The 127,978-nt window shown below is 54.1% G+C and overlaps 12 protein-coding genes and 1 long non-coding RNA gene across 26 annotated transcripts; 9 read left to right on the top strand and 4 right to left on the bottom strand.

The window, feature by feature from the left end:
* Positions 1-13,251: 13,251 nt before the first annotated feature.
* Positions 13,252-21,358, top strand: NOTUM (notum, palmitoleoyl-protein carboxylesterase). Of its 2 annotated transcripts, XM_043463699.1 has the most exons (12): positions 13,252-13,366; positions 14,162-14,520; positions 15,646-15,698; positions 15,781-15,876; positions 16,398-16,458; positions 16,711-16,769; positions 17,192-17,294; positions 17,962-18,153; positions 18,280-18,380; positions 18,925-19,072; positions 20,290-20,337; positions 20,567-21,358. In XM_043463699.1, the coding sequence occupies exons 2-12, from the start codon at positions 14,189-14,191 to the stop codon at positions 20,871-20,873; spliced, it is 1,500 nt and encodes a 499-aa protein (XP_043319634.1). In that variant the 5' UTR covers positions 13,252-13,366; positions 14,162-14,188; the 3' UTR covers positions 20,874-21,358. The 2 variants fall into 2 exon arrangements, with proteins under 2 accessions (XP_043319634.1, XP_043319643.1); XM_043463708.1 differs by lacking the exons at positions 13,252-13,366; positions 16,711-16,769; positions 17,192-17,294 and having other exon boundaries at positions 13,825-14,520.
* Positions 21,359-32,552: 11,194 nt separating this feature from the next.
* On the top strand, positions 32,553-34,128 carry MYADML2 (myeloid associated differentiation marker like 2). Its single transcript, XM_043463686.1, has one exon. It carries the CDS (start codon positions 32,685-32,687, stop codon positions 33,606-33,608), a length of 924 nt encoding a protein of 307 aa, XP_043319621.1. The 5' UTR covers positions 32,553-32,684; the 3' UTR covers positions 33,609-34,128.
* A 3,184-nt stretch (positions 34,129-37,312) lies between these two features.
* On the top strand, positions 37,313-42,068 carry PYCR1 (pyrroline-5-carboxylate reductase 1). 4 transcript variants are annotated; one of them, XM_043463673.1, is made up of 8 exons: positions 37,313-37,427; positions 37,853-37,965; positions 38,215-38,285; positions 39,041-39,220; positions 39,479-39,697; positions 40,008-40,100; positions 40,251-40,414; positions 41,248-42,068. In XM_043463673.1, exons 2-8 carry the CDS (start codon positions 37,899-37,901, stop codon positions 41,411-41,413), a joined length of 960 nt encoding a protein of 319 aa, XP_043319608.1. In that variant the 5' UTR covers positions 37,313-37,427; positions 37,853-37,898; the 3' UTR covers positions 41,414-42,068. The 4 variants fall into 4 exon arrangements, with proteins under 4 accessions (XP_043319608.1, XP_043319580.1, XP_043319589.1 ...); XM_043463645.1 differs by having other exon boundaries at positions 37,316-37,427; positions 39,476-39,697; XM_043463654.1 differs by having other exon boundaries at positions 37,410-37,530; positions 39,476-39,697.
* A 454-nt stretch (positions 42,069-42,522) lies between these two features.
* On the bottom strand, positions 42,523-45,840 carry LOC122442678. The gene is made up of 2 exons (XR_006269704.1): positions 45,704-45,840; positions 42,523-42,796 (listed from the first exon to the last, which is right to left on the bottom strand). It is a non-coding gene; the product is annotated as an uncharacterized LOC122442678 (long non-coding RNA).
* A 156-nt stretch (positions 45,841-45,996) lies between these two features.
* On the top strand, positions 45,997-55,068 carry MAFG (MAF bZIP transcription factor G). Of its 4 annotated transcripts, none has more exons than XM_043463608.1 (3): positions 45,997-46,289; positions 50,076-50,139; positions 50,237-55,068. In XM_043463608.1, exons 2-3 carry the CDS (start codon positions 50,104-50,106, stop codon positions 50,687-50,689), a joined length of 489 nt encoding a protein of 162 aa, XP_043319543.1. In that variant the 5' UTR covers positions 45,997-46,289; positions 50,076-50,103; the 3' UTR covers positions 50,690-55,068. The 4 variants fall into 4 exon arrangements, with proteins under 4 accessions (XP_043319543.1, XP_043319570.1, XP_043319551.1 ...); XM_043463635.1 differs by having other exon boundaries at positions 46,151-46,285; XM_043463616.1 differs by lacking the exon at positions 45,997-46,289 and adding an exon at positions 46,740-47,399.
* Positions 55,069-55,136: 68 nt separating this feature from the next.
* Positions 55,137-61,395, top strand: SIRT7 (sirtuin 7). 3 transcript variants are annotated; one of them, XM_043463595.1, is made up of 10 exons: positions 55,137-55,285; positions 55,356-55,493; positions 55,575-55,679; positions 57,384-57,454; positions 57,548-57,623; positions 58,686-58,784; positions 58,856-59,092; positions 59,226-59,306; positions 59,490-59,596; positions 60,044-60,693. In XM_043463595.1, the coding sequence occupies exons 1-10, from the start codon at positions 55,193-55,195 to the stop codon at positions 60,051-60,053; spliced, it is 1,017 nt and encodes a 338-aa protein (XP_043319530.1). In that variant the 5' UTR covers positions 55,137-55,192; the 3' UTR covers positions 60,054-60,693. The 3 variants fall into 3 exon arrangements, with proteins under 3 accessions (XP_043319530.1, XP_043319509.1, XP_043319519.1); XM_043463574.1 differs by lacking the exon at positions 60,044-60,693 and adding an exon at positions 60,709-61,395 and having other exon boundaries at positions 55,142-55,285; XM_043463584.1 differs by lacking the exon at positions 60,044-60,693 and adding an exon at positions 60,709-61,395 and having other exon boundaries at positions 55,145-55,285; positions 57,551-57,623.
* Positions 61,396-61,655: 260 nt separating this feature from the next.
* On the top strand, positions 61,656-68,995 carry PCYT2 (phosphate cytidylyltransferase 2, ethanolamine). Of its 3 annotated transcripts, none has more exons than XM_043463556.1 (14): positions 61,656-61,820; positions 63,754-63,842; positions 64,420-64,581; positions 64,839-64,899; positions 65,577-65,661; positions 65,800-65,844; positions 66,038-66,091; positions 66,531-66,669; positions 66,923-67,005; positions 67,255-67,332; positions 67,522-67,587; positions 67,744-67,809; positions 68,084-68,172; positions 68,258-68,995. In XM_043463556.1, the coding sequence occupies exons 2-14, from the start codon at positions 63,761-63,763 to the stop codon at positions 68,367-68,369; spliced, it is 1,122 nt and encodes a 373-aa protein (XP_043319491.1). In that variant the 5' UTR covers positions 61,656-61,820; positions 63,754-63,760; the 3' UTR covers positions 68,370-68,995. The 3 variants fall into 3 exon arrangements, with proteins under 3 accessions (XP_043319491.1, XP_043319490.1, XP_043319496.1); XM_043463555.1 differs by having other exon boundaries at positions 61,658-61,820; positions 64,839-64,905; XM_043463561.1 differs by lacking the exon at positions 66,038-66,091 and having other exon boundaries at positions 61,659-61,820; positions 64,839-64,905.
* A 2,133-nt stretch (positions 68,996-71,128) lies between these two features.
* NPB (neuropeptide B) lies at positions 71,129-71,775 on the bottom strand. The gene is made up of 2 exons (XM_043463538.1): positions 71,465-71,775; positions 71,129-71,384 (listed from the first exon to the last, which is right to left on the bottom strand). Exons 1-2 carry the CDS (start codon positions 71,705-71,707, stop codon positions 71,256-71,258), a joined length of 372 nt encoding a protein of 123 aa, XP_043319473.1. The 5' UTR covers positions 71,708-71,775; the 3' UTR covers positions 71,129-71,255.
* A 2,180-nt stretch (positions 71,776-73,955) lies between these two features.
* ANAPC11 (anaphase promoting complex subunit 11) lies at positions 73,956-79,075 on the bottom strand. 2 transcript variants are annotated; one of them, XM_043463548.1, is made up of 3 exons: positions 78,929-79,075; positions 78,430-78,550; positions 73,956-74,316 (listed from the first exon to the last, which is right to left on the bottom strand). In XM_043463548.1, the coding sequence occupies exons 2-3, from the start codon at positions 78,536-78,538 to the stop codon at positions 74,171-74,173; spliced, it is 255 nt and encodes an 84-aa protein (XP_043319483.1). In that variant the 5' UTR covers positions 78,539-78,550; positions 78,929-79,075; the 3' UTR covers positions 73,956-74,170. The 2 variants fall into 2 exon arrangements, with proteins under 2 accessions (XP_043319483.1, XP_043319489.1); XM_043463554.1 differs by having other exon boundaries at positions 78,430-78,604; positions 78,929-79,069.
* Positions 79,076-79,166: 91 nt separating this feature from the next.
* On the top strand, positions 79,167-83,075 carry ALYREF (Aly/REF export factor). The gene is made up of 6 exons (XM_043463528.1): positions 79,167-79,548; positions 80,017-80,148; positions 81,636-81,783; positions 82,338-82,401; positions 82,502-82,679; positions 82,773-83,075. The coding sequence occupies exons 1-6, from the start codon at positions 79,312-79,314 to the stop codon at positions 82,785-82,787; spliced, it is 774 nt and encodes a 257-aa protein (XP_043319463.1). The 5' UTR covers positions 79,167-79,311; the 3' UTR covers positions 82,788-83,075.
* A 19,907-nt stretch (positions 83,076-102,982) lies between these two features.
* Positions 102,983-107,858, top strand: ARHGDIA (Rho GDP dissociation inhibitor alpha). 2 transcript variants are annotated; one of them, XM_043463506.1, is made up of 6 exons: positions 102,983-103,094; positions 104,607-104,823; positions 104,925-105,008; positions 106,149-106,225; positions 106,305-106,368; positions 106,489-107,858. In XM_043463506.1, the coding sequence occupies exons 2-6, from the start codon at positions 104,634-104,636 to the stop codon at positions 106,686-106,688; spliced, it is 615 nt and encodes a 204-aa protein (XP_043319441.1). In that variant the 5' UTR covers positions 102,983-103,094; positions 104,607-104,633; the 3' UTR covers positions 106,689-107,858. The 2 variants fall into 2 exon arrangements, with proteins under 2 accessions (XP_043319441.1, XP_043319449.1); XM_043463514.1 differs by lacking the exon at positions 102,983-103,094 and adding an exon at positions 103,291-103,443.
* Positions 107,859-110,477: 2,619 nt separating this feature from the next.
* On the bottom strand, positions 110,478-112,889 carry LOC122448378 (proteasome assembly chaperone 3-like). Its single transcript, XM_043483183.1, has 3 exons — positions 112,645-112,889; positions 112,075-112,079; positions 110,478-110,845 (listed from the first exon to the last, which is right to left on the bottom strand). The coding sequence occupies exons 1-3, from the start codon at positions 112,887-112,889 to the stop codon at positions 110,478-110,480; spliced, it is 618 nt and encodes a 205-aa protein (XP_043339118.1).
* A 662-nt stretch (positions 112,890-113,551) lies between these two features.
* Positions 113,552-123,605, top strand: P4HB (prolyl 4-hydroxylase subunit beta). The gene is made up of 11 exons (XM_043463493.1): positions 113,552-113,783; positions 114,860-115,066; positions 116,431-116,564; positions 116,699-116,836; positions 120,480-120,584; positions 120,759-120,884; positions 121,068-121,268; positions 121,387-121,507; positions 121,591-121,772; positions 121,846-121,932; positions 122,686-123,605. The coding sequence occupies exons 1-11, from the start codon at positions 113,633-113,635 to the stop codon at positions 122,764-122,766; spliced, it is 1,533 nt and encodes a 510-aa protein (XP_043319428.1). The 5' UTR covers positions 113,552-113,632; the 3' UTR covers positions 122,767-123,605.
* The last annotated feature ends 4,373 nt before the right edge of the window (positions 123,606-127,978 follow it).

Below are 127,978 nucleotides of genomic sequence, written 5' to 3'. Positions count from 1 at the left end.
GGGTGAAGTCAGGCTCCCGCACCTCTGTGGAGTGAATGCCTGCCGGCCATGGGGTGGTGTGAAAGTCTGGGAGCAGCTTTGGGGAAGGGCCCGCCGGCAACTCCAAATCAGAGAGCAGATTCGGTGAAAGTCTGCGACGAGCATTCTGACTTTCCGTGCTCTCACTGTCCTGTGACAGAACTTGTCCTCCGATTCCAGCTGCCCAAGTCAGTGGAAGATACGGGGAGGAGGGGCATGTGGATCCTGCCACCTCTCAGGAGCGGGTGCTGCAACGCGCCTTCGTGTAGCTGACACATTCGTCTGACCAGCAGCCTCATACTGACAGCATGTGTATGCGAGAAAACGGGAAAGCTTCAGGGTAGCCACAGCTCCAGGGCCACCCTTCACAGTTTGCTTTACAGTCCCATTGGACTGACTGTGCAACCTCAGTGCCTCACTCGGCCCACACATCGGTGACTATCAGCCAGTCCCCTCTGGGGAGAGGAGCCGCACGGGATACAGGGCAGAGAAGTTTTCTGGCTCAGAGTCAGCTTCTGTTGACCTGCTCCTCCCCTTCCCACCTGCTCACAGGGGTCTCACCCTCCATGTGTAGCTGAGTACACAAGACCTTGGAACAGACTCCTGGGGGGCACTTCTGATCACTGCCTGCAAGCTCTCTAACCCACCCTTCGGCCTGCCAGGGCCCCACATGCAGTTCTGTGGCAGCCAGGTCCCTAGTTGCCCCCAGCCTGGCCTCTTCAGCACTGCAGGGTTTCCTCAGAGCCCCATCTGCTGGGACAGGCCTTTCGTGCCTGCTCACTTGTTTACTGGCTGTCTCCACCCAGGGCAGCCCTGTCTGCCTGGCTCTCCAGTGGCAGGCACGCAGAGCAGTCTCACATGGGGCGGGAGTTCTGCAAACATCTGTGAGAGGAATGACTATTGATGGGGAGACAAATGTATGTGCAGTCCCCCAACATGTGCTTTCTCCGGCTGCTGCCGCCCGCCAGACAGATCAGGGTGCCCCATGCTCCATGGGGTCTGTGTCCTGATGCTGCCATTAGGAGATGGGAGAGACAGAGCAGACCTGCCTCCCTCAGTAGCCTGGCTGGGTGTGACCTTTTGAAGACCAAGTACGACAGACCAGCGTCTGTGAGGCATCCATGAAGCAAGCCCTGGAGCCGACCCCTTGATGCTGAACACAGCTTGAGAAGCCTCCAGAGGCAGGAAACGCCCAGCAGAGGCTCCCCTGGGACAAGGGATAATTTCAGGCTAGGGGCAAAAATTCAGGTTGACATACCAGCTCCACACCACAGCAGGAAGGACCCTCACCTGTTTTGTGGCAAGTTTGCCACAGATTAGAACTCACAAGCCTGAGTTAGAACTCCTCCATTTGCTCCATGGGGAGGCTGCCTCCTTGGGCTTGCCTTCCTGAGCTCCTTACGGCAACTTGGCACCTTCCCTCATGGCCTCAAGACCTCCTACAGGGGGTCTGGTTACAGCCTTGAGAGTGTAATCACAACAGAGGTCACAGAGATGACTGTGGGGTCAAAGATTATCTTTGGGAAGCATGCAAGGTCCTAAAGGGGAGTCCTTTCTTGGTGCTCATAGTTCAGCCTCTTTTTGCAGCTCTTATTTTTTCTTTCCAAATTTGCCATTTAAAAAAATGACATAGCTGTGCATTAACATTCACAGCAGCTTTATCTAATAGTCAAAAGCTGGAATGAACTTAAATGTCCTTCAATAATGCCCTGCTGAGCTCTGCTCAGCAATCAAGGGAATGAATACTGACTCTGCAACCTGGGTGAGTCACGCTGAGTGAAAAGAGCTTGTCCTGAAATTTCTTGGTGGTCCAGTGGTTAAGACTCCACACTTCCACTGCACAGGGTGTGGATGCATGCTGCATCATGTGGCAAAAAAAGAGAGCTGGTCCCCAAAGGCTGCACATTGTATGATAGCATCATGAATATGAGTGTTTGCCTTTTTCTCTCTGTATTAATATGTGCATACGTATTTATATTTTAAAGTAAGTTGATGAGGGACTTCTCCGGTGGGCCAGTGGTTAAAGAATCCACCTTGAAATGCAGGGGGATGCAGGTTCACTCCCTGGTCAGCAAACTTAAGATCCCACATGCTCCTGAGCACGGAAGTCACTGAGCTCTGGAGCCCATGTGCCACAACGAAAGATCCTACATGATGCAATTAAGACCCGACACAGCCGAGTAAATAAGTGAATACTTTAAAAAGGAAAGTAAGTTGATGATATCTAGGCCCTTTCTCCCCAAATACTGCAGCAGCTCCTCCTAAGAACTAGGACCTTCTCCTGTTTAATCATAACCCATCACCACATGCAACAACTATGGATATAATGATATTATCTAATGATATATCTACACAGTCCACGTTAGAATTTCCCTTGTCCCAAAATGGTCCTTTATAGCTGGTTGTCACATTGCATTTGGTTGTTGGGCCTGTTTACACTCCTCTAATCTACCACAGTCCTGAGAATTCCCTGGTGGTCCAGTGGTTAAGATTCTGCACTTTCACTGCTGAGGGCATGGGTTTGATCCCTGGTTAGGGAATTAAGATCCCACAAGCTATGTGGCACAGCCAAAAATAATAATAATAACTACAGTGCCTCTGTTTTTTGTTTTGTTTCTATTTTTCATGACTTTCACATATTTTAGAGCCCACAGGCTGGATCTGCATGATCTTTTCCTGGAGTTAAACATTCAGGGCGGTGAGGCAGTGTAGACGACAGCCTCTCAGGAGCTCCAGGATTTCAGTTTGTCCCATTAATAAGGATGCAAAGACTGAACCTCCCCGTTCCAGGTCCCTTGTAAACTGAATAAGCTGTGTGTGGAGGTAATTCTTTGAGAGCACAAATATGACATTTTTCTAAGAACCACTGACCCAGTGGTTTTAGCACCAATTGATGGTCCTTGCCTGAATCCATCATTACATTTATGGTGCAAAATCACACTCTTCCAACCTTATCATTTCCTTTATATTTAACAGGCATTTTCTGATTAAGAATTTTTTTAAATTCCTAAATGTTAATATGAATGCCTGGATTCTTTTTCTTCTTTCAGTTGTTCTTTTGATGCTAAAATTTGATCCAAATTTGACCAATTAGACCCTCTGCTCAAGCTGGCTCCTGTGCTTGTTTGGGGAGGGGAGGACAGTGACTTTTTATTTTCATATTTCAAACTTAGAAGTTGCAAGAACAGTACAGAAACTAACTCCTGCTTGCATTTATTTACATGTTGCCCTAGACGCACCATTTGTTTACATGTTGCCCCTTTGCTTCATCATTATCATTTCTATGTATATTTTTTTCTCTCTTTGTCACTATGTGTATATATATCTTTTTTTTTTTTTCTGAAACCATGTAAGTGGGGACATTGTACACCTTTGCCACTAAATATCTCAGTATGTATTTCTGAAGAAGAAGGGCCACTGTTACTTCACCACCAAACTATGATACAACATTGGGAGATCTGTAATTGATACAAGAATCCAAGCTACTCTGCAGTCACCTGTAGCACTCACACCTTTCCTGAATCTTTTTGATGTTTCTGTTGTTCTCTGAGCACTTCCTCACTTCAGCCACAAGAAGGTGTCTTAAGCTTACCCACGATGTCCCTGCCCCAGCCCTGAATGCCATTTCCCAAGGAAACCCTAGTCCCCGTTAGAGGGGAGTGGGATTTAGCAACCAAGGTCTGGAGTTGAGCGTGTTCATTGCTACTGGGATGCTTTGTAGGCCCTTTAGGAGACAGAGCTAGCATCCTGAATTCACCACCCCTCAATCTTCCTCTTCTTCCCTCCTTCCATATTTATACTTGGTTGAACTGTATGACAAACTGGTTCCAAATAGGAAAAGGAGTACGTCAAGGCTGTATATTTGTCACCCTGCTTATTTAACTTATATGCAGAGTACATCATGAGAAACACTGGGCTGGAGGAAGCACAAGCTGGAATCAAGATTGCCGGGAGAAATATCAATAACCTCAGATATGCAGGTGACACCACCCTAATGGCAGAAAGTGAAGAACTAAAGAGCCTCTTAATGAAAGTGAAAGAGGAGAGTGAAAAAGTTGGCTTAAAGCTCAACATTCAGAAAACTTAAGATCATGGCATCTGGTCCCATCACCTCATGGCAAATAGATGGGAAACAATGGAAACAGTGGCTGACTTTATTTTTGGGGGCTCCAAAATCACTGCAGATGGTGACTGCAGCCACAAAATTAAAAGATGCTTGCTCCTTGGAGGGAAAGTTATGACCAACCTAGACAGCATATTAAAAAGCAGAGACGTTACTTTACCAACAAAGGTCCATCTAGTCAAGGCTGTGTTTTTTCAGTAGTCATGTATGGATGTGAGAGTTGGACTATAAAGAAAACTGAGCACCGAAGAATTGATGCGTTTGAACTGTGGTGTTGGAGAAGACTCTTGAGAGTCCCTTGGACTGCAAGGAGATCCAACCAGTTCATCCTAAAGGAGATCAGTCCTGAGTGTTCATTGGAGGGACTGATGTTGAAGCTGAAACTCCAATACTTTGGCCACCTGATGCGAAGAGCTGACTCATTTGAAAAGACCCTGATGCTGGGAAAGACTGAAGGCAGGAGGAGAAGGGGATGACAGAGGATGAGATGGTTAGATGGCATCACCGACTCAATGGACATGAGTTTGGGTAAACTCCAGGAGTTGGTGATGGACAGGGAGGCCTGGCGTGCTGCGGTCCATGGGGTCACAAAGAGTTGGACATGACTAAGTGACTGAACCAAACTGTATGAATTTGCCAATATTCAACCATTTTCAGTCTACAAAAAAAAAAGGCACAACCAAATAAACCCTTATCCACAGTAAGAACCCTTTTTCAGCAGCATCAACATATTTATTAATTTACTCTGTTCCAAAATGCCCTCCAAACAGCTTTGGAATTACTATAACAATCCTGCTACTAACCAGACCTACTAAGGAAATCTCAAGATCTCTTTGTAATTATTTTTGTCCTCAGAATATATCACACTGAAATTCAGAATATGGTGTTCAAGGCTATTTGAATTTTCTTTTTTCTGTGTGGTTATGTTGATTTGATATTCAATAAATGAATCAATAAATCATTTATTACTGAATTTTAGGGTCTTTTTCATTCTTTTTCTATTTAATATTATGTTTTGATTATGGAAAATATGTATTTGATTTAAATATTATTTGATTCAAAAGTTATAAATATAAAATGACACATAGCCAGAAAAGGGTCACTCCCTCTTCATCACTCCGACTGTCGCCCACATAGGAAATAATCTTCCAGTTCTGCGGTAGCCCTCCTGTTTTTCCGCAAAGATGAGCATATGCATGTATCAGAAGCTAAGTGGACACAGATGCAGATTCTCTCCTTCCTTCTTACACAGAAGGTGACACAGAACATACCCTCATTTGTTGTCTTCTCTGCAGCCTGTATGACTCACTCTGGAACCATGTCTAACTCTGCTTCGCTCCACAGTATGGTACATCCAGAGCACAAAGTCCTGGATGTTATATAGGTTAGACAGTGGTCAGGGCTTGGGGTCCAGGCTCCCCTACCTGCACCAAGCAGAGCTTTGACATCTCCTGGTTGCCTGGGCCTCTATTCTTCATCTGTAAAGCTAGACCCAGGGAGGTGGAGGCTCAGTGCAGGTGAGCCAGACAAGTATCACAGGCAGCGATTCCACTCAGTGTCTGTGGGAAATCTTGAGCCAGGTCAGAAGGTGAGGCCGGGGTCCTCACCCCAGGCTGCCCAGACTCCCTTCAACATTGGCCCAGGACCCACCTGAATGCTGGGGTGAGGGGGCAGTAATAGGGGTTATTTTTCCCAGTGCCCCTGATGGGACCGAGGCTGTATTTTCCAAAGAAACGATGTCCCAAACTAGTTCTCTTAGAACTTCAGGTTGTAGGTTAAGGTTTAAAAGCCCCTGGCCGGGCTGACCTGCAGACTGAAGCTCCTTGCACCTGTCTCTTTGGGAAAGTTGTGGCTCATTCTCAGAGCAGGCTTCTGAGGCTCCTCTGAGCTGGACCCGGGGAGGCTCAGCCCTGCCTCATGCTGTGCTTGCACTCCAGGTGAATGCATTTAAAATATACATAAAGATATATATATATAGAGAGAGAGAGAGAGAGATAATTGTAGTAAAATTGCAATTTAAATTTAATAAGTTTAAAATCTACTTTCCAACATAGATTCTCTGGGAGATTATCTGTATTATCATTAAGGCTTTCCACTGCCAAAGGAAAAAAAAATGTGAGTTCCTGATGGCGGCCTGCTGTCCACCCTCAGCACTCTCCCTCCATGGCCTCCCACTCAGCCCATTCTCCAGGCCTTTTCTCAGCTCCCTCCCATCAGAAGGGTGATGCCCATAGGTCACCTGCTGGGGAGCTTCCCTAACAGTTTCCCACCTGCTGCCCTCTGCCTGGTTTTCTGTCCACTCCTGACCTCACATTGTGGAGCCCCTTGAGCAGCTGTTTCCATTATCTGCTTCCTTACCCCCAGCAGACAAGCCTGGGACAGGGCTCCGGTGAGTGCATGTGAGATCGTCAGGGACCCCCATGCCCCCACCACCAGGCATGGAGTTGCCCCACGTCTGGTCTCAGTTGGGGGCCTCTAGGCCAGGCAGACACCTGGACAGGTAAGAATCTCGGCTCCTACTCACACCTGCAAAGGAGATCACACTGTTAATTTCATAAAACAAGTTCCGTTTCTAAGCTGCCGCCTTACCGGCTGGCAGAAGAATCAACACCCTTGACTCAGGAGCTTGCTGGGCCCTCAGTGTCCTCCTCTGAGAAGTGGATCCTGACTCCTGGGTAGAGGGTGGTGGTGCTTCTGCAAGATGGGTGTGAGGAAGGTGCTCAGCATAGTCCCCACTGCCCCACCCTCTAGCCAGTTCTGTAAGCAGACACAGTGGGATCTGGAGAGGACAGGGAAGCCACCTTCCTGCTCCTCCTCAACTCCTCGTCCCTCCCAGGCAGCGGCTTGACAGCTGTTCCCAGCGTCTGCTTTGAATTAAAAAGTGGCGTAGCTCTTTAAGAAAAGCATCCGCCGCCCCCGCCGCCCTGCTGCCCCCTTTGATGTCGCTGGCGCTGAAAGGTTCCCAGTGGCAGATCTGAGGGTTTGTTTCTGCCTCCCCAGAGGCCACGTGCGGATCACAGGGTGAGAGGGAGGGAGGGCCGAAGGTCACATGGCCTGCAGCGGCTATTGCAGCCTGCGCTGAGGACCAGCAGGCTGCTCGGATGGGGACCAGCCGGCTGGAGCTCATTAGGGCTCAGCAGAGCCAGCAGCTGGGAAAGCTAAGGAGGAGCTGTCTCTGGCCCTCTCCATGGGACTGGGGCAGCCTGACCTCCCCCACGCCCTCTCACCTATATAGTGAGGAGCATGCCCTGGCACTTTGCAGACACTCTGGTGACACCCCCAAGAAGCCCCATCTCCACAGATGTGTAGGAAGCCCCTCCCATCCCCATCACCTTCCTCCCCCCCGTCTTTGGAATGTGGCTAGTCCCAGGGGGACCCCGGTGGACCCTGACACTCCACAGTTAGCCCAGGTCAGCTGTGGGTTGGCATCCAGGAGAGTCCTTCAGCCAGGATTGCCCACCAGCCAGGTGGGGCTGTGTGGAGAGGGTGGGCTGGGGTCAAGCCTGGGGCCAGAAAACGGTACCAGTCCTCAGTTCACAGGCATGGGAGGGCGGGGCTTGCGGCAGAGTGACAGGCACATCTGGTATTCAGCTTCCTCCTTCAGCCCTAGGGGCTCTCACCCCTAAGTGAAGGGGGCTCTGATTCCCACATGCTCCCAGTCCTAGGGTGAGGGGCGTATGGGTCCTTTCTGCAGGTGACCCCAAGGCTGCTCAGGCCAGGCCTGCAAATGGCCACCTGCAAACAGGAGAGGATAACTTCTGACATCATGCCTCGGAGCTGTCTGTGAAGGCCTGGAGCTGACCAGGTAGCCCCAGCCCCATCTTCCCCAGGCCCTGTATCAGACGGCTCCAGGTGATGGGCTTTTCTCATCAAGGCCCCAGGATGTGAAGCGAGGGGGGTTCCTGCTGATGGAGAGGGGGCTCGGGAAAACCAGGCGGAATCAAGCTCTGTGATTGCATGACCTCGACTTGAGGCCCCTCCCCCAGCTCAAAGCTAGCTGTGGGCTCTTGGCTGGCTGGGGAGTAGGGCCTTCATTCAGGGCAAGCCACTGGTGGGGGTTGTGGTGGTCTGCCCCACTTTCCTGCCCTCTTGGGCCTCAGAGGCCAGCAGCTGGGACGCAGAGCCGCCCAGGTGGTTGTGCAAGGCGGGGCGGCTGAGGCCAGCAGGGAACAGCTGGGCCCCAGACGGCAGGCAGCAGCTGCAGCCCAGAGCAGCCTTGTGCTGTTGGAGCCCTGGGCTCAGGACCCTTGGGGATCCCCAGGAGGGAGCCGTCTGTGTGATATGGGGCCGACCCAAGTCCAGGTAAGGACACTGGGTCTGGAGCCGCTGGACATCCTGAGACCCTGAAGGCCCAGTCCAACAGGTGGGATCCCCTGCACCACTGACTGCCCCCCACCATACATTCCTCCCCAGGGCCTGCTGGCCAGCGGGGACCCCAAGCCTGCCCCAACTTGGGCTCTAGCTCTTCTTTCCCAAAATGTTCCATGTCTGATGCCCCCTTCCCAGAAACTGGACACATGTGGACGCATATGGACAGGGCTTCCTGGGTGGCTCAGTGGTAAAGAATTTACCTGCGATGCAGAAGATGCAGGAGATGCCACAGGTTCGATCCCTGGGTCGGGAAGATCCCCTGGAGGAGGGCTTGGCAACCCACTCCAGTATTCTTGCCTTGGAAAATCCCACAGAAAGAGGAGCCTGGCACACTACAGTCCATAGGGTCTCACAGGGTCAGACACAAGTGAAGTGACTGAGCATGCGCACATGCCACATATGGACCACAAGCCGCATCAGTTCCTTCTGTGCTCCCTCCCCTATAAATTCCTCCCCAAAGGGCCAGCCCCTGAACCCCCATCCTATACCTAAAGATGGCACTTCAGAAGAGGCAGGGGCTCCCCTCTGAGGTCTCATTTTCCTAGGCCTCCTTGTACCTGGGCATGTGTAGGATCTAAGCTTGGCTAGAAGCACCTATCGCCCACTTGGACAAGAACCAGGAAGCTAAGAGACAGGAATGATGCAGAAACTACCTCGACATGGCAATGGTTTGGGGTGGGGTAGGCAGAAGGGTAAGTCCTATGTCCAGCATATCTGGTGTCCATGGACCATTGTTCCTGCTTTTCTTCCTCAAGCTTGAGTGTTAGCCCTCCAGACATCACACAAGCCCCCTGTGCCCAGGACCACAGTCTGCCTTGGTTCCTGAAGAATGGTTGGCATCCACTGGGGAGCAATAACTATCATTGATCACGTGCTCACTGGCCTATACAAGTCCTGCCCAATTTCATGCTCCTATGACCCTGGAAGGCAGGTAGTATTCTCATCCCCACCCTACAGATAATAAGCCTGAGGTTCAGAGAACCAGCTGCAGGCCCAGCAGGGGCAGATGTAGGCTCTCAGCCCCACGGCTACATCTGTCATTGTGTGGGTCCCATAGACATCTGTCTAATGAGTAAATAGGGGCATGCACATCCCATGTCCCAACAGAATCTCCAGGGTGGGACCAGCCCACCACTTAACTCACCTACCCTCCTTCCCTGCCAGTTACCTGGTGCCTCAGGCCCAGCCTGCTGACCACCACTGGTCAGACCTTTAGATGTTTGGGTTTGTTTGGTTTTTTTTAGGTAAAATTCATAAAATAGAATCACTTTAGAGATTTTGCTGGTGGTCCATGGTTAAGAATCTGCCTTCCAAAGCAGGGGACATGGATTCGATCCCTGGTCGGGGAACTCAGATCCCACATGCCGCAGGGCAACTAAGCCCATGCACCACAACTAGAGAAGACCCCATGGGCCACACCTGGAGAAATCCTGAGTGCTGAAAGCAAGAGACCGTGTGCTACACTGAACATCCAGCACAACCGAAACAAAAGCAAACAAAACAAAACCTTAAGGTGCACAATCCCGTGGCATTTAGTACGTTCATAGTGTTGCGCAACCATCATCACAGTCAATTTTAGAACATTTTCATCATCCCAAAAAGAAGCCTTGTGCCCTTTAGCAGTCACTCCCTGCTCCTCCCTGTCCCCTGGAAATGAACAGTCTGCTTTTCTATCCCTATGGGATTCCCTGGTGGCTCAGAAGGTAAAGAATCTGCCTGCAATGCAAGAGATCAGAGTTCAATCACTGGGTCGTGAAGATCCCCTGGAGAAGGGAATTGCTACCCACTCTAGTATTCTTGTCTGGATAATTCCATGGACAAAGGAGCCTGGCAGGGCTACAGTCCATGGGGTCACAAAGAGTCAGACAGGACTGAGCAAGAAAGGCCTTTCTATTTCTATTGATTTGGTTACTCTGGATATTTCATGTAAATGGAATCATAAGATATGTGGCCTTTCATTTCTGGCTTATTTCACTTATCTTACTGTTTTTAAGGTTCATCTATGTTGAAGCACGTGTCAGTACTTTGTCCCTTTTCATGGCTGAATAATAGTCCATTGTGTGGATGGACCACATTTTCTTCATCCATTTTTATTCACTATGGACATTGGGCTGTTTCCCCCTTTTGGCTACAGTGAGTACTGCTGCTGTGAACAGTGATGGTCAGGCTTTTGTTTGAACACCTGTTTTCATCTCTCTTGGGATTATACCTAGGCGTGGAATTGCTGAGCCATGTGACAATTTTGTATGTAACTTATTGCACAGCCACCAAACTGTTTCTATAGCAGCTATATTGTTTTATATTCCTGCCAGCAATTCATGGGCTCTAGTGTCTCCATACCCATACCAATGCTTGTTGTTATCGATGTTTTCCTTTGTTTTTGTTTTGGCTGCACCACATGGCTTGCTGGATCTTAGTTCCCTGACCAGGAATTGATCCCAATCCTTGGCAGTGAAAGCACTGAGTCCTAACCACTGTACTCCCAGGGAATTCCCTGTTTTCCATATTTTTGATCACAGTCATCCTAGTGGGTGTGAAGTGTTATCTAAACTTCTACTGTTCAATCCAGGGTCCCTTTCCTCCCACGTGTCAGGGCAACGGTGGCCTCGGGGCTGAGTGCTGACAGCCTGGAAACTGAGGCCAACCTGCTGTCCTGGGAATCTCGCTCCCACATTTAGGGAGCTGAAGACTGAGTTGGAAGAGTCCGAGGTGCAGAAGGTAAAGCTGGCCCTTGAGGGAACAGAGCCAATCTGTGAGAGTCGAGAGGAGAAGGAGGTATGAACAGCTCCAGAAGGCTCTCAGGAGCTCTTGCCCCCAGGAGTTGAGGTCTGGGGTCTAAAGCTTTAAAAAAGAGGATGTGGGAAAGGCAGAGACACAGAAGGACAGGGAAGTTCTGGGGGAGGCTCTTCACTACTGCTAGTAGTGTTGAATAAAGCAAACAGGAACTCATTTTGGTCAAAGTGCAGGCTAAATCTCATTACAGCAACACTAGCGAGTGCAGCATGCAAGCTCCCCCCTCACACTGGAATTCCATTGGCAGTCGTAACTGCCTTTCCCGCAGCGCTGAGCACTTTCACGCATGGGCTCCCGTAATCCCACAACAGCCCTCTGATGGGGGTATGGTCGTTGCCCCGCTTTAAAGAAGAGGAAACGGAGGCACACAGAGAGGTCATGGAGCTTGCCCAGGATCTCCTGCCAGGAAATGGCTCAGAGCCAGGTCCGTGTGAAGCAGAACCCTACGCAATCTTGCCATCCGGCTGGAAGCAGCATTTCCCTGCCTGGGACTTAGAATAACAGACTCTTAGATGAAGAAGGTTCCTGGGGCACGTTCTCCCCAATGCCTAGGAACACCTTCAAATGGGGGAACCTGTCTTTGAAGTACCTGCCTCTGGCCAGTCCTATGGAGGGCCTGTATACTGACCTGACAAGCGCAGTGTGGCAAGCGTGGGTTTTTGAATGAACAGCGCTCACACTCAGCTCTTCCTCTAGCACCTCTGAGTCTCAGGTCCTCTCAGCAGGAAAATGGGTGCCCAGCTGCCCAATGGCTGCTTGTGGGGAGGCCTTCTGTTACAGTCTGCCCTCTTCTCCATTGAGCAACTCCAGCCAAGGCTGACCTCTGGGGCACCTCAGCCTTATACGAGGCGTCGAGGTTGAAGTTACAACTTCAACCTCACAGAGAAGCTCTCAAGGGCCCTGTCTGGTCTCTCACTGTGTCTTCTGAGAGACCGCTGGAGCAGCCTGCTGTGTGTGTGCGGGGTGGGTGTGGTAACTGTTTACCCCGCAGCTCATTATCCAGTCGAGGGACTGGTGAGGAGGACAGTGCTTGGGGCCAACACGGCAGGAGAGGAAGGCAGGGGCAGGGGTCCCTGGTGTGGCCAGAGGCTCTGGCAACCTCTCTTCTCCTGCCTCAGAGGGGCTGCAGGTGCCTGCCTCCCTGGGGACACAGCTTCCCCACTGCCGCGAGTCAGGAGGGCTCAGGAAGCTGTGCCCCAGCTCTAGACCCCTGTCCCGAAAGGCAAGGTCTATTTCTTATCTTCGAAATGGCTTAATGACATCCGGGGAGCTGTGCCTGGAAGGGGAATGAGAGGTCTATCTACCAAAGCTGTCTATGGTGCTTTGTGTGTGTTGTGTGTAGGGCAAATAAATGCCCCCCTTTTTTCTTTTGTCTGTCCACCCAGCCCGGAACAAGCCCCTAAGTAAGCAGCTTCCCCCACCCCCCACCCCATTTCTGGTTTCTGAAAAGGGTTCTCCTTCTGTCCCCGGTGAGGTGCGCTGGGAAAGTGAGATGAAGGGGCAGATACACTTTATTGCCCGGAGGTCACTGAACAGAGACCAAGCCGGCAGCTCTTCCATCCTGGCCCACGCCCCAGTGTCGGCTGGGGCGGGGAGAGGTTCTTGGGGGTCCCTGCACGGGATGCAAAACCAGAGCACACGCGGGGAGGAACCAGGACGCCACCCCGAGGCCCACCGACCTCGGTAAGTGGCGGCGCCCCCTCTGCCCCCACTGCCTCCTAGGGCCGCCCAGAATCTGTCCACCCAGGCGCGGGACAGGGCGACTCCCCCGTGGCGCCGTGCTGCGGCGCCCAGTCCCTCCCGCAGGTCGCCGAGGGCGCCGGGGCCTCGCGCCACACCTGTCCGCTCCTCCGGGAGGCCCCGGCGCCTCTGCTGCCGGCCCCTCGGCGCGGAGCCCTGTGTCCGCCGTCGCTTTGATCCCGGGGGCCCCGCTGGATAAAAGTCCCGGGCGGCTCCGCGCCAGCGCCAGAGGGGAGGCAGCCGAGCCGGGCGTACAGCGGGCTGGCGCTGGGCGAGCGACGCCAAGGAGCCGGGGCCGCGGGGCCGCCCGCGCGGGCCGCGGTGAGCGCGGGGCTCCGGGCCGGTTCGGGGTGGGGGGTGCCGGCCGGGGTGCCTGTCGCCTGCAGCTGCTCTGGGCCTGGGCGGCGGGAGCGAAGGGCCCCCGGCGGCTCAGGTGAGCGCTCCCCTTGCGCCCCCAGCCCGTCGGGCCGACCCGCCGCATGGCCAACCGAGCTCCCCACCGCGCGGAAAAACCCCGCTCCTTCCCCGCTGGCCCCCGCCAGCCGCCCCTTCCAGCCGCCCGGGGGCGGGGGCGGCGGCGCCGGGCTGGCCGCGGTGAATGAGCCGCCGGGGCCGCCGGGCCGCGCTGCCCCCCACGGAGCCGGGCCGGGAGCGCCTCCGGCGGCCGCGGCGGGGTAGTCCAGGCCCCTCCGTCAGGCTTGCGGTTTGGGAAGAAAAGGCGATGCCTCCGCCAAGAAAAGAGCGAGCGCGGCCCCCTCCCCCTCCGCCGAGCCCGGGCGGCGGCGGCGGCGGCACATCTAACGCGCGGGCACCCGGGCCGCCGCGGCCCCCGCAAACTACGCCCAGGCTCGGCCCCCGCCGCTCATTGGCGCGGGCCGGAGCCAGCGCACCCAGACCCTGCGCTGCCCTCGGCCGGCAGCGCGCGGAGTCCCAGCTGCCCAGGCCGACGGCGCCCGGCCCCGAGAGCCTCGACGCCGAGCCGCCCGCGCCTCCTCGGCCGGGCCCAACGCGGGGAGCGGGGCGATCGAGCAGGCGCGGCTGGCGCGCCGCGGCCCGGGCGCCCCCGGCCTGGCGCCCTCGCCGCCGCGCCGCCTCAACGCCGCCTGCTCTCCGCAGGTGGCCGCGGGCCCGAGCGGTGCGGCCATGGGCCGAGGGGTGCGCGTGCTTCTGCTGCTGGGCCTTCTGCACTGGGCCGGGGGCGGCGAGGGCAGGAAGACCTGGCGGCGCCGCGGCCAGCAGCCACCCCCGCCGCCGCCCCCGCCGCGGGCCGAGGCGGCCCCGGCAGCCGGGCAACCGGTGGAGAGCTTCCCTCTGGACTTCACGGCCGTGGAGGGCAACATGGACAGCTTCATGGCACAGGTCAAGAGCCTGGCTCAGTCCCTGTACCCCTGCTCGGCGCAGCAGCTCAACGAAGACCTGCGCCTGCACCTCCTGCTCAACACGTCGGTGACCTGCAACGACGGCAGCCCGGCCGGGTAAGGCCTGCACCCGCCCGCTGCGACCGGCGCGCCCCCGTCGGTGGCCCCGGGACTGCCTGGTCGCCAGCGGGTGCGCACCATCCGCCTCCCTGTCCCCGCTCAGACGCACGGAGCCTGCATTGGACCGTCCCTACTGGCCGCAGCGGTGGTCGCCCACAGGGGAAAGGGCTCCCGTCTGGCCTCGGAGGCGCTGGCTCCGGGTAGGGCCCTGCTAGGCGACTAGCCGCGCGGGGGTTGGGGCAGCGCTGGTCCTGGGCCAGCTCCGGGCACTGACCCCTCGGCCACCGGTACCCAGCCCCTGTGCTCGCGTTCTTCGCTCCCTGGGCGGGGAGATGGCAGTCCGCGAGTGGCCCTGACTCCAGCAAGAGGAGGTGACACGGGGGGCGGGGAGACTCCTGCCGTCCGTACCCCCACCCCCATCCCAGCTCAACTCGCCCCATCTGCTCCGTGCTGCTGCTGGGACTGCCAGAGATCCAGCCAGCCAGAGGGATAGGCAGGGGGTGCAGGTGGGACAGAAGGACCTAGGGTGCGGCATTCACCCCCTCTCCAGCCCCTAGCAGATAAAGGAAGGATGAGAGGCTGAGTGTTGGAGAGGGGTTTAGGGGTTCCCATGCCCTCAGTGACTCCACAACCTGAGGAATACGACGTTAGGTCCGGCCTTGGTAGGAAGGATGCGACCCCGCTTCGATGGCGCCCGCTCCCCTCCACTCCCGCCTGTGCGACCCCGATGCCCCTGCCCCACGCACACTCGAGAGTGCTTTTCACTCTCCAAGCCCCACTGCGCATCCCAGGAGGATCTCAAGCTCTGGCAAAGACCCCACCCCCCACCCCGCCTGGCGCCGAGGTTACAGCGGGTCCCGCGCGGGGCGGGCCGTGGGGATTTTCCACGGACCACACAGCCCCTCGCCGCTCTTCCCCGCCTCGCGAGCGCCACCTCCCGGGACTGACCGCCGCTGGCCCTGCCGGGCGCGCTCTGCGGGGGCCTGTCCGCTGGCGCCCCCGTGCGGCCGGCGCGTGCCCGGCGACAGGTGGAATGACCCCTATCTCCCTGAAGCTGGACCCTGCAGCCCCTGCCCGCCCCTCCATCCTGATGACCACGCACTCCGCCCACTTCCCTTGCAGCTACTACCTGAAGGAATCCAAGGGCAGTCGGCGTTGGCTACTCTTTCTGGAAGGTGAGTCTCAGGTGCGGATGTGGTGGGGCAGGAGGAGGGTCCCCTCGGCACTGGACCCTGAGGTTGTGATCTGTGCCCGCAGGAGGCTGGTACTGCTTCAACCGGGAGAACTGCGACTCCCGATATGACACCATGCGGCGCCTCATGAGCTCCAAGGACTGGCCCCGCACTCGCACAGGTCAGCGCGCCAGGGATTGCCCAGGAATCCCCAGGGGGTGGGGGGAAGGGGAAGGAGCTCATAATTGAAAGTAATGGAAGAAGCCTCTTCTCCTTCATTATGTAGAGCCCCCAGAGAGGCCCCACCCCATCTATCCCCCAACCCACCAAGGTCAAGGAACATTCACTCTAACATTTCATTCTTATTCCACAGGTAACTTCCCAGGGCTCATCCTGGCTACACAGTACAGAGCTGGTCCCTGATCAAAGTAGCTGGTGGAAGTGGGGAGGTTGAAGGTCATGTCCAAAAGTCACAGCCCAGCTGGGCATCCGGGTCATGGAGACTCCTTGGAGTAACTAAACCCATCCATTCCCTACTTCCCTGGCAACCTTGGTTCAGGCGGGTGTCACCACCCACCCCCTTGCTGAATGAAGCTTGGTAGGATCCCTCCACATCCACTCACCTTCCTGTAGTCCTCACCCCTGCCTGCATGCCCTGCTCCCACCAGAAAGACCCACTGCCTCTGTCCTCCCCTGCCACAGGCACGGGGATCCTGTCCTCCCAGCCAGAAGAGAACCCCCACTGGTGGAACGCCAACATGGTGTAAGAGGGAGCCAGGAGGTCCTTCCTGGGGGGGGGTCCTGTCCTTGGGGGTCCTTTCTGGAGGCTGCTTCCTAAGAGGTTCTTAGGGGAAGTCCATCCTGGGGGATCCTGTCCTTAAGGGGGTCTGGTCCTGGGAGCGGTCCTTTCTAGGGAGGTCCTGTCCTCAGGAGTCCTTCCCAAGGAGGGTGATCCTTCCTGGGGTCCTCGGGCAACAGAGGAGCATGGCAGGCTCACACCATCCATGTGTCACAGCTTCATCCCCTACTGCTCCAGCGATGTGTGGAGTGGGGCTTCATCCAAGTCTGAGAAGAGTGAGTCCCATGCCTGCCCTCCCCCGCCCCCCTACCCCCTTCACCTCCCCCCCGCCCCCACAGAGGCAGGGCAGGGAGGACAGAACTTCTGGGGAAATACAGATGTTCAGCCTTGTGACTCCTTCTAACCCTTCGATAGTATATCCCAGGGTGCCAGCCCCCAGCACCCACTACCTGGCTTGTCCATGGCTGGCCTGGCCCTGGGGGAGTGGGTTCCTCACTCCTAGGTGTTCCCCGAGGGAGGGCCCCCAGCACAGCCTTGTGTACCTGACTCATCTTCCTCCTTACCCCTGCCCCTGTTCCCATCCCCTGGAAGACCCTCCAGACACCCAGCTATACCTGACCTCCTTCCAATCTGGGGATGGGAAGACTGGCTGGCTGTCCAGGCCACCACTTGAAGCCAGCCCTCCTTCTCTGTGCAGACGAGTACGCCTTCATGGGCACCCTCATCATCCGGGAGGTTGTGCGAGAGCTCCTGGGCAAAGGGCTGAGTGGGGCCAAGGTGCTGCTGCTGGCAGGGAGCAGGTGGGCTGGGCAGGGGCTGGGGTGGGAGTGTGGATGGAAGGGAGAAGATGGGGCTGAGCCAGGGCAGACGCGTGGCCAGGAGGCTCAGCAACATGGGGCGTCTCTGAGGTTTGGCTCCTGTATGCCATGTGGCTGGAAGCTGTCCCGCAGACACTTCTGTCTCCGTGGTTGTTGGGTGTAAGGGAGGCTTTGGATCACAGTGACCTAGGCAGTTGACTAGGGGCTAGCTGTGGACCGATGCACCACCAAGGGCTGGGGTCCCTGTAGGCAAGATCACATCCGCTGGTTATTGTATCCCAGCAGGCATGTAGGGGACTCAGGGGTCATCTAAGGAATGGACAGAGGGGCCTGGACCACAGAATTCACCTTCATTTTCAGATAAGGGAACCAAGTCAGAGAGTGAGAAGGGGGAGAGGGAAGGAGGGGTCCGAGGAAGAGAGATGACCCGACACTTAGCTCTGCATCCGTGCCTGGAGCTCTGCCAGCCCTTCTCTGCCTCCAAGACCTGGAAGGGCCCAGGGGCCTTACACACGAACACAGAATGTGGTGGCAACTCAGAATGCTCTTGGCTCCCTGTGCCCTGGGGAATGGGCTTGGGGCTGGGCAGACCTGGTGGGTGAGTGTCCTTCCTCAATCTGCCTGGCTTGACCTCCCACCTTCCCTGCAGCGCGGGGGGCACAGGGGTGCTGCTGAACGTGGACCGTGTGGCCGAGCAGCTGGAGGAGCTGGGCTATCCAGCCATCCAGGTGCGGGGCCTGGCTGACTCCGGCTGGTTCCTGGATAACAAGCAGTACCGCCGCACAGACTGCATCGACACCATCACCTGCGCACCCACGGAAGCCATCCGCCGGGGCATCAGGTGCCCCGGGAGGGAGGGCCCGTTCTGTGCAGAGGGCCTGGGATTGGGTGGCATCAGGGGATGGAGGAGCTCATGGGGGCTGGGTGGGAGGGGGGTGAGCAGCCTAACCTGCAGTGTGTGGCCTAGGTACTGGAATGGGGTGGTCCCGGAGCGCTGTCGGCGCCAGTTCAAGGAGGGCGAGGAATGGAACTGCTTCTTTGGCTACAAAGTCTACCCAACTCTGCGCTGTGAGTGGGCACACAGGGTGGCGGGGGGGTGGCCAGCCTTTCTGTGTCTGCTGGAAACCCAGCCTGGAGTCCAGTCCTCAGAGGCTAGGCCCAGAGACCACTGCCACACCCAAGAACGGTTGACAGAGTCATCTGAGCCTGGCTGGGTTTTCTCAGTTTTAGCACTAAAAGTCCACTCGGTTCAAGGCAAACTCTAGGATGGTTGGTCACGCTGACCACACCCACGGTGAGGAACGTGCCTTGGAGTTGAATCCCAGTGCTGTCCCTGTGTGGGGCCTTGGCTGTCCCTCGCCAGCACCACACTCGAAGCGACATAATCGCCATGTTTTGGTCAAAGCGGAGTCCTGGGAGCCAGGCCAAGGTGGGAGGAGGAGACGAGGCACCTCTTCAAGGCAGGGTGCCCGGGGGACTAGTCGCCAGCACTCTGCAGGCAGAACCTGGCTGGCCCGTGAGCCTGCTGTGGAGCTGGCTGTGGCCTCGGGCCCTGGAGCCTGGGGTGGGGGGCGGAGCTCCAAGGCAAGGCCCAGCTGAGCCGTCCCCCCAGGCCCGGTGTTCGTGGTACAGTGGCTGTTTGACGAGGCCCAGCTGACTGTGGACAATGTGCACCTCACGGGGCAGCCGGTGCAGGAGGGCCAATGGCTGTACATCCAGAACCTGGGCCGTGAGCTGCGGAACACACTCAAGGACGTGCCGTGAGTGTGCGGGGACCCCACTCGGCCCCCCAGATACATAGTAAACCACTTGACTTGAAAAAAAGAGGCTGCAAAGATGGAAAACAGGAAGCAGCCCAGGGGTCCTTGAGGTGATAAACTGTGGTCAATGTAGACAAAGGGGTATTACCCAGTGCTAGAGAGGAGTGAGCAAATGAGCCGTGAAAAGAGGAGGAGCTGTAAATGCATGTTACCAAGTGAAAGAAACCAATCTGAAATGGCCACATGTGGTGTGATTCCAACTCTATGACATCGAACCCAAGTCTTTTGCATCTCCTGCACTGGCAGGCTAATTCTTTACCACTGTGCCACCTGGGAATCCCCTATGACATCCTGGAAAAAGCATAACTATGGACACAGTAAAAGATCAGCAGTGGCCAGGGGCTGGGAGAGAGAGGTATAAATAGGTGGAGAACAGTGGATGTTTAGGGCTGAGGACCTGCTCTGTATGGTACCACAACGGTAGAGACATGTCATTACAGCAGTAGTAGTGTTAAGTCACTCAGTCATGTCCGATTCTGCGACATGTAGCCTATCAGGCTCCTCTGTCCATGGAATTCTCCAGGCAAGAATAGTGGAGTAGGTAGCTATTCCCTTCTCCAGGGGACCTTCACAACCCAGGGACTGAAGCCCGGTCTCCTGCACATAGGCAGATTCTTTATCATGTAAGCCACCAGGGAAGCCCCCGTGTCATTAAACATTTGTCCAGATTCATAGACAGTACAACTCCAGGGATGAACCCTGATGTAAACTACAGACTGGGTGGTGATAATGTGTCAGCTAGGTTCATTGATTGTAACAAACATACCAGCTGGTGGGGGATATTCATGATGGGGGAGGTTGTGAATGTATAAGAGCAGGGGATGAAAAAGAATCTATATCTTCCATTTAATTTCAATGTGAACCTAAAACTTCAATGAAAAACTAAAGTCTATTAAAAACAAATATTCACCTGTCCAGCAGAGCCCCCACTCTGAGCAGGATTTGGAGGCAGAAAGGGACAGGGGTTAGTAGGGCACCTAGGAGCTGGTAGGGATAAGGCCTGGGGGAGCCACTGGCCAGCACAGCAAGCGGCAGGAGGGAAGTACGAGCCAGTAGGGGACAGCCTCCCAGGAGAGGAGCTGTGACCTGTGCGCTTTGGGGTGGGGAAGGAGCTGAGCTGGGATGTGGTTGCTCACAAGTTGCCTTCTCCCCAACAGGGCCAGCTTTGCCCCCGCCTGCCTCTCCCACGAGATCATCATCCGAAGGTCAGTGCCCCCTGCCCTAGGACAGCTCGTATCCATGGTTCTCGATCCAGACATCTGCAACGCCCCCATCCCCAGCAGGCCTGCCCAGCAGCCTCCCCAGCTCTGGCTTCTTCTGAGGGTTTTCAAAACCACTTGCACAACCAGCTGTGTGGCAAGATCTCAGTGGTGGCAATGCCATCCCCTGCTTTGGCAACACCCGAGTGATCCCAACCTGGGTTTCTGTCTGCAGCCACTGGACAGACGTCCAGGTGAAGGGGACCTCGCTGCCCCGGGCGCTGCACTGCTGGGACCGAAGCCTCCACGACAGCCACAAGGCCAGCAAAGCCCCCCTGAAGGGCTGCCCCATCCACCTGGTGGACAGCTGCCCCTGGCCCCACTGCAACCCCTCATGCCCCACCATCCGGGACCAGTTCACGGGGCAGGAGATGAATGTGGCCCAGTTCCTGATGCACATGGGCTTCGACGTGCAGACGGTGGCACAGCAGCAGGGCCTGGAGCCCAGTAAACTGCTGGGGATGCTGAGCAGCGGGAGCTAGGGCCCCCCGCCCCAGCCATCTCCCCTCCAGGCCCTCCTGCCCTCCTAGGACCGCAGGGCCCCGGCCGTCCCCACCCTGGGTCTGGACGCCCTCCCCTGGCAGCCTTCACTGTCTCTTTCCTACTGCCTCTGAGGGGCCCCGGCCAGAGACGGTGGACCTGCCATCAGCCTGGCTGTGGCCCTTGGCCCCCTCCCGCCCCTCCCTCCTGACACCCCCCCAATCCCCATCCCCTCATTCCTACCCCCCCCAACTCCCTCCACCTCCAACACACGGTAGGGAGCCAGAAGCACTGGATTCCTCAGCCTCCAGCCCAGAAGGCACCCTCCCCCAGCCCAGTCCCCCAGCCTCTCCTGCCCTTTTGTATTATTTTATAAAGTGACTTTTTTATTAATTTTTTAAAAAAAGAAAAATAAGCAAGAAATATATAGTGAATGATATTGTTTTGTAACATATTTTTTTTTTAAATAATGAAGAAAAGATAACAAAAGAGCCTCACCCTGTAGACGTGTTTATTTGAGGGGGCACTTTGCCTGCTTCATACCCCGACTCGACCCGGACCCCCTACAAACCCAGGGCAGCAGGGAGAAGCTGAGAGGGGCTCTGGGGCCTCCTGACCTCCAAACCTTGCTCCTTCTGTTCATCCTTTCCACACACAGCAGTAACGGGCCTGTCTCAGACAAGCCCCCAGCATGGTTTTAAGCTCCCTTTCCTCTTTATTTTGATCTTGGGGTGGCATTCACACCACACCTCCACCATTTCTAAGGGCATGACTTGGCATTTGTACATCTACAATGTTGTGTCTCCAACAGCAACCTCCACTTTCAAAACTTTATCACAGAACACTCCCTACCCAGCTAGCACGTTCTTTGAAGTTTGCATTGTATTTATTTTCACAACATCACACATGCACATGGTCCAGAATTTGAAAGAGGCAGTATTTTGGAGGGTGAAAATTCTCCCTCTAGGCCAGCCCTTGGCTCTGCTTCTGTGGTTAGTCCCAGAGGACACAGCCTCCCTATAAACACACACACACACACACACAATCTTGTCCTTCCACGTGTGACTGCACACCACAAACTCGTTGCCTGGTTTCTACCTCCCGCTGCAACTCGGGGCTGAAGAGAACATTCCCAGTCTTCAGTGAGCCCTGTGCTTCATACCCTCTTCAGGTACAAAGGGCGTCGCGTGACTAGTCTGTGCCAGCGCCACTGCACACAGGCTCACAGGCCGGCATCTCCGTGGAGGCGCCCCGAGGTGGCATGGGAAGATAGTGAGCCCCTGTGGGTTTTGTGACATACGATAAGCACCCCCTCCGAAGGTGGCCAGGTCATGACTCTCCAACAGACTTGGCTTCCTCAGCGCTTCCTGCACTACGTGCCCCACACATGACACCCTGATTCCCCCGGGTGCCTGGCAAGTAGGTCTTATTACAGGCCCCAATTTGCAGATTGGGATACTGAGGCCCTCGGACTCCCCTGGTGGTCAGTGGTTAAGAATCTGCCTCCCAATGCAGGGGACACGGGTTCAATCCCTGGTTGAGGAGTTAAGATTTCCCACATGTCTTGAGGTCACTAAGCCCCCACCCCCCACCCCCAGCCACAACAAATGATCCCACATGCTGGAACTAAGACTTGATGCAGCCAAATATCTTAATAAATATTAAAAAAAGAAAGAAAGAAACTGAGACCCAAAGAGGCTATGCGAAGGGATAGAGGAAAGACTTGATGCAGCCAAATATCTTAATAAAAATTTTGAAAAAGAAACAGGCCTGAAGAGGATATGTGAAGGGATAGAAGAAGGATTCGTGCCTGGACTCTGCTTCTAGCCTCCGACCACCAAGCCTCTCTCAGGCAGCCTGCAGCTTCAATCCCAGAGTGGGGAGAATCACGGAGACCCCATCCTCTCAATGCCCCCTCAAGACTGGGAGTATGCCCTGAGGTCTGACCAGCTCTGGACCCACCAAAGTTGGCTTCTCCAAGGGGAGCTTAAATGACCCATTCGTGGTTTCCTCTGTGGACAGCTCCCATGGGAGGTCACAGAGTCTCACTGACCCAGGGAGACAGTGAGGTCAGGGAGGGGTGTGGCCAAAGGCTGGAGATGAAAGAAGGGGAACCCTGGGGTGGCTGCTAGTTTGGGGAGCAGCCTCCTTGGAAGGGCATGAACCGGGTTCCCAGTGTGACAGTGGGCTTCCGGCGGGAGAAGGGGCTGGGAGGACCAAAAGGGGCCTGGCTTTCACCTACCAGGGGAGACTTGCATGGAGGGAGGGGTCCATGCTGCGGTCAAAGCTGGGCCTCTGGGGGAGGGACCCCAGAGATGCCGGCTGGAGGCCAGTTCTTTGTGTGGAGAAGGGCGGCAGGTGGTGACATCAGCACAGACAGATGCTTTACTCTGTATGAGGTGGGCTGAAAAGAGTAACAGGGTGGCTTTGTGTGTCTCGAGCGTGCCAGGCCCACTGAACATTATACTTGTGGGTTAGGCCCGATGGGATTTCACCAAATGAATAAATCCTTTCTTCCCATGTTCCTGATAAAGAAGGAAGGAAGCTTAGCTTACCTCCAGCGTCTGCGCCTTACTGTGAGTGTTGTTCAGTCGCTCAGTCATGTCTGACTCTTTGCGACCCCATGGACTATAGCGCACCAGGCTTCCCTGTCCTTCACCATCTCCCAGAGCTTGCTCAAACTCGTGTCCATTGATTCGGTGATGCCATCCAACCATCTCATTCTCTGTTGTCCCCTTCTCCTCCTGCCTTCAATCTCTCCCAACATCAGGGTCTTTTTCAATGATTTGGCTCTTCACATCACGTGGTACTGATGTGGCTCTTCACCCACAAAGTACTGTGGGTACCATTGGCAAAATGAGCCTGGGACCCATAAGGAGAGTGAGTGATGCCAAACCTGTAGTGTTCAGTGCATGATCAATGTGATAGGTGGAACTGTCTACCCTGACGTCCCAACTTCTTTTATTTTTATTTTGTTTTTTTGGCTGAGCCACATTGCAGATAGGACCTCAGTTCCCCAACCAGGGATTGAACCCATGCCCTCTGGAGTGGAAGCGGCCAATTTTTTTTTTTTTAATTTAATTTCTTTGGCTACTCTGAGTCTTCATTGCTTTGCTCGGGCTTCCTCTGGTGACAGAGAGCAGGGGCTACTCTTCACAGCGGCACTCAGACTTTTCACTGCAGCGGCTTCTCTTGTTGCAGAGCATGGGCTCTAGGGCCCGAAGACTTCAGCAGTTACTGCTCTCAGTCTCCAGAGTGCATGCTCAGTAGTCGTGGCATATGGGCTTAGTTGCCCCGAGGCATGTGGAATCTTTCCAGACCAGAGAACGAACCTTTGTCCCCTGCGCTGGCAGGCAGATTCTTAACCACTGGACCACCAGAAAAGTCCAGATCTTGGTCTCTTACACCGTCTCCAGTAATAGGAACCAGGACTTCTTGGAAAACACCTGATTCTAAGGTTGGTGAGAAATGCGCAGGATGAACCTAGGGCATCTTGCAGTGCCTGCAGTGAGGAGGTGCTGAAAAACAACCCCAATCCCCACTGATGGGGTCTGTCAGGGGACACTTGGAAGGCTTTGAGCAGCAGAATAAAAAATGTAGTTTTGGATTATAACCCAAAGTATAAAATGAATGTCCTCAAGTCGATCCTGATATAAGTAAATAATTGAAGAAAGTAAGTGGGGGAGAAAAGACCAATATGTTTGCAGCATTCCAAATAATTTATGTTGATACTGTCCCCTCAAGGAGGGGGAGAATACACTCCCCTTAAGTGTGGGCCACAAGTGTGGGTCCCCTCCCCAGAGAGAACAGGATGGGGAAGGGGAGAAAGAAAGAGGAGCTCCTCAGAGGTGACACCTGACAGACACACCTCAGCAAAGTGATCAAGGGCAAAAGGTGGGGAGTCATGCTGAGAGCACTGGCCCTGCGGGATGTGATGAGAAGGGCACTTTCCCTCTGTGGCCTTCCTCCCTAAACCCACAAGCCCAGACTAATAACGAGAAAAACATCAGACAGGCCAGCAGAGGGACAGTCTGTCATCCCTTCCCAGCCCTCCTCCAAACCGTCAGGGTCATTCAGACCAGGAAAGTCTGAGAGACCCTCCCGGCCAAAAGCAGCTGAAGGAGACGTGACGACTACTTGTCACGTGAGGTCGGAACAGGTCCTGGAGGAGCCGGAGGGCGTGAGGTTAAACCTGAGGAAACCTGAATAAATGCTAATAATAATGTATTGATATGATATGCCAGTGTTGTCTCATTAATTGTAACAAATGTTCTGAAAGATGTTTCCAATAGAACACACTGGATGTGAGGAATATAGGAGCTCTTTCAGTCAATTTCTTCTGTGTGTCTACTGTTGTTCTAAAAATAAAGTCTATTTCAAAATTTTGTAAAAGCAAGTTTTGTTTTTTTTTTTTTTTTGCCACACTGTGTGGCACACGGGGTCTTAGTTCCCTGACCAGGGCTTGAACCCATGCCCCCTGCAGTGGAAGTGCAGTCTTAACCACTGGACCTCCAGGGAAGTCCTTTATTTTTATTTATTTATTTAAAAAAATTTTAAAGCAGCTTTTAAAAATTTATACAAGAATATAAACCTAACCATGTTTAGAACTGCAGCAAAATGTACTTCATTTATTTTTTAAAATTATTCTCAAAAAAAAATTATTCTCTTTTCCTGGTTTAGGAAGGAATAGCTATTTAGTTTAAAACTGGGAAAATACTGAAAATCCAAAGAGCAGAAGCACCTGCTGCCCCACACCTTGGAGGTGATGGCAGGGCATTCTCAGGAGCTTACCCAGCCTTTCTATCTTCGGATGCATATGTGCCCACGGGTCCTTTAGTCTTCCACACTGCCCCATGACCTCCTGCCTTGTCACCCTGCTCTTCTACAAGGTGACCTCAAAGCAACCTACGTGTCCCTCACACAGATATTGCTTAGTCTACTCACCAGTCCCTACTGTTGAACTTTAGGTGATTTCCAACCAAACTCACTTAAAATTTTGTTGGCATTTCTGTAGTATGAGAAGCTGTCAATCTAGAATCACTGGGCTTCTGTAATTGTGACATATTAGCAAAAACTCAAAAGCAAAAGACATTGTCACCAAGCAGCCCGGTGGCCAACCACTTGGGAGTTGGTGTCTAGAACCAGAAGCATGGCCCACGGCAGGGTCCAGAGATCCTCACCACGGGTCCAGTCATGAAGCACTGTGCCTAGACCACAGTGGGGACCCAGAGCTCCCCCAGGACCTCATGGGTGGGCAGAACCCAACTGGCAAAGCAAAGAAAGATGACTTTGCTGTGATTTGTTCTCAGATTCTCAAGCCCTCTTTCAGAAAAGGAGCTGATACTTTTTTTTTTAATTGAAATATAGTTGATTTACAATGTTGTGTTAGTTTCTGGTGTATAGTAAAGTGACTCAGTTATACATATGTGTATGTATTCCTTTTTTAATTTACTTTTAATTTGAGGATAATTGCTTAAAATACTCTATTGGTTTCTACTATATACCAACATGAATCAGCCATAGGTATATGTATGTCCCCTCCCTTCTGAACCTCCCTCCCACCTCACACCCCATCCCACCCTCTAGGTTGTCACAGAGCACCAGATTTGAGCTCCCTGCATCATACAGCAAATTTCCACTGGCTATCTAATTTTATATATGGTTATGTATATATTTGAAAGCTCCTTTTTTAATTTGTTCCACCTTCTCCTTCCCCCTGTGTTCGTAATTCTGTCCCCTATGTCTGTGTCTCCATTGCTGCTCTACGGAAGGGTTCATCAATACCACCTTTCTAGATTCCATATATATATGCATTAATATACATTATCTGTCTTTCTCTTCCTGACGTACTTCACTCTGTATAATAGGCTCTAGGTTCATCCACCTTATCAGAACTGAGTCAAATGCATTCCTTTTTATGGCTGAGTGATATTGCACTGTGTGTATGTACCACTGCTTTTTTATCCACTTATCTTTGAATGGATATCTAGGTTGCTTCCATGTCATAGCTGCGATGAACACTGGGGTACGTGTCTTTTTCAATTATCGTTTCCTGAAGGTATAGGCCCAGTAGCAGGATTGTTGGGTCATATGGTAGCTTTATTCCTAGTATTTTTAAGGAATCTCTATACTGTTCTCCGTGGTGGCTATATCAATTTGCATTTCCACCAACAGTGCAAGAGGGCTCCCTTTTCTCCACACTCTCTCCAGCATTTATTGTTTTTAGATATTTTGATGATGGCTATTCTGACTGGTATGGAAGTGATACCTCATCGTAGTTTTGATATGCATTTCTCTAATAATGATGCTGGGAGGGATTGGGGGCAGGAGGAGAAGGGGACGACAGAGGATGAGATGGCTGGATGGCATCACCGACTCGATGGGCATGAGTTTGAGTAAACTCTTGGAGTTGGTGATAGACAGGGAGGCCTGGTGTGCTGCGATTCATGGGGTCACAAAGAGTCGGACACGACTGAGTGACTGAACTGAACTGAATAATGAGCGAGGTTGAGCATCTTTTCATGTGTTTACTAGCCATCTATATGTCTTCTTAAGACAAATGTCTGTTTAGGTCTTTTGCCACTTAAAAAAAATTTTGTTTATTTGTTTATTTTTGGCTGTGCGGAGTCTTCGTTTCTGCACGGGCTTCTCTTTAGTTGCGGCAAGTGGGGGCTACTCTCTAATTGCACTGCACGGGCTTCTCATTGCTGTGGTTTCTCTTGTTGTAGAGTACGGGCTCTAGGGCATGTGGGCTCTAGAGCACAGGTTCAATAGTTGTGGTGCACAACCTTAATTGCTCTGCGGCATGTGGAATCCTCCCAGATCAGGGATCGAATCTGTCTCTTGCATTGGCAGGCAGATTCTTTACCACTGAGCCACCAGGGAAGCCCCTTCTGCCCACTTTTTGATTGGGTTGTTTGTTTTTCTGGTATGGAGCTGCATGAGCTGCTTGTATATTTTGGAGATTAATCCTTTCTCAGTTGTTTCATGTGATATTATTTCCTCCCATTCTGGGGGTTGTCTTTTCACCTTGTTTATAGTTTCCTTTGCTGTGCAAAACTTTCAAGTTTAATTAGGTCCCATTTGCTTATTTTTGTTTTTATTTCCATTGCTCTAGGAGGTGAGTGATAGAGGATCTTGCTGTGATTTATGTCATACAGTGTTCTGCCTATGTTTTCTTCTAAGAGTTTTATAGTTTCTGGTCTTACATTTAGGTCTTTAATCCATTTTGAGTTTATTTTGTTTATGGTGATAGGAAGCGTTCTAATTTCATTCTTTTACGCATAACTGTCCAGTTTTCCCAGCACCACTTATTGAAGAGACTGTCCCCTTTCCATTGTATATTCTTGCCTTCTTTGTCAAAGATAAGGTGCCTATAGGTGCGTGGGCTTTACCTCTGGGCTTTCTATCTTGTTCCATTGGTCTGTATTTCTGTTTTTGTGCCAGTACCATACTGTCTTAATGACTGTAAGTATGTATTCTTTTTCATATTCTTTTTGCATTATGACTTATTACAGGACATTGAGTATAGTCCCCTGTGCTATACAGTAGGACCTTGCTGTTTATCTTTACATAGAAAGAGCTGCTAATAACTGAGAAAGTGGGAAACAGGAAGGACACAGGACCAGGGCAGACCCCTCCTCCACACTGTCTCTTCTGTCTCTTCAGCACTTGATTTCATGAGAAAATTGAGGGCCTGGCCCCACCCACAGGGACCTGGACAAGTTTTACCCAGGGGCTTCTGTGCGTGGACGTGCTCAGACCTTCAGTTGAGTCCACCTCTTTGTGACCTTATGGACTGTGGCCCGCCAGGCTCCTCTGTCCATGGAATTTTCCAGGCAAGAATACTGGAGTGGGTTGCCATGCCCTCCTCCAGGGGATCTTCCTGACCCAGGGATTGAACCCACACCTCCTGCATTGGAGGCAGTTTTTTTAACCCCTGAGTCACCTGGGAAGCCCACACGTGGGCACAGCAGTCACTTAAGTGGGTCAGGAAAAGCTGGGCCCAGGAGAGGACTCAAGTCTGGACATAGCTCCCTGGCAGGCCCAAGCCAGGTGGCTGATTGCAGTTCCAGGCATACCCATGCAAGGACAGGGTGGCTGCTGGAAGCTGGGCAGCTCAGGCCAAGCAGCTTCAGTTTCCTCACATGGAAAAGGAAAGTAAGGATGCCAAAGGTGGGTACGTCGCTTCCCAGAGAGTTCCAGCAGATGGTACTGACTTCGGCTTGACTGGCATCTGAGATTTCCTCACTGAGGTCTCCCCCTCCACACCCACACGCTAACCTGCATCCCCAGCACAGCACCCACTGCCATGTTCAAGCCTGCAGGCCAGCCACAGCAGCCAGAGCTCTCGCCTGGTCAGGCCCGGGTGAAAGACTCCAGGCTCCAAAGGGCCAATTGAACTTTGAGTGGGGCCAGGTGGAGGGCTAGCTGGCATTCCTGGGCACTGCCAGTCACGGACACGGGTCCCAGGATGCTGCTTCACCTGGACTCCATACGCTCACTCAGAACCCAGTGGCCCCAACCACTTTCAGGGGGGCTTCTTAGCTGGGCTTCCCAGGATGGTCATGTTGTCATGCCTCGTCTCTGCCTAGCATCTGTCGATCCATTTTTCAATTTGATTTCCAGGCTTCGCTGTGCCGGAAGATGGAGGCACAGTGCAGTGCCTGATTTTGAGGAAGGGGACTGACTCCCGGTGGAGAAGACTGCTGTCAGTTGCCTGTCCCCCTAATCACGCCGGCCACAGAGCACCTGAGAGGCTGCCTCCTACCTGAACAGGTGTGCTGGTATCCCTGAGTAGCTGGGGACACCCCGAAGCGCCCAAGGCTTCAGGTGCTACAAGCTGAATCCCTTTGGTTGAGGGTGAGAAGGGAATGGAAGCAGGGGCCAAGAGCACTGCGAGGCTGACGCCCCAGGACAGTTTGTGTGGTCGAGAAATGTGGGCATGTTCACTGTTAGGATTCGCTGAGCTACGAACTTGGACTGAAGTTGGCACACATCTGCTTCTGAGATAAACTAAACCGTCCGCTATGTGCAAGACTTCCTTCCAGGTTTCTCTGATCATGGGGCAGAAGGGTCTGGAACCAGCTTGTCTGTACCCCTTAAGCCTAAGGCCCCATGCTCCCCTCATTCCCTTGTCCAGGGTCAGGAGCACGTGCTGCAGATGCCTGGAGAGAGAAGGCGGGTTATCCTTTCTAAGGGGCTCCATAAAAAGTTTGGCTGGTGAGACCTTACTGCCCACTCCACTCCACTGCAGTGTCCAGACACTGTCTCGGAGGGCCTGCCAACCCTCCGAACAGCAAAAGGAATCCTGTGTTTACAGTCCTGCTAACTGCTCTGGAAACATCGCCAACAAACATGTTGTCAGATGCCCAGCACAATTCTACTTTTAAAGGGGGTGTGTGTTCATGGAGAACGCCGCCCATAAGAAGCATAAAGGGATGCCAGGACGCCTGGGAGAATCACAGGGGCACGAGACATGGACACCACCCCAAAAGATGGTCAAACTTCTTACTCTGGATGTATAGCCATCACAGTTCTCCTGACAGGTGACATGTCCCACATGGTTTTCCTGCCAAGGGCATTTAGCTGGGATCTAAACATGAGCAAACAGACAGAACACACTGAAAGACCACCAATAAAGCTGCCAGCTGGGACATTTTTTAAAAATCAGTGTTATGAAATATAAAAACAATAGAGACTATTCTAGAATAAAGGAAAGTTAGAGACATGATGGCCAAACGCAATGTATAATTGCAATTAAATCCTGGCACAAAAACTTTAAATGCTATAAGGTGTATTTTCAGGACAGGTGGGGAAAACTGAAAGACTGTGTATTATGTGCTTAATCGCTCAGCCATGTCCAACTCTTCACAACCCCATGAACAGTAGCCCATCAGGCTCCTCTGTCCATGGGGATTCTCCAGGCAAGAATACTGGAGTGGGTTGCCATTTCCTCCTCCAGGGGATCTTCCCAACCCAGGGATCAAACCCAGGTCTCCCGTATTGCAGCCGGATTCTTTACCGACTGAGTCACCAGGGAAACCCATGACTGTGCATATTAGGTGATCATTCTTCAATTTCCCAAGTGTGGCCACTGAGTTCAGGTTCTGTAGGAGAACGGCCTCGCTCTTAGGTGTCCATGGAAGTATCTAGCGGAGAATTGTCACGTTGCCAGAATTAATGTTATTATTAATTATTAATGGAGGAGGAGAAACAGCATGAACAGGGCAAAATAATAATTATTGAATCTGGGTGAAAGACATATGAGTGTTCATTGTGCTATTTTGAAACTTGTCTGTAAATCTGAAACTTTTCTAAATGGAAAGTTGGGGGAAATACACATGAGACTGTACTTAGAATTGTCTCTCTGTGTCAGAAGGGATAGGTTCTAGGACCACCGCCTCCCCACTCCCACCACCAGGATACCAAAATCCACTGATACCCATGTCCCTTGTGTAAAACGGCATAATATTATGCACATCCTCTCGTACACTTTATTTTTATTTATTTATTTATTGGCCACACCTGGTGGCTTTCAGGATTTAATTCCGCAACCAGGGACTGAACCCAGGATATGAGAGTGAAAGTGCCAAGTTCTAATCAGTTGACCACCAGGTAAGTCCCCTCCTCAATACTTTGCATCATCTCTAGGTAACTTATAATACCTAATAGAAAGCCAATAGTCAGGCACTGAACACAGGTGATAGAATACTAGGCAAACTAATTACACTTTTCATGTGTTGATTGGGCCTGAACAAAAACTACTTTCATAGTCAAAAAAGTTTTTTTTCCTTTTCAAAAACATTTCATATATTTTTAATATTTTATTTTATTTTAGTACTTATTTATTTGGCTGCGCTGCCTAGGTCTGGTTGCAGCAAGCAAGATATTTAGTTGTGGCACGCGAACTCTTGGCTGTGGTGTGTGGGATCTAGTTCCCTGACCAGGGATGGAACCTGGGCCCCTATATTGAGGAGGCCACAGAGTCTTAGCCACTGGACCACCAAGGAAGTCCCTATTGTTAATATGTTAGGCTAAAAATGGGAGAGTTGAGTTTTTCCTAGGTGTTTACATGACTAGGAGGATCAAGTAAAAAGTTCCATTATAATCCCCACAAATAAAAGCTAAAACTCAGCCCCTAGGTCAGGGTGACAAGAATGAGGGTGGGCACCTTTGGGAGGAGGGCAAAGGGTCTCAGGGTTTCCACTCCCCTTCCCCACCACCTCCCAGGAATCAGAGCTGAGTGTGGGCTGAGGGATGACGACAACGGGGTCCTGAAACCATCCCAGCGCTGAACCAAGCGCCGCGGGCCTCCCAGACAGATCGCTGCCTCCAGAGCGGCTGCTGCCCTCTTCTCTCTGCGCCCCGCCCCCAGCACAGCCGCAGAGGCTGCTCGAGCTGGGGCGCCCTGTCCCTGCTGCTCTTTTCCCTGCCCCCCTCCCCTGGGCAGCAGAGCTGACTGACCGACAGAAGCAGGTGCTTCGGAGGTGGAGGCGGTGCCAGCAGCCAAGGGGTTAATGGTACTGGCCGGGGCTTGGCGGGACGCAAGGGTCAGATGTCCCTCCAGGATGGGGACAGGCACTCAGGCTGCTATTCCGGGGCTCTGATCCCGGTCACCTATTTATAGCGCTGGGGGGGCCTCGGCCCCCCCCCACACACACAGGCGGCAGAGAGGCTGCTCTGCTGCAATGTCACCGGCGGCGTCACCGCCACTGCAGGCTGCCGGCACCTGCCACTGCCGCAGGAGACGGAGCCCGAGAGAGACCCCAGGGTTTCTGGGCACTGTGTGAGGCGAGGACGCAGCCGGCCACATGGGCAGCACCATGGAGCCCCCCGGGGGCGGCTACCTGCACCTGGGTGCCGTGACGTCTCCCGTGGGCACGGCCCGAGTGCTGCAGCTGGTCTTCGGCTGCACCACCTTCAGCCTGGTGGCCCACCGGGGCGGCTTCTCGGGCGTCCAGGGCACCTTCTGCGTGTCAGCCTGGGGCTTCTGCTTCGCGCTCTCTGTCCTGGTGGTGGCCTGCGAGTTCACCCGGCTACACGGCTGTCTGCGCCTGTCCTGGGGAAACTTCACGGCGGCCTTCGCCATGCTCGCCACGCTGCTGTCCGCTACGGCGGCGGTCATCTACCCACTATACTTCACCCGGCTGGAGTGTCCGCCTGAACCCGAGGGCTGCACGGCCAGGAACTTCCGCCTGGCAGCCAGCGTCTTCGCCGGGCTCCTCTTCCTGGCCTACGCTACGGAGGTGGCCCTGACCCGGGCCCGGCCAGGCCAGGTGGCCAGCTACATGGCCACAGTGTCAGGCCTCCTCAAGATCGTCCAGGCCTTTGTGGCCTGCATCATATTCGGGGCGCTGGTCCATGATAGCCACTATGGGCGCTACGTGGCCACCCAGTGGTGTGTGGCTGTCTACAGCCTTTGCTTCCTGGCCACGGTGGTGGTGGTGGTCCTGAGTGTGCTGGGTCACACGGGGGGCCTGGGCTGCCCCTTCGACCGTGTGGTGGTGGTGTACACCTTCCTGGCCGTGCTCCTCTACCTCAGCGCTGCAGTGATCTGGCCCGTCTTCTGCTTCGACCCCAAGTACGGTGAGCCTGGGCGGCCCCCCGACTGCCCAAAGGGCAGCTGCCCCTGGGACAGCCAGCTGGTGGTGGCCACCTTCACTTACGTCAACCTGCTCCTCTACGTCGCTGACCTGGCCTACTCCCAGAGGATCCGCTTCGTGCCCACCTTCTAGCATAACAGGTGGCAGCAGCCCACCCACCTCTGCTCTCCAGGGACTCAGGCTCAGGCATCATGAGAAGACCCAGGTGAACGCAGACCCCTGAGGACGAACTGGAGGGAGGGGGCCAAGAGAGCCATGGCAGGGCTTCTGGCAGTGCTCAGCAGTGCAGCTCAGGGAGGCACAGAGAGGGGACAGAGGGGCAGGGAGGGCCGGAGGCCGTGAACAGGTCACGGGGGAGGAGTCTCACCAGGCAACTCCCACTCTATCTCTCTGTCTTTCTTATCTCTGTCTCTCTTTCTCTCTTTCCATCTCTCTCCATTTCCTGGCACGCCCTCCCTCAGTGCTGGCCCCTGTAACACATGAGAAGCCTTTGAAACAGGCACTCCTGTGACCCACCATGCAGATGGGGACCTTTAGACCAGGATTACAAAGTTGGCCCAAAAGCCCATCAGTGTCTGGAGACCACATCTGGGTTGAGTCACCTAAGTAGAGTTGAAAAGTGACAATTCCCAGAGGTGTGGGAAGGGGTCAGCGGAGGGGTGTGGGAAGCCAGCGCTTCCTCTGGCCTTAAGGGGGCAGTTTTTGAAACCCTGGAAAGATCCAGGCAGACGCCCTCCTGCTGGGGTATCTGTGCCCGTACGTGGAGAAGGAGCCGGGAACTAGGACCCCGCCTTGCCCACCTCTGAGTGGCCACAGCCTCAGAAGCCGAGCAAGGACTCTAGCGTGGTCGCATAGGGCAGCCTCAGCAAGCTAGAGGCAGCGTAGGCTTGGAGGGGCCCATAGGGGCCAGCAACACTGCTAAGGGCACAGCACGCTAGGAAGACAATAGGTTCTCACCCACCAGGGAGCCACCACCGAGCCCCCAGCGTCTACCCCGATGTAGCAGCTCCTGCCGTACCTGCCAAGGACCCGGGGGGCCTCGCCTGGGGCAGCCCTGATCCAGAGGAGGACCAGCCTGGGGCAGCCACTGAGACACAAACCTGGGTACCAGGCGCTGGTACTCTGGTGCTCACAGACCAACGACCTCTGCTCAAGAGTTCCTTTGCCTGGTCGCTGTCTACCAGGGCCTGCTGGGGTCACTGCTCTCCATGCTCCAGCCAGCTTCTCCCACTCAATGGCCCAGACTGGGCCAGCTTGGAGCAGACCACTAGCTGCCCAAGCACAGTAGCCGCTCAGCCCATAGCCTGGCCCATGGCCTTAAGCAGGAAATAAACACCAACGCTGATTTGCACTGAGTAGTTTCTGCTAAGCGGGTGGTAGCCAGAGGGGGTGGTGGCCACCTGCATCTCCTGGACCACCTGCCAGAATGTTCCCAGAGAAGAGCCTAGACCAGACCTGGCTGAGGAAGGAGGCAGCCGCGGGGGAGGGGGCCGCTGAGATACTGGGTGGTGGGCGGGCAGTCTCCTCAGGAAGTAGTGGGCGACAACAAGGGGAAGATGGGGGTGGGGAGTTCTCAGCACTCACCACCACCACGGGGGTTTCCAGGGGTCCTGGGCATGGCAGTGGGCAGAGGGGCCACTACACTCATGGTAGCGAGCCCAAGCAGCTTTTAGGCACAGCGTCCGAGGGCTACCTGTGCTGGCACCACGCATAGTGAGAGAGACACGGCCTGTCTGCCCACTGGGGAGGGCACACGCACAGGGATCCTTCACCTGCAGAGGCCCGAGTTCAGCAGCAGATCCAGGAGCAGGCAGGAGCCCCTGTGATCCAAGGTGTCCTGGTGGCCCTGCTGACTGAGGAGGGTGGGGATTGGGAGCGTGTTACCAGGTGACAAGGGCGCCTACGGGCCACACCCTTCCCAGCCCACAGGGAGGCCTGAACAGTTTTCCTTCCTTTTCTAACCCAGTTTCTGAAATGAGTTATCTGTCACACATCCCCAATTTGTTCACTGCCCTGTGGTCTTCTGCCCCCAAAGCTACATCCACTCTAAATTTCAAAGGTCTTGAGCGGGTAGACGGAGGAGGAGAGGGGTTCCAGGGCTCAAGATAAGCGTACCAGATGTCCTCTGCCCCCAAGAGGCTGCACTGGGGGAATGTCCTCATGATATTCACTCCTTGGATCAGAGGACTCTTTCTTTTTGGAGGAAGGAGTTATTTGTTGTTGTCACGAGAAAAACAATACTTTGTAAAGGACGGACTCTGTTCTCTGATGATATGTGCGTGCGTGGGTGCTAAGTCGTTTCAGTCACGTCTGACTCTTTGCAACCCCATGGACTGTAGCCCACCAGGCTCCTCTAGCCATAGAATTCTCCAGGCAAGAATACTAGAAGGGGTTGCCATGCCTTCCTCCAGGCGATCTTCCATACTCAGGATCGAACCTGGGTCGCTTGCATTGCAGGCACATTCTTTACCCACTGAGCCACCTGGGAGGCCCCTCTCTAATAACATACAGTCAAACATGGTAGGATCCCCAGCTTTGCATCTATGCGTTTGAGTCTGGGCCACTCCCTGAGCAATCCATTTTGGACCGGAACTTACAACAGCTCCTCCCTTAGAGGGTGAGGACTGAACGCCACAATAAACACAAGGAGGCCTGAACACCTGCTGTGTACACAAGCTCACCGCACAGTGGTCTGGTGGTGTCGGTGTTGGTCATTGTTATGTCAAGAACTCACAGCCCTGCTTTCTGGGGCACAAACGTCCAAATACACTGAAATTACATTTCAGAACAGCTTGTCATCATTTAAGATACAGAACCAAAAAAAACAAAAAAAAAAGCAGCTCACCCCCTCCCCTGGTAGGGGATGGGTTGTCAATGAGGATCGCTTCTTACTTTTGCTCTTAACTTTGTTGCTGACTGGGACTCCAGACTATTCTGAACCCCAAAAGCAGGCTCAGTTCAAATGAGCCCCGAGGATGTCCTTCACAAAGATAACTAGAGATCTTTTGAGAGTCCAGGGCCAAAAGATTTCACGGACCCTGCAGACAAGATGTCAAGAGACATGGGGTGCTCTGTGGGAACTTGGACCACTAGGAGGTCATCTTCTTCTATCTACTGGTTGACCACTACCCACCCTGAGAGCCTGTTTGGGGAGGGTCACGGTAGTAATAGGCCAGTGACCCCCAGGGCCATGTAGTTTTAAAAGGGCACCTGAGCCTGAGACTAACAGAGGGGAAACTGTAGTGGGGAAGGAAGGGGTACAGATCTCAGGGGGAGGGACCTGGACTTCCCAGGTGTCTCCCAGTTTTGAGATTCTGAGAAAGCCCGGGCTGTCTCTCCAGTTTCCACACCTCCGGCTATAATTAAAAAAAAAAAAAAAATTAAGTGACAAAATACAGTATCAAAATAGTGCTATGCCTTAAATGTTCTTATTTGATAAATTGTTTTCAATCCCCCCTTCCCGAAAATAAAGCAAGAAGCCTAGCAAGTAATTAAAAAAAAAAAAAAAGCATTACAAGAAAGGAAAAAATCCTATCTAGTTGTACTCCTCCATACTCGACGATCAAGTTAATAACATGTCTGGATTCACAGCGAGCGAGAGCCGCGTCCGTGTTCAAGCTACAGGCTCTTTGAGAACCCGGCTCCTGCCGCCCCTCCCCCGCCGCGCTCGGTCCCCAAGAGCGGTCCGGGTTCGGGTGGGTAAGGGTCTACAGCCCGGGCTGAGGGTAGCTGGGTGCGGGTTCTGAAGCCCGGGGGCGACTGGGCCTGGGGGCGGGGGCGGGGGGCCGGGGCGAGCGGATGATGCAACGGCCCCGGCGCCTCCCGCGCCCCTGGATTGGCCGGCTCCAGGGCGGCCGCGCCGCGGATTGGCTGGGGCGGCGGGGGTGGGGCCCCCGGAGTGGGTGCCGCGTGGCGGGCGCGGCGCTGCAGACTGGGGGCGACACGTACAGGGTAACTGGGTTATCGGGGGGCCAGGCTGAAGTCCGGCTTGAGCGGGCGGTGCTGCCGCGGGAAGGAAATGTGGCTCCGCGCCCTCGCCTTCGGCGTGGAGGGGGTTCGGACCTGGGGAGGTGTGGGCGTGGGGAGGGGATTCGGGCGTGGGGGCGTCGGGGCGCAGATGATTCGTCTCCCCTCTTCCGGAGCTGCCGACCTCTTCCGGAGGCGGGCGCGCCTGTCCCAGCTCCCCGTGTCTGGGACCCTCGGGAACCGATCGGGAAGCCGCGGTGGGCGGGGCACCGGAGTAGGGGAGAGTTAGACCGGCTGAAATAGGGCGGGGGCGGGGGTACTCCGGTTGGCGGTGGAGTGGCCAGAGCTGACACTGTCTGCCTAACTTCTTGGGCTGGATTCTGCCCCATCGTCCCTCGTTGTTCTTGCAGAGCCGGTGCCAACTGAGAGGGCGGTGGGCGCAGACCTCCAGACACCATGAGCGTGGGCTTCATCGGGGCTGGCCAGTTGGCCTTTGCCCTGGCCAAGGGCTTCACAGCAGCAGGTAGGCTCTATGACCAGTAAAGGACAAGTGTAAGAGGGTGGGCCGGTTACCCTTCCCCAGGCTGCGAGGAGAAGAGGGAGTCGGGATAACAAGCCTCATTTGAGCCGTGGGAAACGGTAGCCTTGGGAAGTTTGGAGTAAGGCTGTGGTTGCTGTTTTACCCTGGGGTGGGGGGATTTCTGTTTTTCCTGGGAATGTGGGGGAGGGATGCCAGGCCTGGCCTTGAGGAAGGGACTGTTGTCTCCTGCAGGTGTTGTGGCTGCCCACAAGATAATGGCCAGTTCCCCAGACATGGACCTTGCCACTGTTTCTGCCCTCAGGGTAGGTGCAGGGTTGGAGGGTGACTGGGCGGCTGTCCCTCTGGAGGTTGGTCAGTATTTCTGGAAGCCAGTATGTGACAGCCATGACCCTGGAAGACTAGGAGTAGGGGCCCCAGTGGGCGGCACTGTGCCGCAGTTCCCCACACCAGTGAGAAGAGGGTCCCTGGGGAAGAGTATCTTAAAGACTCTGCCTCTCGGACTGCAGATGGCTTCCCTCCCTCGGCTCTTGGGACCTGCCTGATGGGCACATGTGCAGCTGGTGGGAAAAGGTTGCTGGTCAAGAATGCGGTTCCCAGAGTGGAGCCCCCACAAGGGGTCACAGTGTGGGGGCCAGGACAGACATCCAAGGGCTGAACGCAGCTTCAGTTTGCCATAGCTGAGTGAGGGCTCCAAGGGTGCTGGCAGACTCCCAGCTTAAGATCGCTACCTATAGCACTACTCGTACCTGGAGGGCACGGGGCAGGGGTCTAGGGGCTGCAGACCCAGGTGGGGTGGGCCTGGACTGTGGGCACTTTTCCTTTTCCACCCACAAAAGAGTTACCTTTCAGAGCAGAATGCTTCCTCCACTTTGGGGTGGGAGTGGCAGTTAGAGGATGCCAGTGCCCCATGCCCTGAGCCGCTAGCCCTTCCATGCTGACATTCCCAGAATCCTCTATGATGAGGGGCTACATGAGGGGCTTTTGGCCTGTGGGGGGACACTGCGGGGGCCAGCCAGCCACGAATCACAGGCTGAGCCTGCCTGGGTGCTCCCTGCAGAAGATGGGGGTGAACCTCACGCCCCACAACAAGGAGACCGTGCAGCACAGTGACGTACTCTTCCTGGCCGTGAAGCCACACATCATCCCCTTCATCCTGGATGAGATTTCTGCTGACATTGAGGCTCGGCACATCGTGGTGTCCTGCGCAGCCGGCGTCACCATCAGCTCCATCGAGAAGGTGAGCACTACAGCTTGAAACTGGCCCGAGGGTCTGTAGATGGGGCAGACGCGTGCACTGCAGAGGGCTCAGGAGTCCTGGCCTGCTTCACACCTGGGGTCCCCCACCTGTAAAGTGGGTGTGTTGTGTTGGTGCAGCCTGTAGAACTCAGGAAGTGTTCGGTTGGCTGAGTTGGGTGAGCACGTTCACACCCACATCCGGCACAGCCCACAGGGCAAGGGGCCGGGATGGACACACAGCTGGTTTCTCCTCCAGAAGCTGACGGCATTCCAGCCAGCTCCCAAAGTCATCCGCTGCATGACCAACACGCCGGTCGTGGTGCGGGAAGGGGCCACGGTGTATGCAACAGGCACCCACGCTCAGGTGGAGGACGGCAGGCTCCTGGAGCAGCTCATGAGCAGCGTGGGCTTCTGCACGGAGGTGGAGGAGGACCTGATTGATGCTGTCACAGGGCTCAGCGGCAGTGGCCCAGCCTATGTGAGAACTGGGGAGGGGCAGGGGCAAGTAGGCAGTTCCCAGGACCTCAGGGCATGTCTCCCCATCTTCTACCCTCCTCCTTGCTCTGGGCTTCTGCGGGCAGAGCTACTGCAGACGCACTGCACACAGTGGTTCTCAACCACTGCCCACCAACTCAGTCATTCGCACAGCAGATGTTTATAGAGCTCTGGCCGGGCAGTGGGTAGGGCACGGAGAGCCATGAGGTTCCCTGGGGTTGCTGTCCTAAGCACTGCCCGGAGGAAAATGAGAATGGGCCTGGGACAGCAGCTTAAGTGCTTTCTCCCTGTAGGCATTCACAGCCCTGGACGCATTGGCTGATGGAGGTGTGAAGATGGGACTTCCAAGACGCCTGGCAGTCCGCCTTGGGGCCCAGGCTCTGCTGGTTAGTGTTTTTTCTGACCCTCTGGTGGGGGCCACTCCTTGCCAGGACCAAGACTGGTGCATTGGGGTGGATGGGTGGAGAGTCAGTGGGGGTGGCTGGGATGGGGGGGGCAGTACCCTCACAACCTTCAGCCCCTCTCTCTGGCTTTAGGGGGCTGCCAAGATGCTACTGGACTCTGAACAGCACCCAGGCCAACTCAAGGACAACGTCTGCTCACCAGGCGGGGCCACCATCCATGCCTTGCATGTGCTGGAGAGCGGGGGCTTTCGCTCTCTGCTCATCAATGCCGTGGAGGCCTCCTGCACCCGCACACGGTGGGCCTCAGCCACTGCCCACCCACTCTGTCACTGGCTCAGCAGATGATTATTGAGCTTTGGCTTGGCAGTGGGCAGGGCACAGGGAGCCCTGGGGTTGCAGTGTACAGCATCCCTCACCATCCCCCATCATCCTGTGAGGAGGCGCTGCCTCCCGGGCCCAGGCTCTGCTCCTCATGTTGTTTCATCACTTGTGGCCTTTTGACTGGGGTGGTCATCCAAACCAGGGAGGCAGGCCAGGAGGAAATCTCTGTGGGGCTGACAATACCACCTTCCTCTTGGCCTTGTGGGGAGAGAGAGAGAGATGCGCAGGAGGTACTGGCACAACGACAGCAGTCAGTGAAAGCTGAAAGAGCAGGGGACAGACACGGTGTGGCATCTTGGCTCAGAGTCCCTGTTGCAAGTTCAGGTCTGCAGGATGGACAGGCCTGTTTCTCAGCACCCCACCTGCTGTCCAGTCCAAGTGCCCGGGCTTCTCTACCACTGTCTGATAGTGAGGCTACAACACAGCACTGCCCTCTGGGTGCCAGCCTGCAAGGGAGGCAGATGATGCCTGTGTCCCGTGGTCAGGGCCGAGAGGGCTCTGTGTCTCAGGTGCTGCTGGTAGATCTGGTGACCCTGAGCTGACCTGAATGCGGTGAGTGGCAGCTGGATGGCAGTGTAGGGGAGGGGTCACTGGCAGAGGGCATTGCAGGGACAAAGGCCCTGAGGTAGGAGTGACAGCGCAGCAGCTCCCTGCTGGAAGCCATGGGCTTCCTCTCACTTCCCTCTTGGGCTCCTGAGCTTAGAAGGAGGCGGGGCCCTGGACGCAGCCCTCCTCACTGTCTCCCCAGAGAGCTGCAGTCCATGGCCGACCAGGAGAAGGTCTCACCAGCTGCCATCAAGAAAACCATCCTGGACAAGGTGAAACTGGACTCCCCTCCCGGTGCCTCGCTGGCCCCTTCTGGCCACTCCAAGCTGCTGCCCCGCAGTATGGCCCCAGCAGGCAAGAAGGACTGAGAGGTCCAGCCTGCCTGCGGACCACTCTCCGCCTTCTCCTCCTGGGCTTGCAGCTCTTGCGCTGAGAGTATCTAGCCCCAGGCTGCACAGGGTGTCCTCATGTTGATCCACACTGTCCATGGCTTGGTCCACTCGGATCAGCAAGTCATAGCCGGGATGGGGCACATCACCTCCCAGTGGGAACCTCCACGGTCCCCCAAGTGTGTCCTGGTCCAAAACAAGGATTCTCTGACCTCAGCCTCCCGATTCCTCTATCCCCAAACCACGTCAGGACCACCTTCCTCCAAAGCTCAGGAGGCTTGAGGGGGCTTTACCCTCCCCCGCCAGCATTAGCTGGCTTCCCCTTGAGTACAAAGGTCAAGGCCCCACTCCACCCCCCACCCCCACCATGAAGGCCCACCCAAGGAGAACGTCTGCCCTTTTCCCACTCACAACTCTTTCCTCAGTGTGGGAAGAACCAGAGGGTCCCCGACATCCCACAGAAGGGCCCATGGTTCTTGGCCAGCACGACATTTGAGAAAAAGGCTCCTCAGGTGGTTGGACTCCTGAGGCCCCAACACTCAGGCCATCATCTCCCTTTCCTGGCCTGACCCACAGACGCTGTCAGCTCTGTCTCTTAACTTTTTAGATTAAATAAATTGGTTTCCATCCCCAATGCCTGGACTTGTAACTTTGTCCCCACGTGGGGAGGGGAGGCTCCCACCTGTGCTGGAGGGTCATCGCTGTCTGGTATAACACTGAAGGCTGGCCACCCACATGCGCAGAGCCCTACAATCCAAGTCAGCCAGCCTGGCTGGTGGGGCTGAGTCTCCCAGTGAGCAGGGTGTGAGGGGGCTTCTGGGGAAAGTCACTAGAGGCATGACAGGAAACTGGCACCAGAGCTGGTCTTGGCAGGCCCTGCTGTGGGGGTGAGGGGTACCAGCCTCAGTACTCTGCGCCTCTTGGTTTGGTGGGGATAGATGTCTCCCCAGCTCACCCAGGCAAGGCCAAGGGCAGGTAAGGAAGAAGCCCCCTAGGAAGATGTGTTAGAGTTCTTCAGAGGAATAACCAGTAGGAGATGGCTGACATACATATATATACACACACACACACACACACACACACATATATATAAACAGGATTTATCATGTTTTATATATGTTGCAAAGCTCATATCATGATTTATCATGAGAAATTGGCTCACAATTATGGAGTCAAGCAGGCAGGCTGGAGACCCACAGAGAACCAGTATTTTGATTTGAAGGCCATCAGGCAGGAAGAACTGAGGTAGGCAGGTGAGGTCTGAAGTAGGCTGATGGATAATTCTGTCTTACTCTGCAGAGTCAGTCTTCTATTCAGGCCTTCAACTGCTTCAGTGATGCTCACCCACATAAGGAGGACAATCTGTTTTATTGATTAAAATATTAATTTGAAGGATAAAAAAGGAAAAAATAAAATGTTAATTTGGTCTACTGCTGTACATGTTACTTTCATACAAAAACACCCTCGCAGAAATAGTATCTGGTCACCCCATGGCCCAGTCAGTTTGACTTAAAATTATCCATCATCAGAAGCCCACAAGATCAGAGGAGCTGCTGAGGGTCAGAACCTTTTCTGGGGCCAAGAGGGCTCACATTTGTTTGGTTTTTTTTGTTTTTTGTTTTTCTTCTTTTTTTTTCGTTTTTTTTTTTTTTCACATTTGTTTGATGAACAAATTACTGAGCATGAAGACAAGGCCCCTTGCCTCCAGAGGTTCACACTCACACACACCTGAGTGAGTATGTCAGAGGACCAAGATTGGGCATCTGTAGGGTGTTGGTGGAGGGGGCATTCAGGTGAAGCGATGGGAGGGGACCAGAGAGCCCCTGGGCAGAGGTTTTCCAGGAACTGCATTACAAGGTCTCAACTCTGGTTCATTTCCTTCCTCTGGGCCCACTTAGAACCAAAGCCCTGTGCAAATGTGATGGGTGAAGGGAACACTCTGGGGACAAGGACATGGCCTTCCAAATCTACGGGAGACAGAAAAAACAGCAGTTAAGGGGCAAGACTACAGCAGTTAGGGCTTCCCCAGTGGCTCAGTTGTAAAGAATCCACCTGCCAATGATGGAGACACAGGAGACTCAGGTTCAATCCCTGGGTTGGGAAGATCCCCTGGAGGAGGAAATGGCAACCCACTCCAGCATTCTTGCTTGGAAAATGCCACAGACAGAGGAGCCTGGTGGGCTACAGACCATGGGGTCACAAAGAGTCTGACACAACTGAGCATGCACACACACAAGGGCAAGACCACATTCCCTTGTCCCTGTCAGGGTGGTCTCCAGAGTCCCAGTCACTCACTACGTACCAAGTGCCCAAGGCCCTCATGAAGCCTGGAGTTCCTGCAGGGCCCCCCTAGGGCATGAGCCCCTGGAACCCCATGCTGGTGGGTAGAAGCATGAGTGAGCTATGGGCCTTGCCTGGCAGAGTACTTGGCAGTGCAGGGAGACCCTGGCACCATCACTCTGGGGAAAACATATCCTGGAAGAGATGGTCACACAGGCCACACATCTGCCCAGGACCAAAGCCTTTCCTTGACTGTGCCCTTCAAGTCAAGGTCAGTCTCACTGTTGGAGCGCCTCCTGTGTGTCAGGTGTCTACCAATAAGATGAGGGGGTCTTGCTGCTCCCACACGTGCCCTGGTCTGGGGTTTGGAGAAAGCCAGAAGGTGGTTCCAAAATAAGGAATCACCTGTCACAGTCTCGGAGGAAGCACAGGGATCCAGATGAGCTTTGCAACAAGCTTTGTGTTACCCTGTGAAGAACACACTGGGTTTCAGCCAGCAGGTCTGTGAACCTTGATTCCAACCACCAAAGGCCAGAGGTGGGGAATTGTGGCAGAGCCACACAGGCCCAAGAAGGGGTGTGATGTGGGGAGAACGATATGAGGTGTTTGGTATCCTGCAGGAAGTGACACCTGGAGAAATCCCTGCAAGTATGAGCAGACCTAAGCAGAGCAGGACAGAAGAAGAGCTTACAGCTGGTGGTGAGGATGTGAGAGGTCCAAGAAGACCTCTTTCTTGGCCTCAGGGGCAAGTCTTTGTGGTCTAGTACATTAAGAGTTGAGAGTGGGATTTCCCTGGTGGTCCAGTGGGTTAAGAATCCGCCTGCCAAAGCAGGGGACGTGGGTTTAGTCCCTGGTCCGGGAAGATTCCACATACTGTGGGCAACTTAGCCTGTGTGCCACAACTACTGAGGCGGTACTTTAGAGCCCAAGAGTCACAACTACAGAGCCCACACATCTAGAGCCTGTGCTGTGCAATGAGAAGCCACTGCAATAAGAAGCCCTCACTTGCCGCAACTAGAGAAAAACCCACGTAGCAATGAAGGCCCAGCACAATCAAAAATAAGGAAAAATTTAAAAAAGAATAAAAAATAAAAATAAAAAAAGAAGAGTTGAGGGCTTTAGAAGTCTCTCCCTGAGTATATTAAGGCCCTATAATCTGTGAGACTCAGGCTACACCCGGTGCAGGGGGACACGCCTTGCCATTAAAGAACACAGACAGGATGATAAGACAACCACATGCAACCCTGCAAAGTAGGTGACAAGGTCCTGTGGGATTCTGAGGGAATTAGAGTCTGGGAGAGAGAGCTGCTGACACCTTGATGTCTCCTGGCTTTGGGGGCCTCCTGGGTTGGCCTCCATCATTCATTCAGTGGCACTGAATCCCCCTGAGGACAGGCAACCCCTCTGTCACTCATCCTTCTTTCAGCGCACCTGATCCCTCTGACCTGCCTGGCAGGGTAGGTCCCCCTTCCTGGCTTTACACTTGAGAAGGTAAATCCAGAATGTCAAAGTAGAAATTGGATCCCTTCAATTTCCTGTCTGCCTTTTGTCACCTTTTTCTCTGGGAATTTTTTTTTTTCCTCTGGGAATTTTTAAGAGTCGTGAGAACTTACAGAAAGTTCAGGAGTAGACATGGACCGGTGACCTGAGTTCCAGGCAGATGCCGATGAAACAGGAAAGGAAAGGTACAATTTCTACATAAACTGTTCATTCAACAGATGTTTACCCCTCACCCACTCTGAGCTAGACGCGTTCCAGGGACCGCCTGAGTCCTTGTGAGGTCTCGGGATGTTGGGTGAAGACAGATTACACTACAGGAAGGATGTTGGAAGTGACAGACAGACCTAAGTTTTGAATCCTGGATAAGCCCTTCACCTCTGGGAGTATATGGGTTTTCTGTGAGCCAGGCCAATGTTCCTGGCAGGGCTGAGGCCCGCTCCAGTTATGGAGGCAGTGCATGCAGAGTCTGACAGGCGGCATCAGAACTACCGTGAGAGTCTTCTCCGTTATCCATGGGACCTCTGATCCGCACCGGCGCCCTGGACACGTGGCCTTTGAAACGTCCTGCACACAAGGCACAGAAGAGTATTTGAGCAGGATCGCCAGGCCCCGCCTCGAAGGGGGCGTGGCTGGCCGGGAGCGCGCTCCTGGGCTAGTCCCGCGAGACCTCACCCACCGGGCGCGGCGCGCGTTGCCCAGGCGACCGTGCCAGGGTGCGCAGGCGCAGTGCAGGCGTGCCCCGCCCCCGCCGCCGCCGCCGCCGCCGCGTCTTCCCCTTTAAGCCCTAGCCGGTCGCGTCGCCGCTTCATGAATGGAGCCCACGTGACCAAACATCATGTGACGTCTGTGGAGCGGCGGCGGCGGTGGCTGTGGCGGCGGTGGCGGCGGCGGCGGCGGAGAATCCCGAGCCCCGAGCCTGGTCCAGCTCGGCCTTCCCAGCGCGCTCGGCGCGGCCCGCGCAAGCGGCGAGCCCCCACTCTGGGCCTGGAGTACTCGTTTGCCCAGCCCAGCGCGGCCTCGGAGTGCCCGCCCCGCCCCGCCCCGGCCTCGGCCCGCCGGGCCCGCAGTGTGGTGGGTGAGTGCGGCGGCGGCCGGGCTAGGGCCGGACGGAGGGTGGCCGGGGATTCCAGGCCGGGGACGGGTGCTCGCGGGGCTGCGGCTCCTCCCGGCGGGGCGGGCCGGGTACACTTCGGTCTTTGGGTCTGCCTGTGCCCTGCTGGCGGCCCGTGCCTCGATTTCCCCACCGGTCAGGAGCGGTTCCTGGCCCCTGAGCCGGGAGTGCTGGGGTGGGCGCAGGGGCTCTCAGGGGCAGGCGGGGCGTGTTCTGGGCTGGTTAGGTAAAGCCGGGGCGTCCTGGAGGGAGGGGCGGCCGGGGTGGCGGGAGGAAAGGGTGGGGTCGAGCAGGGCGCCCAGGGCTCCGCGGAAAAGCTCGGCGGCCCCGGCCTGAGCTGCTGATTCATCAGGTGTCTGTGTCAAGGCTTCCCTGGCGCGGGGTCTTTGGCAGGCTGGGGGGAGGAGGCGGCACGTGGGGGGGCTGGGAAGACCCTGCCCGCGCCGGCTTCGCTCCGTCACACGCGTGCCAGAGCCCAGAGGGAGACTTGCTGAGTCATCAGCATGAGGTCACTAGATGCTCGTCCTAATGCCTGGGGGGATTTGAGCTAGGGGCCTGAGAGGCCGGGAAACGAGCGGTGAGAGGGAAACCGTGGGAAGTGAGAAGGGGCCCAGCCCCAGGCTGGGGCGCCAGCTTAAGTTTAGACTGATACGTGAGTTTACGATAGGAGGGTGAGGAGTAAACGGAGCGGTCACGGTGCGGGTTATCCCAGGGTAGAGGGTGAAGCCCCTGGTCTGTCCATCCCCTCCCAGGCAGGCTTTTCTCAGGCTGCTGGTTCCTGACCCGCCTCTGGGACAGTTCCCCAAACTGGGAAATAGTTCTGAGAAGAGGGGAGGAGCTTAGGGGGGGCCGTCCTAGCGGGCTGGGAAGTAGGCTTTCCCTATGGCTGGTGTGGTTGGCCAGGCCGGGCTGCCTCAGGTGGGAAGACGTGAGGCAGTGGGAGAAGGAGGGGTGCCTGTACTTGAGTCCTCGGTGACAGTGGACAGTTCAAGGGGCAAGTCGGTGCAGCTCTACCAGGAAATTGCAAAGGAGAGGAAGCAGAAGGTCTTAGACTTCAGGGGAGTGAGGTGTCTGGTGAGCAGGCTTTGGCTTTCTTCACAGCCTTGCCTTGGGGTCTGAGTGGTGGTAACTTTGAGGGTGCCTAGCCTTCAGGGCATAACAAGTGGACTGGTGTGGATGGCAGGAGTTGACGAATCCCAGTCACCCCAGAGTGGTTCCACTTGAGGTTGGGGCTCAGTACTGTGCAGGTTAGCGAGGAACGTGGCACTGCTGGGTGTCAGGCCAGTGGTAGGGAGGGACTCCTGGGGAGTGACAGCCTGAGGGTGGTGTGGCCTGAGCTACTTTTCCTGGGTGTATAAGTGGTTCCTGGTCTCAGGGTTAGGGGAGCACTCCGTCTAGACCAGAGCTGACTGCTCTTGCCCAGGGGTTCATGGCTAGCCAAGGCTGACCTTGTGGTTTGTCCTCCTTCCTCTCCAGCCCTGGGCTTATAGATGCCAGGTGTTTTAACACTTCAGCTGATCTTTTGGCTGGAATTCTATGCCCCAGGAACATGTAGATTCTTCTTAGCTACTTATGCTCTGGTCGAAATTAAGTTTTAGACTTTTTACAAAGGGCTTCTGGAGAAGGTTGGTCTAAAGGGCAGGGTGGGAGTGCAGTGGGCTAGGTGAGGGTGCCAGAGTGACCAAGGCCACACCTGCCAGGGCAGTTTGGCCACTGGTGTTTGCGATCAGGAGAAGGGGCAGGGGTGGACTGGCCTCCTGTCTGCTGTCCACACCCGGGAAAGAGGATGGAGCTCTCTCTCCCCTTTCTGGCTGGCTTTCAGCTTGAATGAGTGGCCCTGGGTACCTTGGTGGATTCCTGCCTTTGGGACCACCCATGCCTTCACCACAAGGTGTGCTCAGCCTTAGCAGAAGCAGAGACAAGAAACAGGGTAAAGGTTCTCGTTGATCTGGCCTCTGAAATCCCCTCCCTCAGGTTTCTTGTGGTGCCCTGAGCCATCAGTCCCATCCCTTGCCCAAAAGCTGTCTCCGTCCCAGCAGTGTGAGTCTGCAGGTAGCAGAGACCAGGCCAGGAGGTCGGAAGCCCCTGCTTTGCTAAGACCCGCCCCTCCCCACCACGAGCTGCGCACAGGCACACCTTTGATTAGGAGGCGATTGGCTACACTTGTGCTGAGTTCAGGGCTTCTGTGGAGGGTGAAATCTGCCGAGGAGGCACTTTTCAGCTCCCAGCCGCCATGCTCGGCACTTTTCTGTGTGATCTCTTCAGGAAGTCACCGTATGCTCAGCATTTGGGGATGGGGGGGTGGAGGGAGGATGGCGCGTGGGAAAAACTGGTGCCAGGGCTTTTCCTTCACGCTGACAGTGGCAGGACCAACTCAATTACTCTGGACCTGGACTCAGAGCTGGGGGAGCCCTTCTGGCTCCACCTGGAGGACCTGGCTCCTGTGGTAGGCATGGGGCCCTGAAGACCTCGTGACCTCCAGCTCCTCTGCTCTGGAAGAGCAGTGGCGCCATAGCCTCTCCAGGAGGGCACCACAATCCTGGTTAGGCTTCCATTTACTTCCCTGAATCTAACCTGGAAGGTCACGGAGGGATCAAGGGGACAGAGGTGGTCCAGCTGAGCCAGGAATCCCAGGACTCAATGGGGAGAAATGTGCTTGGCAGGGCTGCAGAAAGTGAGGGCAGGATGCAGAAAAGATGACCAAGTGGATGGGTGAGGGGGCCCTCTGGGTTTTGTTCCCTGCTTTGTGGGTGGGGACCCCAACCAGGGAGCCAGAGAATAGTCACTGGCCAGAAAGGGTTGAGCAGGCCCCTGGGGGGTCAGTTGTGGGCACTCTTGTGAAATAACCCTGGATGGGGTGGGGCAGGGGCACAAAAAGCTGCAACCAAAGCCACAGGATGGTTACTCCATCGGCAGCAGAGGTGGACAAAGAGGGCGGAGGGGCGTGGGGCTGGGCTCCCCTGGCAGGAGTGTCTGCTGCCAGGAGGGTGGGGAGCTCCCACCAGTGCTAAAGACAAAATCAGAGCGGCTTGGACAACTCCGCTTACTACTCTTCAAAGTGAACAGTCTAGGAGAATTGGCAGTCTTCTGCATCCTCCCCTCTGCTCCAGTCCCCAGTGGGGACAGCCCACTGAGCCTTCACGGGAACAGGGCTTTGTCCCAGGCGGCTTAGGGGAGGTAGAACCCTGGCCCCGACCCTCACCTGCTGTTGGCCAGGCTGGCCTTCACCGCCCCAGCAGCTTGCTGCTGCCAGTCCCCTGGGGCTGTGTTGGCTGGCGGCCTCGGGAGTGCCAGGCCGGTGAGAGAGCAGAGAGCGGGAGCGATGTGCTGAGTCAGCATGACTCGCCAGGAACAGCCAAGCTCTGGGGCGCACTGGGGTTATTTTTAAAGCTCCCAGCTTCCTTCTAGGCTGGCCCCTCCCGCATCCTTCTAATCTCTACCCCTCCACTCCCGGCCCCTTTACTTGCCTCTGCCTCCCTAATAGCCCTTCAGTTCCCCTTCCCCCATCTGACCCTCCTAGCCTCCCACCTAGTTCCCTAGGGGCAGGGTGGACAGGGAGCAACCCAGCTCTGGAGAGGCCAGGTATCAAAGGGAAGGGGCAGGCAAGGGGTGAGGCTGGAGGGGCGGGGCGGGGCTGGGTGTGTTCCCCTGGGTAGACAGAGGGTGTCAGGGGGGCTCAAGGCTCTGTGTGGTTTGGGGAGGGAAAGGGTGTGGTCTCCAGGGTCCTGACCTTTGCTCCCTGTCTCGCAGAGTGCCTGCTTGCTGTGCCCCCCGGGTTATGACGACCCCCAATAAAGGAAACAAGGCCTTGAAGGTGAGCAGATAGGGTGGGCAGCGTCTCAGGGCTGGGGTGGCACAGGGGCAGATGGCCTCCACTTGGCCCACGACCTCGTGCACTGTGCCCTCCCCAGGTGAAGCGGGAGCCGGGAGAGAATGGCACCAGCCTGACGGACGAGGAGCTGGTGACCATGTCGGTGCGGGAGCTGAACCAGCACCTGCGGGGCCTGTCGAAGGAGGAGATCATCCAGCTGAAGCAGCGCCGGCGCACGCTCAAGAACCGCGGCTATGCCGCCAGCTGCCGTGTGAAGCGGGTGACCCAGAAGGAGGAGCTGGAAAAGCAGAAGGCGGAGCTGCAGCAGGAGGTGGAGAAGCTGGCCTCTGAGAACGCCAGCATGAAGCTGGAGCTCGATGCCCTCCGCTCCAAGTACGAGGCCCTGCAGAACTTCGCCAGGACCGTGGCCCGAAGCCCTGTGGCGCCAGCTCGGGGTCCCCTTGCTGCTGGCTTGGGGCCCCTTGTCCCCGGCAAGGTGGCTGCCACCAGCGTCATCACAATAGTAAAGTCCAAGACGGACGCCCGGTCGTAGGGACACACTTGGCCAGGCGGGTCTGCAAGGGGCCAGTAGGCGCATGGCAAATTCGGCAGCCCTGTCCCCTTCTTCCTCCCTCCTCTTCCTCTTCTCTCCTTTTCCTCCTCTCCTACCTCCTCCCTTCCCTGCAAAGCACAACCTGCACCCCAGGGGCGCTGGGCTGAGCCCCTTTGATCTCGTCTTTGTCATCGTGTGTTTTGTACGTTGGGATTGGTCAGTTTGGCGGTGACGTGGGGTCGCCCCCGCCCCCTGTGTACCATGGGCAGGTGGGCTTGGAGTCGAGTCAGCCTGTGGGAGTGGACAGAGAAAATCAAGCAGGTTCTCTGGGGCATGTTCCCCCGAGCACGGAGGGCTGCAGGGCAGGAGAGGCTGTTCTCACTATGGAGTGACCCACAGGCTCTGAAGGCCACCAGGTTAGCAGGAGGCCAGGAGGTTCACTCTCAGTCCAGCCCGCAGGCCTAGACGGGATCGGCTGTCCCCGAGGGCCCTGGACAGGCGGGCCACCAGTCTGGCGCTAGGGGGGATGGGACGTCGTGTGGCTGTGGGCCAGGGGCCTTGGCACTCACGCCTGATGTGTTGCACTGAACAAGACCAAATCACTGGTTGTGAGCGTGAAGGGTGTGTCCAGTGTCCTTCGATGGGTCCCGTGTCACTGTTTACATGACCTGTTTGTGTGGTTACATAGCCCTTTATTTAAAAGAGAGAAGTTCCTTTTACGAAGTTATTAAATTATATGTTTAAAAGCTAGAGAAAAAAAAAGCTGCAGAGTATTTATAAAACTGTCTTTTTAAAAAAAAAAAAAAAGAACATTTGACCATATACATGGAAAAGGGAAGAAAGTATAATAGAAACTTTGCTAGTTTAAAAAAAAGAAAAAAAAATCCTTTCTTGTAAACTTACAGACAAGTCTTTGTGGCTGTTGGAGTTTAGTTTTTATATACACAGAGTTATCAGACGTTATTTATAAAACTTAGTTTAAAAAAAAAAAGACAAAAAAAAAAAAGCCAAGCCGCGAGCGACCAGAAGGCGCGTCCTGACGTCCTCTTTGCTATCTCTTTTGCAATTGTACCGAAAGTGACTTACTCCCTTGCCCCTTCCTGCTTCCGTTTCTTGCCGGTGCCGTGGTGTCGTCCGTGCCTGGTGAGGTCTTGTGCAGCGTCACGTGCTGGTGCTTCTGGTGACCTTTGACCTGTGGGTGTCACTTCTTGTGTCTGTTCTCCCGTGTTTGTTTTTTTGGATTTGGTTGTGGTTTTGCTTCTGCTGACTTGTCAGGCCCAGGCTGTCATGCCGGGCTGCGCCTGCTCCAGTGGAGCTTGGGGGTCTGCGCCGCCAGCCCTGCCTCTTCTGCTTTGGCACTCACCTTGAGCCCCGGGGGGGGGGGGGGTCAGTTGCAGGGTTCTGCCATACCCCAGGCTGACCTTTGGCTTCGCATGTGTGTCTCAGGCTTGGGCTGATCCAGCAGCAGTGTAGGTGAAAATGGGGGCTATCCTGGGCGCCCCACCCCACTGCTCCCCGCACTACTTCCTTATCCTCGGCCTCTGGCCCTGGGTGGGGGCTCACAGGGATCAAGGAGTCACTGTGGGTGCCCACCAGGCCAGGGCCAAGCTGCCCCTGGCTGTCTTCCTTCTGGCCTTCAGTCACCGTGTTTGGGCTCCAGCCACCAATCGGAGATTTGTTCCTGTGGGTTTCAGGTGGGCCTCAGCAGGGGAAGCCCAGGGACCTACTGCCCACTCATCCCAGAGTTGTTTCCATGCTGCAGGACGGTGCTTCCCAGGCAGAGCCAGGTGTTTTCGGGGCCCACCTGGAGCAGCCCCTTCTCCTTGCCTGAAGGCCTGGGGGTCCCCACCAGTGCCAGACAAGGGCTATGGTCTCCGGGGCCAAGTCCTGTCCCTCTTCTCCCCCCGAACATGCTGGCAGCTCTTGGCTTTGGGCCTTCTTTCACCGCCCTTTGGGGTCTGTGTCTTCCAGGGATCCACTGCTCGGCTTGTGGAGGTGCTTCCCCAGGGCTGAGCCCACCTTCCTGTCACGGCAACTCAGTGAGGCAGCCAATCTCAGACTTGGCTTGGGCAGCTGCTTGTAGGCACATGATGGGGGCTGTCTGTGGTGCCTGCCCCGCCCCCCAAGAGGCTGCTCCCCTGGCTCTGGCCATGTGGGGTTTGGCTACTACTTGGGGTCGCTGGCTGGCTTTTCTAGGGGCCCTGAACCCCTCGAAAAAGCACAGAAGTGGGCTGGTGAAAAGAAAAACAATGTGGCCTGGCAGGGTTTAACCTTGTAGACAGTAGAATCTTCATCCCAGAGTTTGATGCAGCATGCCTAAACTCTGGGGAATTTGGGCTGTCTACTTCTGTTGTCTTGTTGGGCTTGATCTTGACCCTAGACACTCAGAGACATTCCTGGCTATACCCAGGTTGGCTTGCAATGGAGATTTTGACCATTGACTCTGAATCACTTAGTGGCTTCCTTTGGCTCCCTGCAGTCTGGCTTTGTCTACCTAAGGTCCAGAAGAGAGTGGTTGATGTTGCTTGTAGCAGCAAGTTGGAATCACATCATAAGAATCCCTAAAGAGAGATCATGCCCTGTCCTGGACAAGGGGAGGGACAGGCTCTCCGTGTCCAAGTACAGTCCCCACTTTTGTTCTGGAGGTGGAGCCTCTATCTCTGTGCACTCCTGTCATGCTGTAGACCTGGAGAGAGGAAGGTTTGAGGGTGGGCATGTGCTGAACAGAATTACAGGTCCTTGGTTTGGTTTACAGACACATCTGGATTTAGTGAGGCTATGCTTCCTTTTGAGGTTTTTGGATTTGGAGCGACTCTTCCTTGGATCTGGGGAGCATTCTGCTCCCCTTAAGCCAGCCTCTTGGGGCTTCTCTGCCCCTCCCCCACTTCATTTTGGTTCTTGACAGTAGATCCTGTGTCCACATGTGGCTGTTTGGTGTCTTTTTGATTCTCGTTAATTCATTTTTCCTACTGTGAGTGTGTCGTGTTCTCTTTCTCCTCAACTTTTTGACACAGCGAATTGAGGACTTTGGCTCAGGCCAAGTCTCCCAAACTTGTCCGCTAAGTAAACCATAATGTGCACCTTCCTACACTTTGCCCTTGCCGTCTTCCCTTATCCCAACATGGACACTCAGATTTCAGAGGCGAACCCTTTGGGAACAGGTCAGCTTCTGCCCAGAGTTATGGCTCCAGGGAGCCCTCCGCGGGGCTCTTGGCCACTGCTCCAGGTTACACTCACTGCGTTGGAGAAGCTATGGCTGCTGGGTGGTGTGCTGGTTTCTGCCAGGTGCCAGGTCTCCCTGGAGGCTTTTCTATTCTTGGTCCAGGCCTCCAGGTCTGGGCACAACCCTGACCATCAGCAGCAGCCTCAGTGGTCAGTGCCTGGGCCTGCAGCTCTGATCCACTGCAGCCTGCTTTGGGACAGATGGTCAAGTCCCATCTTGTCACTGCTGCTTCCCTCTCTGGGGTGGCCGGTTGGCCAAAGCTTCCGTCCACAGCTGGGAAGCCACAGCCTGCAGCACTGTTTCCGCTCTAGGATCTTGTAAGTTACTTTTTTAGGCTGTGGTTTGGTGAAAGGAACCAACACATTAACGATTTTTTCCCCCAGAAGCCACCGAATAATTCTTCCTGGCAGGTTTTTGCCTTCCTGTTAGCTGTCTGGTTTTGAAGCTGATGGGAAGAGGCAAGGGTGTGCCCTGGAGACTGGTAGCTTGTCTTGCTCTGGTCTGTGTCCTGAGCATGTGCTATACTTGTTGGACCAGTCGCACACATTTCCACCCCACCCTGGAGCAGCAGCCTTGGTACGTGGGTGTCCCTCCAGTTTGAGCTGGAGTGTTAGGAGAGCCGTCCCTAGTGACCTGTGAAGGGGGACCCCTCTAACAACCTTGTGTCCCAGCCCCACCCTCCACATCCCCTCAAACTGCTAGTCCCTGAAGCCTTTAACCAAACGGGAGTGGGTACAGAAAACCTTCTCCTGGCATCTTAGGGCAGCAGGATAAGGGCTGTCCAGTGTGTCCAGCTCTGCTGCTCTCCTGGCACTGAGAAGGTGGGCCGAGCAGAGTTGATCAGATCCTACCTGCCCTAACTGCCTAAGGCTAAAGACAGGAAATGGGGGGGCCGGGGGTACGCTGGGATCTGCCGGGCGGGCGGGGGTTGTTGAAGATCCAGGTGGGGAAGGGCCTCACTGGGGCACCCTGGCTGACCTGGGCGGCCGCGGCCTCGTGCTCTCCCTGCCCTGTGCAGTATTTATTGCTAAATTATTGTCCAGGAGGGGCGGCACTGGGCCAGGCCCCGGGTATTTATTGCTGTACATAGTGTATGTTTGTGATATATAAGGTTTTCTTTATTTTGTATATGATCAATAAACACCTTTTAAAGAGACTGGCAGGTGTTTCCTTGGGGCAACGCGCGGGCGGGGCGGAAGGGCGGGGCGGGTCTTGCGCGCATGCGTTGGTGCGTGGCCTGCCGGGAGGCGGAAGCGGAAGCGCGAGTCTCCTCAGGAGCGATGGCTGCCGGGGGTCTGAGCCGGTCCGAGCGCAAGGCAGCGGAGCGGGTACGGAGGTTGCGAGAGGAGCAACAGAGAGAGCGCCTCCGCCAGGTACGCCGCCGCCCGCCCCGCGCCGCGTCCCCAGCCCGCGCCGCCCTCACCGCCCGCCCCGCGCCTGCAGGTGTCGCGCATCCTGAGGAAGGCGGCGACCGAGCGCAGCGCCGAGGAGGGCAGGCTTCTGGCCGAGAGCGAGGACCTGGTGACCGAGCTGCAGGGCCGGAGCAGGCGGCGCGAGGGCCTGAAGCGGCGGCAGGAGGAGGCAAGTCCCGGGCGCGGGCGGACTGGGCGGGCGCGCGGGCGGGCCGGGGCCGGCTCACGACCGGCCTCGGTGTCTTGGCAGGTGTGCGACGACCCGGAGGAGCTGCAGAGGAAAGTCCGGGAGCTGGCCAGCGCCGTCCGCAATGCCAAATACCTGGTCGTCTACACTGGCGCGGGGATCAGCACGGTAGGGACCCGAGGCGGGGACGACTGCGCCCTGGATCGGCTCCCAGGTCCTGGGAAACACGGATTGCTGGAGCTTGGGCAGGCGGGGGGCGCCCCCTTCTGGGTGTCTGATTCCAGCACTGAGCACAGTATTCTGTTAAGCAATGGTACCGATTTGCAAAAGCTTACTGTAAAAGCGCCTGCTGAGCGTCTTTTACTTTTTTAGAGAAACTCGAAATGACTCTATTTGGATCTTCGTTAAGTAGATAGACGTTTTAAAATATTTGAAGTTTGCATTATACTCAGTTAGAGACAGGAAAGAAAGAGTGATAAAAACAGGACTTGATCGTTTGGTGCTTGTCCGAAGGCTGTGTGGGCAGAGCTAAGCCCTGAACTACCTTCATTCTGAAGGTTAAAGTAAGGTACGTAGAACACAAGGCAATACACATTAGAGTGCATTAGATAAGGAAGGGAAATGCTATGGCTTTTGGTAAGTTTTATAGAGAAGCTACCTGGGCAGTCGAATGTGACTAGCTTGGATAGTGTGGATAGCACGCGCTTTAATTGCTGGGTGCAAGTTGAGTGTGACCTGCATGTAGGCCCAGCAGAGGTGAATAAGCAAGGATTTCCATCAAGAATCCATAGGTGGTGATACTAAGCCATATAAGCAAATGACTAATGTGAAGCTGGCTGTGCTAGGCCCCTAGAATGAAAATCCCAATACACCCTCTGGTTTCAGCTGGAAAACCCATCTGATTGTTTTTCTGTGGGAGGTGGCATGGCATTGAGTCTGGGCCTTGAAGGGTGGGTAAGATTTTACAGGCACTTGTGAAGTAAGACACTCCATGCAGGGATGACTGAAGAGGCCCAATAGTGAAAATGTGTAAGGTATGTTAACTGCTTTAACTTACCAACACCTGGAACCCTGGCACATGTGACCTCCTATCATGTGATTATATGAAAGCAGTGACATCACTTTTTAAAGAATTGTAAGCAGCTGTTCATTAATTTGCTCTGAGTGTTACTGTTTGAGGTTCCCATTTTCCATGTGCATATGAATTTCTGGTCAGGATGGGCATTTTTCTGAGCTTAAGCACCTGAGAAGAGACAGGGCACCCCACAAGGGAGGTCACTCACAGCCTGGGGAATCACAGGCTACCTTGATCCTGGCACACTCTGTTTTCTTCTCTTGGGGTAGCTCTGTTTCAGTGGATTGGAAACTTGGGAAATTCAGTAACGTTTATCTTGTCTGAAGAGGTTGGCCTTTGTGAAGGTAGGCCAAGAACCATTTACAGCATCAGGATGTGAGAACTTGGAGGGTGGAGTGTTCCACTTATGGGTTCACTGTTTGCTAACCCTTGAGTACTGGCTAGACCCTGGGGACATACTGATGAGCCTGATCAGTCTTCCCCCCTCAGTATGAGGACAGACCTGTCCACAGAGCCCAGGCTGGACTACATGGTAAAGAGGCTCCCAGCACGAACAAGGCTCCTTGGAGCTTAGAAGGATGAGCTGGAACAGGTCGGGGCAGGGGTCCTAGTGGAGCGGAGAAGCCACTAGGGGTGCACTCCATCTGGGTGGATGTTAGACTAGGAAATGCTCAGCTTATAGAACGAATTGACCAGTTTGTGGGCCAGCCTGGGAAGTACTGAGAGAAATTCTTGGGAATTCTGTCAGTGCCTCCAGTGATCTTTCCACTGGGCTTATCTCCTTTCTGAACCTGCAGGCAGCCTCTATCCCAGATTACCGGGGCCCTAATGGAGTGTGGACGCTGCTTCAGAAAGGAAGAAGTGTTAGGTGAGCAACCTGGCACAGCATTTCTACCTGGTTGAACAGGGCACATGCACCTGTCCTTGCAACTCCCCTCACCTTTGCTTCCCTTCCACCTAGCAGTGCTGCTGACCTGAGTGAGGCTGAGCCAACCCTCACCCACATGAGCATCACCCGCTTACATGAGCAGAAGCTGGTAAGAGCCCAGAGTGGCTAGTGTCCAGCCATCCTTCAGTATCCCCCTTAGATAACAAAGGCTGCAGATGCTCAAGTCCCTTGTATAAAAAGGACATAGTGTTTGTGTGTAATTTGTGCATCCTCTCCTATACTGTAAATCATCTATGAGTTACTTATAAAACCTAATATAATGTCAGTGCTATTTAAACTGGTATAAATACAATGTAAATGCTATGCAGATTCTTGCCAGTATGTGGCCAATTCAAGTTTGCTTCTTGGAGCTTTCTGGATTTCTTTCCCCTGAATATTCCCACCCCACCCCACCCCAGATATTTTTGATCTTTGGTTGGTTGAATCTGCGGATGTAGAACCCTCGGATATAGAAGGCTGATTGTACTTGCTGGGTCCATGAGTAGGATCCAAAGGGCCACCTTGGATCCTGCCCAGGCGACAGTTGCATACTACCTCTGTCAGCTAGTGGTACCCCTGATGAGCGCCCACCAAGCAGTTTAGATTCTGGTTTGAGCTGCCATCTATTCCTCCTGTGTTTCCACTCCCAAGAGTAGAGGGTAGCCTCTTTGCTGAATCATCACACAGAGAGTCCACCTAGGCCAAGAGCTTGTGAGGGTAGCCCCTTCCCCTCGTGTTTCTCTTGCATTTTTCCACAGATCTCAGGAACCACGTAGATAACAGGGCAAACTAGTAAGAAGCCTCTGGAGATCCTCCACTAAGCACCTGTTGCTGAGTGGGAGAGGGGTCGAACCTCTAGGGCTTCAAGGACCTAAAGCATCAGTCTGGGTCCTGAGCCCCTTTTTAGCCAAGAGAAGGTGGTGCAAACATTGCCTTCCTGGGGGTTCCTAGTGCTTCTGAGTGGTTGGGAGTGGGCCTGGTGCCCTCCTCATCAGAGCCTCCTGGGTCCTGCTGGGACCAGCCTGCTGCTCTGGGTTTGCCTTCAGTGCTTTGTGCAAGGTCGGAGTTTCTGCTGGGCTGTGGGCTCTGGGACCGGCAGGGTTTGGTATGCTTTCACACCTGAGTGCCGCCCCCCACTTCCTGCTGCTGACTGCCGCTATTGCCCCTCCAGGTGCAGCATGTGGTATCTCAGAACTGCGACGGGCTCCACCTGCGAAGTGGGCTGCCTCGCTCAGCCATGTCGGAGCTCCACGGGAACATGTACATTGAAGTGAGCGATCCCTCAGGGACTCGGGCCTGGGCAGGCCAGTGGCTCCCACTCACAGACCCTACTCCCCTCAGGTCTGCACAGCCTGCACTCCCAATAGGGAGTATGTTCGAGTGTTTGATGTGACGGAGCGCACTGCCCTGCACCGGCACCAGACCGGCCGCACCTGCCACAAGTGTGGAGGCCAACTCAGGGACACCATCGTGCACTTTGGGGAGAGGGGGACGCTGGGGCAGCCTCTGAATTGGGAGGCAGCCACCGAGGCTGCCAGCAAAGCAGACACAATCCTGTGTTTAGGCTCCAGCTTAAAGGTATGCAAATAGCACCGTGGATGGGAACAGGGGTGAACCTGCCTGCAGTTGGTCAGCTCAACCTTAGACCCCATCTTCCTGTATCATCCTTCTCTGGGGTGTGTGTGGTCTGTCCATCTGTCCATTCCCACAGGTTCTAAAGAAGTATCCGCACCTCTGGTGTATGACCAAGCCCCCCAGCCGGCGGCCCAAGCTCTACATTGTGAACTTGCAGGTAACTCAGGTGCTCAGAGCCACCTCCTCAGACCTGGGCCTTAGAACAGGAGAGCCAGCCATCCCTGGGACATCTGTGTCCCACAGTCATGCACCTTGGAGGTCTGGCTAAGCAGGGTCCAAGGCCAGCAGGCTGTTGGGAAGGAGTGAGGTGCTGTCCTCACTCACCTTCTCCTGTCCCCAGTGGACCCCGAAGGATGACTGGGCTGCCCTGAAGCTGCACGGCAGGTGTGATGACGTCATGCAGCTCCTCATGGACGAGCTGGGCCTGGAGATCCCCCGCTATAGCAGGTGAGGGGTACAGGCGCGTCCCCCACTTCCCTGCCCCTGTGTGGATGGGCTGTGTCTGTCGTCTTCTGTGAGCTGAGCGTAGAGAAAGCTCTGAGGTGTGGCAGCTGGCATCTGAGGCGTGACTGCGGCGTGGTGGCCTCTGCAGGGCCCAGCCCCAGCATTGGCTGAGATGTCCTGGCTGGTGTGATTCCTGCGGGGAGAGGGAATCTGCCAGGGTATGCCTGGATGTCCCCCCTTCCCCTCAGGCAGCCTGGACGGGAAGGTGCCTTGAAGGGATGTGCTCTCAGCAACTCTGCTCTTCAGGATCTGGGTGCACTTGGCTTGGGGAACTGGAATACTTTGGGGAAGCTTAAACAAATTGTGCCTTAATACAGAATTTGTGATAATTTAGACGTGGTGTGTGTATTGAGTAAAAAGTTTACACTTTCTCTTTCTGTGAATTTCCAGGGTCTTATAGGGGAAATCAATAACTTCTTTTAATCAAAGGGTTCAAGAATTAAGGATCCCTTCACCTTCTGGGCCTGGCAATTCTTGTATGTTATGTTTGTGGTGTTCTGTAATGTGGGCCTATTGTGTACTGTACTTTTTTTTTTCACATTAACTTAGCTCATTTTCTTTATCAGTGCTTATCTGTATCTTAAGTTTATAATATGTGGTTCTACATCTCAGACACATGATCTCGTCACGGTGTAGTGTTTAGGCCGCACCTCCCTAGTCAGCTTTCCTCCTGTCAAGTCCTGCCGTCTGGGAAGGGGAAGAGGGTCTGGTCTGCCTGTCCCTGGCCGTATGAGTGAAAGGTGGGGCCCAGGGTTGGCTAGTGACTCGTCCTTCCTGGGGCTAGTGCCTCCCCATCCCCTGTGTGCACAGCCCCCTCAAGCACCAAGGAGGAGTGAGTTCTGCAGAGGCCAGGCTAGTCTGGGTCCTGGCCTTTGAGTTATTCGGGGAACTTACCCCTCTCACAGATGTTCTGGAGCTACCACTGAGCACAGCCCAGCCACAATTAAGACACGGGAGGGACACAGGGTGACCTCAGTCAGCTTTCCCGTCCTGGGGCGGGTTGTGATTGCGAGGGGCTCCCTGGCACACCTGACCCAGCTTTCCCTTTTACGTAGGTGGCAGGACCCCATCTTCTCCCTGGCGACTCCCCTGCGTGCTGGTGAAGAAGGCAGCCACAGTCGCAAGTCACTGTGCAGAAGCCGAGAGGAACCTGGGCCTGGGGACCGGGGTGCACCACTTAGCTCAGCCCCCATCCTGGGTGGCTGGTTTGGCAGGGGCTGCACCAAACGCACAAAAAGGAAGAAAGTAACGTAACCTGGTGCTTGACCAAGGACAATGATGGCACTTTGAAAATGGCCGGGACTCTTGTTCAGGGGCAGCTGGCACCCTTAATGCCTGGACTGCCCCTGAGAATTCTGGGGGTGACATTTTCACCCTGACATGTTTAGCCATTTGTCCTCGTGGGAAGCCCCCTTGCACTGCTGTGGTTGCCCCCTGCATGGGCCTAATGATGGAAGAGGCCTCGCTCAAGCGGCCTCTTCCTAAAGAGGTGGCAGTCACACCCTCTGTGAGAACAGAACTCCGGTTATTTCACACCTGGCCTGCAAAGAGGAAGCACAAAGCTGCCTTACCTCATTCACCAGGCCAGTCTCAGGGGCCTCAACCCAATTTCTACTACTTCTTACTGAAAACGTTAAGTTTATAGAAGCCTTTTTCTGTATTGAGTATGCTGCAAAGGGGTGATTTTTGAGCCTTGGCTCTCAACAAGCCTTTTTATTGTTATTAAACATCTCTGCACTGTCCTTCCCTTGTCAGCGACTACCTTCCTGAAGCGGTGGGTGGGAGGAGACGCCTGAAGGGGCGGGTGCGCCCCACGTGGTCCTGCCCCGCCCCTCTGCCAGGTGGGCGCTAAGGGATGCTGGACACAGGTCATTGGTCGGGAGCGGAGGGGCGGAATCCGGCTTGAGCGAGGTTCGCCATTGGCTGCGTGTGTGGTGAGAGGGAGGGGCTCCGCGGGGGCGGGGCGACGTTCGCCTTGGCCGCATGGAGCGGGATGAGACCCCCGTGACGGGCGCGTGGCGGCGCGGCTGCGCGGCTCGGAGTCCCGGCGCCGGCGGGCAGTGTCTCGCTGCCGCCACCGGCCATGATCCGGAAGGGCACGGGAGGCGGGCGGCGCCAAGCGGGCTGGCCGAGGCCAGCGCGCGCTGTGGGGTGTTGTTGCACGGCGGTGAGCGCGGCGGGGGGGGGCGGGCGGGGGGTTGCGGCCGCCGCCGCGGCAGTGAGTGACCGCTGTGGCCGCTTTCGCCGGAATCGGGGGCGGCCGGGAGCTCGGGGGGGGCGGGCAAAAGAAGTCACAGGCTGCGGAAGAAACCCTGGACCCGAGGTGCCGCGGGCAGCGCGGCTGAGGGTCGCTGGAGGCTTTCTGCGGATCCCTACATGAGCACCTTTCTTGGGTGCTCCTTTGCCCACGTTTGCCTTTAAGCCGGACACCCAGCCAGGCGGTCCCACCTGCCTGATTTGAGCACAATAATGGCTAGAGTTGCGGGTCTAACCTTGGTGACTTTAATCATTTCAGTGCCGTAGGAACTCTTCCTCCGAGGGAGCCGTACACCCAAAATGTCTTCCCAGAGTTCTCCCTGTCCAGTCCTCAGCTTGCCCAGGACAAAACCTGGAAGATTCTCTTGGGTGTCTGGACAAGTGTCAGTGCAGGCATTGGCCAATCCGTGTAAGACCCTAGTGAAGCCCTCAGGCTCCCGGATCCATCTGAGGAGAGTTACAGTGCCCAACTGTTCTCTCTTTTTGGCAAGCCAGACAATTGGATTGGTGGTGTTAAGATAGGTTTGAGGCTGCTGGGGGATAAGAGGAAAGTGAACGTCTAGTGGTAACTTGCCACCTTGACTACTTCCTCAGACCTTTATTTGATGAAAGCAGAGAAAGCAAGCCCCCCCCCCCCCCAGCAAAAAAACAAAAAGAAAGAAAGCCAGCCCAGGGCTTCAGCAGCCAGCATGCGGGGCTGCCATACTTATGTGCCTGCACCTGAGTCACCTTGGGGAGGGGATGTGGCTTCGTGTCTGTGGACTCTGACCTTGGCCCTGGCCAGGCCTGGCCCCACCCCCAGCAGGCCACAGTGACTGGGGTACGGCCTGGACCCAGGACCACCCTGGATTCTGTGCTATGCACCCCTCCTGCCCAGCCTGTCTGGTGGGCACAAGGGCCAGCCAGACTCCTGAATTTAGACTCCCTTCTTCCCTTAGCCCAGGACCAGAGTACTGTGCCCCACAGGCTCGTCTGCTGGGGCCTGTGGTGGTAGCAGGTGGTGTTGAGTAGAATGGTTCTGTCCACCCGGTGGCCTTGGCCACCTGGAGAAGCAGGGACAGCTCCACCTACTCAGAAGGCAGTACAAGGCTGGGAGGAAGCCGAGCAAGCGTGAGGGTCCACCCCTGAGCCCACAGAGAGGTGGGGGTCTCCCCACACACATGACAACTCGAGTGGTGCTGTGATGCCATGTGTGGCCTTCAGCTAAGAGTTCTCTCTTAACCAGACCTGAATTTGAGGATGAAAGCTTTAGAACCCCAGGTGACAGGGGGGTGGTTTTCTTCTCGTCTCATTAGTCTATTCCCGCCTCTTCACGGGAAGGTCAGTTTCACTGATTGGAAGTCAGAGTTGGTTCCAGGGAGCAAAGCCTCAGAGAGTTTCCAGAGGCCATGAGGAGCAGGCAGGACTTCTAAAGCCAGCAGTCGCCCTTGGTCATTGGTTAGACTTCTTTGTGTGTTGGCTCCAGGGACTGCGTGGCTGTCTCAGGGTAGTACAGAGTCCAATGTACCTTTGAATTATCACCAGTTTATACTGCACCTTAAAGGGACTGCCCATGGGAGCTAAGGGCAGAGCGCTGTTCGAGGTGTGGGGAGCAGGGACTGTTTTGTGTCCTCACCAGCCCTCAGGGTCCCCAGACCTGTCCCTGGGCACAGTCATGCTTGGCTCAGTCTGACCCTGGGCCCAGGGACTGGTGATAAGGAGAACTGACTACCCCTCTCTCTGAAAGCCCAACCGGGACCCTGGGGGCAGTTCCGATGGTGGCTTCTTGGCGGGCTTCCTGATGACACTCAGAGGAACAAGGCTGTACCCCCAACACGGGGATGACAGCCCCGTGCTCTCCACAGCTACGATATGGTACATTATGGCCACTCCAACCAGCTGCGCCAGGCCCGGGCCATGGGTGACCACCTCATCGTGGGTGTGCACACTGATGGTAAGCCGGGCTGCTGTGCCCACCACCCGCCCCCCAACTCCGTGCCTGTGACAGACTCCACAGGTCCCCTGGAGGGTAGGGCCAGGCCTAGGCCATCCTCCCCATTAGCACAGCTCTGCAAGCTCACCCTAACCCCAGCCCAGGCCGGGCCTCCTATAGCTTTCCTGTCTTGTATCCTGTCATGAGCTTGGGTGTAGGGGGTGTCCAGTGGATCCATCTGGGTATGCCACCCACCTCCTACCCCACTTTCTGGGTCCCAAGGCCTTTGAGTAGAGTACCCAGCTATCAAAGGGAACCCAGACTGCACCTGGAACTCTAGTCCACTGAGGTGGGGGGTGGCGTGCGGTTCCCAGCAGGAACATCCCTAGCGCCTGTACCAGCTCACAGAGGACAGCAGGGCTACTTGGTACTTCATGGGCTGAGGACCCGGTCAGAGACAGCCTCCCTCCATAAGCCCTTGTGTGGCTGCAGACTCTGCTCAGTGCTGGGAGGGGACTTCTGAGGAGGGGCCGGCAAGCCTGTGGCCAGTCCTCCAGGAGTCACCCACCTTGTCCTTTGCTCTCCTCTCTCTCCCTAGAGGAGATCGCCAAGCACAAGGGGCCCCCGGTGTTCACTCAGGAGGAGAGGTACAAGATGGTGCAGGCCATCAAGTGGGTGGACGAGGTGGTGCCGGCAGCCCCCTACGTCACCACTCTGGAGACTCTGGACAAGTACAACTGTGACTTCTGCGTCCATGGCAGTGAGTGGGTGGGACTTACTCCCAGGGGCTGGGGACTTGGGCAGCTCGGGACCTGACCATCAGAGGGGTGTCCGGAGGTGCTGGCCTCCTCACACTTGGGGGAGCATGGAGCCCTTTGAGGGTCTGAGGAAGCTCTGGGTCCTTCCCCAGAAAGGAGTGTACGCACACCGGGGCAGGCCTGGAGTGAAGGTATGGGCCTGGAGGTCTTCGTGGCTTTGGGTTAAATGCCGTGTTCTCCTGTTCACGTCACCCCTTAGATGACATCACGCTGACTGTAGACGGCCGGGACACCTATGAGGAAGTGAAGCAGGCCGGAAGGTACAGGTAAGCTCTAGCTGCTGGTTGACCCACCTTTATAAAGAGGAGTGAGTTTCCTGAGGCCCCTTGAGTGCCTTCTGCTCATGAGGGCAGTGTCCGGGCCACAGCCTGTGCTTCCTGTGACTTGTGCTGGTGTGGTGCGATGGCTGGGGGCGCCATGCACCTGGGTCACCCAGTACGGGAGCCACTGGCCCCAGGTGGCTGCAGAGTAGTAGAGACCTGGGGTTCGACGGGGAGCTGGCTTTTATCTGAGTAACTCTTGAAAAGGCCACCTGGCCAGCTTCTCGAATTGGGCAGTAACGCTGGGGATTCCCTTGGCAGTGTGTGTGGTGAGGCAGGACCTGGGCGTCAGCAGACTGGACAGGATCAGAGCCACCCCCTTGGATGGTCTGTGAACTTGAGGCTTGATAATCCTATTCTCCTGTCCAGTCACGTCCTTTGGTTGATAAAATGACCGTGGTCCCTCCACCCCCTGGGTCTTGGTTTTCTGTCCTAGCCAAGAATAGCGAAGAAGTGCATGGTTTGTGCACAGCAACGCCGCCAGGGACTGGACCATGGTAGATTCAGCCACAAGCAGAGTTGCCCTTACCCTTGGGTGGGGCAGCTTAGGTGCCCTTAGGAGGCAGCCTTGTACGTGTGTCGCCGGATGAGAGCTCCAACCCCACCTCTGTCCCCAGAGAATGCAAGCGCACCCAGGGGGTGTCCACCACAGACCTCGTTGGCCGCATGCTGCTGGTGACCAAGGCCCATCACAGCAGCCAGGTGAGTGTGGGACTGGGAGGGAGGGATCGCCTACCCTACCCTTGCCCCTCAGAGGGCACTGGAACAGCAAGCTTTGGGGTCCTGGGGTTGGCTGCGTCTGGAGGGCCAGGCCCCTCACCCCCGTACCCTTCTGTGCAGGAGATGTCCTCCGAGTACCGGGAGTATGCAGACAGCTTTGGCAAGGTAAGTGTCGCCTGTACTGTCTGGGCCGCTGCCTGACCCCCAGGCAACCCCTGGGGAAAGGGGGTCTCGCTGTCTACCCTGCTTCCTGCTTTCTGGGTACTGACCGCCAATCTTGCTGGCTGGCCGGTCCCAGGGGCCACCACGTGAATGAGGGTTCTCTAACCAGGCGGCCTGGTCCTCTCTCCTTCTATAGCCCCCTCACCCGATACCCGCCGGGGATACACTTTGCTCAGAAGGCTCCTCCCAGGTGACCAGACGGTGGCCTCAGGGTGCCAGGTCCCCACGAGGGCTGTGTCCACTGGCCTCTTCCTGGCGGGCCAGTTGCCGAGCCAAGGTGCTATTGGCGGCAGTGCCTGCTGTGGCCGCCGGGCAGGACCCCAGTCCTGCCACCCACAGGCGCCCCGCCCACGCGGGTCTCGGTGTGGACCAGGCAGTGCCAGCCGGCCCTCAGCATCCCTGCCTGAAATGCCTGCCTGGGAGCAACAGCAGAGCAATCAAGCGAGTGGCCGGCAGCGGCTAGGGGTTCGGAGTCCTGGCCTGTTGCCCCCATACCTGCTCCCTCCACCCTACACCTATGCCTCCCAGAACAGACGGACAGGCGGGTGTGGGCAGGCCCAGGGGTGGTCACAGGCAAAGAACGCGCCTGCAAGGCCTCCATCACTGACCAGGCTGTTTTCGGCTTGCAGTGCCCTGGGGGACGGAACCCCTGGACAGGGGTGTCTCAGTTTCTTCAGACATCCCAGAAGATCATCCAGTTTGCTTCAGGGAAGGAGCCCCAGCCTGGGGAGACGGTCATCTACGTGGCTGGTGCCTTTGACCTGTTCCGTATCCTCTGGGATTGGGTGGGGTTTGTCCCTGCCCCAGGCCTTCTATCTGCCCCTCCACATCCTCCCCAGTGCACCCCAGGGCCTCAAGGGGCCTCCCTGACTCTCGAGGACCCTGAACTGCGGTGGGCTGCAGGGACACAGCCGTTAGCAGGGAGAGGCGTGAGCAGGCGGGTGGGAGGGGACCTCACTGAGTCCCTGCTCCTGTGGACGGCTGCTCTGTATTGATTCCTTGCTCCTTAACCTGGGCGCAGACATTGGGCATGTGGATTTTCTGGAGAAGGTATATGGCCTGGCGGAGAGGCCCTACGTCATCGCTGGCTTGCATTTTGACCAGGTCTCACCCCGGGCCATCTGATAGTGTGGGGACTCTGGAAGGGCTCCTAGGGATGGGGTTGGGCACAAGTGAGGAAGAGGTGGCAAGCTTGGGCCTCTGCCCAGGGAGAAACCCAGGGCGGGCCTCCCATCATGGCCTCCATACCGGCAGATGTCCCCGAGGGATTGTTGGGAGGGAGCACAGCCTCACACACACAAACACACACCAGCAACAAGGTTGCCAGCTGACTCAACCTTGCTCTGGCTCTAGGAGGTCAACCACTACAAGGGGAAGAACTACCCCATCATGAACCTGCATGAGCGGACCCTGAGTGTGCTGGCCTGCCGGGTGAGTGCCGGTGGGCAGACCAGCAGCCTGTCCTTCCCAGGCTGGAGCTGCTCCTCCCCATCACCCCACCCCCCACCCTCCGGAACCCTCCTAGGGGTGTGAATCTGGGGCTCCACCATGCTCCCTCTCAGCTGCTATCCTGCTGCCTGGCAAGTCCTAGTTAACCAGCTGTGCTTCCTGTCCACCCAGTACGTGTCTGAAGTGGTGATTGGGGCCCCGTACTCGGTCACAGCAGAGCTCCTGGACCACTTCAAGGTGAGGGTGGGGCTCCTGGTGGGCAGGGAGGATCTAGGCCGAGTGGGGCCAGGCCAGTGCTCTGAGCCCTGCCGGCCTCCCTGGAGAGGGCACTCGGGGAACGGGACCATGTAGGGTGATGCTGGGAGGGCTCCCTGACCCCTACCTCCTCCCCAGGTGGACCTGGTGTGTCACGGGAAGACGGAGATCGTGCCGGACAAGGATGGTTCTGACCCATACGAGGTGGGTCCTACCGGGCCCTCAGTGGACATGAGGTGGCCACTGTCTGGTGCTTCCCAGCCACCTGATGCCCCTGTGCCTCACCATGGTTGTCTGGGAAATGGGCACGGTGACAGCTGCCTTGTTGGTGGCCTCACAGTTTGAGGAGGCAGGAGCTGAGTGCGAGTGACCACGCCCACCGTGGCGGGGGTGGGGGAAGTCGGAGCCAGGGCAGCAGTGCAGGCTCCACAAGGTCCGGGAGGAGCTCCCACCTCCTTCCCCTCTCTCTGGCCTGTAGGAGCCCAAAAGGAGGGGCATTTTCTGCCAGGTTGACAGTGGGAACGACCTCACCACAGACCTCATCGTCCAGCGCATTATCAAGAACAGGTGAGTCCTGGCTGGGGTGCTGGGGGCATAGGGTGGTACTGAGGCCCTGGCTCTGGGTGCACACCTCACCCTATCTGGCCCCCAGGCTGGAGTATGAGGCCCGGAACCAGAAGAAGGAAGCCAAGGAGCTGGCCTTTCAGGAGGCCATGAGGCGGCAGGAAGTGCAGCCCGAAAGGGAGAGCGACTGTGACTTCTGACGACAGGTGGGAGGACGCCAGGGGCCCTCAAAGGGGCTGGCCCTCTCCCAACCCTGCCTTGAGAGCTTGGCTCAGCTTTTAACAAAGCTGCGGTGCCCTCTTCTCCAACCACCCAGCCGCGGAGGGGCTGGTGTGGAGGACACAGCCTGTCACCCTGCTCGCAAGGTACCTGTCTTGCAGTAGGCCATTCTGCCCTTCCTGCCGAGTTGCAGAGAGGGCATCCAGCACAGTGGAGCAGCCCAGCCGGCAGGATGGGCAGGGGGCACCTTCGACCAGAGGGGTGCCACCCTGCGTGCCATGGAAGGCCCAGCTTCCATCCTCCCAGCCCTGCTGCTGCTCACCATCTGCCCCCGGGAAGCTCCTATACGCCTTCCACCGCCCAGCTCGAGGCGGCCTTCCCACCTGCCTTGCCTCAGTTCAAACAGGCTTCAGGGAGCAGTGACCCAGGGGGCTACCCCCTTTCCTCCTCCGGGTGCAGACCAGGCCACCTCCCACATGGGCGGCCTCTGCCCCGGGGCCTGGTGCCCAGACGCTGCACCCAGTTTCCTGAACCAGCCTCCCCAGAGACTTTTCTTGGTTTTGTACCTGACTGGGTGGTGTGCAACCAAATAAACCTGCTGGGAGGGGCTCTGCATCAGGCTCTCTGTCTCGCAGGGCAGGACCAGAAAACCTTGGCCCTGCTCCCCGCCACCTGACAAGGAGGCAGATGGCCGCAGCAAGGAACTCCCTAGATCCAGGCTCCCCTGCCGCTTCCCACAGTGGCCGGAAACAAAAGAGGGAGAGGCGAGGGCCAACAGAGTGTCTTTGGCCCCCGGGTCTGTCGTGAGGAAAATGAGAGTCTGACACCCTGCAGTCCCCACAGCTCCCTGATCCAAGAAGGAATTGGGGGCTGCTCCCTGGCCAGGTCCACAGAATCTCGGGGTCTCCTGCACCCAAGTCAGGGCCCACTTGGAGCAGTGTAGTGGCTGCAGGGTGCTGACCCTAGTCACCTCTTTTTAGGGGAGGAGGGGGACAGTGGCTATGGTTTATGGCTCTGTGGTGTTCAAGAGTGAGGACTGGGATGTTCTTTCAGTCCTCTTCCAGTTCTCTCCAGAATGGCCTCTGCCCTGCAGCTGCTGGGCCAGATGGGGCCAGAGCACCCTGTGGCTTGGCTCCATGGGAGTCCTAGACCAGCGTTCACTCCTTCTGGAAGGTGGGCCTATCCTTTCTGTCGGTTCTTAAGGTCCAGTCTAGAACCTGTGCGGGCAGCAGCAGTGAGGGGGCTGGGGGGACTGTCAGTGCACATAGCCTCTCAGGGCAGCCCCTGCCCCACTTCCTTTCCTCCCTTTCCCAGTGGGGGCAGCACACTAAGCTGTGAGAGGCACAGGGCTCTCCCCACACCCTTGCCCCAACTTCAGGAACCCAGTGGTATTAGACCTTCTCACTCCAATCCCCCGGAGGCAGGGATCAGCCAGTTCCTGTAGGTTGATTGGGTGGGGGCGGGGGGCGGGGGATAGAGGAGCAGCCAGTGGATTCCTTTTGAGACCAGAGTCAGCCCTAGACCTGCTCAGAACCCCCTGCTGGGTGGCACCCCAAGGTGAGGACTGGGAAGCCCCCCCCCCAGCTGGACCGTGGTTGGAGGAGACTTGGAGCCTGGGTGTCCAGGAGGTGGGTGCCTCCGGAGACTTGTCCACCCAGATACAACAGGACTGTGGGTCCCACCTATAGCCTCAGCAAAGGGCTAGCTGGTGGGTCCAGCTCCCTTGGGTCCCCTGAGGCCCAGCTGGTAGCAAGGCATTCCATGGGGTGGGGAACGTCATTGAGACAAGCTCCAGATCTCTGGGGCCAGAGCTCAGGCTAAGGGACTCAGGTCAGCCTCATTGGGGGCCAGGCTGTAAATCAACCTACTGAGATTCCAACAAGTGAATTAGGGAATTAGCCTGAGTGGGGCAGGGGTGCTGGGCTGGCACAAGGCAGTTGTATTCAGGAGCCATGGTCCTGCATAGCCCCTCCCTTCTCCAGGTATGGTAGCACCCATGGCTTTGGGGATACCGCTTTCCTGTGGGTCTAGGTTGGGATGAACAAAGAGCTCCCAGGCCTGGGAGGAGCCAGCTGCCTGACTCAGGACTCAGCTGGGGCTGTGCCCAGCTCCCAGCTCTGTCATCCCCCTGCTGCAGCCCCTCCCAGCCCCGGAGCCCCACATCTAGCTGCCTTCCCCCTCTTGCTGGGCCCAGCCTATTCATTCATTCATTTGGCACAAGTATTGTCCCATGCCGTATACTCTGAGGTGTTTTGGGGGTGCTCCAAGAAAGGAGTCACTCCAAGAGCTGCCCCTCTAGTAAGGGAGGCCTCAAGAAATGTAGCATTTGAGACAGGAGGGTGTCCTGGTGTGGGGTGTTTAGGGGAGGCTTATTACAGGGTAGGACTTTTGAGCTGGCATGATAGACTTGATGGCTAGTAGGGGACACAGGCAGCACTTCCTAGGAGGATCCAGGAGCTGCCTGAACAAAAGCAGGGAGGGGGCGGGGTATGGAGTGGAGCCTTGCAGAGCCAGATGCAGGGCTCCAGAAGATGTCTGGGTTTGATATGGCCCGAGGCCCACAGAAAGTTCCCACCAGCATTTTACCAGCAGTGGTTCTTAGGAACTCCTGTACAGGTGTCTCCGTGAAACCTGGTGACCTGGCTGCTGTCTGCACACCTAGGTGAGCAGAGTACAGGTGTGGAGATTCTGGAGACGCCCACTCCACCCGCTGTGCCCACCTTCCAGAGGCTGCCAGTCATTTATTCATTAAGCCATTTACTATGGGGATGGATAGGCGGTGCTGGGTGCCATCTAGCGCCAGGACGGGGGGCGGGCCCGCGGGTGCCCTGGGCATTTAGGCTGGGTCCAGGTGCCGGGGTCGGGGCTCACTTGCTGCGACAGTCCGAGGCACTGAGCGACAGGAAGACATCGGCCTTGCACTGGAAAGTGGCGCGGCCGTCGGGGAGCGGCTCGCAGCTCTGCAAGTTGGGGGTGACCTCCTCGACGCACACGGCCTAGGGGCGAGATGGGATGGAAAGATAAGGGGGCGCCTGCACCCTCCAGCGCTCCGCACCCAACAGCGCCCATTACTCACGAGACTCCGCAGGTTGGGGCGCATCTCCCGGAAGGTGCCGGCCCCTCCCAGGGATCGCGTGCCCCCGCGGGACTCGGAGCGCCGTGCGTACGGTGACCTGTGGAAGCCGGACAGCAGCCCTGCGGCGCGGCCCACGGAGTAGTACCCCGGCCCCGCCGTCGGCTTGTACCACGCGAGGCCGGGGGACGCCAGCAGTAAGCAGAGCGCCAGAGCGGCAGCCTCCAGCATCGCGGGCCCGGCCATGGGTACTCGGTGGCAGCGGGCGGCGGGGCGCGGAACAGCAGCACCCGCGCCTTATATCGCGGCGGGGGCGGGGCGCGGCGGGGCGGGGCGGGGCGGGGCGCGAGGGCGGGCGCCGGTGGCACGGGCCTCCGCATCCTGGAGGAAGAAGCCCGCTCGGGGTTCAGAGCCTCTTGGGCACAGGGGCACGCTGGAGAAAGATGGTCCAGGGCTTAGGGGGGATGCGACACCTCCTTCCTCCCCACCGCCGCCCACCTCCCCGTTTCTGGCCCACTCAACTCTTGCTGGGAGGCAGCCCCCAGGCCCCTCCCACAGACCTTAGTCCCGATTCAGTGGGAGGAGGGGCGGCGGTGCTGCAGAGCCCTCAACGAATCCGACGGCGTCCCAGCCCCGAGTCATGCCCCGGGGACTGTACCCTGTACCCGGGAGACAAGGAGCAGTTGTCTCCCTTACCCCGGGGACAAGGAGCAGTTCCCACCCTAAAGGGAGCTGACCAGAGGGCCAGGCTTCTGGAGGAGGCACTGAAATCTAGGAGGGCCCGGGGTGGGGAGGGCAGAGGTGGGTTTCACACCTATTAGAGTTTTATACCACTGACCTGGTCCTCAAATAGAGCTGGCAGGACAGGCAGGATGGCTCCCAGGACAGACGAGGAGGGGAGGCCAGAGGAGAGTCTGTGCAGAGGTGGGTGCTGTGGCCCTGTGCCACTGTGGCAGAGGAAGAGATGAGATGATTATGGGCCCTGAGAGGACCTGGCAGAGCCCTTGAGCTTCCTGCGAGGGAGCCAGTGGCTGGGATCTCGGTGTGTGCTGGGCCTGGCAGGTAGCTCTGTGTCCCACTTGAAGGGACCACGCAGGCCCTGGGAGGACCAGGCTGGAACCCAGTAAAGAATGGAGAGGAGCCCACCTGGCAGCGAAGTGGGAGTGGTCTGCCTGGAGGACTGTCTGGCCTGTGGCAAGCTTGAGACCCCTGGGGTGAGGGCACCTGTCCCGGTGTGCCAGGGCTAAAAGCCTGGAGGCTCGGCTCATGGTCTGGCACCCTAGGCATGTGGGTACTTCCTGTCACGGGGAGAATTCCCCAGGGAAGGCAGAACTCCAGGGAGGGGAGGTGAGCAGGGACAGGCCAGACGGAGGCCAGGCCACCCTGTGGGATCCTCTGCAGCCGCCACAGCCCACTTCCCAGTGAGGGCTGGTCTTCCTACTGGTCTGTGAACTCAGTGACCATGGATCCAGACACGCTGTAGATAGGCACTTAGAATTCAGAGTTACTGCCTAGAGCCCAAGAGCTAAATGGGAGCACACAGGAGGCTGAGTCCAAGGGCCCAAGACGGAGGGCACACAGCAGGTGACATAAGGCTTACTCAGCTGCCCCTCCTCCTGCTCACACTTTCCAAACACCCTGGCCACGTGCCTTCCCAGGACAGACCAGTACAAGGGCCCTGGCAGCTGGGTTTCTGGGCAAGGAGCACATGACCTCCAGGTTCTATGAGGGTTCCTTCCCTCTGGGCACAATGGTCCAGCCCATGTACCGCCCCACCTTCTCCCCTGGGGACTGGTGCTCAGAAACCAGCTACCCACTGGGCAGAAGGCATTACAGGGACACGGGGCAGTGACCCCAGGTGGGGGGAGGTCATCGAGAATAGACTGGAAGGAGCCCATGCTCACAAGACATGCAGCTTACAGCGGCTGCCATCCAGAAGCTGCTCAAAACCCTAGGGCTGGTTCCTTGCCCCCGCCCCACACCAGGCCACCAGCCAACGGGAGCTGAGGTGGAACAGAGGTGCCCAAAGGATGTCCCAAGGGCTGTCCTTCCCTAGATGGGGAGACCCTCAGACACCTGCGGACACACATCCTGATGTCGAGGACATTGGCCCTGACAAGGAGCTGGGAGAAAGGGACTGAGACCACGGATCACAGCCGCCTTGGCAAAGCCCTCTTAGCACAGCCAGCACCTACTCAGGGACAGCCTTCCAGAGGAAGGAAGCATGGCAGTGCCTGCCAGCTGTGTCCAGCCAGGGTCCCAGCCACCAGCCTGAAGAGCAGGCCCCCGGCCTCTCTACCCCACCAGGCTCTACCAGCCAGAGCCCACTCTTCCCACCCTGGCTCCTCCGGCTGATCCCCGGTTCCTTCTCCAGGGGTGTGACTCAGGGCCTCTCGGCATCGCATTGGGATGTTTATTCATGAGTTTTCATACTGGCGCACACCGAGGCTGCCTCAGCACCAAGAAAACAAGCCACTGGAGCCTCCGGCCAGGCTTAGGTGGTTTAATGAGCTTTATTTATTGGATAAAAGTGTCACCCTTGTGATGGGAGAAAACAAACGCAGCTCCAGTCCTCATTTCAACCCTGTCAGAGCCCAGAGGAGACTGTCTCCGTGGAGGAGACAGCCACCCAGAGCCACTGTGGGGGCGAGGCCATCTCAGGGTGAGGGCAGGGGCACAGGGCAGGGGCACTGGGCAGCGCGGACGGCCTCACTCCTTGAACTTCCACTCCTGGCGGCACATGGGGCAGTGCTGCTGCACCTGCTGCGCGTTCAGCCACTTGAGGATGCAGTGCATGTGGAAGCAGTGTGAGCACTGGCCCCACACCAGCGGGCAGTCGTCACCCGGCACCTTGCCTGCGGGAGGGACGAGAGGGCCTGTGAGTCACCCAGAGCACAGAACAAGTCCATGGGGGAAGCGTGCCCAGCGTGGCCTCAGGGCTCAGAGAGGACAGGAATCCGGCAAGAAACCACGGATTCGGCCGAGCAGCCGCCTCTACATGAACCTCTGCAAAGACCACCCGGGCTGCTTCCACCTCCATGCGGGAGCAGCTCTCCGGGAGCTCAGCAGCAGGAAGAGCTCTGGCCGGGGCCGAACCCCCACCCACTGGCCTCCCAGGGCCTGGGCCCATCTGCAGACACACTGCAGCTCTGCCATTTGGCACCCGTGATGCCAAAAAGGTTACATCACTGTGTCAAGGCGCCTGCACAGGTGACCTGCCTCTGAGCGGCAAACCATTCCTCTCGATCAAGGTGAGGTGAGCTGGGGCCTTAGAAACTAGATGTCGCCATCTCCAGGCAGCAGGGACCCTATTCAGTGCCAGGGAGCAGGTCGGGGACTCAGGTGCTTATGGCCCAGCCTGTTGGCAGCTGGGAGTGACGTGGCACTCCCTCCTATTTCCTTCCCATTTCTATCCTACCTCCAAGGTCCAAAGGACCTGGTGCTGGCCCTCCAGCCCACACACCTGCAAATGCTACTGCTGTGAAGAGGGCCTAGCATCAAGAAAAACAAGCCTCTGATTTTTAAGGATCTAGAAAACCCTATCACACAGCTGGTGCCGGCAGAGCACAATGTCCTCCCCCAGCCACAAGCAGGTAGGTCCCCATGAGCAGAGGGGAGCTGCAGCTTGCTGCCTCCACCCTCTCTCGGGGAGCCATTCCCCCAAACCATTGCCATGGGGGCCCTTCATGCCTATCAAGCATGAGCCAAATCCAGAAGTCACTAGGGCACACAGTGCACCAGCCAGATAAGCTGGGGTGAACAGGAGACATCTTGCCCATGAAGTAGTTCCTAAGTGCTGGCCTGGTCACCTGTGGTCCTGGTCGTCTCTCTTGACACCAGACACAGGGACAGTTGACTTAAAGAGGTAACACCACGGCTAAGCCACATGACACTGCTCGCAAGACCTAATGGAGCACCTGCTCTGCGCTGCACAAGGAGCTGGAAACCTGATCTGAGCGCTTGTCCAAACCTCACAGTGCTCCGCAGTCTCCATCACCCCACCGACATCTCACCGACAGACAGGAGGCTGGAGCCACATGACTCACGAGGGCAGCTGCCAGTGCCTGAAGGGAGCACGCTGACCAGGAGGCTGGTGTGGGTGCCAGGTCTTAAATATCCTTCAATGGCTGCTGAAAACCTGCACCTCCTTCCCAGTTTGGGAGCAGCCCTTGCCCCACAGTGGTACATTCACCCTATGGAGTCAGACAGATGGGCACTGTTATCTTCTTTCTCTCTTGTTTGGGGCAGTGTTTCTCAATCTTTTTTTTAACTTTTTATTTTGCATTGGGATGTAGCCAATTAACAACATTGTGATAATTTCAGGTGAACAGTGAAGGGACGCAGCTATACATATACATGGATCCTCCCTCCCCACCCCCCCGCCCGCAAACCCTCAATCTTTTAAAAGTAATCCTCTCTAAAACACAAAACATCACTCCTTTTCTGAATCTTTTATGACAAAACAACCAAAAAACAATTTACTTGGCAAATACAAAACTATCTAGCTCACTTTGCTTCCCAGGCTGGGGTGGGAGGGCAAGATGGACGGCCCTGTGCCAGGAGCCCACGGGGTGTGACACCTGATTTCTGTTGGTTCCCACCCCCACCTCACCCCCACCCAGGGTCTTTCCAACCTCAGCAGAACTATGCTTGGAATCACCCCTAACACATTAGAGACCTAACAAATAGAGGATGCAAGAGGATACACAGGGCCCAGCTAGCCTACTGGCAGGAGTACCCTGGCCATTGTGTCCATTCCTGGGGAATCTGACACCACCTTCCATGCTGACAGTGACTCATGCTAAGTGTCGGTGGGATCCTCTCCATAAGACTTTCACTCACAAAGCCCTGAGACAAGCAGCGGGTTTATCACAGTCTGAGTCACTCTGGATTCTTCGTAGGAATTCCATCTCAGCAGAGAAATCCAGCATCACTTGATCTGTAGAGAAGGCACCCTGGGCTGACCAAACGCTTTGATCATTACAGCTGGCTCACAACCAGCAAATCCAAAGTGCAGCCTCTAGACCCCCCTCTTCCCAGCAGTCAGCACACCTCAGCCAGCCCCACACACTGGGTTCCACAGGCTGCATGCAACCCCTAGTGCCATCTTTGACACACAGGCTCACTCACCCACACTGAGTCAAGGGCATGACCACATAAATGCTACCCTAGAACTTTTCTTTTCAGAAGCCACATCTGCTGCTGAGAAAGTTGCAAGTACCTACCCATAACCTGTGTTGTACCTTTGAGAAAGGGTGGTTTTAGGATTTCCCTGGTGGTACAGTGGATAGGAATCCACCTGCCAATGCAGGGGACATGGGTTCAATCCCTGGGCCTGGAAGATTCCACATGCTGCAGAGCAACTAAACCCAAGCAATGCAACTGCTGAAGCCTGTGTGCCTAGAGCCTGTGCTTTGCAAGAAGAGAAGCCACTGCAACTAGAGTAGTGCTCCCTCAACTAGAAAAAGCCTGCATGTAGTAACAAGACCCAACTGAACCCTCCCCCCTCCAAAAAAACGGTGGTTTTGAACGGATTAAACCAAGCCAGACCTTGTGTTCTATTCTCTCTCCCTGTTACATAAAACCTCATCAAGTAGAACCAATCACTGATTTCCTAAGATTATATCCCAGCCTGATTAAATCAGGATGGATTAGCCCATAGGTGATGAGATTTCCTCTCATCAGATGTAAAGATTTAAGACTAAGATAAAATGATATTTGCACTAAAATTCAATTATTTGAATTTCACTGTAAGAAGCAAAGGTCTAGTACTTTTCTGATGTTCATGGCCCCAGAGCACAGGCCCGGTCATTGACTTCTCAGTGGTCCCCAAGTCTCACCTTTCTCTTGCGAACACCTTCGTTCCCTAGGCAAAGTCTTAGACCCTTCCTGCTGCTTCTGGTTCACTTGGGTCTGACTAAAAACTACATTCACTGGTGCAAAAATCTCCTTTTGACCCAAATACTTTCACTTCACAGAACACACTGGAGACAAAGGAACAATGCCAGACACCGCAAAGATGAAATCTGATAAAACCTGAGGTCAGGCACTCTGCAAGACAACACGTTCTGAAAGAATCAGATGTCTACAGGGAATTCCCTGGTGGTCCAGTGGTTAAGAATCTGCCTTCCAGTGCAGGGGATATGGGTTTGATCCCTGGTCTAGGAACTAAGATCCCACATGATACAAGACAACTGAACCCATGGAACACAACTAGAGAGAAGCCTGCCAAAGTGCAATGAAGGTCCCTATGCAGCCAAAAATAAATAAATAAAAATAAAAACAAATAATTAGATGTCTCAAAGGCGATAGAGAAGTTGAAGCAAAACTATTCTAGATTAAGTAGTGAAGGGAAAAAGTGATCACACTTTGGGTCTTGGCTCACACCACCCAACAATAAAAAGACATTTGAGGACAACTAAAGATATCTGAACAAGGACTAGGGATGAGGGGCAACGGTAAGTAAATATGTTGTCTGAGGTGACAACAGTGCTGGGTAAAAGTCAGCACTGAAGTGGGGCATCACATTTAGCATTTACTATGGCTTCCCTGGTGGCTCAGTGGTAAAGAACCGGCCTGACAAGGCAGGAGACATTTAGCATTTACTTTAAAACAGCTGGGCAAAAACAACCAAATATGAAAACGTGTTATTCATCGTTTATGTGCTGGATTGAGGGGGAAACCTTGTAACATTACATTTTTTTGTTGACTTGAATTTTTCAAATAAAATGTCTTAACACATCTTTGTGTTCCACGTGTCTCATAGTGACTTTCATCAGGATAGGAAACTGTGCTCTTTTCCTTACAAAACTTTTGACAGGATCTTTGTACAAATATGGGCCCGAACAGCCTGGCTTTTCTCTATCAACTTTTCTTGGGAAGAGGAAACCAAACCCCAGGAACGCTGTGCAAGTACTTCTGGTGACACGCCAAGGCCAGAGGAGAGACAGCGGGCAGGGGGCACTCACAGTCCGGGCAGCAGCCATTGAAGGCCATCCGGCAGATGCCGCAGTTCTCGTCGTTGGCTACCCAGAGCCAAGTGGCCACGCCGTTCCAGCATTTGATCTTCACCTTCATGGCGCGAGGAGCCTGCGGGGAGGGAAGAGACCACCGGGCTGTGCTGAGTCTGCAGAGCTACGGCACCTGGAAACCAAAGAAGGGGTGTCGCCCCAAGGGTCTAGCGCAGGCAACAGTGGCCGCCGAAGGGCAATAAGAGCTGTCTGCAAGGGGGCTGGGGCGGGGGCCGGGTCCTCGGGAAGACCGGGAGGACCGGTGGTGGTCCTTCGCCAACACCGCACTTCTGCCCCGGCATCCGCAGAAGGGGTCGTCAGCTTTCTTTAACAACCGCAGAAACGCGCCGTGCGCTACTTCCGAAAGGGACACGACTGACGGGGCTGAGAGATGGAGACCCAAGCCCGCTGCCTACGAGGTCACCCCGGAAACAACCCCGGCGCGGGCCGCACTCACTCGGGCCGCGGAACTAGGGTGCGGGTTCCTGGTGCGGTGGGGGAGGGGTAAGGGAGGGGCGCCAAGCTCGGCCACGCCCCCAACTGCCGCGCCCCCGCCGATCTAACTGCGCGCGGCCCCACCCGCCTTCAGTTGGCAGCGCCGGCCCCGCGCGGGAAGGTATATAAACGCCTGTGGCAGCGGCTCGGCACTTCTCAGAGGCGCCCGCCGAGCTCCTTGGTTCAGCGCGCACGCGCGGCCTCGCCCCCTGAGACGCCGAAGGCCAGCAGCCAATCCGCGGTCGCTCTGAGGACGCGGCACCGGAAAACCCCCGAGCGGCGCTGGAAGTGACGCGCCGACGTGCTGACGCGCGGGCTCGAGCCGAGGCCGATTCCGCGCCCGCCATGGCCGACAAAATGGATATGTCTCTGGACGACATCATTAAGCTGAACCGGAGCCAGCGAGGCGGCCGCGGCGGGGGCAGGGGCCGCGGCCGGGCCGGCTCCCAGGGTGGCCGCGGCGGCGGGGCCCAGGCCGCCGCGCGAGTGAACCGAGGCGGCGGACCCATTCGGAATCGGCCGGCTATCGCCCGCGGCGCGGCGGGCGGCGGCGGCAGGAACCGGCCGGCGCCCTACAGCAGGGTGAGTGTGGAGACCGGGTGGCGGGCCGCGGCGAGGGAGCGAACCGGCAGGGCGGCGCATGGGCGACCGGCCGGTTGGCCGGCCGACCGACGGGGCCGGGGGGCGCGGGCGCCGGCCGGCTCGGCGGGCGGGAAGGTCGCACGCCTGCCGGGCCCCAAGGCGGAGACCCTGGCGGCCTTTGTCTTAACAGGGCGCCCGGCCTCACGGCGCTGGGGGCTGAGGGGCCGTTGGCGCGGCCGCCCCGGTGGCGGGAAGTTGGTTGGAGGGAATCGAGAAGTTGCGGGACGTGTGGCCTTGGCTGCAGGGTACGGCCTGACGCGGGCGAGAAGCGGGGGCTGCGGGTCTCTCTCAGCGCCTGCCTCCCCGCCGTGATGGGGGGAGGGTCTTGCTGTGGCCGTGGGGGCGAGGGCGAGCCCTGGAGTGAGACTCACAGATCTTTTTCTGTTCTTGTGTTTTCTTTTCCCTCAGCCGAAACAACTTCCTGACAAATGGCAGCATGACCTTTTCGATAGCGGTTTTGGGGGTGGTGCCGGCGTGGAGACCGGTGGGAAACTGCTGGTGTCAAATCTGGATTTTGGAGTGTCCGACGCTGATATTCAGGTAAGGGACTGGAGTTTCTTGGTGGGCGGGTCACTCCGCACTGAATTGGTTGTGGTGTTTAGAACTTGGCCCTGAATCCCCCCCACATACCTTGGGACGACAAGCTTTCCCAGGCACCCAAGGGCCAGCCACTGTTCCCTGTGAGGGGCTCCAGGAATGCAGAGCAGAGGTCGAGCTAGAGTTGAAAGCCTGACCAGTGTGTCAGTTTGTGCTGGAAGACAGGCCCCAGCTTAGTCTGAGGCGCTGCTGTTCTTCCTTGCTAAGACATGTTCTGTAGATGAAGGTACTTTGCCCAAGCTCTTCTGACAGAAGCTTGGTTGAATGCTCCGTTTCTGTTCCTGGAAGAGCTAGGCTACTTGCTTTCTTTACTTTTTGCTTGTTTTAATGGTTTGTTGGGAGGAGAAAGCACTTCCTTTGTAGACCTCATATAGCACAGAAGCAGGATGGTGCCAGCGTCACTCTGGCTCCATTTGCCTTAAGCCCTATGTCTTACTTGGAATTTCATCCCCTGTCTTCTCACTTATCCTCACTCCCTGGGTTTTGTTAGTGGCATGATTCTCAAACATCTTTGGTTGAAGCCTGTTTTTTTTTCCTCTCTTTCTTTCCTCCCCTTTTTCTTTTTTTCCTTTCCTTTTCTTTTTTTGGTTGAACCCCAAAGGCCTTTAAACTTGCTGCCTAAAATGGTTAAGTAATGACATCTTGGGGGTCAGTCCAGGAGATGGCTGGGCAGGGTACTGGGCCTTCCTGGGTTCAATTTCCCAGAGCCCAGCCATTTACTTTGCCTTGGGAGGACAGAGCAAGGCCAGTGAGCACTCACAGTGTCTCAACACTTTTTTTAAGGTGGTTTCTGGCATCCACTGGAAACCGCTTTTGGTGAACTCCACTTCCCGCTGTGTGCCTGCGGCCGGAGTAGCCCCACACTCTGGGTTCCCTCTCCAACTCCCAGCCTGCCTGAGGTCAGGGCAGTTTCCATGGCAGCGCTTGACTTCAGGCTTTGCGGCAGGCTTGAGTAGGAGGAGAGGGAAAGGTGAGCCAGAATCTGCCCTGGGGGAGGGGCTGGGTCAGGGCTCCCACTCAGAGGGCCCTTGGAGCTGGTCCACAAGTGGATAGAGCCCCTTGCTCTGTGATCTTGGCCTTGGCTGCTTCTTGGCACAGTCCTTGGGTGTGTTGTAAATATTCCTTTGTTGAAGAAGATAGCAACTTAATCTTTGCCCTTCATTGGTGGGCTTTGTGATCCTTCACCTGCATCATGGTACAGATGTCAGGTTCCCAAGTGGGCAGGAGCCCTCGGGCCCAGCTGCTCTGGGAAATTGCTGTCCCACCTGTCCCATCCCATACCCCAGGTCCCACCGCCACTGCCCTGCCCAACCACGTGTATGTCTTCCTCCCAGGGAAATACCCCCAAAGTAGTTTACACTTCCAGGGAGTGTCCCTGGGCCACCAGAAGAAAAATTACTTTGCTAACAACTGCTCTTTCTGACTCTCAGGAGCTCTTTGCTGAATTTGGAACTCTGAAGAAGGCGGCTGTGCACTACGACCGATCTGGCCGCAGTTTAGGAACAGCTGACGTGCACTTTGAGCGGAAGGCAGATGCACTAAAAGCTATGAAACAGTACAACGGCGTCCCTTTGGATGGTGCGTTTGGTATTGGACCCAGAAAGGCTGCAGCGCTGTAGCTAGTTTGCGGAGCCAGAGGCTGGCCCCATCCCTGCAAGAGTAGGGTCCCCTCTGCCTGAGGACACTTTGCGTTCGCCCCTTTGTCTCTCTTCCACACTGCCACCTCTCATGCTGCCCCACACATCTGGACCAACCTCTTGTGAACCCCCATCCAGCAAGCTACATCCCTCCCCTCCTTCAGCTCCTTGCGGAAGATTCACTTCTGTGAAGCCTTCTCAGAACCACCATAGTACAACTCTTGAGTGCGGGGCTGTAGTCGTAAAGACAAAGGTACCTTTCTGCTTCTGGGCACCCCGGACACCTGGCAGACACCCAGCTGCACTGGATGAGAAGGAGCGAGGAGGCGCTGGTGGGGCTGTTCTCCCACCAGCATTTCCAGGCTGTCCTCTCGTCGGGAGCGTCGAGATGCACAGTGTCCCTTTCCAGTGCTTACATGGAGGCCAGGGTGCTGCCCCCTAGCAGGCTTCAGAGTCCTCTAACAGGAGCTGGCCCTCTTGTGTTCTCTGCCACAGGCCGCCCCATGAACATTCAGCTCGTCACCTCACAGATTGACACGCAGCGGAGACCTGCACAGAGGTGAGTTCCGGGGCCTCTCTAGTCAGGGCTGGCCTGTGGGGTGTCTCCTCACGCTGCTGGTCTTCCCAGGCATGTGAGCAAAGTTTCCTTTTCTTGCTAGTGTAAACAGAGGTGGGATGACTAGAAACCGTGGTTCAGGAGGTTTCGGTGGCGGCGGCGGCACCCGGAGAGGCACCCGTGGAGGCAGCCGGGGCAGAGGCAGAGGCACCGGCAGGAGTTCAAAGCAGCAGCTTTCCGCAGAAGAATTAGATGCCCAGCTGGATGCTTATAATGCAAGAGTAAGTCACAGAGGAGGGCTGGGTGAGGGTCAATCTCAGACCAACTGGAGGAGGGCCTCATTTTGAGTGAGCACCTCTCTTCCTCTGTTTCAGATGGACACCAGTTAAACAGACCGGCAAATCCGTGCATGGACCAGGACCCAGAAGTCTCGTCCGTGCTCCCTGGCGGGAGGGGGTGACAGACTGGGGCTGTGTGGCCAATGATGGATTTGTTTCTTTTATGTTTTAAAATAGGATTTAAAATTCATGTAAAGGTTTCTTTTTCCCTTTTTTTTTTTTTTAATTCTGAAACAGACCTGTTTTGTACTGAGTTATTTTTGGGATAAATTTTACTGGTTGTTGTTGTGGAGAAGGTGGCATTTTCACCTTTGCCATAATAAAATAGAAATGTGTGTAGAACTGGAACTGTTTAATTCATCCCATTCTCAGGGTCCTCACCCGAGCCAGAATGCTGGTGTGATCTGGTCGGCGGGAGGGATGTGGGATCTGAGGAGGAAATGAGGCAGGCCTGCCGTGCACATGGCACCTGGCCTGTGGGTTAGAGTTCTGCAGGAGGGTGCTGGCTGTCACATTGTTCCCGCAGATCCAAACCCCTTTTTCTCACCCCCTCATCCCCCCTGGGTGGGAGGATGTGGAGCAGTGGTCCTCCACACGCAGCCACCTGTTCATTGCCTGTACTGCCAGGTGAGGGGCGGGGCAAGGTGGGGGTGCCCTGTGTTTCTGGCTGATTTCAGGTGACTGCTGGGTTGAGCTGTTCCTTTCCTTCTGGTGCTCTGGTTCTCAGAAATCTGGGTTTAGTAGTTGTGACTTTGCAACATAATCCCCGTGTGTTTTTCATCTTTTGTGTCATGAAGGAAAGATCACTGTGTCGGTGTTTTCTTAATTATGTACTTGGTGATGTAGCTAGTGGGAGCTGTGGTAGAATCTCATTTGACCCACAGGGAACTGGGGGAGGCGGGCAGACACTGGTACCCATCTGGACCTTTCCTGGGACAGACTAGAGCAGGATGGTCATGTTACTTGCCCGAGTGCTAGTGTGACCTGCCATGCAGTTCCTACAGTTCAAGAGGGGCCAAGATCCCTGTGGGGTGCAGAGCATAGACATCTCTTTGGGCCTCCCCTCCTGAGGACATGCCTTTGAGCCACTCAGTTATGCCTACAACCCAGCAAGAGGGAAACTGGAAAATTCTTAAAGAGATGGCAATACCAGACATGGAAAAACAGACTGGTTCAAAATTGGGAAAGGAGTACTGTCAAGGCTGTATGCTGTCACTCTGCGTATTTAACTTACATGCAGAGTACATCATGCAAAATGCTGGGTTGGATAAACTGGAATCAAGATTGCTGGGAGAAATAACAACCTCAGATATGCAAATATACCACTCTAATGTCTAAGCAAAGAGGAACTAAAAAACCTCTTGAGGGTGAAAGAGTGAAAAAAGTTAAAACTCACCATTCAAAAAAGAAAGGTCATGGCATCTGGTTCTATCACTTAATGGCAAACAAAAGGGGAAAAAGTGGAAACAGTAACAGATTTTATTTTCTTGGGCTCCATAATCACTGTAGACAGTGACTGCAGCTCTGATGTTAAAAGACACTCCTTGGAAGAAAAGCTATGATAAACCTGGACAGCTTATTGAAAAGCAGAGAGAGACATCACTTTGCTGATAAAGGTCCATATAGTCAAAGCTATGGTTTTTCCAGTAATCAGGTACAGATATGAGTTGGGCCATAAAGCTGAGCCCCGAAGAACTGATGTTTTCAAATTGTGCTGGAGACTTGAGAGTCCCTCGGACAGCAAGATCAAACCAGTCAATCCTAACGGAATTCAACCCTGAATATTCACTAGAAGGACTGATGCTGAAGCTGAAGCTCCAGTACTTTGGCCACCTGATGCAAAGAGCCAACTCATTGGAAAAGACCCTGATGCTGGGAAAGACAGGAGGCAGGAGGAGAGGGGGATGGTGACAGCCTTTTGAGAATAGGGACTAGGGGGAGGGGTAAGGAGGGGCCAGGAGAGTCACCCCAGCCTTAATAGCAGCCAGTGCTTTGGCTCTTCCGGAAGCAGCTGCCATGGTCTGCCGCTCAGATGGCTTCCATGTTTGGAATGAGGCTGGAGTGAGTCACAAGGAAGGAGTGTGATTAAGGGGTGGCCCTTTAACAGTCAGTTAATGTGCTGTCACTGCAGAGCCAGCAGCTGCCATTTGAACCATCTGAGCCATGCCAGGCACTGATAGAAAGATGGTTGAGGTGCCTCATCCCTACCTCTCGCCCAGTCTTAATGGGAAGGGGTCAGCCAGGGCTCAGCTTTAGCTGCAGTGTGGTGAGGGGTGGCTGGTAGAAGTCAGACCATCTGGACAGAGCCAGGCAGCCTCTCTGATGAGGTGGCCTTGGGCTAAGCAGGCACATGCCAGGCAGGGAGACTGCTTTCTGGATGTTGGCTGTGGTGGTTGGAGGGAGTGATGACCGGGAATCGGGGGCTTGTGGGGCATGGTAAGGGGTGGCCAAGGTGTCACATGGGCGGAGGGTGTCATTAGTGAAGGGAAAGTCCCAGGAAGAAAGCAGGCAAAGGACGGGCTGTGCTCAGTGTTGGGTCTAAGAGGCAGAAATACCGGATGTGGATAGGCATCCAGATGTGGACCCAGACAAGTGTTGCTATCAGCTGGATGTCTGCGAGCTGGAACTTGACGTGTGGACACTGCAGGTAAAGGTAGGGATATGGGGCTGGAGGTGACAGGAGTGGGGAGGGGTGACATCATATTTGCTGGAAGCCTGTGGTGGGAAGGTGACCGAGTCAAAAAAGCTTGCAATTTGGCAGGGAGCTGAGAGAAACCTCCCCATCACTTTATTTTTAAATTATTTTTGGCTGCACTGGGCCTGTTGCTGGGCATGGGCTTTTCTCTAGTTGCAGCGAGTGGGGGCTACTTTGTAGTTGCAGAGCACGGGCTCTAGAACACAGGCTCAGTAGTTGTGGCGCATGGGCTTAGTTGCCCCACAGCATGTAGAATTGTCCCTGACCAGGGATTGAAGCCCTGTCCCCTACATTGGCAGGCAGATTCTTAACCACTGGACCACAGGGAAGTCCCTCCCCACCACTTTAATCCTCAATCTCCTTAACTGTGAAAAGGGAAACCATGCATTATATCAAGGGCTGGAGGGCCATGCGCTTTGCTGTTCTTGTGGGGGTGCTCTTGGGAGGAAGTGCTCTTGGGTGGTAAGTGTGTAGGGGCAGCTTCTGTGCTCCAAGGCAAACCAGGCTTCTGGTTACCTGAGGGCAGTGCTGGGTATCCCTGCAATGGCCAGCACTTCATCCCTGAAAGTACAGAACGAGTGAGTGAAAGGATGAGATGGACTTGGTGCTTTTGCTTAGTTTCTCCTTCATGTTCTTTTCTCAAATGCTGGATTGCAGTCTCGCAGACCAGGTGGATGGGGCTGTCCCACTTGCAGGGCACTGGAACGTACCCCAGCTCAACTCCCACCTTGTGGTCTGAGTGGAAAGTTCAATGATCAGTCCAGGAGTGGGCACATGCCTCATCCAGACAGTCAATCAGTCTTCAGGAATCTCAAACATGTTGAGGAAGCCAGCGCCAGGGAAGAGGGTGGCATGTCCACAGGGCCTGGGGTTCCTGGACTCTGACAGGATGGTTGTGTGAAGAGGAGCCTCTCAGCTCCAGGTGTGCTCTGGTTTGCTTGGTTGAGCACAGATACACATGGTTTACAGAGCAACTTGGATAAGCAGGAACAGCCCTGTCCCTTGGCAGATTGTGTGAAATCCAGCAGGAGTCTAAGTGCCAGAGTCGTTGAACGGTTGTCACACTCAGATGTGGTCTGAAAGACCAGAAGAGGAATGTTGCTTTCTCTAAACAACAAGGGTTTTGTGTTCTTGCTTGCAGGGAGCTAAGGCTCTAATACAGGAAACAAAAATAAGAAGTTACGATAATAGTGTAACAACTACAATAGAAATAAGTGAAGCAGGACATAGAGCATTTTCTGTTCTGCAATATACATTCCAGTGGGGGAAAGATGGGAAAAGTGAAATACAAGATGTCAGGTGGTAACAGGCTGTGGAGGAAAACAGAGCAGTGGATGCTAAGGAGTAGGGAAAGGCCTTGCTGGTGAGCTGGAGTTTGTGAGCACATGGATATTCGGAGGGGAGCCTTGCTGGCAGAGAGAAGAGCAAGTGTAAAGGTCCTAGGGTGAGAACACTGGACAAGCCAGAGCCCCACTGTGGCTGGTGGAGAGGGCAGAGGTCATGGGGCCTCTGTGCTGGGCTTCGAAGGAAGGGCATCTACCAGAGGTGCAGCCTGACCTGGGGAGGGGCTGCCAGGACTGAGCATTTAGGGACTGGCATGGGGGACATCCATAAACAATAACTGAAAAGACAGAGCCATGGAGTGGGCTTCTGTGTTTCTGTTTCAATGAATGTGGAATGTGAAATACTCTTAAGAACACTGGCTTTTTATCTGAAAAAATAGCAGTCAGTACAAAATTTGAGGTAACCATGTATACAGAATAACCTTCCCAGCACCATCCAAATGAGACCCTTGTTACTGCAGGTTGTTTTTCTTAATAAGAGCTTTATTAACATATAGTCAACATACCATGGAGTTAACCCATTTACAGTAATTTTACTCTATTCACGAAGTCACAAATTCACCTCCACATTCAAATTCCAGGATATTCTCATCACCCCAAAAAGAAACCCACTAGCCATCATGCCACTGTTCCCGTTCCTCAGCCTTCACTTGTCCACTTTCTGTGGATTTGCCTGTTCTGGACACTTCATACAAATGGATTTATACAATCTGTGACCTCAGTGTCTGGCTTCTTTACTCAGCACAGTCTTTGAGGTTCACTCTTGTTATAACCTGTGTCAGTATCCAGTCCAAATGAAACCCTTGTTACTGCAAATGTGGATAGTTCACGTTTTGTTTTGTCCATTCATCAGTTGATGGACACTTGGGTTGTATCTGCTTTTTGGCTATTGAAATAATGCTGCTGTGAGCATTGAGGTACAATTTTTTTTTTTTTTTTTTTGAGGTACACATTTTTATGTGGAGATAGTTTTCAGTGGTTTTGGAGTAGTATTGCTGGATCATAAAGCAACTAAGTTTGCTTCCCTGATAGCTCAGTTGGTAAAGAATCAGCCTACAATGCAGGAGACCCCAGTTTGATCTTCCCTAATCATTTCTATTAACATCAGCCTACTTCTCCATTTAACTGGGAATGCTCTCAAGTGTCAGTTTGTAATTTTGATAGTTCAGTCGCTCAGTGTCCAACTCTTTGCAATCCTATGGACTGCAGCACGCCAGGCCTCCATGCCCATCACCAACTCCCAGAGTTTACTCAAACTCATGCCTATTGAGTTGGTGATGCCATCTAACCATCTCACCCTCTGTCGCCCCCTTCTCTTCCCACCTTCAATCTTTCCCAGCATCAGGATCTTTTCAAATGAGTCAGTTCTTCACATCAGGTGGCCAAAGTATTAGAGTTTCAGCTTCAGCATCAGTCCCTCCAATGAATATTCAGGACTGATTTCCTTTAGGATGGGCTGGTTGGATCTCCTTGCTGTCCAAGGGACTCTCAAGAGTCTTCTCCAACACCACAGTTCAAAAACCAATTCTTCGGCACTCAGCTTTCTTTATAGTCCAACTCACATCCATACATGACCACTGGAAAAACCATAGCTTTGACAAGACGGACCTTTATTGGCAAAGTAATGTCTCTGCTTTTTAATATGCTGTCTAGGTTGGTCATAATTTTCCTTCCAAGAAACAAGCGTCTTTTAATTTCATGACTGCACTCACCATCTGCAGTGATTTTGGAGCCCCCCAAAAAATAAAGTCTGTCACTGTTTCCCTATCTATTTGCCATGAAGTGATGGGACCAGATGCTATGAGCTTAGTTTTCTGAATGTTGAGTTTTAAGCCAACTTTTTCACTCTCCTCTTTCACTTTCATCAAGAGGCTCTTTAGTTCTTCATTTTCTGCCATAAGGGTGGTGTCATCTGCATATCTGAGGTTATTGATATTTCTTCTGGCAATCTTGATTCCAGCTTGCGCTTCATCCAGTTCATTTCTCATGACGTACTCTGCATATAAGTTAAATAAGCAGGGTGAAAATATAGTCAGACGTATAGAAAAAAAGTGATAATCAAAGAATTCCTGGATTGTCACCCAGACCACCAGATGGAACCCCACTCCTTTTCATTCTCTGTTTCTTCTGAACTGATAGAGAGTAAGTTGCAGCGGGTGCCACTTTACCCCTAAATCCTTCCACATGCATGTCTTTAAAATCAAATGCATCATCTTACATAATCAGATGTGAACACTGATAACAATACCATTATCTGAACCATATCCTTATTCAAGTTTAGCCAGCTGTCCTAATAGTCTATGTTGTAAATGCTTTTCCCCATCTACATGGGAAAGGAATGTCTGGACCACTGCCTTGAGCTAACGATGTCTAGTCATCTTCAACTGGTAGTGCTTTTAGCCTTTTCATGTCTTTCATGACCTTGGCACTTTTTTTTTTGACCTTGGCACTTTTTGAAGATCAGTCCCATTGGGTATTGTCTTGCTTCGTTATGATTAGACCAAGGTTACATACTCCAAGCAAAAATATCATTGGAAGGGTTTCCCATGGGGTCCAGCATGGTGGTCTGTCTCTCTCATTACCCATCTTATAACCTCGCTTGCATGATTCAGTGGGAGCTGCCAGGTTTCTCCATAAAGAAGGAAGAGTTATCATTCTCTCCTTTGTAATCTATAAATTTTTTGGAGAAGAACTTTGAGACTAAGTGAATACTTGTTTCTCACCATTTTGCCTGCTAATTTTAGCCTCCTCTGGTGCGATAAGGGGTTCCCTGATACCTCAGTTGGTAAAGAATTTACCTGCAATGCAGGAGACCCCAGTATCAATTCTCCACTGGAGAAGTGATAGGCTACCCACTCCAGTATTCTTGGGCTTCCCTTGTGGCTCAGCTGGTAAAGAATCCCCCTGCAATGTGGGAGACCTGGGTTCAATCCCTGGGTTGGAAAGATCCCCTGGAAAAGGAAAAGGCTACTCACTCCAGTATTCTGGCCTGGAAGTGTCAGACACAACTGAGGGATTTTCACTTTCACTTTTTTTTCACTTTCATGGTGTGATAATTATTATTGTAGTGTTTAATGTTGCATTTTTTGTATTTCCCCTATTCTCTCAATATTAATTGGAATTCTAAGAACAGTCCTTTCATCATTTATTCAGTTATTTATTTCAGTCAGTATGGACTTGTAGCTATTTCAATCTATGAGTCATAATCTGATAACTGATTATAATTTATGTGATTCTATGAGTCACAATCTGATAAACTCTGTTGCTCAGACATTAGGGTTCCTCCTATGCCTTTTTTTTTCTTCACTTTTTCAAAATAATTTATTAAGAAATAGGAAAAAAGGATATAGAGCACATAATCAAAGGAATGAAAGAGTTTACAACATAGATTCTTCAGGCTGGTGGCAACTAAGAAATACTTGCTGGGCCGATACCAAGGGTACCGAGGCCCCAATTCCATTTTCAATCCCATTTCTCTTGACTGCTAACCCAACCAGCTCAAACTTCCTCCAAAGAGAAGTCAGGTTGCCTTCCAAAGCCTCCCCAAACTACTTTCCAATTGCCTTCACAGCCCTTCTCGGCCTGGTCCTAGATTCCTCACCTAGCCTTCAGGTGAGGTCAGCCAGATCTTGTTGAGCCTTCTCCACTGCTCCAATCACTCTGTGGTCCCTAAATCTATTTTTGTTCCCATCTGGATTCATTTAGTTAAATTACATTTGTGAACCAGTTGGGTTGGCTTGTTCTGCTGCCTTTGGTCAAGTTACCTATTTTTCTAACCCTACATCTGAACTTGATCTTTCTCCTGTTGGAAACAACTTCTTGAGCTGTCTCTCTGGCAGCTCCCTGCCCCAGTTAGTTCAAGGCTACTTTCTCCCCCAGACAGAACTCTGCACCCCCCTCCAACCCCCCACTTAACTTCCAGGTAACTCTAGTTCTCAGCTAACCCACCTGGGTGGTGGTTTAGTCGCTAGGTTGTGTTCAACTCTCAAGACCCCATGGACTTGTAGCCAGCCTGGCTCCTCTGTCCATGGGATTCTGCAGACAAGAATATTGGAGTGTGTTGCCATTGCCTTCTCCACGATTATGCCTTTTTGACATGCCATGTCCTTTTTCATGGTTTTTTTTCCTTAAAAAAAAAAAAAGTTTTTTTTTTAATGTTTTGGCTGCACTGTGTACATCATGTAGGATCTTAGTTCAACCAGGGATTGAACCAGTGCCCCTTGCAGTTGAAGCACAGAGTCAAATTTAATCGCTGGACTGCCAGGAGAGCCTGTTTTTTAAAGCACTTCCTGACTTTCTGGCCCCAGAAGAGGCTCCAGGCTCACCTTCTATTCCCTGGCTCCTTTGGCGGAGACTGGTATTTAACAACCAAGATCTGGGTGTTGGGTGTGCTCATTGCTACTGGACTGTCGTTGCTTCTGGGCCCTCTCAGGACAAAGCTAGGAAATACATATACTAATTTATGCATATACATCAATATTCACCTCTGTTTTTAGCTGAATATATGCATTTCAAGAAAAACGTGAGTTTTTACTGTTCTCTGATTCCAACCCAATTCCATAGGATTCATTCTCATCTCCCCTTATTTGTAAATTCTTTCCCTGGCAATGAGAAACCTGGCTCTCACTATCAACATGATATTTGCTTAAATGATGTCAGTCCTTTAAGTATCCACCTAGCCTGATTTTAGAACTGCTAACATACACCCCTGTGAGAAGCATTTACTAACTTAGGTACGGTATTGGGTTCATCCATGTTGTTGAGCCATAGGGTACTGATTTTCAGTGAAAGTACCAGTTCCGAAGTTGCTTAGGCAAGTCCTTCTCTTCTACCCCTTTCAGAGTAATCTGTACTACAATTAGTTTCTTTTGCTACACTATGTATTCTATTGTGCCTTTCCCACATATCCTGATTTCTTTTTTTTTGGTAATTTACATTTATTACTTGTCATGGAATTACATAGGACTGTATAATTTTCATAGAAGTTTATATGGTTTACATTAATTACCTGTCATTATTAATGAGTCATTCTGGAATCAACTGACCATTTAGGGGAAAGTGGCAATAATGATAAAGAACCCACCTGCCCATGCAAGAGATATAAGAGACATAGGTTCCATCCCTGTGTTAGGAAGATACCATGGAGGAAATGGCAACTCATTCCAGTATTCTTGCCTGAAGAATCCCATGGACAGAAGAGCCTGGTGGGTTATAGTCCATGAAGTTGCACTGAGTCAGACACGACTGAAGTTATTTAGCATGCATGTAGCAATAAATAATATAAATCAATAAAAATTTAATGTGAAAATAAGCTATTAATGAGATAATCTCATTAGTTTAAAATATATCATCTTGTCTAAGTTATGCCAGAGTTAATTTTTATGTTCTCTGTGCAGGTTGTAGAAACAAATTATACAATGTTTTAGCATGTTAACTAATTGTAAATTAGTATCTATATAAAAGTCAGTGTGAGCATTCCAGTTTTTTTTTTTTTTTTTAAACTTACTTTATTTGAACAACCTAACTGGAGAGAAAGGGTGAGTGATGTACTATAAACAGAGGGAAAAAAATTTTCATGTCAAATTTAAAACATAATGGCAGAATATGCTAAAAGATGTTTATTTCTAAAGAAGCTGTCCAAAAGGAAAACAGTGTTTACTATGACATGACATAGTAACTTGACTTCTTACAGTAGTAAATCTGTAACCTGAATGTTTTGTCTAATCCAGTCTTTTCAATACTGAGACCAAATTTTTGCTATGTCTGCTTAAAAATACAACAAAATGTCTTCTCAATCTATTTAATAAAAATACTTAAAAGCAATAAATGAAATTTACCTAGGTTTCACGGATGTGCCAATCACAAGCTTTAAGAAAAACAATCAGGAGAAAGCTTGTGGTAACAAATGCTAACCTAAAGTTTTCATGAACTCAGTAGCTACAATCTATATTCTATTCTCCCCCATCTCTCCATGCTAGACTCTATAAACAGGAATGATTGTGATAAATATGTTTTTCGTATGCAGAAAACCCATAAAAGTAAAGGTGGCACTACCTGGGGCAATATCAAGAAAAAAACATTTGAAACTGATTTTTCAACTCCACCATCAAGAAGAAAAACACCATTTAACAAAGAATTAGCAGAAAACTCTGGTATTGGAAAACTTTTCACAAAGGCTATGGAGTCTTTAGATGAAGAAGAGAACGATTATTATTTTTCAGATTCTGATTCTGCATAGTATAAATAAGAGAACATGTCCAGGATGTTTATCAAGAAGCAGACAGTGTATTTGTGTCTTCATCTGAAGTATATATATGTTTTCTTTATAGAAACTGCACACTCTTTTTCAAAGGTTTCATGTTTTATGTCTCTCATAAGCATCTTAGTCTGTTTAAGAAAATCATGTTCCATACAGGTTTTCTTTTTTTTTTAAAGCATTTAAGAAAATATTACTATTGTTAAACGGAGAGATGGGGGAGAATAGAATATAGATTGTAGCATTCCAGTTTTTTAAATATACAAATCCATCATAAACAAGCCATTCAAATTACCATTAGTGGTTTAATAGAATTAGTATTTCTTTTTTTTTTTTGTCAAATAAATAAACATCCAAGAGTCCATAATGATACTTAAAAAAATCTACTGTTCACCTCTGGATATTACTTGGGCACTAATTCATTCTAAAAATTGGCCAATAAAAGGAAAGAAACAAATATTTTTTCTATACAAACTGTAGTTTGAAGGGATTAAGTAGCTGATGACTGGAGGTTTTTTAAAAAGAAATCCACCCTGGAGAAAGAAATGGCAACCCACTCCAGTATTCTTGCCTGGAGAATTCCATGGGCAGAGGAGCCTGGTGGGCTACAGTCCATGGGGTCTATAAAGAGAATATTGATTAAGCAACTGGGTAAATAATAGAAAATACTATACAGCTATTAAAAAGTATGAGATAGATTAAAATTTACTGACAGAAAGATAACTAAAATAAACCACCAACTGAAAAAGCAATTTAAAAAAAAATACAAAGAAATCCAGCTAAGGGACTTCCCTGGTGGTCCAGTGGCTAACACTCTGAGCTCCCACAGCAGGGGGCCTGCCTGGGTTCCATCTCTGGTCAGGAACATAGATCCCATGTGCTGAAACTAAAGATCCTGCAGGACACAATGAAGATTGAAGGTCCTATGTGTTGCAGCTAAGACTGGGCACAGTCAAATAAATAAATATTTTAAAAAAAAATCAAGCTAAGAAACACAAAAGTGTTAGAAAAAAATTGCCATTTTGTGATGCTTAATAAAATGATGCATGTTGGGATGAGTCCTCAGCAGCTGATGTGATGATAGACAGTAGTGGTCCAGGCAGTCCCTAGAGCCTACCATACCTCACTGCAGGTAGGACCAGCAGAGTGTCCCCTGAGATGAAGCACTGGGAAGCCTACAGCACTTCCTCAAACTGACCTGGGACTCATGCCCCCCTGAGATGTAAGGGGAACAGAAGACATACCACACTACCCATATTACGTCACACTAGAGGATTCACCTGGCAAATCCACAAGTGCCCATGGGAACTTCTCACCTAAGTGCCACAAGCATAGAAAAGGAATCAAAAGTGAATGTGAAAAAAAAAGTGAATGTGGTATAATAACTATATAAATTGATCTTTGTCTTTTATTCCTGGAACAGAGCTCCTAAATCCCTTGAGATGTCCTGAGTGATAGGATCCTCTTTTGTTATTCATAATAAGGCCTTTTCAATTTATGTTAATGAATGACTCTTGGTGGGCCCCTAAATAGTTTTAGGGTGGGTGCTGGTCACCAGAAAGACATAGAGTTGGAACTCTCAGCCCCACCCCCTACCCCCTGACCTCTGCAGAGAGGAGAGGGGTTGGAGATTGAGTTAATCACCAGTGGCCAATGATTTAATCAGTCATGCCTTGTACTGAAAAACCTCTAAACCATGGGGTTTAAAGAGCTTCCGGATCATCGAACATCATAATGCTTGGAGGATGGTGCACCTGGAGACGGCACAGAAACATCAGGAACATCCCCCACCCCATACTTTGTCCTAAACATCTCCTCCCTTTGGCTGTTCCTCAGTTGTATCATTTATAATAAATGGATATTTGGAAGTAAATCATTTTCCTGAGTTCTGAGTTGTTTATTGAACCTGAGGAAGCAGTGAAGGGAACCTCTGAATTTGCAGTCTGCTGGCAAAAAATGTGGGTAGCTCATGACTGGGGCCTGAAGCAGGGACAGTCTTTGGAGTGAGCTCTCAACCGGCAGGGTCACTCCAGTTAGCAGTCAGAATTTCACTGATGTGTGGTTTCAGACAGTTGGTATGAGAAGAAACCTCTCAGTGGCACACCATCCAAGTGTGTAGTGTGGACTCCATCTGGATCCTGATGTGAATAAACCAACTGAAATGAGAGGGTTGTTCTGTTTCTCCTTTTTAAGGTATTTTATTAAATACAGTTGTTTTACAATGTTGTGTTAATTTCTGCTATACAGCAAAATGATTCTGTTTTATATATGTATTGTTGTTGTGCCACAGGGCTTGTAGAGTCTTAGTTTCTTGGTTCCCTGATCAAGGACTGAACCTGGGCCTTCAGCAGTGAAACTGCAGTCATGGGGGGCACAGTGGTAAAGAATCTGCCTGCTGATGCAGGAGACAGACACAAAAGACGTGGGTTTGATCCTTGGGTTGGGAAGATTCCCTGGAGCAGGAAATGGCAACCCACTCCAGTATTCTTGCCTGGAAAAATTCTATGGATAGAGGAGTCTGGCAGGCTACAGTCCATGCGGTTGCAAAGAGTTGGACATGACTGAGCAACTGAACATGCACAACCACTGGACTGCCAGGGATTTTCCTATATATTCTTTTTCATATTCTTTTCCATTATGATTTATTATAGAATACCAAATATACTTCCTTGTGCTGTACAGTATACAAAATGCTATTTACCCATTCTATCTATAATAGTTTGCATCTGTGAATCCCAAACTCCCAATCCATCCCTCAACTCCCCTGAGATAAGAGCTTTGAGATAGAAAAATTGAACATGAACTATTAGATAATATTAGAAAGCACTGTTAATTTTGGTAAGCACGTAAATGATATTGTTATGTTAAAAATAACTTAAAAATTTCCCAGTGGTCCAGTGGTTAGGATTCCATGCTCCTGCTGCAGGGTTGTGGGTTCCATCCCTGGTAGGGGAACTAAGATACCACATGCCACACAAGGCAGTCAAAAAAAAAAAAAAGCCTTAGGGACAAATTTAATAATAAAAGTACAAGACCTGTACACAGGCGCACTGAAAACTACGAAATTCTACACAAAGAAACTAAAGATTAAATAGATGCCTGGGGTGGGATGGGGGAGGGATAGACTGGGAGTTTGGAGTTAGTAGATGCAAACTATTACACGTAGAATGGATAAACAACAAGGTCCTACTGTATAGCATAGGCAACTATATTCAATACCCTGGGAATTAACCGTAGTGGAAAAGAATAGTAAAAAGAATGTGTATATGGGTACAACTCAGTCACGTTGCTATATAGCAGAAATAAACACAACACTGTAAATCAACTATACTTCAGTTAAAAAAATTAATTAAAGGACTTCCCTGGTGGTACAGTGGTTAAGAGTCCCTGCTTCCACTACCGGGAGCACAGGTTCAATCCCTGGTCAAGGAACTAAGAGCCAGTGTGCCATGCGGCTTGGTCAAAAAAAATTTTTTTCTTTAAATAAATACATGCATAGAAATCTCATGTTTTGGGTTGAAACATTTAATATTGTTAAAATGGCAACTCTCCCCAAATTGCTCTATAGATTCAGTGTAATGGAGCGTCCCAGGTGGCTCAGTGGTAAAGAATCCACCTGCCAACGCAAGAGACACAGGTTGACCCCTGCACTGGGAAGACCCTTGAAGGAAATGACAACCCACTCCAGTATTCTTGCCCGGTAAATAGCATGGAGAGAGGGGTCTGCTGGGGCTACAGTCCATGGACTCAGTGACTAAACAACAATCCCTATGAGTAAGTGCTTTTGTAGAAACTGAAAACAGATTTTAAGATTTATATGAAAATTCAAAGGACCTCGAATAGCCAAAACAATTTTGAGAAGAAGAATAAAGTTGAGAACCTATACTGCCAGGTTTTAAAACTTACTACAAAGCTATGGTTATCAAGAGGTTGTGACATATAGATTACAAAACAGAACTGAGTCGACAAATAAAGCCTTAAGTTTATGATGAATAACATTTCAACAAAGGTGCCAAGACAGTTCAATGGGTGAAAACTATTAGTCTTTTCAACTCTTAACTCGGTTATACACAAACATTAATTCAAGATAGAGTGTAGACTTAAATGGAAGCTGAAATTATACACATAATAGAAGAAACTATAGGAGAAAACCTTTACAGTTTTGGCTTTGGCAAAGAGTTCTGAGACACAGCGTCAAAAGCATGAGCCATGAAAAAAAAATTGACGTTAGAATTCACTAAAAGGTTGCCCTTCAAATGATGTCATTAAGAAAAACAATGTTGGGCTTCCCTGGTGGTCCAGTGGTTAAGAATCCACTCTGGAATGCAAGGAACAACAGTTCTATACCTGGGCCAAGAAGATTCCACATGTCACAGAGCAACTAAGCCAGTCTGCCACAACTACTGAGCTCACGTGCTGCAACTACTGAAGCCCTTGCGCCTAGAGCCCATGCCCCCCAACAAGAGAAGCCATTGCAATGAGAAGCCTATGCACCACAACTAGAGAGTAGCTCACACTTGCCACAAGTAGAGAAAGCCCAAGTGCAGCAACCAAGACCCACCACAGACAAAAATAATAATAATGATAAAATAAATAAATATATCTTAAAAGCAAAACACAAAGAAAAACAACGTCAAGTAACAGAGATACATCTGACAAAGGACTCCTATCCAGGACCCATTAGTAGTCTTGCAACTGAATAGCACAACCCAATTTTAAAGTGGACAAAAAACTTCAACAGATGTTGTACCAAAGAAGACGCTTCATCAAGGAAATGCAAATCAAAGCCACAAACATCATGTCCCACTAGGACAGCTTTAATCAAAAATACAGACAATGCCAAGTGTTGGCCAGGGTGTGCCCAACTGGAACTTTTCCACATTGCTGTCAGGACTGTAAAATGGTACTTTCCTACCTTGGAAAAAGGCTTTCCAATTGGTGCTAGAGGTAAAGAACCCGCTTGCCAATGCAGGAGACATAAGAGGCACAAGTTCAATCCCTGGGTTGGGAAGATGCCCTGGAGGAGGGCCTGGCAACCCACTCCAGTATTGTTGACTGGAGAATCCCATGGACAGAGGAGCCTGTGGGCTATATAGTCCAGAGGATCACAAAGAGTTGGACACAACTGAAGCGACTTAGCACGCATGCACACACCTTGGAAAACACGGGGAAATCCACTCTTGGCAATCTACCCAAGATAACGAGCAAACCAAACATTCATGCAAAAACAAATGTAAATGTTCATAACAGACAAAAAGGAAACCAAAAGTGCATCAACTGACAGGTGAATACAAAACAAAATATGCTATACTTATACAATAAACAAGACAAAGTATACATTCTACACTATAGATGGACTGCAAAACCTTAGGTGAAATCACAAGACACCAGAAGGTTATATATTGTGTGATTCCACTAACACGAACTGTCCAGGAAAGACAAATGTACAGATGCAGAAAGCAGGACAGTGGTTGCCAGAGTCTGGGGGGAAAGAGGGCTTAGAGTAGGTGTCAACTACAAATAGTGCAAGGGAAACTCTCTTGGCCTGAGGATTATGCCCTTCTACAAATTTACTAAAAAATAATTGAATTGTCAACTTTGAACTGATGGATTTTGTAAATTCTGCCTCAGTAAAGCTGACTTTCTATGTCTTAAATATTTTTATTTGAATAATGTAAAAAGTTTTAGTTCATCACAGGGTTTTTAAATTAATACGTTTATTTATTACAGTGTAGATGCTCTGGGGGGTCGCACAGAGTCGGACACTACTGAAGTGACTTAGCAGCAGCAGCAGCAGCAGCAGATGCTCTGGGTCTGCTCAGTGATCTACTCTGCTTTTCAGATCCTTGTTATGAAAGCATTTGATACTGTGAAAATGCTGAAATAAATGTCCTTATGTTTGGGACTTCCCTGGTGGTCCACTGGCTAAGACTCCTCGCTCCCAATGCAAGGGGTCTGGGTTCAATTCTTGGTCAGGGAACTAGATCCCACAAGCCACATCTAAAAGAACCTGCACACTGCAAGGAAGATCGAAGATCCTGCAGGTCACAACTAAGATCCGTCGCAGCCAAATGAATATATATATTTTTAAAGTCCTTGTAAGTAAATCTTTGAACACAGCCACAGTTCTTTCCTCAGAATACTGTTAAGATTCAAGGTATACTTTCACAGCCCTCCCCAGCCACACTGCATGCTCGGGGTGTGGCCATGCCATGTCATGTCACATCTCTTAAGATTCTTTGCTAATCTGACAAAAGGTTCAAAACAGTGTCATCCCTCCCTCCCCCAGAAATGTGTCACATTCCAAAAAGGTCCAGCTCCTGCCAGTCCAACCTGTACCTTCAGAAAGAATGGAGGGCAGGGACACAATGTCAGTACTGGATGTTGTGTTGCCAGCCAGAGAGAGTTGTGGGAGACTCGAAGGACCAGTGACCCTGGTCCTTCAACAGGACACTGCAAGGAGCAGAGACGATGATCCTATTATGAAGATACTAGTACAGCTAACGCCATGTACAAAGCTCTAACCAAAAGTAAAACCACTCAGTACAATCAAGGAAAATAATGTTTAGATCTATAGTGATAAATTTGTTGGATTTCCCTGGTGGTACAGTGGATAGGAATCCCCCTGCCAATGTAGGGGACATGGGATCAATCCCTGGTGCAGGAAGATCCCACATGCTGGGGAGAAACTAAAGTCTGTGTGATGCAAGTACTGAAGCCTGTGTGCCTACAGCCTGAGCTCCCGAACAAGAGAAGCTGCCGCAGTGAGAAGCCCATGCATCACAACGAAGAGTAGCCCCTGCCTGCCACTAGAGAAAGCCCACAGGCAGCAATGAAGACCCCATGCAATCAACACTAAATACAGATAGTTAAAATAAAAAGAATTTTTTAATTTTCTTGGTTGGTATTCCAGGTACTTAACTGCTCTATAAATTACTACAAAACTTGGCGTGAAACACACATTTTATTATGGTCACAATTCTGATGGTCAGGGAGTGAGATGATATAGGTTTGCCTCGTGCCACAAAGCAGGTCTTCTGGGTCCCCAGACTCATCCTCACCTGAGTCCTGACCAGAAACCATGATGGGATGAGACTTTGGGGGGTCCTGAGAGGCAGTGTGTGGTAGAAGGCCACACATCATCCTTTGCTTCTCTTCCCATTGAGAGGTGGAATCTAATCCGTTATGAAGTGATTTCTGTTATGATTACTACTCACCTTGTGTGAAACTCATGGGATTTAAGCTATGTGAAGATATGTTAAGTAGTTAAAAGTAAGAGTCACACTGGCCAATGTGAACTTCCATGTTAGTTGTTTTGAAATGTCTGCTGTAGCACTGTATCTTAAGTGATAAACTAAGAGTATTACTTTATACAAGAAGCTTGAAAGATGATGTATGTCAAAGAAAAAGAACAACTGTTAAGAGTCAAGACCCCTCTCCCTAGTGTTAACTGCTTCTCCTTAAGAAGAGACCACTACACCCGTTACTTTGAAGACTCTTTCTGTGGAGGAACCTACTCTATACTGCTGAGAGCTGTTCCAGCTATTTCGGACACTGCCAGAGGCCCTGCTGGAGCAGAAGGCAACTTCCCATTCATGTTTGTCTTGAGACCTATGGCCCTGGGACTAAAGACGCAGATCATGCTTAGAGGGCTCCGTCTCAAGCTTCTCCCTGGAGTGGTTCATTACCCCCTAGTCCCTGCTTTGTAATTGTGTGATTTGTGAACTCAGTGTTGGCTATTGTTTCATATATCTCTATTTCTGATTCTCACCTGCTCTTACTGCTGGGCCCTGTCCTTCTTTCAGGCACAGAAAACAGGTTTCTTGGAACATTTGTTTTTGAAGTCCCAGTGGCCAAAATACCGCAGGAGCCACGTGGGAAGTCCTTCAACAGCCCAGGCTGAGCGCTATGCAACATGGTCATCTTTTTGTTATTGTTTTCATTTTATCACTTCAAGCAGCATATGGGATCTTAGTTCCCTGATCAGGAATTGAACCCGTTCCCCATGCATTGGCAGCTCAGAATCTTAACCACTGGACCACCAGGGAAGTTCTGGAGTGGTTTGTTACATAGCAGGTGGGATGATGATACCGCTGTTATTAATTCCCAAAGGACCTTTTTACTTAGAATATTGTGTGTAGAAATACATGCGAAAATATATATGGTAAAAGTGACATTTGAGGTTTCCTTCAAACTCACTCATGTGGTAAGGAGATGAGGGCAAAGATGACACAGGGTTGGAGAAAAGCTGGAGGGCACCTACAGAAGCTGACGGTATATACTCTGGGCTTCATATTCCTTCTTTCTACCTTCATCCATGTGGTGGGCCACCTCCAAGATGGCTGAATGGCCCAGCACAGCTCCTTGTCCTCATGTCCCTGTGGTCCCCTCCAGCACTGTACTGGGGAAGCTCCACGTGACCAGCCGGAGTAGAAGCAATGGCACCTCTGATACTAGGTTGTAAAGGGCACTGTGGCTTTGTTTGGGGCACTTGCTGTTTACCTGGCTCGAATTCTCTTTCTGAGGCCTCACTCGGGGAAAGCCAGCTGCATTACAGAGAAGCCAGAAGCTGTGGGCAGCAGGGAACTAAATCCTCCAACCAACAGCCTGTGAGGATCAGAGCCTCCTGCCCACAGCACGTGCATAAGCTTGGAATTCCTGCAGATCCTGAAACCAGGGCCCTGGCTCACAGTTCAACCACAACCTCAAACTAGACTGGAGCCAGAAACACCCAGCACAGCGCTCCCTGATCCTCGGTGAAGACAGTGTATATTGGTCCTTCTAAGCTGCTAAATTCCAAGGTTATGTTTTTACACAGCAATAGGTGACTAATATAACAGAGTTTGATAGTTTTCAAAAAGCACTTAGGTTACTGAAAAACAAACTTTGCCGATTCTGCAGTGTAGCAGGACAGAGGACGAGGGCGGCCGGGTCTAGCGGCGCGCTTTGCAGGTGCGCCAACAGAAAGCCTCAAAAGCGTGTATGGAATAAATACAAGATAGGAATGCTCTGCCTTTGGCCAATTCAATTTTCTACATGTTAAGCTGACCATGTGACTCTTAGTTACAGAAAACTGGCAAATATTCCCCTCAAATTAAGACATTTCCAAAAGATACCAAGGGCAATATTTCACATTAGGTTCTGTGACCTAAAAGGCACCCCACCACGCGCAATCCGGGGGTGTGTGTTTGTGATGACTCGGGTGTGAAGCATTTGAGGTCCTGCACTCCGAGAGGAGGCGGCGAAGAAAGAGATGCGTGCTACACCGACGTCGGGAGCGCAGGCTCCGCCAGGCTGGCTACAAATCATAGGCCCTGCTTGGGGCTACAAAATGCTCGCTGGTTGAACGCGTGGGCATGTGTCCGATAGTCGCCACGCCGGGTGGCCTCTGGGCTAGGAGCTCCCAAAAGGGCGACCGCATGCTGACTTGGTCTGGAAGGGGAAAGGCCTGGAGAGAGCTCTTTGAACACCAGTGGATGAACTTCCGACGATAACTTCCGGGGGAGCGGACAGCGGCGAGTGGGCGCGAAGGTAGCCGAAGGCCGGACGGCTGCCACTCGCGGACCCCGGTTCCTTGAGGGGACCGGCTGTGCCGGCTCGTCCCCGCGGCGTGATGGCTGCGTGCCCTCGGAAGGAGAGATGCCCGCTGATGGAGACGCGCCCGAGACACACGCGCGTCCCAGCACCTCGCAGAAATGCCATGCCGCGCCCAGGTTTCCCGTCGGGCTCAGCGAGACCGTCTCACTTCCCGGCCCCTTCAGCTTGCCGGCTGACTCCTGGGGATACCCGAGACTAAAAAACGCCTGTGACAAAGGGCACAGAAGCCCCAACCGCATCAGTCTCCTCTGCCGCGCTGCCCAAACGGACGCGCCCACAAGGCCGGTCCGCAAGATGGCGGCGGCGCGCTGCCGGCAGCCCCTCGCACATGCGCTATCCGCGGCCCGCCCGGCGCGAGCGGAAGTCGCGTGACCCCGGAAGTGGCCGGCAGGGCGCGCGCGGGCGGGGCGGCGACGTTCGTCATTCTGTGCGGGAGGGAGCGCGAGAGCGGCGCGGACGATCCTCCGGTGAGTGCGGGCGGCGGGGCCAGCGAGCGCGGTGGGCACGGCGGGCGAGGCGGCCGCGGGGAAGGAGGCCGGGGCCTCGCCTTTGTTCTCGCTTCCCGCCCCGCCCGCCAGTCCCGCTGGGGGAATCTGCGCAGGGCGGGGGCGGCATTGACAGCGGGCGGCGCCCCGGGCGCAGGGCGGGCCCACGTGCGATCGGGGGCGCGGGGATTTGGAGGCGGGGGCGCGGGTGCCGGGGGCGGGAGCCGGGGTCTGTGCAGACCTCTTTTGTGGTCGCTGCTCGTACCCGGCAGCCCCCTCCTCGCTGGTGCGCGCGGACCGGGGCCAGGCGGGACGCCTCCTCTCCTGGGAGGTGAGGTCCCTGCGCCCCACCCTGCTTGCCGGGCCTCGCCTGGCCCAGATTGCAGGCCCTGCGGAAGTGCGGGCCTCGCCATCGCACTTAAATGATTTTGTCGCCTGCGGCCGCGCTTGGGTAACGTTAGGGCGTGAGCCTTCTAGAGGAATTCCAGAGGAAGCTGCAAGGAAGCTTGGAAAAACGAGCCGGCCCCACCCTGCTTGTGGCGGCCGGGCGGTTCCGGGTCCCCAGCGGCCCTTTGTAAGATCTGGTCCTCATGCACGTCCCGGCATTGGCTGTCTTTACTGGCAACCGGTGGCCCTGACCCACCTCCCACACCGCCGGGTCTAGTCTGAGTCGGTCTCAGATACTCCTCAGGGATTCTATGGGGTGCGACGGTCATGCTGAGCGAAGGAAGTCCTGTGGCTGCCCCATCACTTCTCGCTTTGACAGCACTGCTCTGGGCTCTTCTGGGGCTGGGGCGGAAGGAGGATTTTGAGACTACCCATCACATGGCTGCAGCAGTTACCAAATTTTAGGTCACAGACCCTCACAGTTAAGAGATTGGTTTGTCAGACAGGTAGGGTCTTTCAGGCCATTTTAGGACTTACCTGTGGGACTTAGGCTAGCCCCGTCATCTGAGCCCTAGGAGAGCCCTGTGTTTGGGTTGGAGTGAGACATGACTGACCCATGTCCTGCACAAAGGCCTTGGTTTGTAGCTGGGGCGTTTTCGAAGGAACAGGCTGGTCAGAACCCAGCAAGAGGGGTTCTTTAAGGGGAGGGCCTGAGCAGCTCAGAACAGGAAGCAGCTCTTGGTTCTGATGCTTCGTGGTTGGACCCAGGTGTTGCTGCTTCCTGGGCAGCAGGGGAGCTAGGTTCCCTCTGAGAGCAGGCTGCAGCTTTCATTTAGCTCTGGATGCTGGGGTGAGGGTCCTATGAGGTGGGCAGGGCGAGGAGGTGGCCCCTTTGGGCTTCAGGAGCCTGTGTCTGGGCCCTTTTCGAAGTTCTGGCTGTCAGCTGCCTTCCTGTTACAGAACGTGCACCTCCCCTTGGGCCCAGGTTGGGGGCTTGGCCACCTGCAGAGAGCCAGTGCAGATCACTTGCTGGTCCTGCAGCAGGGCAGATGGGGACACACTGTGGGTCCCTCCAGGCTGCCACAGCCCCTGCTACCCTGCTCACAGGTGTCTCACATCCAGCTAGAGGTGAGTATGGCTGAGCAGGAGCCCACAGCTGAGCAGCTGGCACAGATTGCTGCGGAGAACGAGGAGGACGAGCACTCAGTCAACTACAAGCCCCCGGCCCAGAAGAGCATCCAGGAGATCCAGGAGCTGGACAAGGACGACGAGAGTCTGCGCAAGTACAAGGAGGCCCTCCTGGGCCGTGTGGCTGTGTCTGCTGGTAAGTGGGCCCTGGTGGGGTGTGTGGACACCTGTCACTTTTCTGGGTGTCCGCCACTATTTTCCCCGCTGGAGGAGCTCTAACTTGCTGTCACTCCGCAGACCCCAATGTCCCCAATGTTGTGGTGACCCGACTGACCCTGGTGTGTAGCACTGCCCCGGGCCCCCTGGAGCTGGACCTGACAGGTGAGTGGCATCTCCAGGCTCCTAGCTGGGGCTGCCTGGCACCCTGCTGCTTCCGCTAAAAATAATTTGTTGAGGTGCTGGTGCCCTCTTGTGGGGAGCATAGGAAGTGCAACCAAGTGGTCTTAAGGCTCTGGCTTTGGTGTGGCCTGGGATTAGGGGGGTGTGTGTGTGTGTGTGTGTGTGTGTGTGTGTGTTGGCCTGGGATTAGGGGTGGGGTGGGTCTGGGGGTGTGTGTGTGTGTGTGTGTTGTGTGTGTGTGTGTGTGTTGGCCTGGGATTAGGGTGGGGTGGGTCTGGGGGTGTGGGGTGTGTGTGTGGGTGTGTGTGTGTGTTGTGTGGCCTGGGATTAGGGGTGGGGTGGGTCTGGTCGGTGTCTGTGTGTGTGTGTGTGTGTGTGTGTGTGTGTGTGGCCTGGGATTAGGGGTGGGGGGTCTGGGTCGGGCTGGTGTGTGTGTGTGTGTGTGTTGTGTTGGCCTGGGATTAGGGGTGGGCGTGGGTCTGGGTCGGTGTGTGTGTGTGTGGTGGTGTGGCCTGGGATTAGGGGTGGGTGTGGTTCTGGGTCTGTGTGTGTGTGTGTGGTGTGGTGTGTGTGTGTGTGGTGGCCTGGGATTAGGGTGGTGGGGTGGTCTGGGTCGTGTGTGTGTGCTGTGTGTGTGTGTGTGTGTTGTGGCCTGGGATTAGGGGTGGGGTGGGTCGGTCAGGGTGTGTGTGTGTGGTGTGTGTGTGTGTGTTGTGTGTGTGGCTGGGATTAGGGGTGGGGTGTGTCTGGGTCGGTGTGTGTGTGTGTGTGTGTGTGGTGTGGCCTGGGATTAGGGGTGGGTGGTCGTGGTGTTGTGTGTGTGTGTGTGTGGTGGCCTGGGATTATTGTGGGTGTGGGTGGGTCTGGTCGGTGTGTGGTGTGTGTGTGTGTGTGTGGTGTGGCCTGGGATTAGGGGTGGGGTGGGGTGTGTGTGTGTGTGTGTGTTTGGTGTGGCCTGGGATTAGGGGTGGGGTGTGTCTGGGTGTGTGTGTGTGTGTGTGTTTGGTGTGGCCTGGGATGCCAGGGGGTGGGGGTGTGAGAGGTGCAGACGGGGCACCCCACCAGGGCCGGAGTGGCTTCCCCTACCTGAAGCTCCTAGTGTGGCGTTCCTCTCAAACGCAGGTGATCTGGAGAGCTTCAAGAAGCAGTCCTTTGTGCTGAAGGAAGGTGTGGAATATCGGATAAAAATCTCCTTCCGGGTAAGGAGGAGGCTCAGGGGGGCGCTGGGGGCTCGGACTGGAGAGTCTGGCTGAGCCCCGCTTGGGTGCCTCCTTGCAGGTGAACCGAGAGATCGTGTCCGGCATGAAGTACATCCAGCACACGTACAGGAAAGGCGTGAAGAGTGAGTGGGGGGGGGGGCACCAGGAGGGAGGCGGCCACCCAGGGGCTCACGGGGCATCGGGAGGGAGCGGGGGAAGGCCGGGCTCTGCTCCCTGACGGACGCCCTCCCTGCACCCCGCAGTTGACAAGACCGACTACATGGTGGGGAGCTATGGGCCCCGGGCGGAGGAGTATGAGTTCCTGACCCCCATGGAGGAGGCGCCCAAGGGCATGCTGGCTCGAGGCAGCTACAACATCAAGTCCCGCTTCACAGACGATGACAGGACTGACCACCTGTCCTGGGAGTGGAACCTCACCATCAAGAAGGAATGGAAGGACTGAGCCACGCCGGGAGGCGGGCAGGGCGGGCGGACGGAAGGACGGACGTGCCCCACCCCACCACCCCACCCTTCCCGACCCCAGACCAAAGTGCTGACAGGGCCCGCCCACGCTGCCACCACTGCCCCCGGTCTGCCTCCTGACTGGCCTGTCCCTCCTCCACCCTTCCAGCCCGCTGGCCCCAGCCTCCTCGGTGGTCTAGTGTTGTTGCTGCTTCCGCCTGTGCTGTGGGGAGGGAGGCCTCTACCTCCCCTTCTGTATCTTTCGAGATTCCCCCACTGTCCTGACCCGACCTGAGTCCTTGGCATGGGAGTCAGGCATCGCAGTGGGGCTCAGGGTGCTCAGGTCCCCTGGGCCTTTCCTGTTATGTTACCTGGACTCCTGTCGCCCCCTTCCTGGTGGGGGTGGGGTGTACCGCGTGGGGCCTCGTGGGGCCGGTTTTCCTCCAGCTTTCACCTCCCCGGTCAGTCCATCCATCACTGTCAGTAACGGTCTAACCATGATGCCTTAACATGTGGAACGTGTGCTGTGGGGGCGTCACTAACCTCTAACCCTGTGTCTGCATGAGCATGTGGTGTCTCCCCCCACCCCCCACCATCCCTACCCCGTCTGTGATCCCCGTGGTCTGGGAAGGCTTCTGGGATGTGCTGGTCCCTAGTCTGCCCTGGCCTGGCCAGGCCTGCGGGGGACAGCTCCAGGGGCTTGGGAAAACCCAAATTGCCAAAACTCAAAAGTGGCCTCCAGTCCCATCTGGGAGGCTGGGTGTCCTCACACCTCTGCCTTCTTTGTCCCAGTGGGCAGTGCCTAGAGCCCACGGCCCCAAGAGAGAGCCCTCGGCAGACAAAGCCAGTGGCCGAGCCTTACTTGTCCCTCCTGGCCTGCAGGCCTGGAGTCGTGTGCCTGGCCCGTCAGTATTTATTGCCTCCATATGTGCCGTCCTCTGGGCCCGCTGGCCTGCCGCCTCTGCCCCAAGGCTCGGTGCCACCATCCCCAGCAGGCCCTCCCTGGACCCAGCCAGGACAACCGTGGGACCAAGCTTGCACCGCTGGAGCCGTCCCCTCTGCCCCCACCCCACCCGACCCCACCCTCCCCGGTCAGGCCCGGGCCTAGAATGCACAGGAGCCTGTCCCTGCTTCTCCTTTTCTGACCGGGAAATAAACTTCCCCCTAAGGAGCCAGGGTGTCTGCTGCTGTCTCCTGGTGAGGAAGGGGAAATGGGGGCCCCATTGCTCTGCTTCCCTGGGGCACCCGTGGGAGGGCCGGGGGCCAGGCGCAGTCGCCGCTGTCTGGCTGGTGGAGGAGGAGGGGTTTAGAGCCCTGACTCAGATGCATCAGCCCACGAGGCCGGTGCTGTCCTGGCTGGGTGGGTTCTGCCGGGGAAAGGCGGGGGACAGCTGGGGCCTGGATCCAGTGGGGCATCCGGTGTCCAGAGTGACTCCTGCATGCCACTTGTGGGCCCTGCTTGAGCCTCTGGGAGGGAATGGTTTTAACCTCAAAAAAGGGGAACCATGCTGAAGACTTGGGAACAAATAGAATGACTGGGTCCCAAGGGACCCAGGACAGGGACTCAGAGCTGGATGGGAGGGTGGGGAAGTTGGCAGCAGGGCCAGTGGAGAGGGTGGCATGGAAGGCCAGAGGTCCAAAGGTGGGGTGGATGGGATGAGATGGGGACCCTCACTGCAAGGAGGCACAGGAGAGTACCTGGGGAGCCCTGAAGGAGCGACTGCCAGTCCTGCTATCCGGCAGGGTCTCTTCAGGACCTTGGGGTGGCAGGGATGGTGCTACCTCGGCATCACCCCCAAGGATGCCCGGGAACTAAGACACCCCTTACCGACTGAAGGAGAGGGCAAATAGGAATCCCCAGTTCCACCCAGACGGAAGGTTGAGTCCAGAAATCCCATTTTATGGCTCAGTGGCAAAACTTTTAGGGTGAAATCTGCCTTTGTGCTCAGCTGGTGAGAAAAGTGGGTGCCACACCTAGGCTGCTGCTGTTTGTGTTCCCGCCCTGGCTACGCCTCCTAGAGGCTGCCACTTTTCCCAGTTCTTAGCAGCGGGCTGAGCCCTTGAAGTTTATTGCCAGCTGGGGCAGCCCAGGAAGTACCCTTTCACTTCCACCCCCGCCAGTGACCACATGCCATGCCAGGGTGGCTCCCACAGGACTGGTTACTGCCTGGCTTTCTGGACCCCAGGGCCCCCGTGGGCTTCTGGAGGTGGGGCCCAGTGCTGGGTACCAGGACAAACTGCCACTTTCTGCAGCAGCTGGCCCAGACAAATCCAAGAGTCACAGCCACAGGGGACAGAGACCCTAACCAACCTCTCCTGGGACCACCAGCCTCAGGCAGGGGAAGACAGACTGCACAGCCCTGGGTTCCCAGGCCCAAGGCCTTTCTCACAAAACTGAGATGCCCCAACCTCTGAAACAGCCCTACCTTTGGAGGCGAAAGGCTTCCAGGCAGCAACTATAGTCTCAGCCAGCCAGAGGAGCCCCAGGGCCAGCCAGAGCCCCTCCAACTCTCCCAATCCACTTCCTAAAATGTCCAGTGAAAATCTTCAAGTCTAGCGTTAACCTGTGCTGTCAGCAATTTGGTTTATTGGGCAAGGGCTTTCGGAGGCTCTGGCAGGCCAGAAGGGCTAGTAATACTCTCTTGACTCTTGGGTTTTCCAAGCTTGATTTTGATTCGTGAACTCAGACCCCAAGTGCCAGGTTGGACAGGCACCCTGCCAACAGCCAGGACTTTGTTCTGGTTCCTCCCCTGATGAAGGTTAACATGAGGTGGCACCTGCAGGACCTGCATGACGTGTCTCTCGGGTCCCAAGTCTAACCTGATCCTCCTGGTCCCACCCCAAACCCGTTTGTACAGCTCAGAGCTCCTGAGCCTGGCCTCCCCGCCCGTAAGAGCCAGCACCTGTGACCCTCTCCACTCCCTCCTGTCCATGGCCCGCAGTCATCCCCCACAGGGACCCTTCTTCCACTGAGGAGCGTGGCGATGGGCACCAGGTCAGCACCTTTCATGTGACTACTCATCAGTTACTTATATGCAGTTACATATGCAGCTTTACTAGAATCTTCACACCCAGCACTGTCATGCTTTATAGTCCAAGTCCACTTCAGTCTACCACGGCCTCGCTCACCACAGACCTGGTTCCTGTGTCCCAGCTCACCTGTGTGCAAGCCTTTGTGGCCCATAGCACAGCCCTTGGCCCCCTGCTGCTGTTCCACAGTAGAAATCTCCCAAGTAAAGAGGATTCCGGGGTGTTCATGAGCTTGCTGTTAACTCTCAAAACCTCCAGTTGGGTTGAAAAGGAGTAGTTTTATTCTGAGAATGCCTTTTTTTTTTCCTACACCATGTGGAATGCAGGATTTTAGTTCCCTGACCAGAAATCGAATCTGTGTCCCCTGCAGTGGAACCCTGGTCTTAGCCACTGGATCACCAGGAAGTCCAGAGAACTCATTTCTTTTTTGGAGGGGGATATGCATTTATTTTTAATTAAAAAAAAATCCCCCCCCCCCAAAATTGAGGGCCATGACTCATTCTGTCAGTTCTCACACATGTGCAGATGTCTGGACCTGGGGAGGAGGACTCACAACCTTCTCAGGACATGTTTCCTGTCCTCCTGCCACAGGGGACATCAGCCTCCAAACCAAGGTCAGCCTGAGGTGTTTGTTTCTTTGAACTTCAAGGGCCAAAGCCAGAGAGAGCTCCTCCTAACTAGAGGAGGACCTTCAAATCCTTGAGAGGGTGTCTGAGTTGCTGCATGGCCCTCCTGGACAGCAGGGGTGGCCACTCCAGGGTCACCACACCTGGCACGTCTGGATCACCTCCTTCAGAGCCTTCACCACCACCATGCTCTTGTCCTTCCTGTCCAGGGTGAGGAGAACTGCTCTGTTTCCAGCTTCTTGAGACACAAATGCCACCAGGTTCTTTGCGAAGACATGGATGAGAGGCTCACCCTTCCCGAGGAGGACTTTAGTGGTAAGCACAGGCTTGCCAATGTCACTGGTCACACTGCTGGGTTCCAGGGTACCCATCTTCCCCAACTGGGTCACCACCACCAGGATGTGACTGGTAAACGCTGTGCAGACCACCTGGGTGGGGACTCCACACACCACTGCAGTCTTCTGTTTAGATATCACCAATGGTTTACCTTCCGTAGCTGAGTCTGCTCAATGGCACCTAGCCACCCGCCACGCCACCCGCACTTACTGCGCCCAGAGAACTCTGACAGTAGTCTTTATCAAAACATTTGATCACTCAGTTGTTTAACCAGTAAGCACCTTTTCTGGGTGTGAGAGACCCCTAGAGGTTATCCTGAGCTGACTGCGCTGGGTTCAGAGATGCCAGAGCCACAGCTGCCAGGTGGGTAGGCTCTGCCCTCCAAAGACGCACTCAGTTCAGGGCACTAGCCTGAATGACCATGGCTTCATCACTTCTTCCTAGGGTTGCCCTAGAAAGGCCTGTGAGTGGCCTTAGGAAAAAGACACTAGCCCTCCCCTCAGGGCCAAGGCCTGGCCTATGTTCTGGGGGACAGTATGCACCCCTGCACCTCACCCAGCTATTTACCAACCCCAGAAACTGGAGACCTGGGGCCTCTCTCCCACTTTTTGGGAACCCTGCTCCTGCATAGGTCAGTGCACAGGTTGATTCATGATGGGTGACTGTGCTTTGAGAAGGTACATCAATGCAGACAAACCATGAAAGTATCATGCCCCCACCGACACCAGAGCCCTGGTGAGGCCCTGGTCCTCACAGAAGGATGACTTGCTGTGTCCATCTAGGCTGCAGAATAGTGGCCCTGTCATCACCTGCATCAGGTGTGTCCCAATTGCCTTTGGTTTTGACTGGGGAGTTCAAATTGAACCACAGTGAGGCTCAACCATCGCCAGCAGCTCAGACCCTTGCTGTTCTGCATCTGGTCTGTTCTTCCCTTGGTCCCAGTAGTCTCAACTATTTACCATATGTTGTGAGGCCAAGCTCCCTCCAAACCGTCACCAAGTATATCTTCATTCTGTTAGCTGAAAAAACTATAAAGTCCCCAAATTTAGGTATCTAAACTCATTTCATGAGTGCCTCTGAAATAGAGATGTGGTACAAAGATCCCTTGTCTCAGGCCCCAAATTGTGGTCTGTAAAACAGTCATGGCAATCACAAAAATGTGGGTAGACTGGGCAGGAGACATGAGGCAGTTCCCACCGGTTCCCAGAGAGCAGAGAAGGCCTGTGATGCTTATTATGAAGCCCTGCCAGCTGCTCTGTGGGACAGCACCCAAGCCAGAACACGGAAGTGGGGTGGAGGCTGCAAACACCTATTCATAGCCTTTTCTTTCGGGAGGCCCAGCTCCTGTAAAGTACCCCCCAGGAGGTACAACCACTTCCTCCTGACTTGCTCTACTGGCACTGGGGGAGGGGCACAGAGCACCTGGTCTTGACCTTCAGAAATTCATATTCTAGAAGGAATACTGCATAGGATATGAGAACACATGCCCTCAGGAGCAAGGTGTCAACAAATGCAAACTCTCTAGAGTACAAAAGCATACTTTTTCTGTTTTACCATTTTTAAAACCAAGATGTTACTATAGCCAACGTGTACATTTAATGTAACACTGTCTCCCTCCTGCCAAGTTATTAAATCGATGATGAGTTTTAGTGGGGGTGGCATTTCACAACCGAGGAAGTGAACACAAATGAAGAGTGTCGACGGGGTTGGGGGTTGGGCTTTGAGCCTTTGAGGGCAAGGCGCTGCTCCGTCCGAATTGCGCCGCCGGACAGAAGCTAACATTCCGGCCACGCATATTATTTTAAATGCTCTGAAGTCACGTTAAAGAAAAAGAAATCTTTAATTTTAATATTTTCACTTAACCCAACAAAATATTCCAACGTATCCATACAAAAAGTCATCAAAGGAATATCGTACACTCCTCTTCCATCCTCAATCTGTGTGTTCACTGTGTGTTACACTCACTCCGGGTCACACTGCCCGGTCGCATTGTAGAGCTCGGTGATAGTGGCCGCTAGCCAACTCGGAGGCGGACGGCGCAGGTTTACCCGGTCGCCTGAAAGCTTCCCGAAGCCCGCTTCATGGGAGGCAGCCGGTAGGAAGGAAGGGAAGTGCCCACAGTGGACGGTGGCGGACCGGAGCCTCTCACCAGGCGAGTGGCTCCAATCCGAGAACAGCTCCGGTGGGCCTTGCTGGCTCCTCCATCGCATTCCGTCTGGGGCCGTCCCCGGCCCCCCGCGCGCTGCCCTTGCGCCTCGCTCCGCCGCAACCGAGTAGCGCCATGGCCACTCACGGAGGCCACCCGGGCAACGCCCGCACGAGAGACCAGCAGCCACGGCAGGCGCCGCACGGGCCTCACGCGCGCCGGAAGCGTGTCAGCCTAGCTTCCGGTCTGCAGAGCCGGGGTGGGGGCGGTGTCAGGTGGGGATACGCGGTCCAGTCAGAAAGCAACACGAGGGGTTTCGGAGGCGCAAGCGTGGCTCCGCCCCTCCGCTGAGGACTCCTCCCCACTGCCACGTTCGACAAAGGATCGCGCGGTGAGCGCGCATGTCTTGGCCAATCAGGAGCCGCACAATCCGGGTCCCTGAAGGTAGCAGCCATTCCAGGCCCGGGGAAAGTGTATGAGAAAACCACCAGTCACAAGTCGAGAGAGAGAAAGTTCTCCGCCAGGAGCCAATGAGAGGCCGGGAGAGAGTGCGAGCGCGAGCTCCTCGACCAATCCCGGGCGAGGACTAGGGAGGTGCCTGTAGCAATTCCGAATCCGGGGCCGTGACTTGTATGGGCCCCCAATGCGAGCTCAGCGGAGGCGGGCCCCGAACCCCCCAGGCCAATTGGAGGTGGGCAGGGCGGGCGCGCGCGCGGCGGCCGGAGTTATAAGAGCGGGACGGGCGGCGCGCGCTCTCGTGGCCTGCTGTCCTGGCGGCGCCAACTGAAGCGCCGCTCCCGTGCCGACATGCTGCGCCGCGCTCTGCTCTGCCTGGCTCTGACCACACTATTCCGCGCGGATGCCGGCGCCCCCGATGAGGAGGACCACGTTCTGGTGCTCCATAAGGGCAACTTCGACGAGGCGCTGGCGGCCCACAAGTACCTGCTGGTGGAGTTCTGTGAGTGCCTCCAGCTCGTCCATCCGGGCCTGGCCTCGCGGCCACTCGCGGGATGGAAACGAAGCAGGGACAGAGGAGGGGGCAGGGGCACCGGGGTGGACTGGGGGGCGGGGGGGGGGCTGGAGGATGGGGGACCTGGGCGCCCTTCCCACGCTTCCTTCCCCGGCCCCGCCAGAGATGGGTTGGAGTCTAAAGGAGTGTCAGCGGGCCACCCCTAGACGCGCTGACTTCTATCCCCTGGAGAGGCCCATCTGTAAGCGGAAACAGCTCACAGACCTGCTGTCAGCGTCCCTACGCTGCCCGCGTCCTGGGGGCATACCTCCTGCCCAGCTGGACCTTGATGATGACCGAGGGCAGACATCCTGAATGTGCCTTTGTGCCTGACGTCCACATGTCAGGATCCCTCTGTTAGCCTAAGAAAAGTAGGGTCGACTCTATGAACTGGCACAAATAAGGAAGGACTATGCAGGAGGTAGCCTCCGAATTGCTCACCTGAACTAGTTCCCGGAGAGCACTGCCCCAGCCCACACCACCGTTCACCAGGGACAGATGTTTTCTGATGAACAGTGTTGCCTACCAGAATTCAAAACTTTTGTTTGTGTTCGTAAGTGTATGAGCCCTGACTATCTCAGATGGAAATCTTAGACCCAGCACAGCCACTAACCTGAGTTGAGAGAGAATCTAAAGAACTTGTGTTAGATGTGAGTCTCTGGCTGGTGTGCACGGATGTGTGTCTCACAGTTACCACTCATCAGTAAATATACAGCAGCCATGGCTTTAGCTTTAGCTTCTTAACTTCTCTGGTTCCGAAAGGGAAATTCTAGGACCTGACTGCGTTAACTGCCTGCAAGTAGTAGGAAGTTATTAATCATTGACGATGAGGGAGAGTAGGAACCAATGGTTTGTCTTTTGTGCCACTTACCCGATATTGCTCAAGAGCATCCACAGCCCCTGCATTCAGAGGCTTTATCCTGGTACAGAAATAAAGATCTCATGGAGGGAGGTACCAAAGGAAACGGGAAGGGAGGCGGTGGAGTGGATCGGTGCTGCTTTCTAGGTCTTGCTTTCTCTCCCAGACGCCCCATGGTGTGGCCACTGCAAGGCTCTGGCCCCAGAGTATGCCAAAGCAGCTGGGAAGCTGAAGGCAGAAGGTTCTGAGATCAGACTGGCCAAGGTGGATGCCACTGAAGAGTCTGACCTGGCCCAACAGTATGGTGTCCGAGGCTACCCTACCATCAAGTTCTTCAAGAATGGAGACACAGCTTCCCCCAAAGAGTACACAGGTGAGAGTGCGGCGCTATCCTTTCCTTGCCAGTAGACAGGGTCTTGGAAGATAACAGGCATGGAGGAGAAGTTGTTCTCCGACTGGGTTCTGGGGTCTAGTTCAGCCTTTCAGGGTTGTGTGAGGAACGTTCTCTCAAGTAGAGAGGGTCATCCCACAAGGTGGCTAGCTGGCTGAAGCTTGTCCTCAGGTTGACCAATGTGGGGGTGGGGGGAGGCTGAGCAAGCGGAACAACATGTTTTAGCCTTTGCTCACTCTGTGGTGTGCCTGCCACCAAGGCAGGTGTGAGGGCCTTTCACAGAGGAGGGGCAGGCAGAGATTAGCGGGTACCAAGCTGGGGCTTGTGGCGGTCGTGGTAGAGCTCAAATCCAAGCTCAGCTGCACCGGCCCCTCCCTCAGTTGCTGCTCAGCCGCCTCCCCTATGTAGTCCAGTCGTTACTGGTGACCAAAGGGGAATCTTTATGAAACCAGTTCCGTGGCTTATCCACCCGAATCCTTTAGAGCAGCCCGTCTTGTTCATTCTGACATCAGCTCTGATCTCAGTAGGCTGCTGTTCTGGTGCTCCCACTTTTACTTGTGTTTGCTTTTGGAATGGGAGTGCCATCTGCAGAGTTAACACAATCCTGTCACTAACACTGAGGTCTTGTAGATGAGAAAACCCTTTCTGACTCCCCCTGTAACTGATAGCACAGCTTTTATTAACTCTAGGCAGAGTCCTTTTAAACATGAGATTTGGCAACCCCATTCCAGGTCAGTCACACGAGGGGATAAAGGGCAACTGGTCTCAGTCTTGGAAGGAGCAATTTTTTTCCTTCTCGTTTTACCTGCCATGGTGGTGTGCGTGGGCTGATCTCTTCCTCCTGCCAGTCCAGGAGGTGTGTAGGTTGAGGACACCTGACCAGTCTGGGTGCACGAGGCAGTAGTGCCCAACCTGCTTTTTCAGGGGAAAGCTGGTCTTGAGGCTGTCTCGCTAAGCAGCCCTTTCTTCCAGCCCTACCACATTGCTAATTAAGACGAAGCCTAGTGTGAGATCACTGGGGGGAAAGTACGCGCGTGTTTAGTGAATTTAAATATCAAGGAAAATTTACAAGATGCAAAAGTGTTAGAGGAAAAAAAAGGTGATTTATGATCTGTTACCCAGAGGTCACTCTTGCCTTTCCCTTCTTTAAGCACATCTACAGTCTCCCATATACACATACAAGCCGTTTTTTAACCTTGGAATTTGGGTAGGTATGTAGACAAGATGCCTTTCCTGTGGCAAGGTGATATTTTGCTCTGGTTTTAGCAGAGAGCTCAGATAAGGATAGGTGGGGAGGGTGGGTGCATCCCTGATATCAAGTGGACCCTGCTTGTGTTTGGGCGTAGCCGGCCGAGAAGCCGATGATATCGTGAACTGGCTGAAGAAGCGCACTGGCCCCGCCGCCAGCACGCTGTCCGACGGGGCTGCTGCAGAGGCCTTGGTGGAGTCCAGTGAGGTGGCTGTCATCGGCTTCTTCAAGGTAGAGGCTCTTTAACTTCACCCTGGGTCTTCCCCCCACCGGCCGTGGCCTGGGCATTGTGGTCTCCCCCATTGCTGACCAGGGCAGGAGTCCTCAGTGTTGGGACAGTGGCCACCTCTGCTGCTTCTCTCCAGGACGTGGAGTCGGACTCCGCAAAGCAGTTCTTGCTGGCAGCAGAGGCCATTGATGACATCCCCTTCGGGATCACATCTAACAGTGACGTGTTCTCCAAATACCAGCTGGACAAGGATGGGGTTGTCCTCTTTAAGAAGGTGAGTGCCCCTCCCCCCACCCCCCTGGTGGGGAGTTGAAGTTCCGGGCTGGTGTTGCCTTTGAGGACCTTGCCCAGGTGGCGCTGGCTGCTGGACTGCGGCCCGCCTGTTATCAGGGCCCGTTTGGCAACGTCAGGTAGTAGGAGCCTCTTAGACTGTGGCCTTCAGCCCTTCAGCTGTGGGCCCTATGGCCAGCTTCTGTGTTGGCCCCATTGCGGTGTTTTATGCAAGCCAAGTAGCTTCAGAAAATTAGCTTTTTAAAGGAAAGCTGTGATGAGACATATGTGATAAAGTTTAGCATTTTAACCACTTTTAAGTTTTCAGTGGCATTAATTACAGTTGTGGTATCGTGCAGCTGTCATGTCTGTTTGTTTCCACGGTAGGGTATTAGTGGCAGGTGTTCCCACTCTGTTGGCAGAGCTGGGCCTCAGGGCTCCTTTGGGCTCCTGCAGGCTCCCCAGGCCCTATGTCTGTTATGCTTGGTCATGAAGGGGCCGTGTGTCTCTTGACTTCTCCGCACTCTTCCTGGGACACAGCTGGGGTTTGTGTGTGTGCACAGCAGTTGGTGGGTGATCGGGGTCTCTTTTTTATCTTAGCCACCAGATAGTGGGCCTGGGGCTGGCCAAGCACACATGCTCTTGGGACACAGCTGTCCGTGGATTGGGTACAGAGTGGAGGAGGAGGGAAGGCTATGATGGAGGGGAGCTGGAGCTGGAGGTACGTCTTCAGGGAGAGGGGCTAAGCCTTGGACTCCTGTCCTGTTTTGTTCCCAGGGTTAGAAGGTAGTTGTAGCATTACAGCAAAGTTGTAAACTGAGTAATCAGAAAGGACACAGTGTTTGGGGGGCCCAGTCCCCCCACTGTGTGCACTCCTGGGTGGGGCACTGCTGAGCCTCTAGCACCTGGGGGTAGGGAGGGCAGCCCTCCCAGGTGCACTGGGTTCTGGGGTAGCTTGCTTTCAGCTATTTCTGAAGTCCTTTTGTCTTTCTCAAAACAAGAGGTATTATATACATTTTCTTGACTCAGAGGCCATCCTTACCATGTCCCTTAAAGGGAACAGAATTGCTAAATTAGTCAATTATCTTCCCAAAGGTACCCAGGAAACTTATTAACAGCTGATTAGGACTTCCCTGCCTGGTGGCTCAGACGGCAAAGTGTCTGTCTACAATGTGGGAGACCCGGGTTCGATCCCTGGGTCAGGAAGATCCCCTGGAGGAGGAAATGGCAGCCCACTCCAGTACTCTTGCCTGGAAAATCCCATGAACGGAGGACCCTGGTGGGCTACAGTCCCTGGGGTCGCAAAGAGTCAGACACGACTGAGTGACTCCACTACCAGGAGAAGACCCAGCCAAACTGGATAGAGTTGAGTGGAATGAAGGTCCTGGGGGCCTTGAATAGAAAGTCTCGGGTATGTCTTGCAGTTCTGGGTGAAGGACGGAGGAGATTCAGGCCTGTGGCGCTTAAAAACCCCTTTTCATCAGCTTGATCCACAGTCCTTTTCCATTACCCTTGAGATCTGGAGTGGCACTTGTCACACTGGATTGATGATGGTTCTGGTGATCACATTTTCTTGAAGGTTAGAAGGATGGTTCTTTGTTCTACAAAGACTGTAGTCATGGTTGCTCATCTCTTCTCGGCCTTAAGTCTCTGGTATCTATTCGGGGAGAAGCTCTTCCACTTGCTGGCTTCCGGCAACCATGCTGGAATGCCATGCTACTTTGGGCAGTTGTGAGCAGGAGCCTGGCAGAGCCCATGGGCTTTGTGCTGAGGAGTCAGTTGGGGTCACAACTGCAGTCAGGCAGAGAGCTCTAGGGATGAGAGGAAGAAGGTGCAGATTCCCCGCTGGCCCATTGTCCCCTTCTCCACCGTTACTTGTTCCGCTTCCTTCAGGCTGTTTGCCTGGTTCCTCAGTGTGAGCAGGGTCTTCTGTGTGGGCAGCCTTGAGAGATGGGACTCCCAAGAATGGCCAGTTGCCACTTGTACCTCTGAGTCTGAGTCCTGGCTTGGGTCTGCTTGGACCACTGGTTTGAGAGCTGATCATCCTGTGTCTTTGGTGTTTATTTTGTTTTTCTCTTTCATCTTTGAAGCCAGGGGCTTAAGAGTGGGGGTAGGGCCTTATTTTTGTGATGTTCTCATTGCAGACTGGTGGGGTGGCTTCTGCCCAGGGCCACAAGACCTCCTGCGGCTGTCCCCAGATAAACAAGGGTTGTTTGTTTCTCACCAAAGCAGGCACTGAACACAGTGTAACGTGGCACTGTTACCTCGACCAAGGTTGTGTCCCAATAGAGACACGGCGGTTTTGGAGGAGTGGGGATGCCGTCTGTTTATCTCTTTAATGGGAGATCTGCTTTATGCCTGATGGAGCCTGGCCGTGGCTAGCCTCTTGCCTCCATGTCCTTCTTGTCTCTCGGCACCTTCCCGTCGCGTGTGTGGGGAAGGCAGAGCCAGCTTTAGCTCTATATAAGTGGGGTGGGAATGGGAAGTGGCTAGTTATTTTGGGAAAATGCAGAGGGAAATGACCGGGCAGGGAAGGTGAGTGGTTTCTCTCTGTAGGTCCCATCTGAGTTCACACAGGTGATGGGAGGCTCACTGACCAGCCGCACAGGCTGAAGCATCGCTCGGCCTCCTCACAGGGATCTGTGTCTGCCCCACCCATCCGGAGCTGGGGCCACACCTCTCAGCTCTGTGACTGCAGCCTTTGCTTTTCATGGCTCCAGGACTTTGAAACTCTTTTTAAATAGATTACTGGAGTTCCCAAAGACCTTTTTTTGTGTGTGGAATACCTACCCATTTTTATTGTGTTAGATATGTTAGAAGTGAGAAATTAAAAAAAACACTGTTTGTTGTAAAATAACAATAATAAATGTTACACGTTATCAAAAAAGACATTTCCCGATGGTCCAATGGTTAGGAATCCATCTGGGATTCAATCCCTGGTCGGGGAACTAAGATCCCACAAGCTGCGTGGTGTGGCCAAAAAAACCTAAACATTTTTGTGAAAATTAATTTTTTCCCAAACAACGTTTTCGTGGTCAGAGTGGTGTTTTAGATTTCTGCCGGTCTCTAATGTCTGTCCGAACAGAAGACAGCTGGGTTCTCCTGTTTGCCTTCAGTCTGACGCAATGTCACACGCCGTGCTGCATACTCTGGGGGAGAATGCATGACAGGGCACCTGCTGTCTGAGCATGGTTGTGAAAATCAGTCTGACCTTGCGGCCGCCCTGGAAGGGCCTTGGGTCCAACAGGGGTGAGGCTCATATTTGGAGGGCCGCAGTTTTAGGGACTTGGCAATGAGGAGTCCCCTGGCACCCCACCCAGGACGTGGGGCTCTCGAGGCTTGTCAAGAACGTGCTGGGGCAGGGTCTGAGCCAGCTGCTGCGGTCTCAGCCTGCAGGAGGCTGCCTGTTGGTGTTCGTGGGGAGCCTTTGTGCACTGCTGGTGACCTCACTGTCACCTAGTGCCTAGAGGATGTGTCCTGGCAGCCATCACCTGGTTTTGCTTTGGATGGAGACATGCGGGTCCTGCTGTCACAACCCAGACAAGAAAATGAGGCTATAAGACTCCCTTCCTGGCCATGGTCAGCCGGCCAGGGCCACAGGGGGCTTTGTGGAGAGTCTTGGCACCCACGCCTTTCTCTGTTCACAGTTTGATGAAGGCCGGAACAACTTTGAGGGGGAGGTCACCAAGGAGAAGCTTCTGGACTTCATCAAGCACAACCAGTTGCCCCTGGTCATCGAGTTCACCGAGCAGGTGTGTCTCTGTTGCTGATCTTGCCCCAGTTGGGGGGGTGGGGCTGACATTTGGTCCTGGGGATCCTGACTTACAGAGGCCAGGTGTATGGTGGCCTTGGGGCCAAGGAGAGAATAGCCCATGTCAATAGCTTGGTTTGTGTCTCAGACCAAGTAACCTGTGTTTCCAATGCAGACAGCCCCGAAGATCTTCGGAGGGGAAATCAAGACTCACATCCTGCTGTTCCTGCCAAAAAGCGTGTCTGACTATGAGGGCAAGCTGAGCAACTTCAAAAAAGCGGCTGAGAGCTTCAAGGGCAAGGTGTGTGCTCCCCATGGCCTGCGAGCAGCTTGGCACCCCCAGGTCAAAGGCTGATCGGAGGGTTCCTCCTGCCTCAGGACAGCCTGTTTTTGTGTGGGGTCCCGGTCGTTGGGGAGTGGGCAGCAGGGAAGTCTAGGGAGCCCTCATTGTGCAGTGCCGTCAACATGCCTTTTCTCTCCCAAGATCCTGTTTATCTTCATCGACAGCGACCACACTGACAACCAGCGCATCCTGGAATTCTTCGGCCTGAAGAAAGAGGAGTGCCCGGCTGTGCGCCTCATCACGCTGGAGGAGGAGATGACCAAATACAAGCCAGAGTCAGATGAGCTGACAGCAGAGAAGATCACTGAGTTCTGCCACCACTTCCTGGAGGGCAAGATTAAGGTGCGGACCTTGTCCAGGATCGGGGTGCTGAGGATCCTTGGGGCGCACAGAGCAACTAGGTGGCAGAGGGGTCCCCAGGCAACTGCACGTGCCTGACTCTTCTCTACTTGCCCTCCAGCCCCACCTGATGAGCCAGGAGCTGCCTGACGACTGGGACAAGCAGCCTGTCAAAGTGCTGGTCGGAAAGAACTTTGAAGAGGTCGCTTTTGATGAGAAGAAGAACGTCTTTGTAGAGTTCTGTAAGTGAGGCCCTCCACTCCTCTGGGCTCGCTGGGGTGGGGCACTTCCTGGCCCAGCGAGATGCAGAACGGCTTTCTTTCAGATGCCCCGTGGTGCGGTCACTGCAAGCAGCTGGCCCCCATCTGGGATAAGCTGGGAGAGACCTACAAGGACCACGAGAACATAGTCATTGCCAAGATGGACTCCACGGCCAACGAGGTGGAGGCAGTGAAAGTGCACAGCTTCCCCACGCTCAAGTTCTTCCCCGCCAGCGCTGACAGGACGGTGCGTCCACCGCGGAGGGGTTGGGGGGCTTTTGGGGGGACTGCGTCTCACATCTCATCCCCCCTCCCTGCAGGTCATTGACTACAATGGGGAGCGGACACTGGACGGTTTTAAGAAGTTCCTGGAGAGCGGTGGCCAGGATGGGGCCGGAGATGACGACGTAAGTGGTCGTTGGACCTGGCGGGCTGTGGGGGCCGTGGGGTGTGCTGCCACGCAGTACTGCACAGGATCGGGCGGGAGGTTGGAAGGGTCTTAAGGTGCCACTGTTTGCTCAGGAATCCTTGCAGGCACATCCAGCATGTTCTCTAGAGAGTTGGCTGAGGTGCTCTGCCCGGTGTGAGCTCAGCCCTCTCCACATCAGCTGCGGGGAGTGGAGGGGATAGCAGAAGTGTGCACCCGGGCCAAGAGGGTGAGGTGGTGGAGGGACTGGCCAGTTCAGGCCACAGGGTCTGCCCAGAAGTTCAGGGATGTGGGACGAGGGGCAGACCCAGCTGCAGGGTGCAGTGAGGACTGTCAGGGCCGCGTGTGCTGCTGTGACTGGCGGGCTGTCACCGGCCCCGCCAACTCCAGGACTTGAGGGGTGGCCGCTGCACACCAGTGGCTCCCTGCTCAGCCTTCACATTTGTGCCATGGATGGAGTAGGTCGAAGCAGTCACTCGCTCGACAGCATGGGGTGAGCTCCCAGAGCACCAGTTCTGCTTCCACCCTATATTGTGGGCAGGAGCCCCCGTGCCTCGCTGTCGTCCAGAAGCCCACCCCACACATCCACGCATCTGCTCATAGAGACCAAAGTTGGCTGCTTGTGTCTGAGCGCCAGACTGGTCTCTAGTGTCCTCGGCATGGGTGTGGAGGCCTCAGCAAGCTGGCCCAGCCTGGACGTCTCACATCCTTTCCTTTTCTTCCTATGTCCCAGGATCTAGAAGATCTTGAAGAAGCAGAAGAACCTGATCTGGAGGAAGATGATGATCAAAAAGCTGTGAAAGATGAACTGTAACGCAGAGAGCCAGACCTGGGCACCAAACCCGGCACCTCCCAGTGGGCTGCACACCCAGCAGCACAGCCTCCGGACGCCCGCAGACCCTCCCGGCGAGGGAGCGTCAATCGGAAATGCAGGGAACTTTTCTGAAGCCACACTTCACTCTAACACACGTGCAAATCTAAACCCGTCTTCCTTTGCTTTTCAACTTTTGGAAAGGGGTTTATTTCCAGGCCAGCCCAGCCCAGCCCATCTTGGTGGGCCTTTTTTTTTAAATCGTGATGTACTTTTTTTGTACATGGTTTTGTCCAGAGTGCTCGCTAAAATGTTTTGGAATCTCACGCTGGCAAATGTCTCTCATTCCTGTTAGGTTTATACTATCACTTTAAAAAAATTCCGTCTGTGGGATTTTTAGACATTTTTGGACGTCAGGGTGTGTGCTCCACCTTGGCCAGGCCTCCCTGGGACCCCTGCCCTCTGTGGGGCAGAACCAGGCAAGGTTGGACGGGTCCCTCACCTCATGCGGTATTGCCATGGTGGAGCGCGGCTCCTGCATCATTTGATTAAATGGAAACTTCCGGTCTCTGTCACAGGGGCCCCCCCGCCATGAGCGGAGGGTGCAGCTGGGCCCACGACAAGCCCAGCAGCCCCCTCCTTCCCCAAGCCAGGGTCCTTATTGTTCTGTGATGTCCAGGGTGGCCTGAGGCCTGCGCCAGGCAGAACCGGGACCCTTCCTTTCCAGGCTGGGAGACAGCCAAGGATGCTTGAGCTGAATCACATGTTGACAGTTCTTCAGGCATTTCTACCACAATATTGGAATTGGACACATTGGCCAAATAAAGTTGAAATTTTCTGCCTTTTGTCGCCTCTGCCTTACAACTTCCAGGCATGGGGATGGGGGTTGGAATTCTGACACTCTACGGAGAGGAGGTGCGCTTGGTGCTGCTCTTGTTGAGCCATCTCTTTCTTTTGGAGCATGGCAGACACCCAGAAGCATGTACACATCCCGTGGGCACCGTGCGTGGAGCTGTCAGCATGTGTGGAGCTGACACCACGTGTCACGTGGTGCATGTGGCCGGGGTAGAGGCGGGGCTGCCTCCTGGCCCTGCTCCTATGCTGTCCAGCTGGCTCACCTGTGATGGGGGTCTGCAGCTTTACCTGTTGTGGACACCCAATGGTCACAGCATGGATTCTGCCAACATGCCATGTCAGGACACGACAGCCAGGGGAGCGCAGGTCTATTGTGCAAGAGTGCCCCCCGCAGCCTAGAACCACTGCAGCTTTGGATGAGAAATCAGGGGCGTTCAGACTTCAAGAATGCTGTGCTCAGAGACTTCCCTGGTGGTCTAGTGGCTAAGACTCCAAGCTCCCAATCCAGGGGGCCTGGGTTTGATCCCTGGGGAGGGAACTAGATCCCACAAGCCACCACTAAGAGATCCTGCATGCTCCAACTAGGATCCAGCACAGCTGGAGTAAGTTAAAAAAATTTTTTTATTTTCTTTCATTTATTTTTATTAGTTGGAGGCTAATTACTTCACAACATTTCAGTGGGTTTTGTCATACATTGACATGAATCAGCCATGGAGTTACATGTATTCCCCATCCGGATCCCCCCTCCCACCTCCCTCTCCACCCGATTCCTCTGGGTCTTCCCAGTGCACCAGGCCCAAGCACTTGTCTCATGCATCCAACCTGGGCTGGTGATCTGGTTCACCCTAGATAATATACATGTTTCGATGCTGTTCTCTCGAAACATCCCACCCTTGCCTTCTCCCACAGAGTCCAAAAGTCTGTTCTGTACATCTGCGTCTCTTTTTCTGTTTTGTATATAGGGTTATCGTTACCATCTTTCTAAATTCCATATATATGTGTTAGTATTCTGTATTGGTCTTTATCTTTCTGGCTTAGTTCACTCTGTATAATGGGCTCCAGTTTCATCCATCTCATTAAAACTGATTCAAATGAACTCTTTTTAACGGCTGAGTAATATTCCATGGTGTATATGTACCACAGCTTCCTTATCCATTCGTCTGCTGATGGGCATCTAGGTTGCTTCCCTGTCCTGGCTATTATAAACAGTGCTGCGATGAACACTGGGGTGCACGTGTCTTTTAGATCTGGTTTCCTCAGTGTGTATGCCCAGAAGTGGTATTGCTGGGTCATATGGCAGTTCTATTTCCAGTTTTTTAAGAAATCTCCACACTTTTCCATAGCGGCTGTACTAGTTTGCATTCCCACCAACAGTGTAAGAGGGTTTTTTAAAAAGCGCTGTTCTCATCACTAGACCTTTGTGTAAAAAAGAATCTGATGTTACGATAGCAAATCTCTTACGTTTTTAAAATGTAATTTGACTCCTTAGAGCCTCTGCTTACGCATAGCTTGCATAAGGAAGAGTAGTTCAGTTGACCTTTCCTTCCCCCTGCCCCCGCAGATTGAAAAACCAAAACTCAAAAACCATGACAAAGCTGTCATCCTGGCTGCAGTGGCTGATGGCACCTGCACCTGGACTGGGGACACCTCTTGGGTCTTGGGGTTCCACGAGGGCTCTGAGTGGGACACCCACAGGAGCCAGAAGGGCTCGGGTGGGCATCAGTCCCCAGCCAGGGCACCCCTACCCAGGGCAGAGTTTCCTGTCTGTTCTGTGCACGTCTGTACTCACAGTGGGACATTGATGTCATTCTTGGAGGAAACAGGGGTGGAGATCCAGCCCACTTTGGGAGGTCAAGAACAGCAAATGTGGCTAGGTCTCCAAGGAGCCCAGGCTGACTCCACATGCTCCATCAGCCCCTCCAACGTGCTGCCGGAGTAGGAAGTATGTGCGCCTTACCCGATCTGCGGCCCCCAGCTCTGACGCTGCTGGGGCCCTGGAGATGGATGGGGCATGTCTGGCAGACATGACGGTGAGACTTGCTATGAATGTGGTTCCCTTGGTGGTCTCAGTTTGCGGGGAGGTGTGTGTGTGTTACTTCCCCCATGACCACAGCTACGTTCCAGCCAGAGGCCTGTGTGTCTGCTCCCTGCCCTCAAACCCCAGGGCTCCTCCCTTCTCCCACCTGGGCATGTGGTATACAGCTGGTATTCAGCAACAACCTAGCATTAGCACCGTGGGCAGCAGCAACTAAACCCTGGCTTGTCCACACACTCTGTCATCCGAGTACTGCTCCCCAGCTCAGCCAACAGCGGGGCTCCCGTCCCTGGTTCTCAGGTGGCCTGTGCTGGGGCTGTTCCAGGGTCTGTGTGTGTTGTGCCTTGGTCCTGCTGATACGGTGAGACATGTATTCGCAAAGTAGTGAGCTCGGGCACTTGGAGGTTCTGTGGGAGATTTCCGGGGAGACGATAGCCCTGCCCTCCAAAATGGGAGAGGGTTCCCAGAGGTACACATGTGGATTCCAGAGAAGCGGATCCAGGATGGGCTGATGGCAGGGCTGTCCAGAGTCCCAGCTGCGAGGGGTGGGCTTTGCCCAGTGATGGACGCTGGTGACCCCGCTGACCAACTCCGCAGAGCCTGGCCCTCCGTGCAGAAAGTTTGGGAGCAGGCATTGCTGCCCAGAGCACGTCGTCATGTCATGTGCTCCTAGGAGGGGGAGTGAGTCACTGATACCTTTCCCCTTTTGCCCAGGCAGCTGATTAGCACATTCCTGGGCCTGGGATTGCTGGGAGGTGGCGGTTGGAGTCCCAGACCAGGCAGGGCTGGTGGATTAGCAAGGTAACTTTGCGGGCTCTGGGGTAGGCAGTCAGGGCTTAACAGCCTAGGGCGTCCCAATCTCTCTCTTCCTCTTTCCAGGTGGTAGGAAGCGATTGGCCTGGAACCTAAAAAGCAGCTGCTGGGGCTGTGTACTGGACCCTCAAGATCTGGCTTCGGCATCTGCTGGGAGGCGGCCGAGTGGGCCTGCGCAGACTCCCCTCCAGGCCCCTGGCTTGTTTTCTACTGGAGGCAGACCTCTGCTAGTTAAGTCTCCTTGGACTTTTCAAAGTGAGCGTTCTCCATTAACTGTTTCAGTTTGCTTCAGTTCTCCAGAAAGCAGAATGTTCAAGTTGTGCAAACCAGGTCACTTGACAAGTTCACAGGGGCAGAGGCTCAGGGACAAAGCTGTGTAAATACAGGTTTGGTGCTGGTGTGGCTGTGCGAATAGCAGGTTAGACTGCTCACGGCTGACTTCTGCCAAAAGTTGCTACAGGCTGTGTCCATGGCTTTGAGGACGTGTTTCCCAAGTTGTCACCAGAATACCTTTCAGGCATCTGTCCCTTCTCTGATCCAAATATTCAAACAGAAACCCCAGAGCCCAGATCCTGAGCTTTCTCAGCTTGCCTCTAGCAGGATGGAGTGGGAGGGTCCTTCTTGCAGTCACTAGTAGGCCCACCCTGATGGTTTGCCCTATCTGGCCAGGCTTTTGGTGGCAGCTTCTTCATCCAGAGTTCTTTCATTTGATCCTCTGAGCAGGGCAGGCAGACAGAACTTTCCACAACGGCAGAAAAGGCAATCTTCACATCAAAGGAAAGTTCTGTCTCTGTGTACAGCATGGTACTCTGTCTCTGGGCTTCATGTAAACATGCTGATAGAAACTGTACCCGCTCGTAAGTGACACAAGTGATCAAGAGCTGGGATCGCTCAGCACTACACTCTGTGCCTGAAATGCAGGAGCCCTGGGAACCACCCCTCCCTTGGGGCCCCACAGGGCGTGGGCCGGGTGGAGTTTCCCAGGGAACGTCAGCGGCAGAGAGGCAGGAAAAGAAACCCCATCAGGGCAGTGCAGTTTTCTGCAGCATTTGGCCCAAGTCTTTGCACCTGGAGTGTTGATGAATTTGTTGATTTTGCTGGGACGAGATCAACATGGTGGTGCAAGGGCTTCTCGTAACCAAGGTCCTGCCCCCCACGAGACTGCTGGCCCATCTCCAGCATCCAGGTCTTTAGTGACTGCCTGGAGGATCTTGCCAGCATTAGGGGCCAAACTGCACCCCTCAATATTTATATGCTGAAGTGTTAACTCCCAGTACTCCAGCATGTGACCTTATTTGGAAATGGAGTTGCTGCAGATGTAACTGGTTAAGATGAGGTCAAACTGGAGTAGGGTGGGCCCTACTTCCTGGACATCAGTAGGCTGGTGTCCTTACTAAAAGGAGAAATTTGGACTTCCCTGGTGGTCCAGTGGTTAAGAAGCTGCCTCCCAATACAGAAGACACAGGTTCAACCCCTGCTCTGGGAAGAGTTCATACATAGAGGGGAAAATAA

The sequence above is a fragment of the Cervus canadensis genome, chromosome 1 (assembly GCF_019320065.1).
Source record: "Cervus canadensis isolate Bull #8, Minnesota chromosome 1, ASM1932006v1, whole genome shotgun sequence".
NCBI classification, from domain to species: domain Eukaryota; kingdom Metazoa; phylum Chordata; class Mammalia; order Artiodactyla; family Cervidae; genus Cervus; species Cervus canadensis.
This window is presented reverse-complemented; position numbering and strand designations above follow the sequence as displayed.

Bases quoted from the DNA above. Each gene is read 5' to 3' on its own strand.
- SIRT7 (XM_043463574.1), top strand. From the start codon at position 55,193: ATGGCTGCCGGGGGTCTGAGCCGGTCCGAGCGCAAGGCAGCGGAGCGG. The intron at 55,286-55,355 runs GTACGCCGCCGC...CCGCGCCTGCAG, and splicing joins AGAGAGAGCGCCTCCGCCAG to GTGTCGCGCATCCTGAGGAA. The intron at 59,597-60,708 runs GTGAGGGGTACA...CCTTTTACGTAG, and splicing joins GAGATCCCCCGCTATAGCAG to GTGGCAGGACCCCATCTTCT.
- PYCR1 (XM_043463645.1), top strand. From the start codon at position 37,899: ATGAGCGTGGGCTTCATCGGGGCTGGCCAGTTGGCCTTTGCCCTGGCC. The intron at 39,698-40,007 runs GTGAGAACTGGG...TTCTCCCTGTAG, and splicing joins GCGGCAGTGGCCCAGCCTAT to GCATTCACAGCCCTGGACGC. The intron at 40,415-41,247 runs GTGGGCCTCAGC...CTGTCTCCCCAG, and splicing joins GCCTCCTGCACCCGCACACG to AGAGCTGCAGTCCATGGCCG.
- P4HB (XM_043463493.1), top strand. From the start codon at position 113,633: ATGCTGCGCCGCGCTCTGCTCTGCCTGGCTCTGACCACACTATTCCGC. The intron at 113,784-114,859 runs GTGAGTGCCTCC...TTTCTCTCCCAG, and splicing joins GTACCTGCTGGTGGAGTTCT to ACGCCCCATGGTGTGGCCAC. The intron at 120,885-121,067 runs GTGTGTGCTCCC...TTCTCTCCCAAG, and splicing joins CTGAGAGCTTCAAGGGCAAG to ATCCTGTTTATCTTCATCGA.
- ANAPC11 (XM_043463548.1), bottom strand. From the start codon at position 78,538: ATGAAGGTGAAGATCAAATGCTGGAACGGCGTGGCCACTTGGCTCTGG. The intron at 74,317-78,429 runs GTGAGTGCCCCC...TCCCTCCCGCAG, and splicing joins CAATGGCTGCTGCCCGGACT to GCAAGGTGCCGGGTGACGAC.
- ARHGDIA (XM_043463506.1), top strand. From the start codon at position 104,634: ATGGCTGAGCAGGAGCCCACAGCTGAGCAGCTGGCACAGATTGCTGCG. The intron at 105,009-106,148 runs GTGAGTGGCATC...TCTCAAACGCAG, and splicing joins CCTGGAGCTGGACCTGACAG to GTGATCTGGAGAGCTTCAAG. The intron at 106,369-106,488 runs GTGAGTGGGGGG...TGCACCCCGCAG, and splicing joins GTACAGGAAAGGCGTGAAGA to TTGACAAGACCGACTACATG.
- PCYT2 (XM_043463555.1), top strand. From the start codon at position 63,761: ATGGTACATTATGGCCACTCCAACCAGCTGCGCCAGGCCCGGGCCATG. The intron at 64,582-64,838 runs GTGAGTGGGTGG...GTCACCCCTTAG, and splicing joins TGACTTCTGCGTCCATGGCA to ATGACATCACGCTGACTGTA. The intron at 67,006-67,254 runs GTCTCACCCCGG...CTCTGGCTCTAG, and splicing joins CTGGCTTGCATTTTGACCAG to GAGGTCAACCACTACAAGGG.
- MYADML2 (XM_043463686.1), top strand. From the start codon at position 32,685: ATGGGCAGCACCATGGAGCCCCCCGGGGGCGGCTACCTGCACCTGGGT.
- NOTUM (XM_043463699.1), top strand. From the start codon at position 14,189: ATGGGCCGAGGGGTGCGCGTGCTTCTGCTGCTGGGCCTTCTGCACTGG. The intron at 16,459-16,710 runs GTAAGAGGGAGC...CATGTGTCACAG, and splicing joins TGGTGGAACGCCAACATGGT to CTTCATCCCCTACTGCTCCA. The intron at 20,338-20,566 runs GTCAGTGCCCCC...TTCTGTCTGCAG, and splicing joins CACGAGATCATCATCCGAAG to CCACTGGACAGACGTCCAGG.
- NPB (XM_043463538.1), bottom strand. From the start codon at position 71,707: ATGGCCGGGCCCGCGATGCTGGAGGCTGCCGCTCTGGCGCTCTGCTTA. The intron at 71,385-71,464 runs GTGAGTAATGGG...TCTCGCCCCTAG, and splicing joins GCCCCAACCTGCGGAGTCTC to GCCGTGTGCGTCGAGGAGGT.
- MAFG (XM_043463608.1), top strand. From the start codon at position 50,104: ATGACGACCCCCAATAAAGGAAACAAGGCCTTGAAG. The intron at 50,140-50,236 runs GTGAGCAGATAG...TGCCCTCCCCAG, and splicing joins AAGGAAACAAGGCCTTGAAG to GTGAAGCGGGAGCCGGGAGA.
- LOC122448378 (XM_043483183.1), bottom strand. From the start codon at position 112,889: ATGCGATGGAGGAGCCAGCAAGGCCCACCGGAGCTGTTCTCGGATTGG.
- ALYREF (XM_043463528.1), top strand. From the start codon at position 79,312: ATGGCCGACAAAATGGATATGTCTCTGGACGACATCATTAAGCTGAAC. The intron at 79,549-80,016 runs GTGAGTGTGGAG...CTTTTCCCTCAG, and splicing joins GGCCGGCGCCCTACAGCAGG to CCGAAACAACTTCCTGACAA. The intron at 82,402-82,501 runs GTGAGTTCCGGG...TTTTCTTGCTAG, and splicing joins CAGCGGAGACCTGCACAGAG to TGTAAACAGAGGTGGGATGA.